Raw genomic sequence first — 121,896 nt, 5'->3', positions numbered from 1 at the left:
GATGGAGGCGGCCGGCCGGCCGCCCTCTCAAGGTGAGTATCGGTGACGCCTTTCTAATTTGGGGGCATCACTCGTTTCTTTTTCTTTTTAACGTATGTCTCATGTCTCCTGTTTAATTCTGTGTAAAATATATCTCCACAAATGGATGTAATAGCGCAAATCAAACTTGTTTTAATAGACTACTGCGCTTCTTGACCAGTATGTGTAACCACGGCGACAGGACTCGCTTGTGTTTGACACATGTGTTATGTCTAAGAAAGGAATCAATAAAAGAGTCAAATGAACAGAACGCCGTCTCCTGTGTCTTTCATAGCGCGTCCTCTCACTTTAGGATTGTTGCTGGGCTTGGAGACACCAGAAAATATATTTGGACTTGGAAAGATTGAAAAATGCATCATTTCTATTTATGTCAACGTCAAACAGCCGCTATAAATATTGGAACCGTCGGCTTGAATATTTTGAGCCAACCGTCTTTAGCTTACTGACAAACACGCTAATCACTGAATCCAAAATATCGCCGCAATCCCAGTCTCCCAAACACCCGGCGACTCTTGTGGTGGTGGATTTCACCCCATTAGCATATTAGCGTAGCGCTTGGCGGCAGAAGCCCGCCTGATTCCCGGTGGGCTGATGACCACTTCCGTCCCCTGACTGGGGGCTTCATTAGCAGCAACAGGTGCACATGGGGGCAGGGGGGGGCGAGAGGGGCGTGCACTTCTACTCCCCGCCCCCCCCCTGCACCTTTTTGGGCCCTGACACTCAGCCCCCGCCGGACGGCAGTCAGTCGGTCAGAGTGGAGCACGGCGTGAGCCCCCCAGGACGAGAGCTCGTGTCCCCCCTCTTGTTGATCTCTTTTCAGCCGCCCGCCCGCCACCATGACGACCCTGGAGAGCCACATGACGTACACCATCCACCACGAGCAGACCTACATGACCCAGGAGGATGACTGGGACCGTGACATGTTGCTCGACCCTGCCTGGGAGAAACAGCAGAGGAAGGTACACACCTCTACCTTCACTGTGTGCATCTTTGTGAGAGTGTGTGTATGCATTCCCGCACATGCGTGTGTGTGTGTAAGACTTTTTCAAATTCATTTTTTCTTAAAACGTGTTCTTTTTCTTGGCACTCCTGGCGCCAAGCCTTGGCCGTGAGGATATTTTTGGCCTTGGAACTTTCTCAGTGTTGTCTTTCACTTGCCCCCCCCCCTCCCCTCCCCACACACACAAGCAATTCCACAACCCCCCCTGCCTTGCTAGGAGCGTCTAAATATAATCACGCCTTCAGCCTCTGTCAACCTAAAACGACTCAACTTTTGTTTCTCGTGATGTCATGGCTAATTAACGCATCTGTGAGCTCATTCTAATTTGTGACATCACGGATACCGGATTCAAGCAGCGGCCTTCCAATTAGCGCACCTGCAACCTGCTCCCGACTCAAACGCGGCATCGATGACATCACGGCGAGGCGAGGAGGGGGCGGGGCTTGTTTGCTGCAGACCAGATTAGCCAAAGTGGCTAAGAGACACCGGCAGATGGTTTGGCTTCCTCCTAAAAATACTCCCTCATCATCGTGCTTTCCCAAATGTCCAAATCTACCCGCCCACCGCCGACTCTACGCCTCCCCTTCATCCTGCTCCGTCCAGACGTTGCGAAGGAATGAACGCAAAGCGAAGCTCCCGGCCGGCCATGTTTGTTTGCTTTGGTTTTGGAGCCCCCCTCAAGTGACATAAACATCAGGGAGGGGCCTGATGCTGCTGAAGTGACCTCATAACAAGACTTGAGAAAGCAACAGGTGTGACTCCGTTAGGGTGGGGGCGGGTGACTTCATACGACGTTTAGCAATTAGCATGCTAGCAGGGGGTGTTTGCGCGCCCTCGTCATCCTCCCCGATCCATTCCTTCCCCTTAGAGCTTGCCTCAGGAATCTCGCCTTCTCAGCTGTCTGATGGTGTCCCATAGCGCTCCGATTTAGCCTCCATGCACCTTGAGCTACCGCACACACACACACACGTATATTTTGGCCTAGTGGCCTGAGAGGGCTGCATTAGGAGTCTGTCTAAATTTGGTCATGCGTAGCAAAAGGAGCCCCGCACCTGCCAGGGCTGTCCCCCCCCCCCCTTTGAATGCAAGCCAGTGACCTCAATCGGGTGTCGTGTCACCCCAAAGAAAATCCAAAACGGGCCGGGCGTACTGTAAAGCGTTTGACGTGCCTTTGTCACTTACGACATTGTGGACCGAAAAAAAGTGCACTCGACCTCATGGCTGGTCTTATTGTGCAATCATTCTCAAGTGGTGGCCGGTCGCCAAACGACGACGACATTTTCAGATTGGAGCCTTGATGGCGAATGTCTACTATATTTTGTGTGTGTGTGTGTCAGACTTTCACAGCCTGGTGTAACTCCCACCTGAGGAAAGCCGGCACACAGATTGAGAACATTGAGGAGGATTTCAGGAATGGCCTCAAGTTGATGTTGCTCCTGGAGGTCATATCAGGTAGGGCGTCCGCCAGCGCGCGAAGTGAAGCTCGGGCCTCGGCTGACTTTGCGTGTGCCCGCCCGCCCGCGTGCCAGGCGAGAGGCTTCCCAAGCCAGACAAAGGAAAGATGCGTTTCCACAAGATCGCCAACGTGAACAAAGCTCTGGACTTCATCTGCAGCAAAGGCGTGAAGCTGGTGTCCATCGGCGCAGAGGGTGAGCGGGCTGACGGGGCGCCGGCGCCGACCCCGCCGGACTTCGGAATGAGACTCGTGTGTGCTGTCTCACAGAAATCGTTGATGGCAACGTAAAGATGACCCTCGGTATGATCTGGACCATCATCTTGCGCTTCGCCATCCAGGACATCTCTGTTGAAGGTGTGTAAAAGTCCGTCTTCTCACGCCATCATGTTCGGAATGGGCCTGGAAATGGGCGTGGCCTTTTTGTGTGGCTGCAGAGACGTCCGCCAAGGAGGGTCTGCTGCTGTGGTGTCAGAGGAAGACGGCTCCCTACAGGAACGTCAACGTGCAGAACTTCCACATCAGGTGAGTTGGCGGGCTGGGCTCTTTAGTGCAAATGTGCGCCCCCTTTTTCCCTTCTTTACGGTTTCCTCCTGGTCTTGCGCTTTCTCAGTTGGAAGGACGGCCTGGCTCTGTGCGCCCTCATCCACAGACACAGACCCGACCTCATTGACTACTCCAAACTGAGAAAGGTGACTCTCCTTCCTTCCTTCCTTCCTTCCTTCCTTCCTAGCTCCCTATCCTCCTTGCTTCCTTCCTTCCTTGCTTCCTTGCTTCCTAGCTCCCTATCCTTCCTTCCTTCCTTCTGTCCTATCCCCCTTCCTTTCTATCTCCCTTCCGTCCTTCCTTCCTTCCTTCCTTCCTTCCTAGCTCCCTATCCTCCTTGCTTCCTTCCTTCCTTGCTTCCTTGCTTCCTAGCTCCCTATCCTTCCTTCCTTCCTTCTGTCCTATCCCCCTTCCTTTCTATCTCCCTTCCTTCCTTCCTTCCTTCCTTCCTTCCTTCCTTCCTTCCTTCCTTCCTTCCTTCCTTCCTTCCTTCCTTCCTTCCTTCCTAGCTCCCTATCCTTCCTTCCTTCTTTCTGTCCTATCTCCCTTCCTTCCTTCCTTCCTTCCTTCCTTCCTTCCTTCCTTGCTCCCTATCCTTCCTTCTATCCTTCCTTCCTTCCTTCCTTCTGTCCTATACCCCTTCCTTTCTATCTCCCTTCCTTCCGTCCTTCCTTCCTTCCTCCCTCCCTCCCTCCCTGCCTTTCTTTTCTTCTCCACGGAGCTCCTCCCTCCAGGACAGTGGAAGCGTCTCTCCTGCCGTTCAGGTTGTCACGATCCCCGTTTTCTCGCCCGTAGGACGATCCCATTGGCAATCTGAACACAGCCTTCGAAGTGGCTGAGAAGTTCCTGGACATCCCAAAGATGTTGGACGCTGAAGGTGAGCTTGACATGCCATTTTTTCATTTCAAACATTTTGCAAAGGTGGCCAGCATTCCTATCGATGTGGCCTTCAGACATTGTCAACACGCCCAAACCGGACGAGAAGGCCATCATGACCTACGTGTCCTGCTTCTACCACGCCTTCGCCGGTGCCGAGCAGGTACGCTTCGCGCGTGGGAGCGGGTGGCGCCCTCGCGGCTAGCTGCCACGTCTGACGCCGCCCGTCCGCTCTCTGATTGTCAGGCCGAGACGGCCGCCAACCGTATCTGCAAAGTCCTGGCGGTCAACCAGGAGAACGAGAAGCTGATGGAGGAGTACGAGAAATTGGCCAGTGAGGTCAGAAGCGCCCGGCCGCATCCTTGCTTGCTTTTGGTGTCGGGCTGTGGTCCCAAGCAAAATGTCTGGCGCAGCTTCTGGAGTGGATCCGCCGCACCATCCCTTGGCTGGAGAACCGCGTGGCCGAGCACACCATGCGCGCCATGCAGCAGAAGCTGGAGGACTTCCGCGACTACCGCCGTGTGCACAAACCGCCGCGAGTGCAGGAGAAGTGTCAGCTGGAGATCAACTTCAACACCCTGCAGACCAAACTGAGGCTCAGCAACAGACCCGCCTTCATGCCCTCCGAGGGCAAGATGGTGTCGGTAAGCGCCGCCGCCACACGCAACCCCGCCCGCCCGCCCGCCTGCGACGTGAGCCATCCGCGAGTCAACGCTCGGCGTCGTCTCCGTCCCGCAGGACATTGCCAACGCCTGGAAGGGTCTGGAGCAGGTGGAGAAGGGCTACGAGGAGTGGCTCCTCACAGAGATCCGCCGCCTGGAGAGGCTGGACCACCTGGCCGAAAAGTTTAAGCAGAAGTGCACCATGCACGAATCGTGGACCGCAGGTCGGTGCGCGTCCGGCGACGGCGTATTTGCCGAGGTGGTTCCAATCTCGGGCCCCTTTCAGGTAAGGAGGACCTGCTCTCCAAGAAGGACTACGAATCTGCCAATCTGATGGAGATCCGAGCGCTGATGAGGAAGCACGAGGCCTTTGAGAGTGACCTCGCCGCTCACCAGGATCGCGTGGAGCAGATCGCCGCCATCGCGCAGGAGCTCAAGTAAGACAAAGACGTCCCGTCCCGTCGGAGGTTGAACTTTGGCTGCTCACGCTGGCGTTCTCCATCTCACGCTCCAGCGAGCTGGACTACCACGACGCCGCCACCGTCAACGCCCGTTGTCAGGCTATCTGTGACCAGTGGGACAACCTGGGCACTCTGACCCAGAAGAGGCGGGACGCCCTGGAGGTACTACAACATCTCCCTCGCTCCAGGTGGCCGCCGTCTTTCGTAACCCCGACGGTGCCTCTCCGCAGCGCGTGGAGAAGCTGTGGGAGACCATCGACCAACTGTACCTGGAGTTCGCCAAGAGGGCGGCGCCCTTCAACAACTGGATGGATGGAGCCATGGAGGATCTGCAGGACATGTTCATCGTCCACAGCATCGAGGAGATCCAGGTGCCCAAACACTCCAGTAAAAGCCCTGCCGAGAGGTCTGGGTTCTCCATCTTCTGGCTACCTTTGCTCCTCCCCGTCCGCCTCTGCAGAGTCTGATCACCGCCCACGACCAGTTCAAGGCCACGCTGCCCGAGGCCGACAAGGAGCGCATGGCCACGCTGGGCATCCACACGGAGATCCTGAAGATCGCTCAGACGTACGGAATCAAGCTGTCGGGCATCAACCCGTACACCAACCTGTCACAGCAGGACATCAGCACCAAGTGGGACACGGTGAGTTCAGGCGCTCGGTCATCCCGCGCTCTCTTTGTGACGTGGCGTGATGTCCGTCGGTGCGCAGGTGAAACACCTGGTGCCCCTCAGAGACCAAATGCTGCAAGAAGAAGTGGCCCGACAGCAGGCCAACGAGCGGCTCAGGCGCCAGTTTGCCGCCCAAGCCAACATCATCGGACCTTGGATACAAACCAAGATGGAGGTAACGCTTCTGGCTGGCGCTCAATTCGTCCGGTCAAAACTTTTATTCTCAAAAACCTTCGTCGCTCCCACGCAGGAGATCAGCCACGTGTCCGCGGACATCACCGGCTCTCTGGAGGATCAGATGAACAGTCTCAAGCAGTACGAGCAGAACATCATCAACTACAAGTCCAACATTGACAAGCTGGAAGGCGACCACCAGCTGAGCCAGGAGTCGCTCATCTTTGACAACAAGCACACCAACTACACTATGGAGGTAACGTGGCCGAGGGGAGGGCCGTGCGGGTGCGTTTTTTTTTCTTCTCCGCTGAGTTCCCTCGGGATGCTCCGCAGCACATCCGCGTTGGCTGGGAGCAGCTGCTCACCACCATCGCCAGAACCATCAACGAGGTGGAGAACCAGATCCTGACCCGTGACGCCAAGGGCATCAGCCAGGAGCAGCTCAACGAGTTCAGAGCCTCCTTCAACCACTTTGACAGGGTGAGCGAGGCCTCGACGGGCGCTAGCGATATTCCGTCGCTCACTCTTTGTCTCCGTAGAAGAGAAACGGCATGATGGACCCCGACGACTTCCGCGCCTGCCTCATCTCCATGGGCTACGACCTGGTGAGTCTCGACCGGTACGCTGGACTTGGACTTGGACTTGCTCAATGCTTTCCGTGTGTCACAGGGAGAGGTCGAGTTTGCCCGCATCATGACCCTGGTGGACCCCAACAACACCGGCGTGGTCACCTTCCAGGCTTTCATCGACTTCATGACCCGAGAAACGGCCGAAACCGACACCGCCGAGCAGGTCATGGCCTCCTTCAAGATTCTGGCTTCAGACAAGGTACGTCCGCGGTTAGGATTTTTCAGGCTGGTTGTCAGCGTGCTCTGAAAAAAAATTGCCTCACTAACAAAATACTGTTTGTATTTAAAAACTGCGAGGTTAATTTCATTGACTGCAGTACCAACTTCCCACCACTAGAGGTGCTATAGTCACGAGTAGTCCAGTGGCTTTTTATGTCGGCGGGACTTTATTTTGACAGTGGATTTAGTCAACTTTTTGCCCCCAGCCTTAGATTTAAATTTCAATCATTAAGAAATGACCAGTTTTATCTAGCTTTTTTTTTTTTTATATAGATAACCCTTGATTTTTATTTTTTGGGCTGGAACTTTTTGCGCCCAGCCTTAGATTTAAATTTCAATCATTAAGAAATGACCAGTTTTATCTAGCTTTTTATTTTATTTTATAGAGATAACCCTTGATTTTTATTTTTTGGGCTGGAACTTTTTGCCCCCAGCCTTAGATTTAAATTTCAGTCATTAAGAAATGACCAGTTTTATCTAGCTTTTTTTTTTAATATATAGATAACCCTTGATTTTTATTTTTTGGGCTGGAACTTTTTGCCCCCAGCCTTAAATTTAAATTTCAGTCATTTATCAATGACCAGTTTTATCTAGCCATTTTTTTAATATATATAACCCATGATTTTTTTATTTACATTTTGTTCTATATATATATATATATATAACCCTTGATTATTTGAAATTTCACAAATTCTGCATTTGCCAATTGAGTCGGGCAGCCCGAGATTGGTCATTTCAGAATGACGAAAATGACCAATTGCCAACGCAACATTAGCAGTCATGATATCCAGCCAAGGACTTTGAATTTTGTCTTGCTCCCCGTCCAACTCAGAACTACATCACGGTGGAAGAGCTCCGCCGCGAGCTTCCGCCGGAGCAGGCCGAGTACTGCATCAGCCGCATGACGCGCTACGTCAGCTCCGACAGTCCCACCGGCGCGCTGGACTACATCTCCTTCTCCAGCGCTCTGTACGGCGAGAGTGACCTGTAAGGCCCGCCAGGAGGCTTGGCCACTCCTGCAACTCGTGTTTGTTCTACTTGTGCAGCCGCCTATTTATACACACACATGCATAGACACACACACACACACACACACACAACTTGAGACACGCACACACAAACACACAGCGCTGCACAGTGGGTCTGGAGGAGGGAACATAGCAGTGATGTGATCAGAAGAAAAGCATTGTGGGTAGCTACAGGTGTAAATAAAGCGGCACAGGGAATGATGAGAAGTGGATGGTTTTTTTGTTTTTCCCCCCGGGAGTCTTAATGAGATGCGGCAGGAAGGTTTCTGATGGGCTGATGTGACCTTTGGTTGTGCTCCCTCCTCCCCCCCCCGCCCCAAATCGACACCAAAGCTTTTGGAAATGACAAAACTTGAAATAAAAAAAACTTGTCACATTTGAACCATTACCGCACAGCAGCATGCCTGTCTTTGTTTTGGACAAAATATGCCCACAACTGCTCTAATTTGCTCCATTAAGCATGTTTTTTTGACTTATTTGCTAATGAGTATAGAATGCTCACGTAAAATGAGTCTCATTTCTCTTCCAGAGCTGTACTTTAATTATCTCGCTTGAGTTTGGGCCATCTGGTTTAAAAAAAAAAAAAAAAAGTAACATTTTAAATATTCATTTATTTTGTTTAAAATATGAGTAGTTATTGGTAAATTTAAAAAAAATATATTTTTCAGAGCAATTGTCAAAAAAGATTTTTTAAAACTTTTTTTTTTTTTTTTTTACCTCATCTGCAATTAACCTGACCCATCTATTCATTAAAAAAACAACATGGCCCTTGAGCCCAGTGCCAGAATGTAAACAAACAAGCCCTGGTACATGTTTATTAATTGATTGAAGCATCTTCAAGCGCGTTTATTGATTTGCGGAGATGTTCCTACTAAGTGTCTAGAAGAACTAATCTGCTTGGATGCAATTGTATGACATTCATGAAGGTGCTACGTTTGTACAGCAACAAGCGCTAGTTGTCCTGTTCTGAAGCCGCGTCCACATTCTAAGCGACCGTCAGCTGACGGCAAGCGAGCGACTAATCGTAGCGACGTGGTGAGTGACGCGTCGTCGTGGCAACGCCAAAGCCGAGGCTACCGTTTGGGCCGTGAGGCGTCCGTGTTCACATGCCGAGTGGGTATGGACAACAGTGATGTCAGTGTGTGGACGAAAAGGAAAACAAAAAGCGAGCTTGATGTGCGCCACCCCCGGAGCCCCGCCTCCAAGCTTGTATTTAGCCAATTAGGGAGTTGCGTCTTGTGAGGTCCACGTTGCTGGCGCTGAGTCCCCGACAGTCTGACAGGCCTGAGTTGGCGTCCTAAAAAAAAACCCAAAAACTTTGCTTTAGCAGTATGTGTGCAACTAGCATCCATTTAGCATTCTGGCACATTTTGGGAGTTGGCGTGCTCACCTGCGCCGTCTCCTCTGCGCTCTTGTTAAGGAAATTGAGGGAGCTTGCTCTCTTCATTCTGGTGGGGGAAAAAAAAATGTCAAGCCTGATGATCACGGTCATTGTGGTCATGCTAACGTCTGTGGCTTGCTAGCGTTATGCACTTGCTCTGGCCTGCTAGCGTGCTATGCTAGCTCTGGCCTGCTAGCGTGCTACACTGGCGCTGGCCTGCTAGCGTGTTACACTAGCGCTGGCCTGCTAGCGTGCGTGCGACACTAGCTGTGGCCTGCTAGCGTGCTCCACTAGCTGTGGCCAGCTGGCTGACCCACCCCGGGTTGCGCGGTTCTTGAGGTCCGCTTCCCTGAAGCTTCTTGACCAGCATCTCGCTGCTCCTCCTCAGCGCGTCGCGGATCTTCCCAAAGGAGCCGCTGCGCCGAAGGGAGCCGCTGCCGTCCTAAAAGTGCGAATTTTGCATTTGAGGAGTCGCGCTCTTTTGGACCGAATGGCCGGCACTGACCCCGTTCCACTCGGCAGAGTCGTCGGCGTCGCTCTCGCCCTTGGACGCGGCGCAGCTGCTCCCGCCTTCTCTGCCGTGCCGGCGCTCTCCTCCGTCCTTTAGCAGCTCCACCACCTTGCTTTGGTTGATGGCGTCAAAGCCCTGAGGAAGGGACGGAGTTGGGGAACTCTGCCTCATCTTGCCGAGCGTCTCTCCTTTGTTTTACTACCTGCTTGCGGGACTTGCTGGCGCACTCTTCCAGCGTTTCAGCCGCCTCCAGTTTGCCCTGGCGGCGGTAGAGGGCACCCAGACTCTTCAGGGTGGTGTTGACTGTGGGGCTGGGACAAGAACAAAAAGCTGGAGACTTGTCGCCACGGCAGCAATACGATGGATGGATGGATGGATGGATGGATGGATGGATGGATGGATGGATGGATGGATGGATGGATGGATGGATGGATGGATGAAGAATATGTCCCCATTCAAGGTAGCAATGAAATTCGAAAACACGTCTTCCTGGTCCCCCGCTCACCTGTCCACCTTGCAGGCCTTGTACCAGCTGCCGTACTCGGTATACGGCCCGGCCTCCTTCTGCTTGGCCTGGCAGGCAAAAGGAAACATGATTCAAAGTTTTACAACTTGCTGCGCCATTGTGCCCGCCCGCCCACCTTGCTCTCTTCTCGCTCTTCGGCGTGCATCCAAATGGGTTTGTTTTCGTCTGCAACACACACACACACACACACACACAAGCTGTTTCAAATGATTGAACAGTACGGTTGTTGTTTTTTTGTGTGAGATTTCAAGTTTGTGGTCATTTTTGTGTTTACAATTTTTGGTTTGTATGGGAATGTTTTAGGAGGGGGATGTCCAAGATATTCTTTGGTGTTTTTTTTTTGTTGAGGTCTTTTGGTGTGCTCATGACTTTTTTTGGGAGTTTTTGGATTTGAGGGTTTTCTTCTGCCCAGTTCCAAAAGGCTTTGGGTAGGCGCCTTACTGTTGACGGAGCCAAAGTCGCGCTCGTGCGCTCGGGTCAGGATGTCCTTGTAGAGCGTCTCGGCGTCCTTGAACTTCCCCTGCTTGAGGTAGCAGGTGGCCTGCGGGCGGGCAACACAGGCGGCAGCCTCACACAGAGCCCAGAGCAAAAGGACGAGAAAAGCCCATGGAAGGGCGCCCCCACCAGGTTGTTTTTGGTCTTGGCCACATTGGGGTCGTCGGCGCCCAGCTTGGACTGGTAGATCTCCAGGGCGCGGCGGTAGTAGTACTCTACCTCGGTGTACTTGGCCTGGTTCTGGCACAGCAGCGCCAGGTTGTTGAGCTGCTTGGCCACGTCCGGGTGGTACTTGCCCAACACCTGCAAACAGGAGTTGCTCCATTTTTGGGGGTTTTGGGTATACGGGGAGAAATTCCCTAGCGGGGAGACGGCCGTCCTACCTTCTCGCGGATCTCCAGCGCACGCTTGCACAGCGGCTCGGCCTCCTTGTACTTGCCCCGCTTGCCGTAGAGGACGGCCAGGTTGTTGAGGGTGGCCGCCACCGCCGGGTGGTCCTTGCCCAGCGTCTTCTCCCTGATGGCCAGGGCGTCGTTGAGGAGGTGTGCCGCTTCCTTGTACTTGTTCTGGTCCCTGCACAAGAAAATACTTCAGCGGGTCTCGTCGCTCAAGCGGGAGATAGAAAAGCCAATGTAGGGGCACCTGTAGACCAGAGCCAGGATGTTGAGCATGGTGGCCACGTCGGGGTGGTCGTGTCCCGACGTCTTCTCCAGGTCCTCCAAGGCCTGCTTGCAGAGCGGCACGGCCACCTCGTAGCGGCCCTGCGAGGCGTACTGGATCACCAGGTTGTGGAGCGTCCGCAAGCGGGCCGGGATTTCGTAGCCGCCCTGCTGCGCCGCCGCCTCGCCGCTGGGCTGGGCTGCATGCGTGCAAGGATACATTTGTCAACCGCCGTCGGAGCTTTTGAGGTCCGATAGCCGCGGCCATACCCGTCCCGTGGTCGTCGTCGTTGGGGAACAAGTCGTCCAGGCTGTCCTTGGCCGTCTCACCGCCCGGGATTTGGTTCTTGTCGTCGGCGGGCGAGGCCACAGCTGCGTCGTCGTCATCCAGCTTCTTGATCTGGTTCATGAACTCCAGGTGCTTCTTCTCCTCCTCCAGCTGCGCCACGCTCTGCTCGCTGCGCTGCAGCTTGTGCTGCGTGGCCGCCAGCTCGTCGCGCAGCCACTGGTTCTCCTGGCACAGGCGCCGCACCTGCGCGCGCAGCTTCTGCTTCTCCGACTCCACCGCGCTCAGGTGGCCCGACAGAGCGATGATCACCTGCCGCGACAAGACGGCCGCTCGGCTCAGCGCCGGCCAGCCAAAGCCGAGGGAGGGAGGGCGGGAGGGATGGAGGGCGGCCTACCTGAGCTTCTCCCAAGCCCAGCTCAATGGCCTCCATGCTCTTGCGGAGCGCACCCGACTTTTCCTGCACGGCCGGCGGTTGGGCGCAGTCCAGAAGAGAGTTGAGGAGCTGGGCGTGCTCGCCGCGCAGCGTCTCCAAGCCCTGCATGACGGCCTTGGTGTTGACCACGATCTCATCCTGGCTCAGACGCTCCAGGGCTTCTTCTCGAGGGTACACCATGGTGGACATGGCCGCCTGGCATCAATACTTGCCGAAAAAAGGGAACATTGACGTGTCAGGCGGCGCCCAGGCCGGGGCGACGCACATTTCAAGGAGCGTTCCATTTGAAAGCGGAACGATTCAATTTGGTTCTGCTTCGCTAGTGCGCAACTGGATCAAATGTGATGTCAGTAAGAACAACAACAAGGATGGCTTGGCCTGATGTTTGGCCGGCCTGCGACCAATCCAGGGTGTCTCCACACCCCAAAGTCAGCTTACCTGTCGATGAGACAATTGGACGGAGGCCGAAAATGACGCCGTCAAAACATCACACAGGAGCGTCGCGTCGCTATTGACACCGCCTACCCCGTCATCGGGCACCTGGCCGCCCCCCCCCCTCCCACCGCAATGCACCACTCGGCTTCACTGACACGCACAACACAAGCAGCTGATGACATGACGGCCGTCATCGAAGCGGACTTGGCCGCCATTTCATTATGACACGCACTCCATCCTCGAAATAGAGCGACAAGTGCACTCTCCCAAAACATTTTTCTTGAGGACGAACGGTTCTTGACAATACCCCCGTTTAGTTTCCTCCGTTCGACTCGAAAAGCGAGAAGGAACAAACAAACCTGCATGGAACAATCCCGGCCGGCGAACAAAGCCGCGATGTAGGGATGAGCCGCAGCGATCCGAGCAGATTCGCGTCAAGCTCCGCACACGTCACTCAAAAGCAACTTCCGGTTTTTTTCAACATTAAGAGCCAACGAACGCGACTGCCGACATATTAAAACTTTCAGTCAAAAACAATCTGTGTCAAGATCATTAATAGCAACGACTCGGAACTGTTTATTTTGTTGTGTCTGGCGCAACCGTCAACAGTGGACCACACCGGATTCACAGATGGATGGATGGATGACACCATACCAGTAGGTGGCGGTAGAGTACACAAACCTTTCATTTAACAGCCCGGTAAACATCGCAAGAAGAAGAAACCAAACAAGCCACAACATGGCAGCCTCCGTGGAACACGCTGGAGCGCCTTCAACGTCACAAATAGACGTAAATGCAGACCCTGCGAGTTCCCGGATCGAAGCGGGTGCTTTGACTTCGGATGACGACGAAGACGAGTCGGCCGAGCCGAGGATCCTGGACACCCCGCAGGACATTCAGCTTGAGGCGGCCGCCAACACGGTGGCCGTCCACCCGAGCCGAGACCTGCTGGTGTGCGGGGACGTGGACGGGGACGTGTACGCCTTCTCCTACTCGTGCACGGAAGGTGAGAACCGCGAGCTGTGGTCCTCCGGGCACCACCTCAAGTCCTGCCGCCAGGTGCGCTTCTCCGAGGACGGCGAGAAGCTCTACAGCGTATCCAGGGACAAGGCTGTCCACATACTGGACGTGGAGCAAGGACGGCTGGTCACCAGGATCCGCGGCGCGCACGGCGCTCCCATCAATAGTCTGCTGCTGGTAGACGCCAACATCCTGGCGACTGGAGACGACGGAGGCACGCTCAAGGTCAGCCAGCAGTGGTTCTCAACATTTTGACACCAAAGCAGGGACTCGTGTTGTGTGAGACAAGACAAGGCTATGTCGACACAAGTCAAATCAAATGTCAAAATCATGTCACGGTTGAACATTTGGAGCATTGTCTTAAGACCTTCAAAATGTGGTCCTGAGACCTTCAGGATGTGGTCCTGAGACCAGGTACAAAAGCCAGGACAATCTCAAAGCTGTAAAGTTTGTTCATACGGTCACGTGCGATAACGACGTTCACTGTATGAATACATTTTTTTTGCCTAAAGGTGTGGGACATGAGGAAAGGTTCGGCCATCATGGATTTGAAGCACCATGAGGACTACATCAGTGACATGGCTGTAGATGAGGCTAAAAAGATCCTGCTTACAACCAGGTGAGATTTGACATGACTAGTTTGGAGACTGGCGCTAACCTCCTTTGCTGTTAAGTGGCGACGGCACCATGGGCGTCTTCAACATCAAGAGGCGGCGCTTTGACTTACTGTCCGAGTACCAGAGCGGCGATCTGACCTCGGTGACGCTGATGAAACGAGGCAAGAAAGTGGTCTGCGGCTCTAGCCAAGGCACCATCTACATCTTCAACTGGAACGGCTTCGGCGCCACCAGCGATCGTTTCGCCCTACAGGCCGAGTCGGTGGACTGCATCGCCCCGGTCAACGATAACATCCTATGCGCTGCCTCCATTGACGGCTATATCCGGTCAGTTGAAACCCTTCCATTCATTACACTTGGATGTCAAACGGAAACATTCGACATTATTTATTTTGAACGCAGAGATGTTCAACCCAGCCGTAGAAACTCAACTAATCAAAGTCTGCGAACTAAACGCTCATGCAAATTGTCGTTAAGGCTCTCACGGAAATTAGCGTACGAATAGCAGCTTATTAAACATGACCTCTTTTTCATTTTTAATCAAACGTCAAACTATTAAATTCAGTGTTGCGCTACCGGCGAAGCGGCTCGCTAACGTCGGCTCGTTATCAGCGCTAATGCTCGCTTCGTTTTGCGAGCCCTGCTATTTTGTTGAACCTAGCGTTCGGTGTGAGTATCTTTGCACTTTCATAACTGCACGCCATTTAATTTAATTTTATTTTTTATTAGAGCTATCATCAAAACATCTACAGTATGGCGGGGCGGTGACCCGTATAGAGTGCGTTCAAGAGTTTTTTTATTCGCCATGTCTGAGCGTGCCAAACAAGGAATTTGACTTGGGTAAATGGCAAATATTCTCAAACACCCCCTGATCTTAAACTGCATTTGTGTGACCGCGCGGTATCTTTGTAACTTTTCTGCCCATCAGAGCCATCAACATCTTCCCGAACCGCGTCATAGGCTGCATCGGGCAGCACGTTGGCGAACCTATCGAGGAGCTTGCTAAAAGCTGGGACTCTCGCTTCCTGCTCAGCTGTGCCCACGACCAGCTCATCAAGTTTTGGGACATCACCTCTTTAGCCACCGCCACCGTCAACGAGTACCGAAAGAGGAAGAAAAAGGACGGACGCCTGAAATCGCTTTCCAAGAAAGCTATGGGAGAAAGCGACTTTTTCTCGGGACTTGTCGAGGAGCCGCCGAAAAAGGAGGAGGAGGAAGAAGAAGAAGTAGATGACAGCGACAGTGGCAGTGATTAAAAGTCCATTTTGTTTTGTGATTCCTGGAAAGAGTGCTCTGTCAACTAGTGCTTAGCACACAATGTTCTGTTACTCCCAACATTTAAAAACATGCAGCTGTGCTTTCTACCGCTTATTTTTGTCCGAGTGGTTGACGAGAGCTGTGCAGATCGATCCGTGTATCGATATAATCAATACGAATGTGAGGATCGGTATCGCGTCAATACCAAACGGCTAGTATCGATTTTATACATGTATTTCTATGTTGTCAGATATTTTCAAATAATTATTGTGTAGAATGACGGGATCATACTTTAAGAGTTGTTTGAGGTTTTCTATCTCCCACCTCGTTGTTTATTATTGTATCTACTGTCTGAGTGAGAATCAAGTCATAACAAGGACTCAAGGAATTTAAGAGAGGCAGAAACTCTGAAACGGAAGACCAGCTTGAGTTCAATGAAACATTTGTTATGAACACGAATTTCATATGAAATGAAACATTTTGAAATTAGACCTCGCAGCATTTATTGCTTTACAAAGGCACGTTCAACTTTGACCCCTGAACGCGGTAAGGTGAAGCCGGAAATGAGTTTACCGCGCCGCGTGTCACGTGACGCGGGCAGGTCGGCCTGCTTCGGTCACGTGACACGTAACGTAGTAACCGGTAAGCTTCCGGTGGCGCGGATGCATTTTCTTTTCGCGGTGGTAATAGTCAGACTTGTTATAATTACTGGGTAAGTAAAGCCTTCGTTTGTCTTCCCACGCGCCCGACGACTAAACGCGACGTCGAGTTAACGCTCAAGTTCTCCACAGAGCCGAATGGCTCCCTATTAGCATCATTGCTAGCATCATTGCTAGCACGCTTGTAAACAATCGAACCTAGCTTGCTGCTAATGACGCGCGTTTCACGTTAAGTCTGTTTCCGTTTAATCTACCACGAAGCACTTGTTAGATACCGCTCGAATCCCATTTGGTGTATTTTGTTCAGTGCGAAAGTTTGATACCGAAACGGCATGTGGCACGACAATAGTGGTGGTTACATCGTGTGTATGTGTGTATAAGTAGGGAATGAACATAAACATGACGTTTTTGTTTTGTCTCCCTTCACTTGTATGGATTTGAATTGCACAGGACAGTTTTGACGCAGCAAAATGCCGGGGAAACAGCAGTTTAAACCAGGCGACCTCGTGTTCGCCAAAATGAAGGGCTACCCTCACTGGCCTGCCAGGGTAAACGCACGCACGCACACACACAAGGAAGGACACAAAAAGAAGAAAAACACCACACACGTGGACTCACACATTTAGCTCTCAACGTTAACCCCAAAACGTAATGTCACAAAAAACCCTACAAAATAGTAACAACTCCTATGCATCAAATATTCTGACACGAAAAGTCTCATTCAAACACTCCAAACTATGTTCTTCACACTGGGTGGAAAAATAAAATCTTTATGGTGAGCATTTTATTGATTTATTTTGGGAAACTTCATTTTGTATCTTGTTCATTCTTGGCAGGTCTGTAAATTGGATGAGCCACACAAGAAGCGACTTGGTGTCTTCTTTTTCGGGACCCATCAGATGTATGTACACGTCTATTCCTGCGTGCGACATCAACTGCAATCTGTTTCTGTCAAATAAAATCATGTTTTATTTTTTAGAGGTCACCTCCTGCCGGAAAATCTGATCCCATTCTCTGGGAATAAGTTGAAGTACGGCACCGGCGTTCGACTTAAAGGCTTCTCCGAGGGCATGTGGGAGATCCAGAACACACCCGGAATCGGCAAGAAATCCACAGTCAGTGTCTCTATTATCAATTTTGGCCATAACTAAGATATCATAATTTCTTCATACTACTGTAGTTCTAGTTGCAAGAGAATTGTTTATCATTGTTTCTAGCCTTGCTTACATAAAAATGAACCGTCTCAAATTTCAATCTCGTTCATTGAAACTAATCGACGGAATTAAAGATTAAGATTAAAGTCCCAATGATCGTCACACACACACCTGGGTGGGGTGAAATTTGTCCTCTGCATTTAACCCATCCCCGTGTGATTTTAATCCATCCCCTGGGGGAGAGGGGAGCAGTGAGCAGCAGCGGTGCCGCGCTCGGGAATCAGTTGGTGATCTAACCCCCCAATTCCAACCCTTAATGCTGAGTGCCAAGCAGGGAGGCAATGGGTCCCATTTTTATAGTCTTTGGTATGACCCGGCCGGGGTTTGAACCCACAACCTTCCAGTCTCAGGGCGGACACTCTACCACTAGGCCACTGAGCTGGAATCTAAGTGAAAGTGTGAGAGAGAAAAAATACACACAAATTTAGTTTTGCTTTTGTGCTACACTGTCATAGTCAATTCATTGGGACTTTTTTACAAAATCTGCTGTCCTGAAAAGTTTCTCTCCTTCGCACATTTGATTGAAACGATCAGGTTTGTCATAATCGAGAATTTACCGAGATTGCTGATGAGCTGATTTGAATTAGGTGCGCTGCGGCGGGGAGAACTGGAAAACAGGCAGGGCTGCGGCTCGCTCGGACCGAGCTAGCCGAGCCGTGTTCTAGGTTTCGTAGTAAGGCCGAGGTAGCCGCTCAACAGTGTGCTGTTGACGTAGAAGTAGTGCAACATTTCTGAATTTCGTGCCTCGCTAAAGTACCGTATTGTCCCGGATATAAGATGACCCCCTCTTTTTCAAGGCTCAAGTTTGAAAAAAGCCTTTGTCTAGACCCTGAATGTAAGACGCCCCCCCCCCCCCCTTTTCAGTTTCATTTCAATGGAAAAGAACTCAGTAAGTGCCACATCATCCAATAAACGTACGTCTGTTTACTTTTCATTTATTTCATACAAAATGGAATGGCGATGTGATAAAGCCACAGATCTGTCTGTGTTGTTGTGATACAATTTATGATTTGCTAACCTGGCTTCAGGCCCCATTTGTTTGGTGGAATTTTCTGGAGTTCGAGTAAAGGGTGAAAAATCTGCAAGTCGATTAAAGTAAAATCAACTATTTTTTAGATTCATTCCGGGTTCATTTGCATTTGTTTTAGCATAATCGCATCCTATCAGAGCAAAACAAATAAAACATCAGAAAGATCACCTGATAAAAAAAATAACTGCAGGTTAAATCTCAATATTGAGGGGTGAAAATCACAATTGGATTATTTTTCAAAATCGTCCAGCCATAATTGTCGCTGCTACTAATCAACCATGAAATTTTGAGGTGGTTTGTTCCGCTTGAAGTCAACAAACCTGGACAGTTAGGAGATGAAATGATTACAGCAAGTGCAAATTCCCCCTTTTTTTCCTCCTTGTGCTCGTCTCAGTTTGCAGCTAAAAGTCCACCTGCGAAACCAGTAGCCACTTCGAAAACAACCTGCGCAGCCGCAATACCGGCTGCCGCAGTCAAAAGCTCGCCCGGAGGCGCCGATGCAAACGTCGCTGCTGTGAAAACGTCTTCGGAGGCGGCTAGCCGCGCCGGCAGCACCTTGCTCCTGAAGGAGTGTGTGGTCAAATGCGGCCCGGCCAAGACTCTGCACGATCACCTGAGCGGCGCCAACGAGTTGGCGAGCGCGAGCCAGCCGGCGAGCGCTGTGACCGCATCCGACAGCGGGACAAAAAGTGAGCTGGTGACAAAAACTCTGAGAAGATCTTCATTCAGGTCATCCGCGCAAGTGCAACTGGAGGAAAAGAAAATAGATACTCAAACCCGACAGGAAGCCTCCATGGTCAAAGGTGGCGTGGCGGGACAGACGCCAGGATCGACGCCACGGAGACGAGGATGGCCGCAGAGACGAGGACGGCCGAGGAACATCCCGGCAGAAACCAAGAGCGACGTACTGCAGGTTGGCATGTGCATCTACCAAAAAAAAAATTCCAGTGAGCCTTCACTCTCTGTGGAGATAAGTGACTGATGCTAGTAACAAAAATGCACACGCCATTGAAAAAAAAAAGAAAAACACTTTCAGACATAGGAGAATTGGACGCAATTGACTTGGTAATGAAAAATGACATTTCAAAACATCGTGTGCCACACATGGCTGCCTTCAAATTTGAATGAAGGGGGGGGGGGGTGATAACGAGTTGTATAAATGTTGTATTAAAAGTTGCCTCCTTTGCCTCGTCCCCGCAAGGCCAAAGAAAGCCAGACGGCGCCGAGCGGCGCGCATGTGACCGCTAGCACGCTGCGACTGAAGCCCTGCGTGGTCAAATGCATCCCCGCAAAGACCCCGGACACTCACAAGTCGGCCAGCGAGCCGGCCAGGCCGTCTGCAGGGACGCCAGCGGGTGACCTCGCAACTGCACAGGAAGCTTCGGCGCCCGTGGTGAAGAGGAAGCCGGGACGGCCGAGGAAAATCTGGAGAGAGAAGAGCCAGGTATTTAAGTTTAAACAAGTTAAAAAAAACTCCTGATATCAATTCTTGGCTTGGTGGCTCGCTATTCCGTTTTCTTTTTATGTGGTCGCCATCCGCGCGGAGCCCAAAAATGAAACCATAGTGAGCTGTTTTTGTTTTTCTTGTCAGGTTGCAGTTGAGCCATCAAAAAGGACACACGACTTCCCGTCTCCCGCCAGCGCAAACACACCAGCCGACTCCCACGGTGCAGCGCCTGCTCCCAAAATGGCCGATCAGGCCCAACCTGCCGCCACGCAAACGTCCGGCATCGACGACGGCGGTAAAGATGAGCGGGATGCTAAGATGGAGAAGTTGACACCTGGCCGCCGAGGAGGGAAGAGGAAGAAAAAAGAGGAGGCGGAGCAGGAAGGAGGCGAGAAAGGAAGGACAAAGATGATGCCGGAGGTGTCGACAGCGCGCAGAGGGGGGAAGAAAATGAGAGTCGACGGGGAAAAGCAGGCAGGAGCCGAGAAGGGAAAGGCGGAGGTGGCGACCGAGGAGTCCACGTTAAGCCGAGGAGGGAAGCGGAAGAGAAAGGAGACCAAGCAGGAAGGTGAGCTAGAAAAGACGCTACCGAGCCGAGAAGGAAAGAAAAAAGTCGGGGGAAAGGAGGAGACCGAGCAGAAGAGCGACAAAGAAGGGAAGACGGCGACGGCGGAGGAGGCGGCGGCGGCGGAGGAGACGACGACTGCGGCGGAGGAGGAGGAGACGGCGACGGCAGAGGAGACGGCGACGGCGGAGCCGACACCGAGTCGGAGAAAAAGAGATGACGCCCAGCAAGAAAAGATTGAGGCCATCGCGGAGGAGACGTCGCCTAGTCAAGAAGACCAGGCAAAGGCCAAAGAAGGAAAAAAGGAGCAGACCAAACGGGAAGGAAAGACAGAGGCCATGCAGTCGCAACCTAGCCGAGGAGGAAAGAGAAAGGAGGAGACCGAGCAGAAGAGAAGCGCAGACGCAAGAACGGAGGCCACGGCCGAGGAAGCGTCTGGCCGAGAAGGGAAGACAAAACGTAAAGCGAGGGAAGACACCAAGCAGATGGGAGGTGAGGAAGGAAAGGCGGTGTTGACCACGCACGAGACGGCGCCTCGCCCAGGCGAGAAGTCAAAGACAAAAGAAGCCAGAAAGGAGGAGGCCAAGCGAGGTGGAGGAGAAAGGCTAGCAAAGACGCAGGGTGATCCGGCACCTAGCCAAGAAGACGGGACACAAACAAACCAAAGGGAGGAGAACAAGCGGTCAGGCGACGAGGAAGCAAAGACCAGGGCGACGGCCGAGGACTCCACGCTCAGCTCAGAAGAGAAGACAAATGAAGGCAAAAAGGAAGAGACCAAGCAGGTAGGAGACGAGGAAGGAAAGGCAACGGCGGAGGAGGGCTCGACACTCGGAGAGAAGACAAAAGAAGGGGGAAAGGAAAGGAACAAGAACTTAGGAGATGAGGAAGGACAGACAACGGCGCAGGGCTCCACACTTGGGGAGAAGACAAAAGAAGGGGGAAAGGAAGAGACCGAGCAGTCGGATGGCAAGGAAGGAAAACCGCAAGAGTCAACAGCCAGCCCACAAGGCCACCAAAGCGACCAGACCAAGCAGTTAGGAGACGAGGAAGGAAAGACAAAGGCCACGACGGAGGAGTCCATGCCTGGCCGAGACGGGAGGACAAAAAGAAAAGAACGGGAGGAGGCCAAGCACACCAAGGTGACCACTGACGAGTTCAGGCCTAGCCGAGGAGACCAGGCAAAGGCAAAAGAAGGGAAAAAGGAGGAGAGCAAGGAAGGAAAGACAAAGGCGAGGACAGAGGAGTCAAGATCCAGCCACGAAGAAGGCGAAAAAGAGGAGACCAAGCCGACGGGAGGCAAAGAAGGAAAGACCGAGAGGACCGCGACGGAGGAGTCCACGTTGAGCCGAGAAGGAAAGATGAAGACAAGAGGATACAAAGAGGAGGAGGAGAACAAGCCGGTGGGAGGCCGGGAAGGAAAGACAAAGGTGACTTCAGAGGAGTCCGCCCTTTGCCCAGGAGAGAAGGCAAAGACAAAAGAAGGCCAAAAAGATGTGGCCAAGCAGACGCCAGGAAAGGAAGCCAAGACCACAGAGGAGTCCACGGTGAGCCGAAGAGGAGGCCAAAAGGATGACGACAAGCAGGAAGGAAAGACAAAGGCGACCGCGGAGGAGGAGGCGAGCCGAGGAGACAAGAGGAAACGAAAAGAAGGCCAAAGGGAGAAGACCAAACAGGAGGGAGGCCAGAAAGCAAAGCCGGAGTTGCCGGCAGAGGAGTCCACGCCCGGCCCAGGAGGAAGGAAGAGGCAGAGAAGACCAGTTGAAAAAGACCAGAGCAAGCGCCTAGGACACCCGGGAGGCAAGCCCGAGGTCACGGCGGCGGCCGGGAAAAGCAGGCCGCCCGAAGAGCGACGCGGGAAGGTGACCAGAGCCGACGCCCGGCGAGACGCCCGCCAGGGAGCCGATCGAGAGAACTGCAAAAGCCAGAGCGAGCCCAGGATGCACCAGGAAACCAGAGGAGAGAAGAAGAGCAGGTCGAGGAAAGCAGCCGCGGCCATGGAGCAAAGCGACGCCGCGGAAGAAGAGGTGAGGCTTCTCGCGCTGCTTCTCTGCGTCTTGCCTGAGTCCGGCTGACAGCCGCGTTGGTCCACAGCAGCAGCGGCGGCGGTGGCGGCTGGCGGCCAAGCGGGAGAGCGTCCTCAAGTCGCTGCGAGGTCTGCTCAAGGCCAGCAGGGGCGCCAAGCGCAGGGACGCCGGCACCAAGAGCTTCACGTGAGCGCGCACGTCCGGCCGGGCCCGACGGCTCATCGCCGACGCCTCTGACCCGTTTGCTCTTTGTCCCGACAGGAAGGCCGCCATCAGAGCCAAGGCCAAGCGGCCGCGGGGCCACACGCTCAAAGAATCCAACGCCAGAAAGAAGATGACGCAGCCGCCCGCGACGGCGAGTCCACCCGTCGCGGAACATACAAACACCACGGCCAAACAAAGCGACGGCAAGGTCAAAGACAGTCGGCCGCCGTCGGAGGACGAGCTCCAGAAGAAAGATGCCAAGAAGTTGATTGGCAAAATTGTGAAAGCAACCACCAAGGTTCAGGTGAAGACCATGATGGGCGGAGCCACGGTGGCGCCGCCGGAGGAGGAGGAGGAGAAGGCGGCGGCCACCGCCGCAAACACCGAGAGGACGGCGGACCTAAGCGACGAAGAGGAGAGGAAGCCGCACCGAGTCTGGACGGAGGACGAGAAAGACGTCGCAAAGGCTGCGGGCAAGAGGCAACGCCATGAGCCGCCGCCGCACAAGGACGCCAAGCAGCAAAGTGGCGGCAGGAGCCGCAAAGCCAACGTGCACGACAATCAGCGTTGCGACTCCGGAGAGAATCACCAGCAGCACAAGAACAACGTGAACTTGACGCCCACCGATTCCACCCTGCACAGAATCCACGGAGACATCCGCATCTCGCTCAAAAGCGACAACCCGGTAGGACCGCCCAAAAATACAAAACTCTATTTGGACCGTCAGTGCCATCGAGCGGTTCATGAAAGTTGAGTTCATGAAATTTCAACCTTCGTTTGCCCATTTTCTCTCTGACATTAAAACAAACTCAGAATAACTTCACTCAAACAATTATGGAAAAAGCGGTACAGAAAATGGAGGGACGGACGGGCGGGCGGGCGAAAGTCAAACTCAAACAGCGGTCTCACGTGTGCGCACCTGGCTCTGCTTTTTTTTTTTGTCACCCGCTTAGGATGTTGCCAAGTGTCTGGCGGCGTTGGATCAGCTCAGCGGCGTCTACGTAACGTCACAGCACGTCCACAGACACAGCGAGCTCATCTCCACTCTCAGGAAGGTAAGCGCCTGTCTTTTTGATTGTGTCACTCTGCTGCCATCTTGCGGCCTCTAGACGCAATCACTCGAAAACGTCTCTGTCGCCGCAGATGCGCTTCTACCGCGCCAACCAGGACATCATGGACAAGGCGGCCATGTTGTACAACCGCTTCAAGAACGCCTTCCTCCTCGGCGAGGGCGAGGAGGTTGTGAGCGCCGCCTTCCTGCGCTCGCTGCTGAAGGAGAAGGAACGTGAGGAGGTGCAGCGCTGCAAGAAGGAAAAGGCGGCGGGAGGCGAGAAGGACGACGGATGCCAGGCGCCTTCAGGTTTGTTGTCGGCGGGCGATGCATCGGTCGTTGGCGCCGTGCGTCTGACCATCCTTTCGATCTTCTTCACAGCGGACTAGCTTCTGGCGGATGGGACCGACACACGTCCGCCCGATTCCCACGGAAAGCTCGCTCGAAGGCAAACGAGATGTTGCTCTTGATCGGACCTTTGTATTGATTCACCTTAGCCGCCGCACTCTGTTTCCGTTGGCGCTTGAACCTAAAGCGCCACGTTTTTACTTTTCGCCCCGTCTCTGCAGTGCGTTGTACGGGAAGCCGGAATGACACAGTTCAATTGAATGTAGTTGCAAAAAGAAATGGTTGATGAGGAAAAAAAAAGTCTTGACCGCTTTTTCTAAGGTTTTGCTCGTATATAGGTTGACGAAGTCAGCGGTTGCTTCGATTCTTAGCGATGCATTTCAGCCGTGGCGAGTGATCGGAGACGAGAGCGCAATACCACCCTTGTCCGCAAGACGGCGCCACCCGATCGAACGCGGGAATGGAGCGCGACGCCTCGTGTGGTCCAGGCGAGGGGAGAGAGCAGCAATATCAAGTCAAGTTGATTTGTATAGCCCAAAATCACAAGCAGTCTCAAAGGGCTTCACCTAGACAAAAATGGACAATTATTCTAAAAGCATTCCCTGATCTTAAGCTCCCCAAATATTTGTCAAGTTGATTTGTATAGCCCCAAATCACAAGCAGTCTCAAAGGGCTTCACCTAGACAAAAATGGACAATTATTCTCAAAGCATCCCCTGATCTTAAGCTCCCCAAACATTTGCCTTTTCTCGTGGAATACGTCCACAAAACGACGTTGGCTTTCCGAAAGGAGTGGAGTTTTTCTTTTGCTAGTTTGCCCACACAGTGGCAGACTATATTTGCGTCACTTTTCTTTCACAGTGGCCCCCAAATCAATCGTAGCACACCAAGCACAAAAGCACGTTTGAAATGTTGAAACAAGCATAAAACGTGTGGGGGGAGGGGGGGCATCTCTTCTGTGAGAGAGGGAGTTATGTTTTGCTTTCTTTCTCTGACCGTTTGACTGAAAGAGCTTTGGTCACGCGAGCGAGCCATTTAGCCACAGATGCATGTATGTATTCAGCCATGTGGGAAACGGACAGAGAAGTTAACAGACAGAACGATTACGAAAATCGAAAACATTGAGCCGAAAACGGATGGAATGAAAATAAAGCCTTTGATGGCTCGCCTGGTGATTTCGAGTGTGCTTATGTCGGTTGTGAGGAGTTGGACCAGCGGTCTGTTCAACATCCCAAAATGTTGCGAGTGTGCATCAAACCATGCATCTATCAGCGGCCGAGAGAAAGAGCGGCAGCTGTCACTTGAGTGCAATTGCAAAACGGTGGCGGCCTCCAAAGTTCTTATTTACATGAACAACTAAAGCAAACGTGTGTGTGTAATCATCCCGCCCGGACGCATTCCTCAATGACTCCTGCGGCAACCATGAGAGTGGATATTTGCCATCCATCCATGCCTTTGCCAACAGCAGTCATGAAGATGATGCAACATTGGCCTGCAGAAGCCTTGGAGGTGGTTGACCGGGGGGTGGGAAACGGATGCCAGGACCAGGGGATGCTTTGAGAATAATTGTCAATTTTTGTCAATGTGAAGCCCTTTGAGACTGCTTGTGATTTAGGGCTATACAAATCAACTTGACTTGACTTGGATGTGGCTCTTTGCGGTACACAGTAAAAAAATGTGGCTCTTAGTCTCTGACTGGTTGGCCACCCCTGCTCTAGGCCAGTGTTTCCCAACCTTTCTAAATTCGCGGCACACCTTTTCATTGGAAAAATATCGAGGCACACCACCAACAAAAATCTGTTAAGCTCCTATATTAGAATCAGTGACATCACAACGAAAGACGTAAAGCCCTATTCCTATCTATGTATGAAGTCGAATAATTGAATCAAAAGAAAGACTAAATATCCTTTGAATTGTATTTCTTTTTTTAAACAAAAGGCAGTTCTTTTAAAAATGTTTTAGACAGTGTAAGGAATAAACTATTGAAAGTGATTGCGATTAAAATCCAAAAGAATCAACACGACTTTGTTGACTGTTTTAGACGAGCGTTCGAAATATTACGACAACGTCACTTTGAAAGACGCTCTGCTGTTCTGACAGCAGCTGAGCGGCTATCACAGTCGAGGCGTCTCGACTTGATTGTTTGTGCATGGTATGTGGGTGAAAAATGAACAGTCCAGTTTCTCTGGCTGAACCGCATACCCTGATTTCCATCGGACGACAAACGCACCCTCCCCGCAACTTTGGCCGCATTTGCCCCCGCATGTGTAGCCAGCCCGTGGGCCTGTTCTAACTAAGTAACTTGCACTTTCAGACCCCGTGGAATATTGTAGCAGTGAGCATTTGCAAATGTAAACTGTTGCAAGCTCTTGGAAATCGAGTGTCTTCTTCACAGAGGTGCATAGAATATCCTGCCGTGTTTTCTTCCATTTCTTGTTCATTTTCATTTCTGGTGCCATTAAAAGTGGATCAAGTGACGACTTGACAAGACAAAATTTGGAAAACCAGTTGGGAAGTGGCAGGCGCAGGCGCACTGGCGCAGGCGGAGGAGCCTGTGACGTAACCCGGAAGTAACGGGCCCCGCAACGACGAACCGGCCCCACAAGCGCGAGCGACAGACGTGTCGAGCGATGGACGTGATGGAGGACGCGCCCCGCGCCGACGACGAGGTGAGAGAACGTTACAGCCTCGTTGGTGCTCCAGCGGCGAGCCGCTCAAACGTGGCAGGCCTATTTGTTTCCTTGGGAGGTGGTGTAATATCGAGGCGCTTCTGAAGAAACGTTTTGGGTCGACGAACCTTCTCAGCCAGCTTCCGAGCGGTGAGCTAGCTTATGGTCTTGGGTTCAGTTCGGCCTCTGCGGTGACGCGCGCTCTCTCTCTTTCTTTTTTTTTTCTTTTTTTAATTATATACCCTTCCCTCCTGTAACCTGACGCCGTCCGTCCGTCCGTCCTTGCCACTGGACACGGCGAGGAAGTGGCAAGCAACTCAGCCCGGCATCTTTGCACCGGTGTGAACGTCCATTGTGCGGCGGTTCGGGTTAGGGAGATGTGCTGAGGTTGTCTGGAATGTTGGCAATGTGGCAGACGCCAGCAAAAGTGTGAAAGGAGCATCTGTTCTCCTTCCTACTCGTTGCTCAAGTCGTCAGGTTCTTGTCTCTTTGGGTCTTGCATTGTTTGGGACTTCTTGAATGGCCTTCCTTATTGTTGTTCTTCAGGTGTTTTGTCCCCGAGTGTGTGCACCAAAAGTTCCTCACACCTCTTTGGGTTATTCAGGTGTTCCTCAAGGTGTTTCTTGAGATCCTGTTGTTGTTTTTTTAAAAGGGCCTTCTTCGGTTCCTCCTTCAGGTTTGCCTGATGCAACACCAGAGTCGCGCGTGAAAGTGTTACTCTGTCCGTCGCCACGGCGATGGCCTCCTTATGACCTCTCGTGTGCGTTTGTGTTTGTCAGGAACGTTTTGAGGATGCCTACGAGCGCATTCCCACGTGAGTCACGCAATTCGTGAGCCGCCACCGCTTCCTGCGCACGCTTCTCACTTCCTTGGCTTGCACGTACAGCGCATGTCACATGGACCTGCAATCGGCCATTCAGGAGACTCAATGCGCCCTCAACCTGGTCCTCAACAACAAGTTCTCCGAGGCCCTGGACCTGCTGAAGCCATGGTAAGCGGGGTGCGCGTGTGCTTCTGGGCCGGGTGCGGCGCTCTCCTCTCTCCAACGGCTGCGTGTGCCGTAGGTGGCGCGACAGCATGTACCACGCTTTGGGTTACAGCAGCATCTTGGTGATGCAAGCCGCCATGACCTTTGAGCACAGGGACATCCAGATGGCCATGGCAACCATCAAGGAAGCCTTGCACACCTGTCAGAGGTAGGAGGCGACCGCCACGCCAAACGCTTTGTGACCCTCGTCGGCGTTCCTCCCGCAGGTTTCGCAAGAAGAACTCGGTGGTGGGATCGCTCTCCGGTCTCATCAACAGGCAGTCCAACCTGCAGGAAGGTACGTCCCGCCCCCTCCCTCGCCGATTGAGACCGACACCGACTCTGCGTCCTCAGAGGAGATGCACGCCGAGCTGTGCTACGCCGAGTGCTTGCTCCAGAAAGCCACGCTGACTTTTGTGCAGGACGAGAACATGATCAGCTTCATCAAGGGGGGTATCAAAATCCGAAGCAGCTATCTCATCTACAAGTCAGTCGGGCCTTCTTCTCCTTCGTCTTCTTCGTCTTCTTCTCACTGACGCACACCTACGTGAATAGCTGGATCAACAATCTGACCTCACCCTTTCTATTCTTCTTTTGTCACCTTTTGCTTTCAGGGATTGTCACAACGTGCTGAACGCGGCAAACGACACGGACAGCCAGTCAGACTTGCACCGGCAGTTTGAGGGCGGAGTCAAGTTGGGCGTGGGCTCCTTCAACTTGGTGCGGCGCGGTGCCACTTGTATCCAAATTTTTGACACAGCTATGAATTATGACGACGGTTTGGGGCGCTGACGACGTGCGTGGCTCCCCCGCAGATGCTGTCCCTGCTCCCGCAGCGGATCCTGAGGCTGCTGGAGTTCATCGGCTTCTCCGGGAACAGGGTAAGTGGTTATCGCGGCGTCGCGCGCGCGCGTCCTCTCGGTTGACGAGAGCCAACTGCCGCGGCAGGAGTTCGGCCTGTCCCAGCTGCGAGAGGGAACGTGCGGCTCCACGCTGCGCTCCATCTTGTGCACGCTGACGCTGCTCTTCTACCACACCTACGTCTCCCTGGTGCTGGGTACGTCTGTCTTAATGATGACGTTTGACGGTTTTTCAAATTTGTAGTATTTTCTTCATTTAAAAAAAAAATATATATATATTATGTTTAATTTCATTTTTATTTTTTTGTATTAAATTTTGCTTGTTTTAATGATGACATTTGATGATTTTTTTAAATTGGTATTGTTTTTATTTTTCTCAATTATTTTTTAAAATTATTATTATTATTTTCATTTTTTTTCATTTTCAAGCAAAAATTCCCACGCCGCTAGTTCCTCCTTGTGTCCGTCTGTCCTGGCGTCTGTCTGTCAACATTCACCAACAGAAGTGCGTTTTGCGCAGGAAGCGGCGAAGGAAACGTGGCGGAAGCCGAAGCTCTGCTGGAGCCGTACCTTCTCAAGTATCCCAAAGTAAGAGCTGGCCCTCTCCGGGCCCTTTCTTGTCAGCCGCCTTGGCTCATTTGCTTCTGCTCTGGCAGGGCGCCATCATTCAGTTCTACTCGGCCCGGCTGGCCGCGCTGCGAGGACATTTTGAAAAGGCGTGCTTGGGCTACCAGGAGTGTGTGAGCAGCCAGCAGGAGTGGAAGCAGATCCACCACCTGTGCTACTGGGAGCTCATGTGGACGCACACGTACCAGCAGGATTGGCCGCAGGCGTACCGCTACGCCCAGCTGCTGTGTCGCGAGAGCCGCTGGTCCAAGGTGAGCGCCGAGCCGAGCCGGCCGCCAAACGCCGCCGCTGACCCTCGCCGCTCCTCCCGCAGGCCATCTACGTCTACCAGAAGGCCGCCATCCTCAGCATGATGTCAGAGGAGGACGTGAAGAAGACGGGCGAAGACGTGGTGGAGCTCTTCAGGTGCGGGAAACCGACTTGCTGGCTTTCGACTATTGTCGGATCGTCGCCAGCTCGGCGGCCTTTTTTGTGCTTCTGCGCCTGCAGGCAGGTGGAGGGGCTCAAGCAGCGGCTGGCGGGAAAGTCCATCCCCACCGAGAAGTTTGCCGTCAGGAAATCTCGCCGCTACAAGGCCGGCCTGGTCCCGGTGCCGCTGGTGCTTCCTGCTCTGGTAGGCCAGCTCACGCACGCACGCCCGCACGCACGTCCGTCAACAGCGTCCGCCGTCCATTTGTGACTGAGCAGGAAATGATGTACGTTTGGAGCGGCTTCACCATGGTAGCCAAGCGAGCCGACTGCAGCGAGGCGCTGCTGGTGACCATCGAGGCGGCCGAGGAGCAGCTTCGACACGACCCCCGTGAGTCACGTGGCGGCGACCCCCGCCCCTTCTTCTTCTGTGTTTCACCCAGCGCGCGCTCGCTCGCTCGCTCGCTCGCTCGCTCGCCACCCCCAGAGCCGTCCGAGTTCCACGTGGACGACACTTGTCTGGTGCAGATGTTGAAGGGTCTTTGTCTCAAGCACGCCGGACGCCTGTTGCAGGCCGAGCTCTGCTTCACTCACGTCCTGTCCAGGTACAAACGTGGCCGCTTGACTGTGTTATACCGCCCCCCGGTGGCCAAGACTGGCACGACCGAAAGAGCGGCACAATAAATTGGCTTTCAATCATGAGTGTTTATATTCTATTTGATTACGTTATCGGTCTGGTTTATAATATGCAAAATGATCCCCCCCCCCCCCAAAAATGATATATATATATATATATATATTTTTTTTTTTTTGTAGTGAAAATCGCATCCGCTATGATCACTACCTGGTGCCCTTCACGTTGTACGAGCTGGCCCTCCTCTACCGACAGCAGGGCGACGATGCCAAGGCTGCCGCCTTCATGGAAAATGCCAAGTAAGTCCTCACACACACAAACACACACACACACATATGTGACATGTTTTTTTGTCGTCACGGCAACAGGAGCAACTACAAGGACTACTCCATGGAGTCCCGTCTGCACTTTCGTATCCACGCGGCCCTCGGCAGCCTGAAAAGTTCGCCTGCTGCCACCCCGTAACGGCCAGCGTCTCTCTCGGTCAAGGTGCGCAACTTTTTTTTTTTTTTTTTTTTTTTTTTTTTCACGGCTCAGCTCGCGAACGTCACATGACCAAACTCAGAGGAGCCGTGACCGGTCGTCAGCTGGGATGTGATTTTCAGTTGGCAAAACGCCTCTTGGAAGATATTTGTTGTACATGAAAATATCGAATTATCCATAGAAAAAAAAGAAAGTTTGTACTGCTGAAAATGTAGTTGAACAAGCCATGCCTGAAATTGAAACGAAACAACAGGCTGGCAGCCGCCGTTCTGCAAGTGTCTGAAAAATGACCAGTTTGACCAGAGCTGGATTGGTTTTTTTTTCTTTCCAAAAGTCTCAAGGATCCCAATTCAAGATTGTCATTTTGACTCAAAGTTGTCTTTTCAGGCTGAATTCCAGAGGACCTCCACCTAGACACATTGTGACCAAAAAGTTCAGGCAGCTTGATCCGAGACGGACGGATCCATTTAAATGGGCGGGCGTGGACTCCAATTTTGATTGCCATGAAAAACAGAGTGCATTCTTCTTATTTATTTCTTTTCATTTGCCTTCCGCTTCCATTCATTCCACACAGCCGCCAATCAAAACCAATCAGCACTGATTGGCTGCCGTGTCAAATGACCTCCGCGCGGCGACGCGATGAAGACGGGGGGGAAGACGTTTTCTCCTACCTCTTTATTTACAACTTGACGTCTTGGCATTTCGTCACGTTGATAATCCGCGCACGACACTCGCATTGTTATTATGTTAGGAAACACATGTGCTCTTATAACAATTGATATGTTCCGCACTCCCGGCCGCCTTAAACACTCCAACTGAGGTGTTTAAATTATTATTTTTTTTAAATCCAGAACCACGTAACAGTCACCTGACGTGTCAAGCGCGCCCACACAGTGGAATGTTTACGTGACGTGCTGACTGTCCCACTCGGAAAACACTTTATTTCGTCATCACTATACAAATAGAAATGTGTGTGTGTGCGCGTATACATATTGTGTATATATATATATATATTGTGTGTGTGACAGGTCAGGAAAGAAGACTAAAATTAGAGACATTAATTTTCAAAGCAGTCTGATAAATGTGTGTCACGTTTCTTTTCTGTGCCTTTTTGTCATTCATTGACAAAAACTGCCTTCACGGGATTTTGTCAACAAATGTCGTCACCGTGACATGACTAAACCTCTTGTTGGCCTCCAACCAAACTTTGCAGCAAGCTAAGCTCGTAGATACCTACTCAAATAAGTCCAATGAGTAGGTTTCTCAAAGTACTTCAGGCAGGAGAAATCGAATGGCCATGTCACCAAGTCAGATATGGTGAATTTGTGCAACGCAAGCGCTTTATTCTTTCTATTTATGTTGAAATGGGTTTTCAACACAAACACTATTTGACGTTGACTTGATTTCAAGAAATGTTCTCTGGTCATTTGAAGGAAAACCAAATAAATCCATTTCAGACAGCTTTTGCTCAACTTTCATCTTTGCTGCTGGCTCCCTCTAGTGGTACGTTTAAGAAATGACTCGATGAAACGCTGGAACTCCGCACCCTTTTCGTTTTGTCCGGCCTGAGAGTGATCACGTGCTGTTTGATGTCCGAAGCAGTCATGTATGTGGGCGCCGGATCGATGAGGTTTGACCTCTTTGACGAGCGAGGCGGGCTAATCATTCACGGATGACGTCACCGAGGCTTGTATAGCTGCCGTGGATTTTGAGAGGCAGCAATGTTGGGGAGAAGCTCTGTCGTGTTGGTCAGGATGAAAGTCGCTCTTCTGCTGCTGCTGCTTCTCTTCTCCACCTCTAACTTGGTGAGTTGACATTTTTCCATAGTTTATTCCCCGAGTTGTTTTTAAGTCCGTTAGGATCGATCGGAATCGTTTCTTAAGCTGCTGGAATTCAGTCCTCCAACTTGATACTGACGCGAACTGTGACCCCCTGCAGGAGGTCACCTCAAGCCCGACCGGCCCGGACGACTTTTTGGGTCCCGAGGAGTGTCTGGCAAGGAAGTAGGTGGCGCCTGCGGCCCTGGCCGGCCCGGCCCGACCCGGCCCGGCGCTCAGGATGACTTGTGCTCGCAGGCCCACGCGTGCGTCGTGCGACTTGGTCTTCTGCCCGCCGTGGGAGCGATGCATCAACGGCCAGTGCTCCTGCAAACCGCCGTATTTGTGCCCCGCTGACGACGTCACTCCCGTTTGTGGGCGGGACGGGCGACTCTACCGCTCCTTCTGCCAGGTAGCTCAGCGAGTAGAGCAATTGGTCTACAAGTTTGCAAGACAAATCAATGAGTATTTTGGGCTTCCTAAGATGTTATCAGAGAATTCCTGCTTGTGTGTCAGGCCATGGCGTTGTCGTGTCGCAGTGGGAAGTCGGCCATGTCGCACTTTGGCAAAGCGTGCTCAGGTTTGCCCTCTGCGTGGTCGCCGCGTTTGCCTCGCGGGGGGGGGGAGGAAAAAAATAGCACGCGCAATTGTGCGTCCCTTGCAGAAGAGCAGCTCAAGTTCAGAAGTTTCCGCGAGCCCAGCACGGGGGTGCTCAGCCTCTTCGTTCCCGACGAACAAAGTCCCGACGGAGGGAAGCGCTTGCTGGTTTGCGGCCAGGGCTGGGACATGGCCAGCGCCAACGTGATGTGCAAGGATCTCGGACATCCGCTGTGAGAGGACACCGCACCGCAAACGCTCGCTCGCTCACACGTTTTTCCCTCACAGCCGTCGCCTGGCTAACCAACCGCGTGCCCTGCCTGCAGTGGCGCCGCATCTGCCGCTTCTGTGGTGTCCGGACCCCCGAGCCAAGACCTCGGCCACTTTCCTGAGCGCTGCGTCAGCGTTCGCTGCCGAGGCTTCGAGACGTCGTTGGCCGAGTGCGTCATCCACGACAGCGTCCCGGTCGGCGACGGCAACGTTGCCACGGCCACTTGCTACGGTGGGACCGACGTGCCCAAAGGTAGGCGGAGCCGAGAAGGAAGTGACTGACTGACTGACGACTGAGTGAGAAAATGAGTGTGTGTGTGTGACAGCAGCTGCTTTTTCTGCTAGTGTGCGACTTTGCGTGCGCCAACGGGAAATGCGTATCTGGCAACCGGACGTGCGACGGCATCGACGACTGCGGCGACCGGAGCGATGAAATGTGCTGCAAACGTAAATGCGCGCGCACACGCACGCACGCACGCACCCACGTGCAGAAACGTTGTCCACGCGTCTCGTCTCCCCCCCCCGCCAGGCTGCCGAAGTGGCGCCTTCCGCTGCGAAACGGGCGTGTGCGTGCACGCGGACGCGCTGGCTGACGGCCAGATGGACTGCTTGGCGGGAGAAGACGAGGCAGCGACGCACGGTGAGACGCGCGCGACCACTTCGCACAACACTCGGCAGCTTCCAAATTGGACATGTTTTGAAATACCTTCAATGGAAATACACACTCTCATGTCTGAAACATCGCAGAAGCACGACGAAGCCATTTCTGAATGGCTATCTTGAAAATATCTGTATAATTTGATATAAAACAATTATTATGTCAAGGCTGACATTTTTTGTTCCGCTTTTTTCTTCCGTTATTTTAGCATGCATCTAATTTCGAATGATTCGTCTGATCGGTATGGTTCCAATGTCAACACGTTCCAAAAATTCACAACTTGCAGGCTATTGTTTTTCTCGTTTCAAAAGTTCACACATTAAACACTGTCGTTGCCCAATTTCAGTTTGCCATTCGTTGCCAATCGCACATTCAACAACACCGATTTTCATCCTCCCAGATTCCTCGTTTGAAATTGAAAACATTCAACATTTGCAATTCACCTTGGAAAAGATTTTCATCCTACCAAAAAATTCCATTCCTATTCCACATCATTTCATCTCATTCAGCATCACTCGATATTTCTTTTAATTGGGCATTTCAGCATTGGCAATCTTCACAAAGTGCAAATGCCTTTAAACGAGGATTTCCTTTGGTGTCAACCTGGAACATCCTATGAGAACATCAAGTCAAGTCTAATGTCAAGTTTGATGTCTGCAGAGCCGGCCAGGAAGGAGTTGAAGAGCACCGGTAAGCCATCGAGCAGAATCTCGCTGGACCTCGCCTCCGACCGCTAATTGCATCATTCCTTCTCCTTGCAGAATACGTCTCTCCTAGGAAAGGTTTGGATGGTCCGAGTGCACCTGCCGCCTTGTTTTGATCCCCTTTGAATTCCAAATGACTTGTAGAAACGCGTGTCGGCCGTATCCAACTGGAGTCCAAGTTGCAGTGCGGCGTTCCCAACGTGACCGCCGCCAACGACGACAGCGTGAAGGACCGAGTCGTCCGTGTCAAGAGAGTCGTCGGCGGCATCATGGCCAACCGGGTGACTTTGCGCATCCCGGAGCTTCGCCGTCGGCTTCCGGACGTCGTGTCTCATGTCGCCGTCGCCGTACAGACGCAGATCCAGTGGCAGGTGGGCCTGGAAGAAAACGGCAGAATCAACTGCGGGGGAACCTACATCGGAGGCTGCTGGGTCATCACGGCAGCGCATTGCGTCAGGTGGAAAGCTGTTGGAGAATGTAGCCGCTGTTCTCTGTCGTGACCGACCCGCTTCGTTTGTCTGTCCAGACCCAGCCCGTGGGCGTACCGCATCCGGTTTTCCATCTGGAAGAGGTACACTCCTCAGGACACCACCGACATCATCCCCGTGGGCGACGTCATCATCCACCCCAGGTAGCGCTCGCCTCCCCGGACAGCCTCGTTAGCGTCGCTCGCGCCGACCCGTGCGGTCGGTCCGGCAGGTACAACGTCAGCACGTACCAGAACGACATCGCTCTGGTCCGGCTGAAGGACCTCCCGCAGACGCCGGGCAAGTGTATGGAGGACAACCCTGCGGTGAAAGCCGCCTGCGTCCCCTGGTCCACGCGGATCTTCAACGCCAACCACACCTGCAGCATCTCGGGCTGGGGCCGCACAGATCGTAGGTGGACTCGGGAAGTCAAACAAACAAATAAGCCGAGGCATCCAAAAATCGACCGAGCGGCGAAAAAGTCGGGTTGAAGGCAAAGTCCGTTCTGCTGCTGTTCCAGTGGGAAAAGCCTCGCAGGTGCTCCAGTGGGCCAACGTGTCCCTCATCCCCGACTGCCAGCGCTTCTACAAAGACCGCTTCAAACCCGGGATGATGTGCGCCGGTCAGTTGGCGTCAGCCGCCGTCACAGCGGAGTGCGTCCACGTTGAAATGTGTGCGCGTGTGTGAAGGCGACCTGGACGGAAACGTAGACTCCTGCCAAGGCGACAGCGGCGGCCCTCTGGTGTGCGAGGACCACCTGGGCGTCTCCTACCTGTGGGGCATCGTCAGCTGGGGCGATCAATGTGGCCACTCGGACTCGCCGGGCGTTTACACTCAGGTGATACAAATAAGGCGCATTTATCCGTGTGTGTGCGTGTGTGCGTGGTCTCATTTACAATTGGCGGTGCCGACTGTTACGTGACACGGAAAATTCCCGATTATTTTGATGCCACTTCTGATACCTTTTAGAATGAAATGCGATTCATCGGACAATTATATTCCAAAATGAAGACTAAGACTTTTTTGCGTTCTTTATACAACAATAAATATCTGAATGGAATTTTACAGTGTTTTCTCCTTGTTTAGTATTTGTTTAACTTTACAGGAGAGAAAATTAGGCCGTTTTTTTTTTGGGGGGGGGGCGTCCATGTTTGAATGTTTTTATTTCTCATGTGTAGAGGGGGTAAAAACAAGGTTGCCATTTTTTTCCACATTCAAAAAGAGCTAATATTAGCCAGCGGATAAAATAAATGGGCCAGCATCTATGCGACACAACAGAATAACTGCTCAGAAAAAAAGACCATTGTCAGTGATTTTGATCTGGAGAGAATAAAACGGGTCGAATGAGGCCGCTTCGGTTGAATTGCTGAACTGACGTTTGGTTGCCTGCAGGTGGCGCACTACTTTGAGTGGATCCGCCTGCACACGGGCTGGCCCGCCGTCACCAGGTTCAACTCGTGAGCGTCATCATCTTCCTCGTCATTTTCGTTCTTTGTCTGGAGTGCCTTGGAAGTCCGTGTCAATAAATGCAATGCACAACGTGCAGAATTGGAAAGAGAAACCTTGACGTGGATACTGAATGATTGACCGAACGGACACGTGCTCACACACCAGGGTAATTATCCTTCTTGATTTTTTTCAAATAAACTCCAAAACCTGGTATGAAATGTATTGCCAAAGATGAAAACAAAAAACAAATTGAGTATAATCATAGTTTGGTTTGATAAATATAAAATGTCATTGCAGTTGGTTTTTGTTTATTTCTTTATTTTAAGCTCTCTTGTTTATATTCAATTTCATTGATGAAAATGTTTATTTTGGGTTTAGGTTATTCATTCGTTTTTGTGAATGTTTGGTGGTCCCCCCCAAATTGTGTCATGTGACTCTATTTACACTTTTATTTTGAAAGGATCAAGCCCGCCTGGGACTCCTTTTATTTTGAAACCGCTCCTCAAAGTGGTAAATCTGGCCAAAAAACGACGAGTTTCAAGAACCCAATTTCCCCTGCCCCCCCCTTGGGTCCGTATCGGTGGGGTGGGGGTTGAGGGGGTATCACTATACGTCAAAGGTCGGGGGGCGGGTCGCCTATAAAGTGCACTCGCGCACGTGAGCCAGCCAGGCAGATGACGAAAAGACGCTTTCGAGGTCTAGTTTTGCGGGGGGTCATGACTCGCGACGTGGACGCGCTGCTGTGCGCGTTCATTCTGACGATGCTGGCGTGCGCGTGCGGCGGCGGGGAGGCGCGTGTCCGACTCAACTCTATCCGGACAGTGGTTGTGCACAAGGGGCCCGAGGCCTCGTTCAACCGGAGCGCGTGGGAGCTGACGGTGAGTATTCGCCGGCTACGCGTGGCCGCGCGTGCGGTTGTCTGCCCGCTAACGCGCGCGCGCGCGCTTGTAGCTCCGCCAGTGCATCAGTGACCTGGAGTGCAACGAGGGGAGCTACTGCCACGCCCCCTACCGAAGCTCCGCCCACTCGCGCTGCCGCACCTGCAGGAGGAGGAAGAAGCGTTGCCATAGAGATGGCATGTGTTGCCCCGGCAACTTCTGCAGCAACAGTAAGGCCGTCCATGGAGCGTTACTATGTGCACACTCGCTGGCCGTGTTTCTGTCAAGAAATGGACTTGGATTTAACATTGTACTCCATTTAAACACCAACATGTTGACCTGACCAACAGCAGTTTCATACTCTCATCATGCAAAACCCTGCAAACATGCCATTGGAAATTGCTATCCTTGATATGATCATTAATGCAACAAACAATGTAAACATATGAAGTAGCGATTCAAACGAAAACAATTATTACTGCCTTTTGATATGAGAATTGACAAATGCATTGGGGTTAAGTTGCAAGGTGTGCCAATTCAATGGCGTCTCGCCCAGGTGTGTGTGTTCGCGAAGCGACGGCGTCCCAGCAGATCGCCCTGCAGCACGTCGCGCCCTCCCCCAAGGCAAGATGGCGCAAGCGGGACAAGATGGAGCTCAGAGGTGCGTCCGGTCAAGGTACGTGACGTCGCGTTGCACAGTCTGGCTAAAAAAGCGTTGGGCTGCGTCGCCAGGCCAAGTGGGCGACCCTTGTCTCACCTCCGCCGACTGTTGGGACGAGCTGTGCTGCGCTCGCCACTTGTGGACACGCATCTGCAAGCCCGTCTTACAGGAGGGGCAAGTTTGCTCGGCCCGGCGCAGGAAGCGGCGGCAGGGAGGCCTGGAGCTTTTCCAGCGTTGTCCCTGCGTCCAAGGGCTCGCCTGCCGCGCGCCGCCGGCCGCCGGCCCGCCCTCGTCGCCCCTCATGGCCGCGGCTAAGTCCAAGTTGGCGGCCTACTCCCGCCGGCCTCGACCTCACGCGGTCAAGGCAAGACTGCACGAGTGTCGGAGGAAGTGAAGGTGGGCTGGGGGGGGCAGTATTGCCATGCTTTGCCATTTGAATGAATATTTTGCACATGTATGACCTCTCCGTTGTTTTTTTGGCTCACTTGGGATGTAGTTGATTTCGTTTAGAAAAAAAAAAGTGCTTCATTTCAAATCGACACTTTACAGATGTGGCACAGAGCAAACTGCAGGAGTTTCAGAAGGAGCGTTGCTACACTCACACAGGTGGAGTTGGGTGGGGGGGTGGCCACTTTTGCAATGCTAATGAACTTTCTGTCAAGCCGCATTCTCACGCAGCCGGTTTCCTCAGGTCTGTGCCTGATACACTAGTGTTCAAAAAGTCATTTAAAAAAAAAAATCACTCACAATTGACCTTTTTTAAAAATAAAAGCCGCTTTTGTCTAAGAAGATGAAATTATTCAGAACAACACGCTAACAAAAAAAAGAGCTCAAGCTAATATATTGTCGCAGAACTCAGACAAGTCAGCATGTGTGTGTGTGATGACGATGATTAGCTTCATTAGCGAGCTAGCTAGTTTGTGATTACGAGCAGAGTTTAGACTAACGATAAGCTAGAAGACAAATTTAGAAGTGTAGCTCACATTCTTTTTATAGCTCACATTACTTAATATAGACCAACATATAGATAATCAAACAAATGTAAATACAATCAAACAATCACACCCAGCATATCCTCCAAAATCAGCTTTTCAGCGAAATAGACCACGGACTGGACACAAGTCACACGAGTAAGGACGAGAAAGCGTAACGATGTCATCAAACGGCGTCGGTCACGTGTGTCTATGTGCTTCGGATGGTGCCGTTGGTAAGCGACGGCGCCCTGCACAGGCCCTTCCCCTCCACCTGGAAGCCGCAGCCGTCGTAGGTGGCCACACCCTGGGCGTCCACCCGGAGGCCGGCCTGGACACGATCCCACACCCGCTGCTTGGCCTTCAGCTCCCGGTCAGGTTCACCTGCTAAACACACACGCATTGCATTTTGGATGTTTGAAACAACCAATGTTGCCCAAATGCTAACATCATGGAAAATGCCACTGACATGCTAGCGGTTAGCATTGCAGTTTTAGAACCGCAAATTTGGAGCTGTAGACGCAACCGTAAACGAGAATATATTCTTTATCCTCCCGGACGAATTTGACAGCACGTTACGGAGTGACTTGGAGTAGTCGAAGAAGAAGCGTTTGTGTCTGCGTGACTGCGTTATACCGCCGCCCAGTGGCCAAAGCCGGTACAGCCGAGGGAGCAGCGCAATGAAATGAATTGAAGATGACCGTTTGGAGTTCATTTTCTGTCCGTATGTGCCTTGTGGTGGAATGCAACGGCCATTACCGGGATGGTTGAGGAAAGTGACTCTGTCTCCGGGCTTGGAACCAGTGGGCGGGGCCAGCAGCTCAACCGGGCCGTCAGGCTGAAAGCAACGCAGGAGTCGGGCGTGCGAAGCCACGCCCTTCACTTTGCAGCCCTTCACGTTGCACAGCAAGACGGCGAGCGAGCCGACGAGCTGCCGAGCAGAAGGAAATGAGCGACACGCATCCGAAAAGGGGCAGAAATAAACCAGACCAAAAAGAAGAAGAAACCGGCTGTTGGTCGTCCGGGCGACGCTTGCTGACGACCGAGCGGGGGGCTTTCTCCCCTACGTCGACGTCTTGAACCGTCAGATTGGCTGCTTGCGGGTGGCGGCGAACGCTGAGGACGCGTCCGACTCTCAGGTCCAGGCGGGACACGTCAACTGTGGGCGACGGCGTTAGAGGAGCAGCTGGACCAAAAAACAAAAAAAGACCTGATGGAGCCTGAGACCATTGAGACCTCCCAACTTTGACTCCTCACCTTTCTTGTCTCCTCTTTGCCTGCGAGTCACCTTGCGTCCCCCGTCCAGGTCGAGCGAGGGGGTCTGCGATGCGGCGGCCGGTGGAGCAGGCGAATTGAGCGTCTTGCTGGGTGAGAGGAGGACCTTAGCTGAAAGAAAAAAAAAAAGCAAGTAGGAGAAAAACGCTGCGCCGTTGTTAAGCCCGAGCGCTCGTACCCACGCGTCTCCTCTGTTTGTCGTGGAGCTCGTGCCTCAGCTCCTCAATGTCCTTCTTCAGTTTGCCATTTTCCACCAGCAGTTTCTTCTGCTCACGCACGGACGCCTGCAGGACTGCGAGAAAATACAAAGCATTCACCGGAAAGCGTTTGATTGTCCGTCAAGCAGAATCTTACGAGTTTTCTCTCTGGCCAGCAAGGCGTGCGTTTGGAAGTATTCCATCATCTTGCCGCCGTCTTCGGGGTCCAACTTCATCAGGGCCGCAGATAGGCTGAAAGTGCGAGTCACAACATTGACACTTTTTTTGTCTTATCCAGTGAGGACGCTAGACTGGGGTGTTACAAATCTGCGTGGCGCCATTTGATTTGAAATTCTAAAATACACGCAAGAACAAAAAAATAAATAAAAATCAACCATCCATCCACTTTCTATCGCATGTACCTTGACAAAAATATCCTCACATGGCGCGCACGCGACAGCTGTGCTCGCTGAAAATAACTTGAGGTGACAAGGCGCATGCGCACAATGAGAAGAAGCGTAAAAACACGCGGGCGCTCACACACAACAAACAAACCAAATTAAAATGTGGAGCATGTGGTACGGACTTTTGTGGGGGAAAAATGCAGTTTAATATTCTCCACTTGTGAAAAAAATAACATACGCTCCAACTCCAACCACACGCGCGCGCGCGCACACACGCACAAAGTCGCAAACACTTGCAGCAGCGTTCCAACCTGGGATGAAACATCTTGTCCGAGTCCATTTCTTCGAGCTTTTTGTTGCCCTTCGCCGACAGAGACATTTGTCCATCAGCTGTCCCAGTCCATCTTAAGCTTGGAGGAGCCCCGCCCCCGACACCAGAACAGCCACTGCCCGAGTGGCTTTTTATTTTTTCACATAAATCTAATCACTTATCCTGGTCACCACTCCGTGCCTATTTATACAGTAGGAAAAAAACAAATGTATTGATAAAAATGTTTTCAATGTGCTAAAAAAAGAATAATGAATATAATGGTGACTACACTTTTTTTTTTATTGTTCCCAATTTTCGACATGTCTCACCTGTCTGGTCATTTGCCAAACGCAAGAGTTTGGTCGATGTTTGTTTTCGTAACTACAAATTACAAAATATTAAAGTTGAAAGTTAGTATATAAACATTGTGTTTTCAACACCCACATTAAAACAACAATAATAATAATATTAATACAAAACATCACCTCGGTAACTATAGTATCTATTTTGACATTTTCAAGCTTCCGTAGGGCGACTCCTTTTTTTTTTTTTTTACGGAAAAAAACGAGCTTGGCCGAACTCAGGTGAGTGACGGAGCTGGCGTAGGCGGAAGTCGACGTCGAACCTCAACTGGGAACCCGTAACGCGTCCAAGCCGAAACTACACCAGCTCAAAGTTTGCCCAAAGAACGGAAGGAATCATCAACTTGTGGGAATCTTATTTATCCTCAGCTGACGGGGTGAGTTTGCCCACTTTTGGTGTTTTCATGACGACGAAGTGTCTTCAGTCCGTCCCGACAGGTGTACTTCTCATTTCCGGTCTGAGTCCCCTTCTGCTTGAAGGACGCCAACTATTCTCATTTTCATGTTTTGCAACGCTTTTCAGGGATGAACAAACGGATCGTTGGCTTTATCGAAGTCAAAGTTGCAATTAACACAAGAATACGTTTGCTTAACACCCTCATTGTAGTCTCTGTATCTTTTTTTTTCTTTATTATTATTTAATCTTTTTTTATGGTCAAAACAGCGACATCACGCCCACTGTTGCTGAATCGGCTTTAATTAGAATCTCCTGATGTTGATTTGAGAGGCGTAAACAGGAAATTACGCGGATGTTGTGTTCATTGACTGAAAGGGAGACACATACTTGCAGTAACAGAAAGGTACCTGGATTTCTTCATACATTAATGGTTAAATGTTTTGGTTGCAATCCTCAAACTTTTTACATCTCAAAAAATACTTAGCTAGTAACACCATCGTGCCTCGCATAAAATAATAAATTCCGCAATAATCCCAAAATTATTTTGTATAGTTAGTAATGTTATTTCAATTTTGGGGGCAAAGGCAAGTCCCAAAATTATTTTGCAATAATCCCTGTTGGATCGAACATATCCTAGTCTGATTCTGACGTCACGATCAGCAGGGGGCGGTGTTGCTTAAAATGACGAACGAGTGTATGTCACTCCCTCCGGGGCGGGTTGATTAAAGCCTGTTCAGCGAGCGAGTGTCAACGTTGACCGCAAAACACGGGCGTTCCAATATTATTGCAAGAATTCTTTTTGGACTTGCCTTCCATTTAAATCACACTACTCGACTTCGCTAATGATTCACTTGAAATGTATCGCACAAAAGTTGCTGAAGATTACATTCAAATGTATCGTCCTTGAAAGTTGAAAACAAATGAACAGCGACGGTTATTTATTATCGATTCATGTATTTATACTTTTGTGTATGAAGGTCATTATTTCCAACTGAATTCCTCGTTGATTTTCAGCGGCGTCATTTGGGAGGCGTCGGTAGGATCGATTTATTTGGCGAAGCACCGAGACTGCGTTCTGAGAGGCGGTCATCCCAAAGAGAGCCATGGCGGCCTCGGGTCTGATCCAGGACGACGACAACGACATCCGCCCCCACGTGGAAGTGAGCGTAACTGCAAGCGCGCCCTCCTCGCCCGCTCACCCAAACGGCGGCCCCAGTCGCCCCGCCTCCCCGCCTGCGGCCGACGCTCCCGACGGCGGCAGGAGCAAGCGCAGCAAAATGAGCGAGCTGCTCCAGCAGAACCAGCTGGTCCAATCCCTGAGTAGCGGCCTGAAGCGCCACTGTGACTATATCAAGATCACGGTGTCGGAGGAGCGCGCCGACCGCCTCCCCAAGGAGTGGTGGAAAACGGGCGTGGCTTTCCTCTACGCCGTCTTCAACTTAGTCTTCACCACCGTGGTCATCACCATCGTACACGAGAGGGTGCCCGACAAATCGGTGAGCCCGCCGCTGCCCGACAAGTTCTTCGACTACGTGGGCCGCGTTCCCTGGGCCTTCACCGTCACGGAGGTCAACGGCCTGATCCTGGTGGGACTCTGGCTGATCCAGTGGCTGCTCCTCAAGCACAGGTAAGAAACCTCATCCTGTTTCTGACTTTTTCCCCCTTAACTTTCAATTCTTTCTCTTTCCATTTGCTTCACGTCAGAGCCATCGTGGGGCGCCGCTGCTTCTTTCTCATCGGAACACTCTACATGTACCGCTGCATCACCATGTACATCACCACCCTGCCCGTGCCTGGCCGACACATGGTGTGCGCACCCAAGGTACGCACGCACGCACGCACGCACGCACACGCCATCATCACCTTGCGTTAATGTGTGCTGTTGTGAAATCCTGCAGCTTTACGATGACTCGACAGGAAAGATCTGGAGGATTGTGCGGCTCATCTCTGGAGGAGGTCCAAGACAAATACACGCACATGCACTCGGCATCATTCGTGTACACGTTAATTCAACTGTTTTTGATAGCAAGACAAATGAGTGGTCCCAAAATGGATCCTTGTGGCACCCGTCACAGACATTTAGGTCATTTGATTGACAAACAGAAGGCAACACAGCTTAAGTTCTGACACATTAGTATTTTATTTGTAATTTATTTGGATATATTTTTATGTTTCATTTTTTTATTATGATTTAGTGTTGTTGTTGTTTTTATTATTATGCACGTATTACAATTATTTAGTTTGACTTGAGTCGAAGGACCGATTCCAATCTTTACATGAGTAAAAGTTCCAAAAAACGAGAGCTTCTTTTTTGCACGCGCAGGCTTATCGCTGACCGGCTCCCACATGATGTGCGGCGACTTCCTGTACAGCGGCCACACGGTTGTGTTGACCCTCTCCTACCTCTTCATCAAAGAATGTGAGTCAGCAAAACAGAATGGCGTCGGTCGGCACCTTCGGCGTGGCGCCGTCTAACCTGAGCCCCTTGCCCGCAGATTCTCCTCGCTGGATGTGCTGGTACCAGTGGATCTGCTGGGTGCTCAGCGCCTCGGGTGTGCTGTGCATCCTGGTGGGCCACGAACACTACAGCATCGATGTCCTGGTGGGATACTTTATCACCACTAGGCTCTTCTGGTGGTACCACACCATGGCTAACACGCACGTAAGTGCAAACGCGCTCGTCACAATTGGCCTCAAGTTTCCAAAAACGATCCGATTGCGCAACCGGCGGCAGGCTCTCCGTCGGGCGCCCAACAACTTGCTGTCGCGCACGTGGTGGAACCCCGTCTTCAACTTCCTGGAGCGCAACGTCCAGACCAACGTGCCCGTGGTCTTCTCCTGGCCTCTCACGCTACCGTCGTCGTGCCGACAGCGCTACCGGATGGTGGAGGCGGGGAGGGACGAGTGAGCGGCGGCCAATCACGGTAAAAACGATCCTTTTTTTTTTTGTTCGGGCCCGCCACGCTCAGCGCCGACAAGAGGCCGTCGATGGCTCCGGCAGTGTTGGACATACTTGAAAAGCGCAATTATTATTATTTTTTTTTACACTGACGACTTCCTGATGTTGTACACGCAGTTTGTATTTGCTGACGTAATATTATTTCCGCTTGTCGTCCGGAGCGTCGGGCCGATGGAGTCGAGCGCTTCCGTCACGGTACGCGATGAGTCCGTCATCTTGCGCTAGGCTCAAAATATCTCCATTTGTTTGCTTGCCTTATTCAGCCACATGTGTGGAAAAAGTATCCGAATGAAACGGATGGCTTCACGTTATGATATTCATACGACGCACGCTCTCACTTCACACGCAGTTTGACTTGAATAAAAGAGCAGACCGTTTCATTTTGTTCATTTTCACATCGGCCATTCTTGTAGACACAATTCGGGTTTACGTACTCCAAAACGTTTTCAAGAGGAAGCTCAAACGCGAGAACAGTGAACGCGTCCTTTCCAGGTTAGCTGCACGTCCGACGTAACTTTTTCGTAGTGTCGTCATAACGACAGCTGAACGATTCATCAAATGCAAACAATTGCAATTTAGTAGAATAAAAGGACCTTGGAAAAAAAAGGTTGAGAGCAAATTTGAATCTAAGATGGCCTCATATGTCTCTAAATATATTTTTCATTTTGAAAATTCCAGAAACATTTCGGACCCATACTAAGTACCAATATCTTTTGAAATGAAAATTTTAATTTTACACCATGACAAAAAATGCCATCGATGTGTGAAAACGGCCATAGAATAGCGCCAACCACAGTTGAGGAGGACTTACTCCATGTCACATTTTGTTTGCCCGAGTATTGGTGGCTGCAATCAGATCTTGGTCATTTTTAAAATTATACAGGTAATCTAGAAAAGCCTACTTGCCTCTTAAAAATGTAATAGAAATGTGTTGACCAGTGTTAAAAAAAAAAAAAAAAAAAGAACACAGTGCGTCAGCCGGTGACAAAGACGAGTCTGGCAGTGTGCGCCATGTCGGCGAGGTACAGCAGGAAGTTGAGGCCGGTGAGGACCGCCACAGTGATCAGACGTGACTGGGCGCCGCCTCTGCCGTAGCGCTTGTCAAACTGGAAGATGGGCCAGATGATGGTGGCCGTCAGGTACATGACGGCCGCCAGGAGCCCGAACGCCGTCAGGAAGCGGGGGAAGGGCACGGGCAGCCAGCCGGTGCACTCGCCCACGCACATGACCACCACGGCCATGGAGAGGATGAAGCAGATGCAGTAGACGGCCATGCACCACTGGAGCGCCGCGTGGCCATCGTACGCCACCGGATCGCTGACCAGGATGAAGATGATGCAGGCCACGAAGGTCTGGCACACCTTCAGCAAACCCGGCGCCGTGGCCATGTAGCCCACCACCTCGCCGGGCCGCGCTCGCGTCAGGCTCACCTCCAGGATGTAGGCCAGCGTCGCCAGGCAGGAGAAGACGGTGGAGGCCACGCGGTGGTCACGCCCCTGGGAGTAGTAGCCGCCATCCCTCAGGAAGTAGAGCGGGAAGATGACGGAGGCCGAGAGGCAGAGGAGGGCGGCGTAGCACGCCGCCGTCACGGGAAAGTTGGACCAGGACACGGGTATGCGCGCCTGCAGGCCCAGCAGCTCCACTAGCAGGATGAGAGCGGTGGCTGCGAAGCTGAAGGCCCAGCAGAAGATGCACCAGGAGGCCATGCCGCCATGCGGCAGCTGGGCGCCGTGCGCCGCCACGCTGAACGCCACGCAGGTGAACAGCAGGGCGGCCACGCGCACGCCCAGCAGCCGCGACCACACAACCAAGGGCATGATGGGATGTCGCAGGGGCGGAGCTTGATTGGATGTAGTCAACAGAAGGTTTGAGACAAGTCAATGCATTTTGTTCTGAACACAAAGAGCGCAGCAACACCAGGAGATAAACAATACCCGCACCGCAAGCCCACAAGTAATATTTCTGCCCTCTGGCACAGTCAGCCTTATACTGCCCCCAGATGGCCAAGTCCCGCACAACACAACGAGCAGCACACTTCACAGAGAGAGGTCCCCAAGGGCCCCTTATGCATGTTGACCTCGTCTAACGCACGTGATTGAAATGATCAGTTCACCAACTGTTAAAGTTGTCGTGTTCCTACCTGAGAGGGAATCACCCACATTTGACTCTTGAACGCTCCTTACTTTTGACTGTCATCACTTGTCTGGATAGTTTTTACTTCACAGACCATATCAAATGATGGCAATGATTTTAGTATCATACCTCTTTTTTAACTTCTGTTCTTTAAAATCTACTTTCAAATCAAGCTCGTCTACTTGAGTTTGCACCTCACTGGAAAAAGCCCCCCCACACACACACGCACAGTCACACACAAGCACGCCCTTCCTGAGCGAGCGGGGAAGTTGCTGCAAGCGGCTGATGGATGACAGGAAATGGCGAGACTAGGCAAAATCGAGCATGTGCGCTTGACGGAAAGACACAAAAGCAACAGAAGGAGAAAAGAAGTCCGTGAGCAGTTTACCTTTGATCTTAGTTGATGTCCACGGATTGAATGCCTGCCAGCCTGCCTGCCTGCCTCAGTTTGTCTCGGCGCCCTGGCGTGCACGCCCCCAAAATTCCGCCCCGCCTCCTCAGCCGCATCCTGCCCTGACGCTCCGCCACACCATGTTTGGTAAAAACGGGCGTAGTGTTTTTTTTCTACAATAACTCATCAAATAAGACTTGCTGCAACGTAAAATAGTTTTGCGGATGATCTTGACATTGTTTTTCGCAATCTTTTCACGAGTATAAACTCGTTCCACCTTGCGCAGGAACGTCGCCGTGCCCGCAGGGGGCGCTCGCGCATCCGAGCCGCTCACGAGCAGGAAGCGGAAGTACATAGCCGCAGATGTCCCGGAGAGCCCAGCAACAAAACAACACGTTCATTCGGGCACCGTTGGAGTTTTTAGGGGGCCTTTTTCCCTCCCACCCCTGGGGCTAGCATACGGTGTAGCGCGTGTGTTGTTGATACAACACGCGTTGTTGTTTTTGACCGGCTCGGATGGCGGCTAGCCGGCTAACATCGATGCACCTTTGACCTGTGTGCATTTGCAGCAGCATTTGATGTGCTCTTGTTGTTCATCAAATGTGGCAGTTCTCCACTTAAAATCGGAAACACGTTCCCATTTTCCATGCAGACCTTGTTTTTGGCAACCACGAGCGCCTTGTTAGCTCCCCGAAACCCGAATATGAGGCGCTTTGGGTGGTCCGCAGCTTTCCGACGATGCCGCAGCTTGACGCTAGCTTGACACCGATCGAGACGCAAATACTTCGATTTAATCTTGAAGAAATTGTGCCTTAAATGGGTTATATTTGAGTTGTACACAGTGGCAACGGCTAATGTTGTTTGACCAGCCAGGCAGCCAGCCAACGGCAGTAGACGTCCACGTCGGTTGTGTTTCCCGACCTTTTTTGAGCAAAGTCTGTATGTACCATGTGCCAGCCAATGGAAAAGCATTTCATTGTTTTGATTGTCACTCCTACGTCACTGGTGTAAATAGCTGGACAAAAGATGCGTTATTTGTTTGAAGTGAAATCGTTTCCAGATCAATTAAAAGTGCTCAGCTCAAGCTAAACTTCAGCAAGCCATTTCTTGGCTACTTTAAGGAAAGTTCTGCACGCTGCGTCATGACAGACGTGGACACAGGCAGATGTGAATTTGAGCGATTATGAATGCTGGACGGAAAATGAGCAGCCGGTGTGTGTCAGTGTTGTGAAGCCGCATCAGCAGCAAGTGGAACATGGCCACGGCAATGACGGCCACACAAGCGGTTCACTGAAGACATGAGTCTCCGGCAGCCCACCTCCACCCTTGACAGGTAAGGTCGCTGATGTATCCATGCTGACAGCTTTTAGCTTGCCGCTGGTCTGAACTATGTGCAGCAGAGGTCCCCAACCTCCATGCACCAAAACAAATGAGTTAAAAAAACCCCCATCTTCTCTCTTTCCCTTTGATCGGCTTGCCGCCTCCTCACGCTTTCAGCCCATTCGCCGCTTGGTGAGTCGTCAGCCTGTGGCGCCTTCCCGTCCGTCCTCTCCTGTCCCCTGCTCTTGGTCGTTCCTCAACCAGCATCCCTCAGCATCTCAAGGCGTCTCTTTACTAACACAGGCTCAGCAGTCTGACCGTCGGGGATTCGGAACGCAAGTGGTCCGCCGCTCAGCAGAAGGACCCGCTGGTGGACGCCCCCAACGACAGCGCCGGTGAGTGCCGTTATTTAATCAGGGTCCCCGCTGCCTGCTCCGCTCGACGTCTTCGTGTCCCTGCGTCAGGAGCCGGCCTGGTCCAGAGATGCGTGGTGGTGCAGAAGGACCAGCTGGGTTTCGGCTTCACCGTGTGCGGAGAGCGGGTCAAGCTGGTCCAGAATGTGCGAGCAGGTGCGTCACGGAAAGTACCCCAAAGCATGTCGAGCCAAAGGATCTTCACGGAAAAGAACTTTGGAAGTTCAAGTCGCCTTGTGGAATATTACTTGAGTCACGGTTATATTTCAAGTCAGAGTCGCGCCGAGACTTGTTGCCGTGTCAGCGGTTCTCTGATCGTCCTCCTCCTCTCCTTGCTCCCGTCAGGCGGAGCAGCCGTCAAGGCCGGCGTGCAGGAAGGAGACCGAATCATCAAGGTGGGCGCTCCCTCCTTGCTCGCGGTCCATGCAGAGCTTCCTCACTGCTTATGTCCTCTCTCTCGCTCGCTCTCTCTCACGCGCTCACTCTCTCCCCCCCTCCAGGTTAACGGCTCGCTGGTGTCCTCCATGTCTCATCAGGAGGTGGTCAAGCTCATCAAATGTCAGTGCGGCGAATTCCGTCAAAACACCAAAAAGCTTTTCCGCGAGTCTTGACGTGTTTTACGTATGTGCTGGCCCAGCTGGAACATATGTGGCGCTCACGCTACAAGGACCGCCGCCCTCGCCGTCCTCAATCCCCGCTGACCTCAGCGGTGGGGAGACCCCACCCAGTCCGCCTTCACTGAGCAGCACCCCCTCCCAAAGAATCACTCGACCCAAACCACTCCAGGTCAGTCATTGTTAGAAAAGATTTGGATTTTAGCATTAAACTTCATCTGTCATTTGCTTTTCATTTAGAAAATAGTGACCATCAATCTTTCTTGTTTGATATTGCTTAACTGTTGTTTAATTGCTTTTTTCCATCACTAAATGATTCGGGAAAAAAAATAGTAAACAGTCATCATATTGGTTATGATGCAAATCAAATCATATCCGATGAATCGATGAAATTATCGATGGAGTAATCCATTTTAAAAGCATTCGATAGTGACGGCCCTCTTTTGTTTCAGGACCCGGAGGTGCAGAAGCACGCCTCTCAGATACTCAGGAAGATGCTGCAGCAGGAAGAAATGGAGCTGCAGGTAGCGCACGCACGCACGCACTGCAATGACATCACACAGCGTCAATGGCCACTGTCCGCGTTGCAGGCCTTAATGGACGAGCGCTGGCGGAACCCGTCCCCGTCTCTGGAAGAGCGAATCGAAAGCGCCAAGAGGCGAGCTCATCAAGTCCGCGTCAAGCTTCAGCAGGACGCGGTGAGGATGCCCGCCGCCGCCGCCGCCAACTTTGTCATGTGCTCGCTGCGCTCCTCCCAACAAATGTTTTTGCGCGCCTCCAGTCGCCCATGCGGACGGAAAGCGTCACTCAGGCTGTCGCTGGGGTCCAAGGTTTGTGTGAAGTAAAGACACCAAAGTAGGAACTCAAACGCCTCGTCCTCATCTTTGTTGTTCTCCCCCCCCCCCCCAGCAGGGCGCTTGCTGGCAGACTCGAGCGAGGGCGACACGGAGGTAAGCCCAATGCCGTCCGACATCCCGGCATGGTTGTGATGTTGCCCCCCTCCCCTCCCCTCCCAGGCTTTTGAGAGTCCCCATTCATCCCCCTCATCTTCCCCGTGGGGCCTTCCACAGCAACGGCAGCGCTCCGACACATACCCCCTCTCTGATTGGGTGAGCACTTCCTCTTTGCGGTCACGTGACAGACGAGAGGCTTCGTCGCCTTTCTCTCACCATGACTTCGATATTACCGTAAAATACAAAATGAATGGGCCAAACCATTTTGAAATTTTAACAATCATTTTTATTTTTAGAATAATGTTTTTTTTTTTGCCCCCCTACAATATGGACGAATGACGATGTATTACGCAACAATTTTTTTCCAGGTCATCTTCCCGTGTATTTTTTTTTAACAAACACGAGCAATACGTTCATCTATATTACAGTCAACAATATCAGATTTATTATACAAAGATCAACGTGGCAAGATTTCCCAAAATGCCAAACCCGATTTGAATGGCCACTTCAACAAAACATAGCAAATAATAACATGGGAAGAGGACTTTTTAGGGGGGGAATCTAATTCACATTCGAAAAATGATATAGAAATAAATATAATAAATAATATGAAATATAAAACAAATAGTATCAAAATATAAATATCAAAATATGTTTCTCCTCGATGTAGCGGCCCCCTTGCAAATAAATGCTTTGTGACCTCCGCATGCCTTCCTCGCCTCCACCATCATCATCACCATCGTGACGACGCTTGCCGCCTCCTGACCCTTACACACTTTGGTGTGCGCATGTTTGAGCTGCAAAGTGTGTGTGTGTGTTGTCAGAGCGGGAGGACCCAGATCATCGGCCCCGAGGAAGAGGATGAGGACGGATACGCGTTCAATGAGGTGAGGCTTTGCTCAAAACAAGACAAGTGTGTCCAATGTGTCAGCACAACCTCTACGCACGCACACACAGATGGACGGGCCCTTCCAGGACGTGGAGCTGCTGAAGTTGCGGCCCGCCCACATGACCGTCTTCCTGAGATACGTCTTCACGCAGCTGCTGGACCCCAACCCGTTGGTCAGCTGCCCGCCCGCCCGCCGGCCGCAAAGCGATTGGCCATTTCGCCCTTTGAGCTCTCCTGATATGGTGGTGTGTGCGCGCCCGGCAGCTTTTCTACCTGTCGGTGGAGGCGTACCTGAGCGCCGCACCCAAAGACGCCCGCTCCCTGGCTCCGCAGATCTGCGCCCATTTCCTCGATCCGGACGCCGTACGTACCGCCCCCCCCCCATCCCACCCTTCTGGTATTTGAAAATAATACAAGTTAACATTGTTCTTGTCCCTCCAAGCCACGTAAGCGCAATTTTTAAAGACAAAATTGACATCCAAGTTGCGGGCGCATGCGACCAAACCCCCAAAAAATATTTTGGGCTTGACTTCCAGTTGAATAAATTCCTATATTTGACAGAGGGAAAAAAAAAAATCCAATGAATAAAAAATATCCAAAATATAATTATATTAAATGAATTAAATTAAATAATGACTTGTGAAATATATCAAATACGGTCTTTTGATAATTATGAAATAATTATATTTATAATTGAATTATTATACTTAAACAATTGATTCTACATTCTACAATATTTCGCTTTTGTCTCAACTCTGCATTGAATGGTGTGTTTCAGCCCTTGAAGCTCAAAGTGCCAGTCGACTACCTGACAGACATCGGTAAGAATCCGAACGGTACCGAGAGGCGGTCCTCTTGCGGTGGCGGCACCCTCCCCACTTTGTGTCTCTTGTCCCGACAGAGAGCCGCTTTCACGCTCAGGAGGACATCCGCGGGCCTCTTTCGGAGCTGCAGCAGCAGGTGCTGCCCCACATCCAGGACCAACTTTTGGACTACAGGTAAAGGACCTGTCGTAAGGCCTTTCCGTCAGGTGCTCGTCCCGCACGCCTGACGTGTGCTTCTGTTCAGGAACAAGCAAATGATGGGCCTAGGCGCGCTCTTCGGCGAAGCTGACCTGCTGCTACTGGACGGAGACCCGATGAAGGAGCGTCAGGTGGTGGACAAGCAGGTCACCGCCCTCTGGGAGATCCTGTAAGTGAAGCCTGACCTTTGCGTGATCATTTTTTTTCCTCCCTCCCATCCTGATACTTTTTCGTTGCTGCCGCAGGTGCAAGCACGAGGAAGACAGAAGGTAAGTTCCCAAGCCGTCCTTCCGTCCCACGCTCTTCACGTGGGCCGTCTTTGCTCAGCTCCCCGCTGGCGTCGGCCGTGCTGCTTTACCTCCGCCACGCCGGCATCAAGTTGCGAGACTCCAAGGCCTTCCTGGGTTTGAGCAGCGAGAAGGAAAAGTGGATGGCCTTCCTCAAGGCCAAAAAGGTAACCAGCGCCGGTGGCGGCTCGTGCGCCGCCTTCACTACCTCGGCCTCATGGCCCGGGTGGTCTCCACAGCCCGGCAGCGCCAAGAAGGAGAAAGATGGCGAGGACAAAAAGAGGAATCCCCTCCTCAAGTACATCGGCAAACCTCGGAGCACCTCTCAGTCCAGTAGGCAGTTTTTTTTATTTTAATCGACTAGCTACTCTTGATTTGATCTCATTTGATTTTCTCATGGTGTGCTTTCTGTTGGCTTCTTTTTTTTTTTTTTTTTTTTTTGCTGTCATAGCATTCCATGTCCCGTTGTCCCCCACCGAAGGTATTTTTCCCCTCGCTGCCTCACATGGTGTCTGCCCCAGAATCAAAACGCTTTGATTTCAATTTCCCTCTTTCGATTAGAAAAACAATGTGAGAAAAAGCTGCTTGCCGTGCCTTCCTTCCTTCCTTCCTTCCTTCCTTCCTTCCTTCCTTCCTTCCTTCCTTCCTTCCTTCCTTCCTTCCTTCCTTCCTTCCTTCCTTCCTTCCTTCCTTCCTTCCTTCCTGTCTCTCGCTCTTCACCTCCATGTTTGTAGTTTCGGTCCGCTTTCAGTCATTCTCCTTTGATTAACCCCCCCACTTGACAAGCAACTGCAGCTGTGTGCGTCTTTGCGTTTTTGCTACGCGTGTGCACAGTGCGCCCAGGAAGCGTCAAGAACATCATTCAGCACTTTGAGAATCACACCGAAGACGGCGGCGGCGACCCATCCTCGCCGTCCTCCGGCGTCGACGAGGACAGGTGAGACGTCGGGTCGCCAGACGCGCCGTGGCGAGCGGATGATGTCACTGTGCTGTGCTCGCAGCCCCAGCGGCTCCAAACGGCTGGCGCGCAGCGAGTCTTTAAAAGCTCAGGGAGAAGGGCGGCGGCGGGGCGGGGCCTCCTGCGGCGACTCCGTACCCCGCTCGCGCAGCGACGTGGACATGGAGGACCCGGCGGCGGAGGACAGGGAAGGGACGGCTTTCCGACTGCAGCATAGCACGTCCTCGGCGTCCGGCAGCTCGGCCAGGTGGGGCGGCGTTTCACCCGACGCCGCGCGCATCCGCCGTGCTTCATTTGTGTTTCTTTTCACCTTAAGGTCTCTGGAAAACGCCACGCCGCCCTACACGCCTCGCTCCATCCGCAGGTGAAACTTGCCGCCGCCACTCGTGAGTCCATAAGCGGTGTGACGCGAGCGAGTTGTCGCACTCGCAGGGGCACGGAGTCGCCGCTGAGCCTGCTGCTGCTGGACGCCGGCGGTGGTGGCGAGGAAGAGGCCTGCGAGGGTCAGAACTGGCAGGAGACGGTGCCGCGTCAGCTCTTGGACACACTCAGCCCGAGGGAGGTGGAGCGCCAGGCCGTCATTTATGGTGCGGAAGGGGAAAAAAACAAATGTGAACAGTCTTAGCAATTGCCTACAAACGCCACTAGATGGCAACAAAGGACTCATTTCATCTAAATGACAAAGATTTTCTCGGAAGGCTCAACAATGAATTGCATTTTTTCTCGGCAGAGCTCTTCACAACCGAGGCGTCGCACCTACGCACGCTCCGAGTCCTGGACCAGGTCTTCCTCCAGAAGATGAGGTCTGTTCTCAATGCGGACGAGCTGGCATGCATCTTTCCCAACCTGCCGCAGGTCTACGAGCTGCACGGTGCGTATGCCCCCGTCGCGGCGCAGCGCCCCCTGCTGTGGGCTGCCGGCCTTAACGCCTTTATTGTTCCACTTGTCCACCCGCAGCTAGTCTTTGCGAGGCCATGAGGAAGCGGCGAGAGTCGCTGATTGTTCAAGACATTGGCGATGTCATGTTGGCCAGGGTGAGGGAAAGCAAATGTCATCGCACGTGTCACAAAGGGAAGTTTGATGGCTCGCTTCACTGGGTGCTGGTTCTCAGACGGAAAACAGAAGTAGGGGAAAAGAAACTATGGGAGGGCCCCACTGTGGTTACTGTCAAAAGCGTGAGGAAACATCCACATGAATTTGAGTCCTCAACACAGATAGCAAGAATCCACAAGCAGTTAAAAATGTGTTTCAATTTAGTATTTTAATTGGCAAATATTAGCTCTAAAAAAAAAAAATAGGAGCAATCCACAAAAATCCGATTGTTTTGATTTTTATTTCAACATACTGCACAACTAGAACATTACAACTTACATTTAAAAAAAAAAAATCTGTTGGTCACGGGCTTCAGTTTCAACCCAACCATCATCCCTAAGCAGTATCAAAATGAAGTATTTTCAAAAAAAAAAAAAAACTCGATCCCAAAACAGACGTCCAACTGAAACGCCCAAGTTTGATCTGCTGATTCGTGTGTGTGCGTTTGTGCCGACGTCCAGTTTGAGGGCGCCGCCGGCGAGGAGTTTGAGGAGCAGGCGTCGCGCTTGTGCATGCAGCAGTCTCGGGCACTGGAGCTGATCAAGAGCAAACAACGCAAAGACCCCCGCTTTGCCCACATCGTCCAGGTAGGCCGGACGCCGCCAAGGCCGGACGCGCTTTGCCTGACGCTGCGCCCGCTCGGTGCAGGAGTGCGAGGCCAGCCGCCACTGTCGCCGGCTGCAGCTCCGAGACCTGCTGGTGGCCGAAATGCAACGCTTGACCAAGTACCCGCTTCTTCTGGACAACATCATCAAGCACAGCGAGGGTGAGCGCGCCACAGCACGTGCGCTCGAAGCTCGACGTCTCACGCGCGTTTCTTTTCCCCTGCTTAGTGACCTCCGCCGACCTTCCCGCCCTCCGCCGGGCTCAGGCCTGCTGCCGCGGGATCCTGCAGGCGGTCAACGAGGTGGTCAGGGAGACGCAACACCGTCACCACCTCAGCAAGTACCAGCGCCGACTGGATGTGGCGCCGCAGTTCAAGGTGACTTACCTGTGGAAAACGGGCAAAGCCAGGTCCAATCCGGAAAGCGTTCCGGACCAACGCTTGGCCTCCTGTCTCGTCGGCAGGGTCTGGATCTGAGCACCAAGAAGATGATCCACGAGGGTCCGCTGCTCTGGAAAGTTAGCAAGGACAAGCAGTTAGGTCAGTAGAAAACAAAATGGAAGAAATCGAAAAGGTTGGTATCGATGGCAGTGTACTTGTGGGCCGCCATCAGACATCCACGCGCTGCTGCTGTCCGACTGCCTGCTGCTGCTGCAGCGCGGCCCCGACGAGCGTCTGTTGCTGCGTCACCCGTCCCGCTGGCTGGGCGGTGGCAGCGGCGGCGGCAGCGGAGGAGACAGCCCGCTGGTCAACTTGGACTCGCTGCTGGTGCGCTCGGTCGCCACAGGTGAGTCTCGGCGACGGGCCATCGATGGATGGATGGATGGATGGATGGATGTTGCGCCACCTCGTCAACTCTTCCGTCTTTCCCCTCCCGCACAGACAACAAGGCGCTCTACGTCATCAGCACCGCAGAGAGCCAGATCTACGAGCTGGTGGCGGGGACGGCGTCAGAGAAAAACACGTGAGTGTCATCTAACTGTATATTTCAATTGTGATTTTTTTTTTTGTGTGTTTATTAGTGATTTGTACTGATCCCTCTATTTCCAAACTTATAATAATAATCTTGGCTAAAGGTGTAAGCAAAAAAAAAAAAAAAAAGCAATCACTGCTGTGTGTAGGCATAAAAAGCAGCATTAAAAAGGATTTAGCTTTCTGTAATTTTGAGCAAAACCTCAAAATGCCAGTTTTTAACACCTAATAGTATGCCGCCATCTAGTGCCCGACAGTGGAATTACAGCCAAAATAAATGGTGGCTGGAGCAACATAGTTGACAATTGAAGAAAAAAAATCGTTTTTATGTTTCAGCTGGAAGGATTTTCTGGAAAAGACTATCGCTTCTGCCGCCAGCCCACCCGTGTCCAATCACGGCTCAGCGGCCGAGACGTAAGTCCCGCTTCTACATTGGCTTCCGACCGGGTTGATCAGGAGTCAGGCCTATACGTTTCTTTTCAAATTCTCCCAGTCTTGGTGGCGCGTCCCTGGTGGAAGCTGCAGGCCCCACCCACACAGGTATGTTTTTTTTTTTTTTTAAGCCGCGGCGCCGCGCACTTCTCATTCCACTTTCAACCAGAAAACGCCGCGAAGACGCTCGTTGACGCCGACGCCATCTCTGCGGCTCGCGACCAATCCGAAGCGTTGCACTGTGATGACGGGCACGGCGAGGGCGTGGCGCAGGCAGCCCTGCAAGACGGTAAAGAGCAAACATTTCAAGTCACACTTTGAAAGTTTCATGCTTTTTATTTCCCCCCCCCCCCCCCCTTCCCTCTCATTCTCTCTTTCCCGCCAGTTGAAACGCTGCGTCAGCTCCTGGTACTCAGCGCGCACGCGGACGTGTGGAGCCACGCCTTCCCAAGCTCGCCCAACCAATGCGTGCACAATCTGAGCCAAGACCAATGGGAGGCGGCGCCGTGCAGCAGCGCTCAGCTCCGACCAAAAGGTAAGCCAGCCGTGTCCCCCCCGCCCCCCCCCCCTCCTTGTTTCTGACTCGTCTCTCGCGCTCGTCGCTTAGCGGCTGTCGCTGATGATGCCACAACGGCGTCTGAGCAGTTGTCGCCGAGCCGAGCCGCCGCGCACGGTAATGCCGACGCCCTGCGCCGTTGCCGTCCGTGTGAGATGAGCGGGGCGCTCCATTGGTTGTTTTCCATGGCGGACAGGAAACGTCTTCTACCTGGCGATGCCCGCGGGCGAGAGCACCACCGACCCGACAGATGGCGGCCTGGAAAGCGACCCGTCGGCGGGCCAGTGGAAGGCGTCGTGGCAGAGTCACATGATCAAAAACGTCGAGGAGGTCTTCCGCACCATTGAGGATTTGACCAGCAAGCTGCGCCGGCTCAAGGTCACTTTGCGGATTGCTTTTTGGAGTTTCAACCCGTCAATCAAGCAACTTTTTTTGCGCTGCCCGTCTACTCCGCCTGCAGGACATGGAAGGGGAGCACCGCAAACTGCTGACGTCGCTCCGAGAGTCCCGTCGGGAGGAGGAAGACCGCGGCTCGGCGGACGGTGAGCGCCCGACGCGGCAGCTTCTCTTATCCGCCCTTCCTCCCTAATGTGCCTTTCTTTTTTTTCTTTCCCCATCCCACAGGGAAGGAAGCAAATCCCGCCCAGCCCAGCATTCAGTCCACTGGATTGTGAGAGCGCCCCAAAAGTGACCTCCAATTGCTCAGCACTTTAGCCACAGCGCGGAAAGCCCCGTCCCCGCCCCTAGCATGTTTTAGGCCAGTGGTTCTCAAGCTAGGGTCTCCGAACCATCGTTGGGTCAGCCGCCTATAGTTTGCAAAATAATTTGCAGTAAATTATTATTTGATGTCATTTACTAAAAAAAAAAAAAAAAAAAGTGCATAGCTACTGTAAATACTGGGATGGGCGCACCCGTTAAATATGAAACCAATGACTGCTCACTCATGGAAGCAAATTCCTGCCACACCAGAAAAAAAACACCTGATCAATTTTGCGTTATAACGGGATGAGTGAGAATCGTTTTGCTGTTTTACAAATCAAACTGGATAGGCAACTGTGCTAAAGAATAATAATCTTGTTTGTTGATTTCCAAAGCTATCACATCATGACATAGAATATGTATCATATTACACAGTAATACTTTTTTTTTTCTGGTGCGGCATGTCGCTTTTGTACTACTTTGGGGTGATAAAGGCGTCTTTTCCACAGTCAATGTGAAATCAGATGAAGTTTCATATTTGAAATGCACGTTTTATTTATTAATTGGAGCTTTTTAACCCCACCCATAAGATTACCTCTTTTTATCCACTTGTTTTCCACCCTTGAACACCCCCCCCCCTCACACACACACACACCTTTATTGTAAAAAATATGCCACTTTATTTCCAATACTTTGGCATTTAGGGACACAGTTGGTGGTCAAATGTCGTAGGAATTTGAGGGAGGGTTGACCCACACGTTTGCGATTACTGACTGAACCGCCTAGCTTAGCATCAGGACATACCGGGAAAGGAGCAGTGCTAAGTAAGCTATGCTAATCTTCCCAGCTGCTGCTGGCAGTCATCACCTAAAGAGAGAAAGACAAAACAATTTTTGCTACTTGTCATGTTGTGGAATGACAGAGAAAAGCCACGCCGCCGCATTCTCTGCCCGGCGGGAGGACACTACCAAAGTCAAAACATCCGCCATCCGAGTGCGGCGAATCACCGGCGCTGAGCGCATGCATGCATGCGTTGGGTGATTCTACCTCCGTGGCCACGTGCGGGTGCTCTGGCGTAGTTTTCCACGTGTTGCACAAAGTAATTCTACTGTAACTCGTCATGTTTCCTGTGTTTGTGACATTAAAATCACACAATCAAAAGTGTGCTTTTGTTGTCTGCGGCGGCACCTTGATGGAAAACCATTAGCCTATCTGATAGCTAGCATGTGCTGCTACGCTAGCGGACCTTCACGTGTATTCCTCAATCACACGAAAATCTTTTATGCTTTTGTTGTCGTCGTCGACGGCACCTTGATTGAAAACCATTGGCCTATCTGATAGCTAGCATGTGCTGCTACGCTAGTAGTCCTTCACGTGTCGTGCACACACAAAAAATCTTTTAAGTCCTTCAATCGGTATGGGCCCGATACCGATAGCTGCTATTGATACTTGCCCAGACCACTTGACTAATCGATAAACGCTCTCTTAGCAGTACTAGATTAAGTCACAATTCAAGGACCATGTGCTCTACTCGTAGAGTCGTCCTCGCTAGTAAGACAGTTGAGTGTTTGGGCTGAGTCTAGTTTAGATTTTTTTAGTTCCAGAGCAAGTTCTCAAATTCCTCGGAGTTCATCCTCCCCCAAGTTGTACGTCACTTCACCCCTTTGTCACTTCCTGAAAAGATGAGTGACATATCACGCGATGACTTACAGGAAGCGAAACGAGAGACGCGCCACATAGTCCCGCGACAAAAGCAGCGAGTCCACCTCCGTTTATTTATTTATTTTTTGCCATGATTCTCCAAGTGGTCGTTGTTCAAGGTAAGAACCATATAAACACAAACACTAGTGACCAGTTCAGGGCGTAGTCTGCTTCTTTTCAGATGAGATGCGCTCCAGCATAGATGGTTATGCGATGGGACCAGAAATGATCTCATGTGCTGCTGTGATGTTAGGCGGTGTCATTTGACCAAACACAAAAGCTCCACTCCATTTTTTTCGTTTTATTGTTGCCTTCATTACAACAGACTTCGCTCTGGCATTCGTGTTGGTTTTGCTCGGGTCCTTCTTTGGAGCAGCCGCTAACGGTGAGTGGACCCTCTCTTATACCATGCCATCAAATGACGTGCTTTTGAGATCTATTGTGTGGGACCAAATGTGCTTGCAGTGCTTCATCTCCAGAAAGTAGCCTACGAGGGCGACACAGTCACTCTGTCCTCCAGCGGCAACTCGTCCCAGGAGCTATTGTCCATCACGTGGTCTGTGTTTTCCAACCAGACTTGGATCGCCACCTTTCACAGCGGGAAGATAAACACCGACCGCTTCTTCCTGTTCAAGGGACGACTAACTCTCAACGCTTCATCAGGTGAGCACCGGCAACCCTTTTTTGTGTGTGTGTTAGCAAACTGATTAAAGCAATTGAATGTCAAAAAGAAAACAACAAAATTCCCTCCGAATCAGAAGTGTGGTTTGACGCCGTCTGCCATTATCCTCAGGCGACCTAACGATACGCAATGTGACCCAGGCGGACGCCGTGGACTACAGCGTGGAGATAGTGGACACAAAGAAGCGCACCATGGAGAGAGTGGTGACGCTGATGGTGAAAAGTAATTTGCCAGGCCCCGCATGAGCATACAGCTAACATCCGCCACATGGTACTAGCTAGTGCGCTGCGCTAGTTAGCGTTAAGCTCGTTAGTAATTCTATTCTTAAATGCAATAACAATGAGCTAGCTAGCAAGCTCGTTAGCCATTTTATTCTTACATGCAATAACAATGAGCTAGTTGGCCTATAACCAATTAGCTCACCAACTAGTTAGCTTACAGCTAATTTGTTGTCCCCTCCCTCTCAGAACACCTCCGGAAACCGAGCATCAGCACGCTGTTCTCTGTGAATTCGGACGGCGGCTGCTGGGTGGGGCTGCACTGTTTATCTCTGGATTTGGATGGCAATCTCTCCTGGACTCTGGAACCCCCCCTTGGGATTGCCTACAATAAGTTTGACCTTGACGCCAAGGTTCTTCTGGCCAATGTCCGCAACATCACACTCTTCACGTGTACCTCCAGCCGCAATACAGAGAAGGCCTCCGACAGCATTAGCGTGGAGTGTAAGGCTCCCTCCCCGGCCGGCCGGTATGGCTGATGAGTTGCTGTTTTGAGCAAGCTCCGCCTTTTGCGTGGACAGGTGCGACGGCATCCGGGCGCTGGCCTCGGCTTCGGATCAGCCTTTGCGTCTTGGCGGGAATCGTTGGCGGCGGTGTTCTGATGGCTGTCCTACTAAAGCGCTTGAGAGGTGAGTGTTCTCTCGTCAGAATTAAGAGTAGACTGGAGCGGACTACGAAAAGTGTGGCAGCTTGGCGGCCATGTTGGCAGGGGCAACTTTGCCATCAAAACAATGGAACAGGAGAGTGAGTTGCTTCAAATGCCACGCTCTACACATGTTAGCTTAGCATCTGTCGTAAAGGCATGCAGCTAGCTTGAAAGAAAAACGACATTGTTGTTGTAAAGCTCTTATCTTTGTTATTTTATCCTAACAGGGTCGAAAACAGGAAGCGCTAACATCGTGGCTCACCAACATTACCATTATCCTCCACCTAAGCATCAACAAGGTAAGCTAGCATAAACCATTCAGACAATTTTGATCTTTTCTTTCCAATAATGGTGGGTTTTGGACAAAAAGTACTTCATCGGCTCTTAGGAACGAGCCTTCCACACACTTTAAACACGCACGCACGCATGCACACACACAAACTCAAAAAGAGTTGTTAAAAATCCACTCATGATGAGTTTGATATTTTCTGAACAGATGAAGGAGGGGGAGAAGGAAGAGGAGCAGAAGAAGAGGACAAAGGATAGATGCTTTTGTTTTTGTCATTGTTGGACTATGTTGCATGCGGAAAGTATTGGTGGTGCTTTATTCATTTCCTGCAGTTGTTTTGTAACCAATAAGATTGAATTTCAAAATTGTCCACACCCGTACCGACATCCCGTAATCTTATCTTGGGTGGTGGAAAGGTGAACTTGTGTTTCAGGTATGTGAACTTGACTTGAGTATTCATTTGTTTGATGACCTCTTAATCTGACGCTCTACATTCGCAAGATTTTGTCAAACAAAAGAAAGCAAAATTGCATGTTGTGCATTGTGCTCACGTGGTTTATTTGAGGAGACAATAAAGTAAACTACAATATACAAAGATAAGGCAAGGTGTTTGACTTTTAACTAGCTTAACCCAACCTGGGACTTGCACTTTACGTAGCTGCGCTTTTTGAGGTTGTTTATTTCAGCCGCCGCCACAAAATGGCGCATTAAGGGCCGTGCTCTTACAAGGCCATGCGGCTTGGCTGGAGCTCGTCATAGACCGTCTGCACGGGGTGCAACGGCGCCGTCCCGCGTGGCTCCCTAACGTAGTTCGGCGCCACGTCGCCAATGTCCGCGTAGACCGTCGCCTCCTCAAACTTCCTGCCTGTGGCGTTGCAAACAGAAAGTCAATAAAACAACATAGAAAAGTGAGATGGGATCTGCCATAGCAATAAGATGACTTAAAAGTTCCTGAGAGTGATTTAGGTGAATGTGAGTATTTTAGCAAGAGAATATTTTTGTTTGTGAGAGATCAGTGGTAAGTTAGGAAGGCTGTTCTCACTTGATCGCCGGCGCCTGCGGCGTCGGTGACAATCGACGGTGACTATCGCGGCCACCAAGACGAGCAGACAGAAGGCTCCCGCCGCCGCGCTGAGTTTGACCGTAAAGCTCATGGGATCTGAAACTGTGATTTCATCATTGACGCACTCGTAAGGGGGGGGGGGGGGCAAGATTGACCCGTTTGTCACCTGTCGCCGACATGACGTCGGCCGTGTCGTTGGCGCACGTCACGGAGGCGCTGGCGGACTTGGCGCTCACAAGGTTGGAAACGGTGCAGGTGACCTGGGTGGCGGCGCCCCGCGGCGCCATGCTGACCCAATGCCGCGGGCCGCTCAGGCTTCGGTTCCCCACCCGCCACTCGTACTCCAGCGGCCCCTCGCTGGCGGAGGCGCTGCAGCGCAGCAGGACGCTGCACGAGCGGTTGGCGGCCCGCCACGAGGCATTGACGCTCACCGTAGGTTTTGCCGTTATAACCTCTAGAGGGAAAAAAAGTTGATTGAACTCTTGCTTGGGTTTTATTCTCACCCATATCTGTTGATGAGCACGTCGCATAGTGTGCGACACGCGCACACATGATTTGTTTCAGCCGAACTTACGTTTCTTGCATGCAACGAAATAAGTCACACACCCACGTCTCACTAAGTTGCTGTGTTCTTTGAGGCGTTACCGTGAACTCTTAGCGTGACTTGCACCGTATCTCGCTGCTGGTCGTTGACCGCCGACACAAAACTGAAGTTGCCAGAGTCCTCCAGACTCACGCCCCTCAGTGTCAGATTGAAGTCACGGGGGTCGAGGTCCACTCTTCCGGCGAAGCGGCTCGCCTCGACGACGCCGTCTGAGGAGGACGCCACCTTACTGCCTCGGTAGTTCCAACGGGCAAAGGTGACGTTTTTTCTCGGTAAACACGACGACATCTCCACCGTGTCGCCGGCTCGTCCGTGGATGACTCGTCGGCATCCCGACGCTTCTGCAAAGAAGAACGACAACAGCGGCATCAATGGGAAGCTAACAAAGGTAAGGCCGACCGAGGTATGTTTACGACGTACGTGACGATCGCAACATGTTTTTGCAGTTCATTAAAACAACCAAATCATACAGAGCAGCATGCGGAGCATCACATCTCGAGAGGATTTTTTTCAACGTCGCGCATCCATCGACGGGTTGTTAAAATGCAAGATTGTCGGCAAGCTCCCGTGTCTCTATTTGCTCCTACAAAGAGGAACAACGACGACGCTCTGGAAGCAAAGAGGAAGTGCGACGGTACAGACCGGCTGACATAAGCAAATCAATATCAACACTCTGCAGCGTTTTTATTTTACGCGACGAGACTTTGTCGTTCCAAAAGACGTACCGTGGAGGCTCACCAGCAGGAGCCACGCGCTGCCGTAGCACAGGAAGTAGCTCCGGCCATCAGCGACCATCTTGCAGTTTCAACTTTAGCGCCGACTCCACCCTGGCCCCTGGGGACTGTCCACGCGTCTCAAAGACTTGGAAGCTCAAAAGGGGCGGAGCTTCTGTCTTTTACCACATCCTTATTATTAAAAGTAGGGCGGAAACTTGTGGCAAAAAGTGAAACCCTAGCAGTGCTCCATTTCCCTAATGTCGCAAGACTGAGAAGACCTTTGGAAAACCTTTCCCATCATGTTCTTCTCAAATGGGAGAAGGCGAGGCTTTTGGCTACAGCTGCCTCAATCGAAGAAACAATTTGTGCAGATAAAATTAAAAAAGAAGAAAAACGAGAGGAAGATGCAGAAAGAAACACCGGATCTGGTTAAGTTTCCTGTTCTAGTTGGTTAGAGTTTATCTTTTGTCTCATGTCACCACAGAGACTGACAGATTTGATGAGCAAACAAGTTTTTATCCTGGGGCCAAGACTAAGAAACGATTGATGTAAAAAAAAAAAAAGAGATTACTGATTTAGATTCAACATTCAAGATAACGGGAGCGCTCTGTGACCCCAATAAAACAAAAACTCCCTTCCGACTTTCAGTTGTGTGTCTGGGACTGTGAAAGTCTTTAGTTGTACGTAAGATGGACTGCTAGGAAGAAAGTGTGACAGATGGATGGATAGCAAGATTGATCGACAGCTGCTAGCCAGACAGCTCCAGATCCTGGACACGGATATCAACCAACATTGGGTCAATCGGATTGGGTCGCAAACTCGCTAGCTAGATACATGATAAATACAGACAGACAAGACAGACAGACTGCTAGAGACAGATCCACAGACAGACGTGTAGTGTCTAGCTAGCTAGCTGGTTAGCTAGCTGTTCGCTCACTAGCTGGTTAGCTAGCTGGCAGGAGACAGATCCACCCACAGACAGACCCATAGTCTCTAGCTGGCTAGCTGGTTAGTTGGCTAACCAGCTGTTAGCTAGCTGGCAAGCTAGCTGCCTGGTTCACTAGCTGTTCGCTAGATAGTTCGCTTGCTAGCTAGCTAGCTAGCTAGCTGGTTAGCTAGCTGCCAGAAGACAGCTTGATAGAGGTAAACAGATAAGAGAGACAAATAAGAAGATGGCCAGAGAAACACAGACGCTCGTCAGATACGGAAAGGCAATTGTTGAGGAGGACACGCGTCTCAAACGAGACATTTAGACTTTATTACGTTGAGGATGTAAAATGTTAATGTTGAAAGTAATGTAGTTTCCGAAAATGACTTTAGTGTCTTGTTAGTGGTTCAAGCAAAACCAGGTGGGAGGGAGTCCATGATGCCGCTTCCTGTGCCCGAGTCAAACGTTACTGATCCGCATGCTTAGCGCGCCACTGTCTTGGCTCCGCCTCGCTCGGCCCCGCCCTCCTCCCCTGTAGTCTTCTTCCGGTCTCTTTTTCCCCAGGTCCGTCCCTCCCTTGCCCGGCGGCGGGGTTTTGGCTTTGGCGACCTTGTCGAAGAAAGTGAAGTCGGCCACGTAGCCCCCCGAGGTGGACAGCGACATGACGGGCGGGAATTCGTAGCCCCAGAGGATCTCGTCGGGGAGGTACGACGTGCGCACCTGGCAGGTGGCCGACGTCGGCTCCACCGTGGCGCTCATGATGACCAGCAGCTCAAAGTCGGCCGCCCAACCTCCACCTAGTGCAAACGGGAGGAGGGGCTTGATGGCTTTCAAACTGGCGACATGCTCATCCTGCATTGGGTCACCTGCTCGTGGCGGGCCTACCTTTGGCGGCCCAGCCTCGCAAGGGGCTGCTGTCGTCGATGACGTGGTAGAAGGTCAACGGGATGATGAGGAAGGGGCTGTCGCTGGACGTGTCCACCTGGAAGGAAACGTTGCGCTGGTCCAAATGCAGGGCCTCGCCCTCCTCGCTCAGCGACGTCTGCAGCAGCTTCCCCGTCACCTGAACGGCAACACGGCCGAGATGTTATTGCTACGCGTCGGTTGGACTAGCGACCGCGAGTTAGCGCGCCGTAATGGAATGGCGCGTTCGCAAGGCTCGACGGTACCTGACAGCCCAGCAGCAAGCTCTTGCGCATGTTGGCCACACGCACCATCAGACACGGCCACCCTTCGTGCGTGGACACCACGGCGTGCTGGCTGAACTTGACCGTCTCGCCGCGCTTCTTGGGCCGCGCCACCTGCCGGCACAGGAAACGGGTGACGAGGGCGCCGGTGGCCGGCCGGCCGCCGCTCAGGGCTCACCTTGGCCAGGAAAGTGCCGGTGATGAAGATCTCCATCACCATGGTGACCACCAGCTGGAAGATGAGCAGCACGATGGCGGCCGGACACTCCTCCGTGATGACGCGTGAGCCGTAACCGATGGTGGTCTGCGACTCCAGCGAGAAGAGGAAGGCGCCCGTCAGCGTACGCACCTCCGTCACGCACGGCGTGTGGTTGGAGGCCCAGCCGGAGTCTGAAGGGAGAAGGTTTTTTCATTTTTGTGCGTTACGCCAGCCGCTAAGCGTTCCACTCACCTGGCAAGTCGCCGTGCACGGCGGCCACCAGATACCACAGCAAGCCAAAAAGAAACCAGGTGCCGGCGAATGTGGCGCAGAACAAGAAGAACTTGTAGCGCCACTGCATGTCCAGGAAGGTCGTCCAGAGGTCGCGCAGGTAGAGCGCCCGGCGTCCTCTCACGTGCTCGATCAGCACGTTGCTGCGCCCGTCTTTGGAAAAAACGCGGCAGCGGCGCTGCCCTTCGCCCGAGCCCTCGGCCGCCGGGCTCAGCAGCGGCACCGTGTGGGAGTGGCTTATCATCTGAGTATGGGAGGAGGTGGCGTGACAACATGCGCTGATGTCTCCTACACCCTTGAAATGCACGATTGAAATAAAAAAATGAAACAATTTGGGTTGAGAATTGGACCCACCCAGGAAGTTGAGTCCATTAAGGTTGGGTCAGTCCAAATTTTTAACCCAAATTGTTTTAATTTTTTTATTTGAAGTGTCTCTGTGCATCAGAGATGGGAACCTGGCGGCGGCCTTCGGCCATCCTTCGAGTGGCGCTGAATTTATTTGTGAACAAACAAGCATTTCTTGTTGCTGAAGTTTGGACGTATGTCGTACCGGTTTTAACCACAAGGTGGCAGGCATCGCTTAGCACCGCCTTCAAACATTGAAGCTGAACTCGTGAAGAAGTGTGTGTCATGGCTACCGCACGGAGTTTTAAACGGGAACAATTCAAGGCTTAAGCGTTTTACAATCACGTGTGGCGGCTTAATTGGACGAGCCACGTCGGGCACACACAGGTGAGTCAGCCAGCCAGCCGACTTCTTCATTGGATGTACAGGAAGATATACAAGTGAAATGTTTGACCAAATTGAATTTTGTGAAAATGAGTTCTTTCCCTCAATGTTGGTTTGGCGCTTTGCGCTAGCTTGATTTTTTTTTTTTTTTTTTTTTTTTTTTTTTTTTACCAATGGTGGCAGGTGCTTTTGATTTGTGTAGTTGAGCATTGTTTCTGTTCTACATACATTGGAAACTTAAAATATATACAAATATTGCCCAACAACAACCCACAAATGTTATTTTTATCATACGTGTTGAGGAAATGTGCGGTGCCACCGATGTCAAAGTCAAGGCCCGGCCGGGGGCCTGATACGGCCCGCCACATCATTTGATGTGGCCCGCCAAGACAAATTGTGCATCAAATTCGTGTGTCATGACTAGAATTGCAAATTGTCTTCACTTTCAATAGTATCTTTTTTTTTAAATTTTAATTATTTGACCTGTTCTTACTCGTCTGATTTGAAAAGGAGTTATTTGTCCGTTTGTTTTGTAGCTTTTACCGTATATAATATGAGGTGCTCATACATTGATTTGGGTTGACAGTCGTAATGGCCCTCCGAAAGAAGTTATGACTACAATGTGGCCCGCCAAAAAAATGACTTTGACACCCCTGATATAAACGGTTGCCCCCTCCATCCCGAATGTAAATTTTCGTGTGCGTGCCTACTTGCGATATGTTTGCGCTTTTTCCGTGACTTTATGTTTGTGCGTGTATATGAGCTGCTGTGTGTATATTTGATTTTGTGTGCATTACATGTATAATGTCTTTCATATTTCAAAGTCAAAGTCAGCTTTATTGTCAATCCCTTCATATGTCGAGACACACAAAGAAACCGAAATTCCGTTTCCTCTATCCCACGGTGACGAGACATACAAGTAGACGACACAAAATAAAAACAAGAAGGCACAAACAATAAATAATACACAAAAAATAACAATATAAATAAAATGAGCGATGAATAAATATTTTGAGTATTTTTGTGTGTGTTCGTCTGTTTTTGTGCAGTGTTTTTTATCTTTGTCTATGTCAGTAAATATGTGTTGTTTTGTGTGTGTTTGTGAATTTGTTTCCAAGTGTACAGTATTTGTGTTTCTCTCTGTATGTGCGTGCCTCTGTGTGTGTGTGTGCCAGTCTATACACGTGTGTGTGTGTGCGTGCGTGCCTGCCTGCACAAACCGACTTTGTCTTGTTGAACCTTACAGAACAAAAGACACGTTGACAAAGTTCATCGGGTTGCGTGACGGCGTGTGCGTGAAAGGTGGGTGTGGACAAGAATGTGGCGGGCGGGACACAAGTGAGAGTTGAGTCGGATGATGACTGGCTTGAAAAGTTAGCGTGACCCGCCCGGTATGGTGATTTCAAACTATAATCGTTCATGACTTGTCGGTTCAGAGTTGTAAGATGACTAAGAGACTTTAACCGTAGCGCAACTAAAAAACAAATACATCTTTTTGAGAGGGGAATGAAAAAACAACAAATGTTACATCGGTGCTGAGAATTAAATTCTCATATCGGTGGAAATCAGCAGTTCAAAGTGCGTCCGATTTAATAAAGTTGATATGTTCCAGCAGGCTTTTCCTGACATTTTTAGAACATGTGACCGACCATCAAGCAAAAATAAACGTACCTTTCACCTTTTCATGGTGTGGCGTCTGACGGTGCTGCTGGTGCCGCTGGCGCTGGCGGTACTGGTCCCAGCGGCTCCCAGTGCAGCTGCGACTCCCCCCCCCCCCCCCCTCCACAAGTCCCATTTTTCATTCATTCATTCATTCATTCAACCCTCCCCAGCCTGTCGTGACTGAAGCCGCCTTTGTGTGTCATTTCATGTCATCTTGCATAAATTCATGCCGTCCGTCTTGCAGCAAGCTCATTTCCAGTCCATGCAACTTTGACATCATCAACAATCGTGCCACTTGCTAGCAATAACGGCTTATTTCTGATATAGTCACAAAAAGAGGGAATTTGAAAGAATAGTTGAGAAGCGCAGGATAATCAAGTCAAGAAGGGACAGTCCTAACGCTTTGACCTCATCGATGATGTCACTCACTCATTGGAAGAGTTTGCGTCCGTAATATCCTCACTCTTATAAATATGTAAATAGTTGAAATCAATATTTAACTATTTTAAATTATTTTAATAAATATTTTGTTTTTCAATGTTTTGACTAAAAACATACAAATAAAAACAGGACCTGTTTTTATTTTTAAATTTCGTGCCCAGGCGTCCTATGTGGAGCCATTTCTTTGTAGTTCTTGGTCGAACCACAAGATGGTGCAGTCTTCCTTTTTTCATCTCTCAATCGCTCGCGCCAAACAAAAACTTGCTCCAAATGAGTCTTTTGTTGCTGTTGTGCTTTCTTTATGGAAGGAACCTGTCAGGAAAAAAAAAAAGGACAACAAAAACGTTTGGAAGCTTTAGCCGAGAGAAAAAACATAAATCTGTACGATTAATGTTTCTTGATGTTAAATGTGACTTTTTATCTTCAACATGCGACAGTGTACATGTGTGAGGACATCATTATGAGGAGGAAAAAAAAAAAAAGAAGTCATAACGCAGTGGGGGGAAAAAAAAAAGATCATTGTTTATATTAATGCGCCACGCGCTCCGTTTCATCCAACTCATTCTGCTGCTTTTTCATCTGCCCAACACCAAACGTTCCAAAACCCGATCAGTTGTACAAATGGGCTCCATTTGGATCTCAGCTTCTTCCACTTCCTGCCCACAAAGTGCACGTCCTGTCCCTTTCTGAGGAGAAAGATTGACAAAGTCGAGTTCATCGTCAACTTGAAGGACAAACCATTTGACATTTTTACTGTCGGGATTCGAAGCGCTCTGCTCTCAGCGTGACATTTTTTGCAGCGTGGGCAAACGCAGCCGGCCGGGGCTGTGATGTGGCAGCCGCGGACAGCCAATCAGAGGCGAGCCCTGCGCGAGCCTTCAAACAATCCAAGCGCCCAAACGCCCATGCCAGAGGTCTGCTCAGTCAATTTCATTTCCTGTCCCCCCTCATTCCGATCTCCTCCGCTCAAAACAGATTCCACTTGCCGTCCAATTTGCGTGAGCCTGCCAACTTGCGCGGCATTTTTTGCAGCGTGCACGGCCACGGGGAGCGCCGAGCGGGCCGCGACGTCCAATGGGAAGCGGGGACGGCACTGGTATTCAAATGAGGCCACCGTATACGGAGAGGAGCGCACGCCCCCTCGGGTCCCGCGGGAGATCCGAGCGTCCGTCCCGGAGAACGAGGAAGAAGAGGAGGAAGGAGCTCTTCCCCCGGGATGCGTCGGAGACGGGGCCGGGGGGGTGGGGGTTGTTAGCGCCAATCCGCCTCGGCCCCCCCACCCCCTCGCCTTAGCCAGCCCCCCCCTCCCCATCACTCCTCCTCTCGGTGGCGTCGCGGACCTCCTTTTGAAGGCGAGTCTTGTTCTATCAAAGCTTGTTTCTGTCTTTGGACTTTTCCCGTGGCCGCCGGTCGCCTTCATCCAAGCTCCCCCCGCACGGCACCGCACCGCAACGCTCGCACCCCCTCGGGGATGCCCCGCTGCTCGGCTCCCGCTGCCCTCCTCCTCCTCCTCCTCCAAGTTGGCGGCGTGGAGCGTTGAAGCTCTCAAAGATCTCCATCATCGCTCCGGAGGGATCGCACCTTCCGGACTCTGGCGTGGATCGGGACTCCCTGGTTTCTGAGAAGGTCCCTTTGGTGCGCCCGCCCGCCCCACCCCGACGGCCAGCGTCCCTCCCCCGTCCCTCGCCGTCGTCATCCAGGTGCGTGACGGATTACTCCGGGTCTTCCTGGTGCGGGTCGGCGGCGATGTTCTCCATCCAGGACGGCCTCCCGCGGGGTGGTCTCACCATGAAGGAGGAGCCGCTCCCCACCGGCATGACCCCCGTGAGGTCCTGGATGGCCGGCGCCGGGATCCTCGACGCCAACACGGCCGCGCAGAGGTCAGCGTGCGACTTTTGTTCCGTTTGGGATTGGCGAATTGAGCTCCGAAAGAGGCCAAAAGCCCATTTTCATTGCTCTTTTGGTTCACTTGTCGCTTGCTTGAGATGACAAGTGACAAAATGACAACAACAAAAAGTCTCCGATGAATTTTGGATTCGGTTGGCGGACAAACAAATCAAATTGTTATTCGATACCTCAAATCATTTAACCTGATCTATAGGTTGCCTCGGGGGGGGGGGGGGAAAAAAAAGTTTTGATCTTGTCTGTGGAATTGAAAAGAATCACCCTGAAAAATGAGAAATGGCAGGATGGTAAAATCGTGGCATGAAAACCGTCAAATTCGCCTCGTTCATATTTCGTCCAATGAATCGATTTCATCGTTTCAATAAGCAAAATGCATTTTATTCAATACTTTTTGTCCATTAGAAGAAACTTTTGAATTTTTGGAATGAAGTGTCAAAGCCAGCAAATGTCATCGTTGCGGTTTTATGTGCATACACGTGTATCATTTATATCAATTGATAGAAATAGATACACAAATTATTTTTTTTGTACATTATGAATCGTATATTATATATATTTATGTATGTATATTGCCACGCCTGTATTTATGTATGACAAATTATTTGCTACATGTATATTATAAATTTATGTACATATTTAAATTTAGTGTGCGTGTGCGAGCGCACGTGCGAGAGCACGCTCTCAGTCCCAAATAAAAGCGCTTTAATTATGAATAATTCATGACAACACATTTCATAATAATAGTAACAATAAATGCCATTAAATGTCACACGCGCACACAGACACACACACACACACGCATGCATGTAATTGGGTGTATAAATAACACATTGATTTTATAATATAATCATTATATATAAGTAAATATTTTGTAATTATCTGACCACACTGATAACTGATATGGCAGGTACAAATCCATTTCTAATGTTTCATTTGATTATGATCGGAAGAATCATCGTCTCAAAAAAAGAATCATCAAGCCACTCCAAGTCAGGAGAAACAATCGACGCAATCGTGAAAGAAATCCCCAATTCAAATTGACCATGTGCTTGCAATAATGTTCATCTTTTCAACTTTTATTCATGGGACAGCGTACACACACATACAAACATACATACACACACGCACTCACAATCAGGCTTTTGGCGCAAGTGCGCACGCTTGCTTTCAAAGCAAAGTCTTCTTCGTGTGTGTGTGTGTGTGTGTTTTTGTGTGTGTGTTTTTGTGTGTGTGTGTGTGTGTTTTTGTGTGTTTTTGTGTGTGTGTGTTCCACCAAGATGTTTGAGCATGGTGGTGGTGGTCCGCTTTGGCCCGGTAATGGCAGTGTTATCAGGGAGTGTGTGTGTGTGTGTGTGTGTGTGTGTGTGTGTGTGTGTGTGTGTGTGTGTGTGTGTGTGTGTGTGTGTGTGTGTGTGTGTGTGTGTGTGTGTGTGTGTGTGTGTGTGTGTGTGTGTGTGTGTGTGTGTGTGTGTGTGTGTGTGTGTGTGTGTGTGTGTGTGTGTGTGTGTGTGTGTGTGTGTGTGTGTTAATAGAGCGTGTCATTTCTAATTAGGACACGCCCCTCACTAGAGTGGCCCCGGTCATGCTGCAATTAACCACTAATTACTCTTTGGACCACCACACACCTTTCGTTGCACTCCTGTGTGTGTGTGTGTGTGTGTGTGTGTGTTTAACAAGACATTTGACATGGAGACTGAATGAAATTGTCATCTTTGTTTCAATTGATTGTTGGCCTCAGTTTGAGTGTGTGCGCATATTTTGGAGCATTTAGTGTGTTTGATTTTATTTTTTGTTGAAAATGTTTTTCCTCCCGTTTCAACGTATTCTCTATTATTTTGTTGTTACAAATCATTTGTTGTGTTCAAACATTTGTTTTAATTGCTTTTATTGTGTTTGAATCCATTTTTTTGGTGCCCATGAACGAGTCACGATTTTGGTGTTTCGTTTCACTTTTGAATCTCTTAAATCCATATTTATGACGCTTTTAAATTTCCAGTTTGGATGTTACCGGCTTGAAAAAAAGTTTGGCTGTGTCAAACCAAAACGAGGCTCATGTATGCTAACATTTATGCGTTTGGTGTTAGAAAATGAGAAAAATAATTCTGTTCATCCAGACGTCATTCCCAGATGAGTATTGGATGCAGAGTACTGCTAGCGTTTGTACTTTTCATCCAGAAAATGTCCAACGACCACAATATAGCGCCACCTACTGCTGAGGAGGACTTAATCCATGTATTGAGTATTGCCCGCTGGTGTCTGCAATCTCCCATTCCTACATTGGATTTCTACAGAAAATGGGGAAGAAAATAAATATTATATATAATATTCTATATCATATTTAATATTTTGCATATTATTAATGAGTTATATTATTTAATATTTAGAGGTTTTTTTTTAATATTGGAAAAGAAATCTGCCAGTCTTGATGGAATGGGAATTTTGCACATCACGGCAATGTATTTTTGACCATTGTTTTGATTTGTGTGTGTGTGTGTGTGTTAGCGGCGTGGGTCTGGCCCGTGCGCATTTTGAGAAGCAGCCGCCGTCCAACCTGAGGAAGTCCAACTTCTTCCATTTCGTCCTGGCGCTCTACGACCGCCAAGGGCAGCCCGTCGAGATCGAAAGGACGTCCTACCTCGACTTTGTCGAGAAAGACAAGGTGCGTGCGCTTTGCCCTTTTCTGCTTGTTGCTTTCTTCTTGTGTTGTCTTGAAACTGTGTGCATTGCATTGTGTGTTTGCTGACATTGTGTTGTTATTGTGTGCAGGAGTACAACGGTGAGAAAACCAACAACGGGATTCATTACAGGTTACAACTTCTCTACAGCAATGGTGAGCACGTCAACACACGCAGGCTCACACACTTTGTAACGTGATAAAGTTCCCATTTTAGCGTTTGATGAAAATGAAGAGATGAACGTAACGTGCTGAACTTATCTCACGACCGTCAGTCGTCGAGTGGAAGGAAGCGCAAAAATATTGAGTAGCAAGGCTGCCTTTTCATATTTGGAGCAATCAAGTGAAATTCCCACAGCACGCCGTTTCATACATTTCATTCAAAAATGGAAAATGAACGCATGGAAGTATAAAAATGAGGTGTGTGTGTGTGTGTGTGTGTGTGTCTGTGTGTTTGCTGCAGGCATCAGGACGGAACAAGACCTCTACGTGCGCCTCATCGACTCCATGACCAAACAGGTGAGCGGCGAGCCGCATTTTCAACTTCTTAAAACACCTTTTTAAAAGTGGCTGATTTGTCCCTCCCTCCCGCTCAGGGTTGAAGGTCAAACTGACACAAAAAGAGAATTTCACTTGGCGGATTCCAACACCAAACTCCATGTCAGATTTCTTTACTTGAAGTTCCAGCGGTCGGTATCAGCGGTTTTCGCGAGTCTCGATACCTAGCTTGGAAAGGCGACATGATTATTTATCATCGGCTCCTCATTAAGCAATCATCATAACCTGCCTGACTCATTTTTATTGTGCTCATAAACTTGGGAGCTACTCACTGACACACACGCACGCACACACACACCGACCGACGGTGCTGTCGGCATGTCAGCCATCGATTGTTGAAGTGGGCGACACAGCGGCCGCCGTGGAGCGGATCAATAATCTTCATGCGGCACCGCGCGACACGCTGGAGACACACGCTGGAGACACGCACGCACGCACACACATGCGCACACACCCGCTCCCGATGCTGACAGACGGGTCGGCTGGAGTCGCCAGCACCAATCGATGAAAGCCCCTCAGAACCCCCCACCCCCCAAGTGAATACGCTTCATTGACTAGCTGTTAAACAACCTCTCGCTGTGTGTGAGCATGTGTGTGTACTTGAGTGTACATACTAATGATATAAATACTGTACACAGTATTTTATATATATTTTGTATATATTAAAATATATACATATATGTAATCAATGATTTTAATGACATTGAAAATTAGTACAATATTTTAGAATGATAATGAAAAAAAATGCAGAAACACATCAATGATGATTTTGCAGGAAATAGTTTGGTTTGTCAGATCTGTCCAAAAAAAAAAAAAAAAAAAATCAGCCAAACTGTCAATCACTATTTGCCAAGGAAAAAGTGGATTTTTTGCAAATGTCACATTTTGAAAAAAGCTCAAAAATAATCAATCATGGCGGACCACACAAATTGGACACCGGTTTGATATTGAGACGGTCAAATTTAGTTAAGAGCTTATCAAAATAGATTCATTCATTTGATACCAAGATGTGGAAATGTGGTATTATGTGTCCCCAGAAATGTCCTTATTTTAAAAGTGCTCAAGCTTTTAGAGCTTTTCACAACTTTTCTTTCTTCCTGTCTTTATTTTCAGGCCATTTTGTATGAGGGACAAGACAAGAACCCGGAAATGTGTCGTGTTCTGCTCACGCACGAGATCATGTGCAGGTACCACCTTTCTTCATGCTCGCTCTGTCTGTCTGCGTGTGCGTGCGTGTGTGTGTGTGTGTGTGTCCATGAGTGTGTGTGTGTGTGAGTGACAAACAGCAGCTGTCGTCTGTCTTTTTGTTGTTGACGCACCAATCAACACGTTTCCTCCGACTCGTTAATGCTCATTTACTGCTTCAGCACGAGAATTGCACGCACACACACACACACACACACACACGTGTGCAACTCCTAGTTGCGATGTTGCGTGCAAAGTGAGTATGTCACCACGGCAACAGATGCTACAAAGCTCAACACTAGTGCAGGAGAGTCAGATGCTAACTTTGACCTCTGACCTCTGGCTGCCGTGCCAGCTGCAGGCTGAACCTCTGAGCGACCTGGTTCACCCCAAACACACACTGCAGCGTGCCCACACCTGGCCGAGTCCTGGTGGTCGTGAAGAGGCTTTGCAAGTGTGTGTGTGTGTGTGACAAAATGTTTAAGTAGCATGCTAGATCAAGTTTAGGTCTTTTCGTAGACAGGCATGGTTAGAAGAGGACGTTTTGAAATGTGGATGACCTTCACAGCCAAAGCCCGTGCCAAGCACACACACACACGCGCACGCGCGCGCGCTGGCGTCACTCATTAGCGTGCTAGCAGCCCGAGGGGAAGCGTCATTAGCAAAGGCGGTGGACGGCACGCCAGGGTTTGTTTTGCTCTTTGGAAGACGAGGGAGACTCGACGGGGAGCCGAGGGGTGTCCCCGAGGGGGGGGGCTGGCAGGGCTCCCGGGGTCCGGCGTGTTGATGACACTTGAGCGGCACCCGCGGGTGCCCGTCGTAATTGGTCTCCTGGAACTTTGTGGAGTGGCGGCCCACACAAATCGGCGAGGTGCAATTTTGACCACATGAATGTTTCATGATGCCTTTGAGGACAGCGTGAAGCTCCTTCCGCATTACTCGGCAACAATTAGCCCGAGATGCTTTGTCGTTTTTCCCCAGGGGAGGCGCTATATAATGATTGACTGACGTGCGGTGTGTTGCGAGTCATAAAAAAGAAAAAAAGCATTTGGGGCAATAGCAGAGAGATCCGATAGATTGGAAGATTGTGAAACTTCTCTTGGGACATTTTGACGTTGGGAAAAAAAAAGAACAAATATATTTCATATTTGTGGAACATTCCAAAAGTGTGCCGCTTACCCAAACTGCAGATCTTGAACCAGAAACGGAAAACGTCAAAGTTGCAGTCTCGATTGCAGCGCACACACACATAACGCGCACGTGTGTGTGTGTTATTGGCACACTTGCTTGGGTTGGCGCGGGCACTCGGCTTGGCGTCTGTCCTGTGGCACGGCGGCGACGGATTTCTGGGCGCGGTCCAGATGTTGCTCACGTTTGCGTGCCACAATGTTGAAAGTAGACATACCATAATAATCCGAATATTAAAAACTATCATCTTCAAATATTTCATCGGAAACCAGTTTTTAAACAATTTTGTCATATTATCAAATATGCCAAGTATTATTAGCATCACAAATTTGGTTTGTTTGTGCATATATATATATTTTACATGAATGTGTGTGTGCGCTTTTGTTTTGTTGTCCATTTCCATTTAACGTACGCGTGTCTTTCCTCCCCAGCCGATGCTGTGACAAAAAGAGCTGTGGGAATCGAAACGAGACGCCTTCTGACCCCGTCATCATCGACAGGTAGGGCTGACTCGCTTGCTTGATGTGCGTGCGTGCGCCTTCCTTCAAACGGGAATCCAAGAGTGTTTGATGATGTCATCATCGTGTCGCTAGTTTGGGCTCGTCACACGTGTATTAAATTTGGAACGAGGCATGACTGTGGGTCGGCGTCGTGAGCTGCGATTACGAAAAAAAAAAAAAACTGAACGGGAGCAAGGTCGCAAAGATTTCCTTGCCGCCGATCAGTCGTCCTTGGAGCTGGTGGCGGCGCCCGCGATTGGACGCGCAGGTGGGAGTCGATGACCTCACAGGAGGTCGGCGGGTCCGCGTTGGCTCGTTAGCGAGGTCCTGGAGAGTGGCCACACGCGCGCACACACACACACACACACACACTCTCTGTGGCTTTTTCCATTTGACACTTGATTGTCGCTCAGGTTGCACTTTTTGAATCAGACACTTTTTGAATGTTGGTCTTCCTATTTTATTTTCTCTTTTTTTTTTTTTTTTTTTTTTAAAGGTACTGTGTGATATGAACAATAATGAAATATCCCGCAAAAGGCTATTACTGCCACAACACAAAAACAGGTTTCACGTTTTCATGTGATGAATTTCACTTTGATTGTTAGCTAGTGGTGAGGAGGACTTTTGTGTCAATTTTCTTTTTCATTTTTTTAAAAATGTATTTATTTATTTGTTTCTTTTTTATTCATTTATTTTTAGAGTTCCATTTCAATTTTTAATTTATTATTTATGTATGTATTTATGCCAACGCGTTGAAATCGGACGAGTCACTCAATAACGATGAGGTGCACTATGATTGAAGGAAGCTACCATAAGAAAGTGGAATCATTCTGAACCATTACAATTTGATTGGACGGCCTTCCCTATATTTTCAAGCGCAACAGTTCCATGAACGCGCTTGCATCTTTTTCGGATTTTGCGATTCATGTTTCACGCAGCCTCCCAAAATGAGAAGAAGGTAGGACAACATTGGATAAATAAGAATAAACCGGATAAGAATTATATAGACTGGGGGAAAAAAAACAAAATGGAGCCCAATTCGAGCGAGGAGAAGAGAGCAGATCAGGCTGTGTGCTTCACGTCTGTCAAGCGTGAGCATGTGAAGCCCTTTGAGTGTCCAGAAATTGGACCTTCATGCTATGGACACGCTCACCTGTAACATTGACACACAAAAGGATGATGCACACGCACGAGCACCATTCAGGTCACGTGATGGTGATTTACAGCGACTGGTTGTTTCTCTGCATTTTAGTGGCTGTTAAGGAAGAAGGATTTATTAGGCACACACACACATGCCTGCACGGATATGGCGTGTGTGTATAGTGAGCCATCATGCAAATGATATTGTAGCAGCTACAGTAAAGACATTTACATGTTGTCAACTAAATCAATCTGATGCACACACACACACACATCAAGTCAAATTCTTCCGCGCCACGACAATCGGATGTGGGCGCTGTGCTTTTCATAGCGTTGAAGATGAGCAATTAGCCGTGCGCGGGAGGTGGCAGTGCAAACATCAATTGAAGTCAAGTGTCACACATTAGCCATAAAGGCTCCGCCCCCACTTTAATGCTCATGCCTTACATGGAGGTCACCACCCCCTGACGCACAAGCGCACACACAGGTTGAGGTGGAAAGTGGTGGCTGCGCAGTGATAAAGGGCTAACCTTTGAACTCATCTTGTCTTTTTGTCTCCTCCTGCCTCTGGAGGAACATAAGCCCACCCCCAACCACCTCCTTGCTTGGAGCTCTACATACTAATGCTCGGTCTCTCACTCACTCACTCGCTCACTCGCTCGCTCACTCACTCACTCACTCACTCGCTCACTCACTCACTCACTCACTCACTCACTCACTCACTCACTCACTCACTCACTCACTCACTCACTCACTCACTCACTCAGTCTTACACACACACACACACACACACGTGTTTGTAATAAGTGAATTTTCCCAGAGGAACTGAGCGAGCGAACAAGAGAGAAAGGTCACAGGTCAACAGTCAGCTCTTGTTTTAGACTTGTGTTTACTTTGTCATATGTGTGTGCGCGTGTGCGTGCGTTAGCAGGCGCTGGGACTCATCAGAACTCGGGCTGGGCGGGGTGGGCGGGGCTTCCATCCATGTTAGGAATCAGCTGCTCGCTGACTTCCTGCTCACACTTAATTGGTCGCGGCAAACGTCCCGATTACATCACCACCTGCTGACTTCACAACTGCTGAGCTCAGCTGGAAACACGCACGCACGCACACACACACACACACGGCCCCAAGGAGTAGGGGATCATGGGAAAATTGGGAAAGCCCCTTCACTGACATCCCTTACCCTAAGCACCTTGTTCATTCCAACCGCTACACACACACACGCACGCACACAAAAATTCGCAAATAACTATAGCACTATAATGCAGACACACAAACATGCAGAGAAACACAAATACACACATAGCCACACGCTCACACTGATATGCAAACACGCAAGATACAGCAACGCTCATAAAGTTGCACAAAATCTAAACAAACACTCATTGACTTGTGGCAACTCTTTTTTTTTTTTCCCTGTCAAAACTTGTTTCGAGCTCGTCTTCATCGTAGATTGCGTTCCATAAGGCCGCAATCTTTTTTTGCTAAAGGTGTGTGTGTGTGCGTGTGTGTGTGTGTGCGTGCATGCGTGCGCAAGTGTGTGAAATGTGAGGCAGGCATGCTGAGACAGAGAGCAGCATCGGTGAGCAGATGATGTGAGGGGTGGGGGGAGCAGGGGGCGTGTGGGGTGCAAATGAGATAGTTGGTGGGGGTGGGGGGGCTCGGGACATAAGGGAGGACGATGATGAGGAAGGAAGAGACACAAAGACAGTATTGATTTCTATATAAAGACAAAGGCTGACGACGAGGGGGGGGGGGGCGGCGGACACGTCTGGATGTTGGCTTAGCATGTTGTTAGCAGCCTCGTTGACCTGTCGCTCGAGTGGGCTCAAACATTTGGATGTCAAAACGCTCAAAGAGGAAGAGCACGAGTCGCGGCCCCCGTAAAGCGGCGCTAGCAGGCGGCATCTGGCGGGAGGGAGGGAGGGAGGCGACGCTTTACTGGCCAAGCCCGCCGGACGCAGATGGCGGCCAACGTGGAGGTCACGTGACTAGCATGCCATGCACGGCAACATCAGGATCGTGCCATGCTACATTTAAGGGCGTCGTGAGATTGTCCAGGCGGATGGATGCCGCTAGTAAAAAGCTAATAGCCAAGTGCACGCACGCACACACACACACGGATGACAGCTGCTTTAGAAAAAGAAAAGTCTCATTGAAAAGGAAGTTGATAAGATGATGTTGCACGCACGAATTGGCTCGCTATGTTTGTTTTTTTGACGTCTTCCACGTGCGTTTGCGTGGTTCCGTGTTTGTGTCGGGGACACACTCGTGCTGGTTTCCTTCTGCTGCTCTCGTTAATTGTTTGTTGCCTTATTTGCTATCTTGTTTAATTGCATCCGTTTATTGTTGTTGTTTTAAAATGTTTCTTTGGTTTGATTTGATTTTTGTTGGATTCCTTGGACGGGTCCTTGCGTGCACTTTCCTTGTTTGTCCACTTATTTAATTTCGAGTTCTTGTTGGGTTCCTGACATACTGGATTTGGGTTCCTGAAGCCACTTTTGCTGGCTTCCTTCCTTCTATGCTTCCTTATGCTTAAGCCTTCTTGCTTCTTGGAATTCTCGCACGGTTTTTTTGCTTCCTTGTATGCTTCCTAATTTTCCTTCCTTCCTTCCTTCCTTCCTTCCTTCCTTCCTTCCTTCCTTCCTTCCTTCCTTCCTTCCTTCCTTCCTTCCTTCCTTCCTTCCTTCCTTCCTTCCTTCCTTCCTTCCTTCCTTCCTTCCTCCCTTCCTTCCTTCCTTCCTTCCTTCCTTCCTTCCTTCCTTCCTTCCTTCCTTCCTTCCATACTCCCTCCCTATCACTCCCTCCCTTCCTTCCTTCCTTGTTTCCTTGTTTTGGGTTTGATGAAATGGTTCATTCCATACTTGGTTTCCTCGAGCCACTATTTTGGCTGTTTGGTTCTTTCCACAAGTTTGGTTCCTGCGTATGGTTTCTTCTCATTTTCTTTCCACATGTTGGCTTGATTTTTGTATTTGCTCCCCTGCTTGGTTTGTGACACACTTGCTTAATTCCTGCTTTGTTTAAATTTGCTTTTGGGGTTCCTAGTTTGCTTCCTCACTTACCTTTTTGGATCTCTTGGGGATTTATTGTTCAGTTTTGTGTGGATTTCTTTGGCTCCTTGACCGTGTTGATTTTGAATGCGTGTGTGTGCGCGTGTGCGTGTGTGTGCGTGTGTGTGTGTGTGTGTGTGTGTGTGTGTGTGAGCGGCTGTCATGTTGTTATTGTAGTTGAAAAAAAAAGTGTATTTTGCGGGAATATTGTTTTTTTTTGGTGTGTGGAATGGTAAATGGACTTTTCAAGGTGAACGTCTTATTCCAGCAGTAGCTTGACAAATTAATTTCAGGGAGGAGAACGGGGCGCTTCTGAAGGGGGGGTTAGGGTTATTTATTTATTTTTTTCCATTTGTGTTGCCGGGCGTTTTTGTGATAGTGAGGAATGAGCTCGGCCGGCTAGCCAACGTTGACGCGGACGTCCGTTCATGCCCGACGCTCGTAACCAATCAAGTGTAGCTAGCGCACAAAGAAGCGCCTGGATCCTCACCATTCAACAAACGTTCCGAATATTTCGCGGCTATATTCCAAATCTTTATTGCGAACATTTCTTTTCTCAACACGCACACGCGTGCTCACGCGGGCGCAGTTTGACTTTATGAAGATTCCTTGATGAGCACGCCGAGCGTCCTGCGTGGCTCGTCCGCGTCCATCTGTGCCGCAAAGCTCCTCCTCTTCCTCTTCTCGTCTTTTTCTTTCCCCTTCTCCTCCTCTTCCTCACAGTCATGCGTAGTATGTGTTGGTTAGCAGGTGTTCTTTTAAGGCCTAGTGTGTGCGCGCGTGTGTGTATGTAATGTCGCCCCAGAGTCCGCTTTAGGCCGCCGCCGCCATCCGAGCGAAGACACCACTCTGCCAAAAGACCCCCCCCCCCCACCTTTTGTGAGTCCAGTGGGCCTGGGGGTGCGCCCCCCCCCCCCCCGCCGCTCCCCTCCCTCCTCCACTTCCTGCCTCTTAAACAGTCTGAAGTCACACTGACCTTCAAAGTGTGACATCACTGAAGTCGCAGGACGCCTGGCTGCGACTGAAACCTGCCGCGACCGTTTGTTGGTGTCAGCATTGACCAGTCATTACCTGGCAAATTGATTAGCCATCGCTAAACCTGCCCTGCAGATGATGCTCTTTTCGGCTAATGTGCTTACGGGCTAACATGTTAGCGGCTAACAGGTGCAGCGAACCAGTGCTTAATGATGAGGCCGTGCAAGAGAAAGTGGAATAGTGATTCTGCACGATGGTGTGTGTGTGTGTGTGGGGGGGGGGGGGGGGGGTTTATCCTATTTTAGCTTAGTGTACGTGCGGCGTCTCACTAATCACGCCTTCTAATCCCACCTGTCAAACGCTCCAATCAAAGAGCGTGATGCTCCGCCACCCTTTAACCGGCTAATCTCAACGCCACTGGAGGATTCTGGGAAAAAAAAAGAACAGTCTGCCCCCCCTCCATTCACCGCGCCCCTCCTTGCCCCCCGCCCTTCCCAACTCCAGCCCCCCCCCTCCCCCTGGACGTTCACCGTCCGCTCAAATCAAGAGCAGCCGGGGGCTCCGGGCCACCTAGTTGGGAGCGCAGGTGCGTGTCTGTGTGTGCGTGTGAACACTAGCATCGATCCATCGACCAATCCCCCTACTCCCCCCCCACCCCACCTGTGCTCGCAGGCTTAAGTGTTATTTAGTCGTCAGTCATTAATGAACACACTCGCGCCTTGCGGCTGTCCATCACCCTCGCGCGCTCACGCACGCACGCTCATGCACGCACGCTCATGCACGCACGCTCACGCACGCACGCTCACGCACGCTCACGCACGCTCACGCACGCACGCTCACGCACGCTCACACTTAATGCGAGCGAGTCTGCAAAAAAGGTGTGGAAGTCAGCCTACGTGCACTTCCTGTGAGGCGTCTCTGCTTCCTGTCACCAAACACTCACTTGGTCAGCGCACACACACACACGCATGGACATGCGCAGGCACAAACTCATTCATATACATACAATCACACACATATACTGTATACACACCTGTAAATTCACACAAACACACACACGTAAACACATCCACACTTGATCTCTTACACATATGAACACTTATTTGGTGACATGAGGAGCTGTGATGTCCTTGCGTATTTTAAACATACAACAAAGCCTGTGTGTGTGTGTGTGTTCTGCCCAGGGTTCTAATAGTTTAGATTTAAAAAAAAAAAAAAAAAGTTGTGTTTGTGGAGCGCTGAGGAGACGGGGCCATTGCAAAGGACGGACGGACGGACGGACGGGCGAAGCGTTGCTCAACATGTGCTGTTGATTTGAAGAGCGGCCAGCAGGAAGTGCAGGCTGGGACTTTGCGGCCGGCTCTGCGTGCTCCGATGTTGCCGTCTCACAACCCCCCGGAAGACCTCCCGAACCCCGAAGACCCCCGCTGGCTAGCCGCCTCTCACTTCCTGTCATGTGGTCATCAGGGAAACATCAGCAAATGCTTGGCACCAACCTTTAGAAGATGCCTTGACGCTCCCAATTCGAGAATTATTTGGGGGAACGCAAATTTTAACACCACCAATGTGTGTGTGAGTGTGCTTAGCGGGGGGGGGGGGGTTGGTTGTTTTCGGTCTCCGCTGGCGTGCCGACGCCTTGGCAGCACTTTTTCTGTTTTGTCAGGAGTGTCGTCACCTGTGGTACGGTGAAAACGCCTTGGTAACAATTGCTTGGTTACCACGGCAACCCATCTGCCAGAACGCAAGTGTGTGTGTGTGTGTGTGTGTGTGTGTCTTGCAAGTCTTCCATCCCTTCTCTGTCGCAATGACCCTCAGCCGCCACGTGGACAAACGGTGCAGATCAAAACAAAGAATGGATTGGTCGCCAGTCCTTTTAACATTAGTCACAGGTGCGAGGTCGGAACTGCATCTTTGGCGGTGTCCCCTCCACGTAACACCTCCGCTCAGCTCAGGTGCGTGTGCTGACGCCGCGGCGCCGCCGGCGCGACCGGAACGGCGACGAAAGCAAAAAACAAAAAAAAACTGCGACGGGAAGCCGCCTCCCATCCGGCGACCGATGGCGTCGTAGCGTGTGTGCTCGTTGAACAAAGTGCTAACATGTTGTCACCCGCTCGAGCAGGCGGCGCCGCATATGGCGAGCGCTTCCAAATGAAGACAATGGGCATACATTTGCATCCCTGATGCCGCCGTTGAATATGCAAACGAGGCTCACGTGACATAAGGCGTGACCTCGGAAAGGAGCGGTCGCCGGGCCACCGATGCAGGAAGTCACGCCGCCATGATGGCGATGTGTCGCGTCGCCCCGCAACTTGAAGCGGATCCAAAACGGCTCCCATGCGGTCCAAGGTCGGGCCAGATGGCGGCGGCCGGCGTCAACCTTGACGCTGACCGCCGGTCCCCACGCCGCCACGGCAACACACCTCACTACACGAATGCGACATCGCACGCCGCCAAGCAGATGGACGGAAGCAGAGAGCGTTAAAAAGCTCAAATGTGCTGAGAAAACACACACGCTGCAAAAAAACTCGCACAAATTTGCGCTTGTGCCAACTTGCTGTGTGCACGCGTTTGTGTGTTGTTGAGTTGACGCCACTTCAAAGGAGAGTAAATTACATTTAATGTGTAATCTTTGCATCATTATTCCTTCTCTTTATCAGGAACCAATCAACTGCGTGCGTGCGTGCGTGCGTGTAAATGTAAATGCGCCGTTCGATGATGAAATGTCGGCGGAGGTCCGCGCGGGCCGCCTGCAGGGAAGGAAGTGGATCGAAGAGCGATGGATGAGCGTGGAATTGAACCGCATCTATTTCAAGCTGACGAGAAAGACGACGATGATGAAGACATCGACAGTGGTGTGCCGGTCACGTCATCACCTGAACAGCTCATTTACGATGTCATCGGTTTGGAATGTAGCTCCAAGCAATTTGAAGTCAAGTTTGATTACGCAGTTGTCACGGAAGAGAAGTTGAGCGGCGGCCATCTTGAATCCTACCCAAGTGCCTACGAGCACCTGTGCTACAAACTAGCGCTATTAGCGTTTGACCTCCTCTCATCTGATGACGTCACACATTTGTAGGGTACCCTTCATCATTCGCTCGTCCGATGATGTCATCAAGTGCTCCACACAAAGTTGAGTGGCGGCCATCTTGCATCTTACACAAGTGCCTTGCGCTACAAACTAGCGCCATTAGCGTTAGCGCTTCTCTCATCTGATGACATCACACATTCACCCGTTGTCATCCGCTCACCGACGATGTCATCAAGAGGTCCACGCAAGCATTTCATCTCATACTTAGTCTCGACATTGATTTAGCGAAAGCACATTTGAACTTGTTGCGCAGTCCAGCACACTGCAAGAAAACATGGAAAAAACGCACACTACAGCTCCCAGCATCTCGTGGGGCTGCTGCAGGTGTTCTGGGAGGAGCGGGAACATTTTTCTACTGGAACCGCTCAACTTGCGGCCGGCTGCCGACGAATAATGACAACAGCAGACCTCTGTATGTGTGTGTGTGTGTGTGTGTGTGTGTGTGTGTGTGTGTGTGTGTCTTGGCTGCATGGGGCTTTTTTTTTTTTTTTCCATGAAATGTTTTTCCCCCATTTTACAATCCAACTCTGGCTTCCACCTCATATTAATGTGTCACACACAAGCACACACAAAAAAATCCTTGTGCGCTTCAGTGGCTAATGAAATCAATTCTGTGATTTTTACCCGCCTCCACTTCTTGTCCCGATGTTGAGAAGTGTTGAGAACTTTAAGTCTGACCCACGGACGTGAGTGAGGGATACACGTGCACACAAAAACACTCGCGCACGCGCAATAACACGCCGAAATAGACCCACCCAGATACTGGCGCGCACACGCCGTCACGTCTTGTTGTGCATGCGGCGACCTGCAGAGCGGCGCCACTCAAGCTATCAGACGGAACCAATCTGAGATTTCTTTGAGGTTGCGCTCGTGGAGAGCGGCGAAGGCGCACCGCCGATATTCCTGTGTGTGCGTCTTTTTGGAGGGCTGGGCTGGGCTGGGTCACTTGTGTTTTAGCGTCTCATCAAATATTGACTTTGATTGTCCACGCTGGTGGAAGTGGAGCCCCTTGTCATTTTCACATCTTGCCTGCTGAATTATTGATGACGTGTAGCTGAGCCAACAAACACGCGGGTGCGTGCGTGCACGTATGAGCATGATCATGACGTGCGTGTGTGCCACGACGCTCTACTTTGATTCTAATTAGCAGCACAGCCAATGGAATTATTATCTAACATGGCCGCCACTTGACTCCACGTAATAATCACACCTCCTTGGTTTTGCGTGTGTTAACGTACAAACTACTTTTCTTTGCATGGCGCAGATTTGTTGAGGTTGTTGAGCGCAACGGACGGTTTGTCACCGTTTGGCCGCCCGCCGCTAAAGCCACTGTGACGCTAAGCTAGCATCACGCTCACATGTTATCATTGTGGAAAAATGAAATATATTCCACACATTTTTTAGTATTGATTTTACTCTGCTGCAGCTGCCACACATACGTGAGCGTGTTTGTGTTCGCATGTTGTAATCCGAATCCAATCTAATTGTTTCCCATAATGCAGCGGGTGTGGTGGGCATCATGACATCATGCCCCCCTCCTCCAGCTCTTTATTGAAGTGTGTGTGTGCCAACACACACTCTGTAATGCAGCGCTGGGGGGCTGCGTGTATTCCTTTCATTGCTCACTAATTACTTTGTATTGATTAAAGGGGTGAGAACACAATATTAAACTATGTTGAGCAATGTATGGCGTAGATCAAGTCTTGTAAAATTACTATTTGGATTTTTTGTCTTTAGTTTCTTTTTTTTACTTTATTTACAATCCGTTCACTGGTGTTACAACATAGATAAAGTCTTGTAGAATCACTATCTAGGAATTTTTTTATGTATTTCATTTGATTTATTTTACGACCCGTTCACTGACAAAATTGATAAGGTCTTGTGGAATCATTATTTAGGAGTTCTATCTTGCGACGTAGATAAGGTCTTGTAGAATCACTATTTAGTTTTTTATATATATATATATATATATATATATATATATATATATATAAAAACCATTTACCGACGTTGCAACGTAGATAAGGTCTTGTAAAATCACTATTTATGAATTTTATTCTTTCTTTTTGGGGGAATTTACTTTATTTACAACCCGTTCACTGACGTTGTGACGATTGGGGATGATAGGAACTAATATATATCAACACATATGTATGTTTCCTGTGAGTGATTCACTGAGCTATTGTGTTTTTTCTTGTGTTGCAGGTTCTTCCTGAAGTTCTTCCTCAAATGCAATCAGAACTGTTTAAAAAACGCAGGAAATCCGAGAGACATGAGGCGCTTCCAGGTCAGCCGCTAATCGCTAACCGCTACCATGTTGCTTCAAAAGCTGACGGACTCTTGTCGCTGGTGCGCACGCAGGTGGTGGTGTCGACCACGGTCAACGTGGACGGTCACGTGCTCTCCGTCTCCGACAACATGTTTGTCCACAATAACTCCAAACATGGCCGCCGCGCACGCCGCCTGGACCCCTCTGAAGGTAGGACCGTGTTCTGGCTTATGTCATGAACTGACAGTCAAATTTTATTTTGGTGTAGCATGTCTTCTTTACCTTTGCTTAAGTAAGGAATTTTAATTCGTACTTTTACCAGCCTTTTTTTTTAATGCTATGTGTACCGTATTTTCTAGACTATAAGTTGTCGGAGTATAAGTCGCACCAGCCATAAAATGCATAATAAAGAAGAAAAAGACATATAAATCGCATTTTGGGGAGAACTTTAGTTGATAAAATCCAACACCAAGAACAGACATGTCATCTTGAAAGGCAGTTTAAAATAGAATAGGCAACAAGAGGCTGAACGCTACAGTATGCTATGTTAGCATTACGTTAGCGTAACGTTAGCTAACGTTACATAAACACATAAACAAGGAAGTAAAAACGTGTGTGACGTAACAGTTATTCAAATGAATATAGCATAAATAACATGTTTATTGAACCTGACAGTTTCTGTCAGGAAAAGCTACCAAGGTAAGACCCTACAACTTGTCTGAACAAAAGAATACCATGGCTATCACAAATGAAGACATAACAAACACAATCCAACTGATATAATAATGTGTTAATAATTTCACACATAAGTCGCTCCTGAGTATAAGTCGCACCCCTGGCCAAACTATGAAAAAAACTGCGACTTGTCGTCCGGAAAACATTGTAATTGTAGGAGCCACAGGCGAAGCTTTTGATAGAGACTTTTTTGTCCCCGCTGCACCTTTAAATCTGACGGCTGTGCCAATCTCTTAAGTGGGTCGTGAAAAGAAGATTTTTCTTTTTTCAAACACAGAAACATCCAAGCAAACGACTAAGACGGTGGCGGAGAAGATGAATAAAATGTTGTCGGAGCAAAACTTTGCCTCCGTCTTATCAGAGTAAAACAAGCCCCCGTTCGTTCACTTAGGCCCCCTGGACAACTCCCACCCGTCTGGGACGCGTTGCAAAGTAAAAGAATCCCTCCCAGAGTCAGCCATCAAAGTGGCGTGCGGTGGCGGCGGCGGCGTGCTCCCAGCTGACGTCCTGGCTGGCCTCTTTCAAGTGCGCTGGTGGGTGCGACGGGCGGGTGTCGCCCACCTCGGCGGGGGATGTTGATGAAAGGAGCGCTCGCTCACCTGCTCAGATGGCCCCGACGTGTTTGGCTTGCACCTGGCTGGGACAAAACAAACGCTCCTTGACACCAATCTGTCGCCGCCGCCGCTTCAGATTGTGATTCTTTTTGCGAGCGCCTTGATACTACCGGGGGAGGGAGGAGGGGGAGGCGGTCCTTGAGGTCCGAAGGCTCTTCGTTGTCCTCATCTTCTGCTGTGCTCTCCTTTCATGTGCTTTTGAAAAAAGCGTCAACATCTGCTGCTGTGTTTGTCCCCAAGAATCCTCCAGACTTGCTCTTTTTTGCTTTGTGCTGCCCCCCCAAGATGCATCATCTGGTTTATTTACCACCCCGACAAAAGGCGGCAAATGAATGTGAGGCTCACAATGGCCGCTGCCCCACTTCCTCTTTTGTCAGGCGGTCTGATGGCATGCTCGTCACGTCACGCCTGGTGGCAAACGCAAATGTGCAAGATTTCTGGACGACACAAGCTCAAAAAGATGAATTTACAAAATGGCCCTCAAATGAACGTGAGCTTATTTTTGTTTTGATGGCATTTGTAATGATTTACTGCGACCGATCCCAGAAACATGAGTGAAAAAGTTGCTACTCAAAAACCTTTTTGAACGGGACGTCAAATGTTGCCTAAATTCTATTTTTGTTTTTGTGAGCACATTAGCATGTGTACCTTAAGAACAATCCACCCACTCTGAGGCTACGCGTCTGTTGCACATTTATATGTGTGTGTGTATCGTGTGTGTGCGTTGTGAAGCAGCCACACCGTGCATCAAAGCCATCAGCCCCAGCGAAGGTTGGACCACGGGGGGCGCCACCGTCATCCTCATCGGAGACAACTTCTTTGACGGACTGCAAGTGGTGTTTGGGACCATGCTGGTGTGGAGCGAGGTGAGTTCCAGAAGATCACAACACCTGGCGGGGAACCAGGTTCGTTCGTACAAGACCTCCTCGCTTTGATCCCTCGTCCGGTGCCGCCACGAGCGCACGTGTGTTGACCCAGATTTGTGTCTTCCAAGTGTGTTCTTCGAGCGTCGTCCAAACACATTCTACTTCCGAGCATCTTCTTCGACGTCTTTTGTGTGTTCTTCAGGTGTTTTTTTTTCTTTCTAGAAAGCGCTAAATCTTAGCTTGTTTGAGTGCGCTCTGTCTGTGTGTGTGTGTGTAGCATGTGTGCAGCGTGTTCTTCAAGCATGTTCTTGTGCTCCACAGCTGATCACGCCACACGCCATCCGCGTCCAGACGCCTCCTCGCCACATTCCCGGCGTGGTGGAGGTCACGTTGTCCTACAAGTCCAAACAGTTCTGCAAAGGAGCACCGGGGCGCTTTGTCTACACAGGTGAACGCGCGCGCACACACATGCACACTCACAGATATTATTGTACCAAAAAAAAAACATTGGTTTAAACACGTTGTCTACTTTTTGTATACAAATTTTTTGGCTCCCTCATACACACGCACGCACGCACGCACGCACGCACACACACATGGATATTATTGTATAGAATGGTTTTGTAAAACCAAGTTAACATTGTTTTAAACATGTCCACTTTTTGTATACAAATTTTGTGACACACACACATCATTATGCTGATGTTTACAATATATCAAATTAGAGAGCCCCTCCAACATCTCAAATTACCCGATTGCATGCGATTGCGTGCAATTGTGTGCTTGGGATCGTATCGGCGACATCTGACCTTTTGACTTTTGCGTCAACATCCAGATGTCCTTGAGAGCGACTCAAAGGTCACATGTCAGCTGTTTAGCTTGATAAGTAAATGTCAGCGTGTTGGGTGGAAAAAAAAAAAAAAAAAAAAACGCCTCCCCACCTTTGTCACGCCCGCCGCCTGCGATTGGCCGAGTAGATAGAGCCGATGGGCTTTGTGGACCTGTCGGCGGCGAGACGAAACTTTTCGAGGTCAGCGTCTAGCTGGCCGACCAGTTTTCCCTTTTACTTCTCCTCACTGCGGCGGCGGGTGTCCGTCCATGTTTCGTGTCCCCAGCATGTTTTTTTTTTTTTTTGGACTCGAAATCAGTTTTTTGCCAAATCGACCTGCTGATTCTTGACCAAATTTGCACCCCTTTAGACGATCGATGATCAAGCCGATCCTCGAGGAGCATGTTGCCCATGTGACCTAAGTTTGACCCTTCATCAATACACCCATTTACCCCAAACGCGTCTCAACCCGGCGGCGGCGGCGACACGCCTGTGATGAAAGGAAGACTTCCTTTGAAGTCAGCTCCTGATTGACAGCCCAGCGGGACTTCCCGTGTCCTCAGTCGGGAGCCATCACATGGCGGTCCAGGAGCTAATGTGGGCTAATTAGCGCTTTCCGTGGGGCCGTTTTAGGCCGCCGAGTAACATCTCAGGTGGGGGGGGGGGGCCGGTCGTGTCTTTGAGTCAGCGGGAGGTGATTAGCCTCTAATTAGTATGCGAGCGACGCTTGTTTTTCGGTCGCCCCTCGACAGCTGCCACGGTAGCCCGAGTGCGAAGATTGGCGACTGGTTGACGCAGCTGGCTAGCCGATCGACCACGGCGCCGATCCGGATCAAAAGACACCTCAGGAATTGGTTAGCAAGAAGCGGAGACGACGTCGGTCACTTCAGCGCGTGAAGGGAGCATGTGACATCATCAAGGTCCGTCAGGCTGATCCAGTTAGCGGCGGGGGATGACGTCACCGATATGGACGCCGCATTCGCAGCCGTAGCGTAAAAAGGGAGAAGAACCCGCAAGGTTGTTGTGACAGCGGCCGATGAACGGAAGCGAGAAAACGCGGGCCGAGCCCACACTCGACCGGCGGGGAACAAACGGGCGCCTCGCCGACCCGCATCAATCACACGGCCGAGAAGACGGCAAATTGGCGTCCGATGGGCGGCCGCCTCGAGGGGGAAAGAAGCGCGGGCGGAATACGGCGGCGGACGTGACCGCACCGTCGGCGGCGCCATCAGGCTCATTTGCAGGGACGGCGCGCAATCTTTGCAACGAAATGGGAGTAATGCGCGGCAACTTTATGAAGTGGACGAGCCGAGACGGCGCGTCCCAAAATGTTGCCGCAATCACTCGCCTCGGATCCGTGTCAAATAAGACAACAGGAAGCGGACGGCCGAGGCGGCGCCTTTCCTCTGCTCAGTCGGGATGACGCCACGCTGACCGACACTAAATGGCCATTCCAAAGGGGAGGAAGCGCTCCATCCGATTTTCCAGGAAAATTGATCTGGCTAGCCTTTCGGATTCTGTCAGAGTTGAGATTTGGAGTCACAATCGGATTCCTATTTATTATCTGGGCAGGATAAAATTGTCAATGGGACTAAGATTGAGGGTTTCCGCGCAGGTTCACATTAAGTTTGTTCACATTGACATTGAGATTTGGATTCCCATTCACATTCCATTAAGAGTTTCATTTCGATTCCTTTCCGATTGCTACTACGATTCAGATTGAGATTCCGAATCGCATTGAGATTTTGATGTGGGAAATCAAATTGCGGTTAAGATTTTGTTTTCGACGGAACTTCCCGATTGGCCTTCACGGCTCGGTCCGCTTCAGTTTCCTGATTTCAGAGCGTTCCTTCGGCGAGTTTTGTCGTGCTAGCGCAGGGAGGAAATACGTTTTGGGAACGGGGGCTGATTGCTTTCCACCCGGCGCCCGCCAAAGGTCTCTGCGGGATTGGTCCGTCGTTTGGCGGCGCATTCACGGCAGACTGGAAATCCAATGCGGCGACGCTGGCGCGCTCCCCGGACGCTTTGTCTCTCTTCCCGTTTCTTGCACGTCTTTCCATTTGGTCGTTTCTTCATCTTCTTGTCTCCGCCTCCGGCCGCCTCGGACAAATTAGATTTAGCGTCTGCGGCCGCCCGGCGTTCCCCGGGAAAGCCAAACAAATATTGTTCTAATGCTAATAGCGTCTGCGGGCCGCTCGCCCGCTTCGTATTCATGAAGGCCGCACTTATGCAAATGAGCGCGAGGAGGCGGCCGACGTGCGGCCTGTCAATCATCGTTAGCCGCTACAAGCGCTAACGCTGACAAAGACCCTCTGACAAATTGTCCCCAAAGTCAAATTTGACAGCGTTTTATGATTAATGGACTTGATCGGCGAGAACAAGTGGCTCCCGACTCCTTCTTCCCGCCTTTGCCCGGGCAGGAAGTAGATTTGAATTAGTATCCAGTCGTTTCATCAAGTGTTGCCTTAATCAGATGACTTCATCATCGCCATGGCAACGTCGACTCATACCAAACTTGTGTGTGCGTCTGTGTGTGTGTGCGCGCGCGGTGGCAGCCTTGAACGAGCCCACCATCGACTACGGCTTCCAGAGGTTACAAAAGGTCATCCCTCGCCACCCCGGGGACCCCGAGAGGTTACCAAAGGTCAGTGCTTTCTTGTACACACACACACGCAATTTCTGTCTTCCGGTTCTGCTCAGTCAGATTCGGATCCAAGGTTACTCCACATTCATCCAGATTCAAAGATAATTTGATTCGGAATGAGATTGAGATTTGAACTCGGATTTCCTTTTGGATTGAGATTGCAAATTAGATTGAGTTACACTGAGATTGACACTTAGTTTTACGGGAAAATTTTGATTGAGATTCGAATTTAGTTTCAGATTGAGATGCAGATCAACATTTGAATTTCCTTTTAGATTGAATGAGTCTTTGAGATTACATTGAGTCTTTTAAATTGAGAATACAATTTTGATTCCGATGGACTGTAAATTTGTTTCCAGATTTAGATTCAGAAATACATTGAGTTTAATTTTACATTGCGTTGTAGACTCACAAAAAACTTCGGTTTGAGGTTCAAATGTAAATTGGAATCAAGATTGAAATTGAGATTCACAGTATTGAGATTGATGTTTAGAATATGAAATGTCCACTCAGGCTTCGAGGGTGCCACTGCGGAAGTGGCAAGTGGTGGCGCTGTCACGTCTGTGACGTCTGTGACGTCTGTGACGCTTTGTGGTCAGAAAACGGCAAGATGGCGTTGTGAGGTGCAAGTTGACAGTGAGCGCGCCTGCTCATTTAAGACGCGTGGGATTGCCGAGGCGGCGGCTGCAGATTGCCTTTGCTGGCCAATGAGGGCAGATGTGCGCTGACAGTGAACGCCGCTGCCAAATTGAAGCCATTCATCAAACGGCGACACGCCGCAAAAAGCCGTTTGTTTGTAAATTGATGCTAATCGCCGGCGCAGGTCGCGCCGCCGCCGCCGCCATCATGGCCAGCCTTCACCTCTTCCTCCCCATGAATATTTATGCCTTCCTCTCAGGAAAGCGTTTTGTCGGCGAGGTGGAGGCACGCGTGTCTGCGCCGGGTGTCAGAGCGCGCGGCAGCGGGTTAACGCCGCCTGTCACTTCCTGTTTGCTCCCGCCTGCCGGTGCGCGTCGGCCAGGCTTTTCTTTGGTCTTGCCGGCGTTTGGCATCTGGACTGTGACACATCAAATGCGCGAGCAATGCGTCAGTAATTATATAGCGGCCGCTGGGGAAGTCTTTTAGTGATGAATTATACGCAGAGGTGTCAAATCCAGGTCCAGAAAGTCAGGACAGAGACTGGTCACTTGTTTCTGTGTCCTAAACAGACTTGGAGTAGAATAGAGCGGACATTTTAGCAGGGGTGAGTCGATTCAAAAGTATGAACGTTAGCTTTGCGTCGCCAAAGGAGTGCGTCGCAGCCATCTGTTCATTTCTACGGCTGTTTTGCTTTACTGTCGCCAGCGATAGGGAAAGTATGAACGTTAGCTTAGCATCGCTAAAGGAGCGCGTCGCAGCCATCTGTTCATTTCTACGGCCGGTCTTCTTGACTGAAGCCAGCGACAGCAAAAGGATGAATGTTAGCTTAGCTTAGGTTCCAATCTGATTCATTATCAATACGGCCCCTAATACAGGTGATGTGTTTTAGGGTCGCGATCACAGTTTGTCGTTGATGTGCGAAGGCAGTTCCATCAATCGGATTCAAATTGAGCATTCAAGGAGTTGCTCGATGTAGTCGTTGGTGGGACGACGGACACAAAATGGCGGTGAAAGCGGGACGCTTTGGATGACAAGCGAGTCCCGTCAAGCGAGCGCTCGCTGCCGTTGCTCGTCCTTAGAAGACTGTGATGGTCGCTAATGTCGACCACCCCCCTTCCTCCCACCGCACCGTGCCTCGCCTCGCCTCGCTGCTGGTGATTTATCTTAGTTAAGAGCTGTCTGATGACTCCTCCTCTGGGTTAGGCTCATCCTCGCCCTCGGGCATCCCCCCCTCCCCACCACGTCATTAAGAGCCCCGCGGCAGGAAAACGAGGAGGAGGAGGAGCCCCCAGGTTTACGACGGCGCCGGGATTCCCTCACCGTTTGTAATCTGACGTGAGCAAAGGCGACCCCAAATCTCACATGGAATGAATCATCTCCATGTTTTGTTTCTTAAAAATATACTGTACAGACAACACAATGAGAGGAATGAAATCAAGCAAAGCCCGGAAATAAATACCTGCTAGCGAAACCACTTTCGATTGATGGTGATGAGATCGCGCCGCCATTTTAATCAGGTAAACAAATACACACAAAAAAAGATCAAGCAGAGTGACGAGGCCCGAAGAAACGAGGGAGGCGGTGGTTGAATGCAAATTGTTAGGAGCGTAACCGTGGCAACGCAGCCTCCCTGCCGGATGGAAAAGTCGCCTGACGTCTTGTGATTGCTCTATTCCCACTTGGGATTTGTTTGCACACACAAAGCGGGACCGAGGAGAAGAAGACAGTTTTAGTGGCGGGGACGAAGGAGGAAGTGTGTGTGTGAAGAAAATGTGATGATCGAGGGAGGGAGGGAGGGAGGGAGGGAGGGAGGGTGGATGTAATACCCAAGGGAAGGCCAGCAGAGGCCTCCACCTTCCCGCTTCTTTTCCTCGGGGAACGCCATCCCTCTGGCTGCCTGGCGTCCCTCGGCCGATGATGACGTTTCTCTGTCTCCAGTTTTGGTCATTTTTTTGGGAGGTGGGGGGTGTATTGTGTGCAAGATTAAAAAAAAAAAAAACAATCATGGTAACTAACCAAGCACATTAGGTCCTGTTGAAGAGTCCACACACATTGAAGTAATCATCAATGAATTATTATGTTTTTTTTTTTGTCATGATATATTTTGTTGAGTTTTGTTGAACTAATCTAAGCTCACGGTGTGACAGGAAGTGCTGTTGAAGCGAGCCGCCGACCTCGTGGAGGCGCTGTACGGGATGCCGCACAACAACCAGGTGAGCGGCGCTTGACGGCTGGCCCAAGCGTGAAGCGTTCGGCTTTGAAGCCCCTCCCCTTCCCTCTACCCCACCCAGGACATGATCCTGAAGCGAGCAGCCGACCTGACGGAGGCGCTGTACAGCGGCGTCCCTCGCGCCCACAACCAGCTGCCGCCGCTGAGCGGCGCCACGGCGCATTCGGGAATGATGGCCGTCAACTCTTTCGGCAGCCAGCTGGCCGCCAACATCTCGGAGGCGTCGCAGGCCGAACAGGGTGAGCCGCCTACTCCGCTCCGGGCTCTCGTAATGTTTCTTGCACGTTTTTATTGGGCTCGTCAAAAGAAATCAATTCATAATGTTAGGTCAATAATAAAGGATGAGAAATATTTGTCCAAATACTATAAATAATGCAGTACAGTAAACATTTTATTTTACAATTTGAAGTATTTGGTTAATTCCTTTTTTGGACATCTAAGAAATATATTAACCCTTCAATGCACAAGTGAGTGTAGCCCGAGTGGGTCGAAATGACCCATATTAGAATCCATGGGTTTTAATGCCATTTTGGTAGTGAGTAGTTTACTTCTATGATATTAGATATGGTATCTCGGACCACACAACAATGATTTCGTGTTTGAAATATTTTATGATGAACAGTCGTAGGAAAATGTGTTTTTTGGGGAATACCTGGAATATGAAAAGATAGCAACTTTACTTGTTGAAGATATTGAAAAATAAAAAAAAATAAACCTCACCGGGTCATCTTTGACCCACTCATGCATCTCGGGGTAAAAAAAACAACAAAAAAACAATCCGACTTTTTGTTTGCGTTCCTTGACCAAAGCGGTCAATTTGATTTGATTGCAGGTTACTCCCGCAGCTCCAGCAGCGTTTCTCCTCGCGGCTACGTGCCCAGCTCCACGCCACAGCAGTCCAACTACAGCATCACGTCCTCCATCAACGGCTACGGCGCCGCCATGAGCAACCTGGCCGTGCCCGGCTCGCCCGGCTTCATCAACGGCGCCGGCGCCAACTCCGCCTACGCCAGTAAGTCGCCCACTCGAGGCTTGTATGCCGGTCCGGCAGTGCGGTCCAAGTTGAAATAGTGATTGACAGGCCGTGATCGCAGTTTGATGGACAGGTGTCGGCTGATTTTCCGGCACCTCCAGTCAAAGTCTTGAGTCCTTGTTTCGAAAAAAGAACAAAAACCTCAGGTCTGCTGTGTGATTGGTCACCGTGGCAACCAAAGATGCCCGTGCACCCCAACCTTCTTTGCCATACACCTCCTGGTCACTCCTCACCCCCACCCAAACTCCCTAACATCTACACTCAGGCCTGAGCAATTTATGGCAAGCAGATGTCTTCCATCAGAAAAGAAGCCCAATGGTCAATAAATCGGTTTCTTTACTTGAATTCTGAAAGTACAATATGGAGTCAAATTGTTCTGTGGTCATCCCTTACAACGACAAAGCTTTAAATGTCCTTGAGCTGATTGGAGTATTAGTTCCACTTTTGCAACCGTGAGGAATTTCCAAGTCCATAAAGTCATAAAAATGGCACGCATGGAGGAAATTGAAGCCATGATTGGAAAATAAATCAAAAGCCAAGACGACCACGTTCTCACATATCCGAATGTGTCATCTTTGAAAAACCTGTGCTCTTCAATTTTTTAACATCATCCCTGCAAAGTAAACAAAATGAGGAATGGGTGGGATATATTGGCAAGAACCATCTGGTGAACTTTGAGGGCACCATTAACTAACATGTCTTGAACAATGTATGCTTAACGAACAAGCTCCCGAGTTTGGTTATCTAACAGGCACTCTAGCGAATTAACAGTTGAAATGCTGGTTAGGGCTTAACCGGTTGCTAACGACCGGGCCCAGAGTTTGCCGTAGCACCAACGGAAAAACCTATTCCGCCATTGTGGGCGTAACTGTTGGCCCGCGCTCACTCGAGTCATTTCAGGAAAGAATTGAACCGAGTCAGAGATCCATCTTGTGGCGAAACGGCCATTGCGAGTAACACTGAAGAGTATCGACTGTTTCATCCAAAAAGGAAGTCGAAACTCGGGCTGAAAAAGGCTCAATCACTCAAATGGCTCTTCCTACATCACTAACACGTTACGTTGGTTTAGCTTAGTCTAGCCTAGCATCAGAATTGGATTTATTTCCCCACTGATTGTTGTGACATGCTTGGTGCATCCTTCAGTCACACTTGTCTCCAGTCTTGATGCTAAGCTAGGCTAACCACTCCAATCTGCGCTGTGATTGGTCGCAGCAACCAAAGGCGTGGAGTCGCATCTTACAACCCTACCCACTCATGTCTCAGCACTCTTCCTTCCTTAGCTTATCTTATTTTAGTTTAGATTATTTTAGCATAGTTTGTCTTATCTTAGTTTAGTTTATTTTAGCTTCCTGTATTTTAGCTTCGTTTGGATTAGCATCAAGACTTGAAGCACTGCTGCCATGTTCATTTCCGCAAGTACCGTAATTTTCGGACTATAAGTCGCGGTTTTTTTTCATAGTTTGGGTGGGGGGGCGACTTATACTCAGGAGCGACTTATATACATATATATGTTTTTTTTTTCACTTTTTTGGGCATTTTATGGCTGGTGCGACTTATACTCCGGTGCGACTTATAGTCCGAAAATTACGGTAGCCAGTCTTGATGCTAAGCTAGGTTTATCGCCGCAGCGATCAGCATGGACGCCTGCTACGCTTCTTCAAGTTATGGATCAACTTTGCCCAATGAAGGCCACCCATCCTCGCCGTCCTCTTCCACCCTGCATGCGCCATCCATCCATCCATCCCGACCTGTCCCGCCGCCGCTCACTTCCTCCTTCCTCACCCGTGGTCTTCCTCTTCTTCCTGCTCTCGTAGGCGTGCGTTCATTCTCTCCTGTGACTATGGTTTCTGCAGTCAAACAGAAGAGCGCCTTTGCTCCCGTGGTGCGGCCACAGACCTCCCCGCCCCCCACCTGCACCTCCACCAATGGCGGCGGCCTCCAGGGTGAGCATTGCCCTCGACCCCATCCACCCCCACCCCTTCCACCGCCCCTCATGCTGTCACCTACTTTCTCCGCAAGGTCTTCAAATCAAAGTTGATCCATAACTTGCGTGTGATGCCATTTTGCAAGGGAGCGCAACTTTCGCCTAAGCATTCATTGTCTGGGGTCCATTTTTAAAATGAAGCCCTCTGAGCCATTTTGTCATAGCAATGTGAAATTTGGAAGGCATACCTGAAAAGAACCGGAAATCCAATCGCTACAAATGTATCTCATCTGGGAGTGTACAAAGTTTGAAGCTCAGTGTTCTTTCCTCTTGCAGCGATGGCCGGTCTGATCGTCCCGCCCATGTGAGATTGCCCCAAGCCTCCCCCCCCCCCCCCTCCCCCTACTAGCCCAACGGATTCGTCTGCACCGCACTCCAAGCCACAGAATCCTCTCACCTCCACCTTGAAGGTCACATGACGGTTGATGATGTCACCGCATAGAACAGGGATTGTTGGGGGGGTGTGGTCTTACTTCCAGGAATGTCCTGATGACATACATGGTCACTGGCCAATCAGCTTTGAGCAATGGGGCGCTTCTGTTTGTTTGCCACAAATGTTTGCATGACGCTTGCTTGAGTTCCCAGAATATTGCGTGAAGATGGGAAGGGATTTTTTTTTTTTTGCTCATCTTCTGGCTACGTCTTTAATTAATTAATTAATTAATTAATTTATGTTAATGCATTCCAAGAAGGATCCGCCTCTTTCTTGCTTTTCCACGTCACAATGGAACGATCTAGAACCTTTAAGGCTTTTCTTGAATGGGACCAAGTCCAGAATTCCACGAGCTCGGAATTCAGTCCGGCCTCCAATCAATATGGAAGCAATTTCCTTTACATGCCAGCCTGGAGACTGTCGTGAAAATCATCTTCTTCATCATCTTCTTTTTCTTTTTACCTTGACTCTTTCTGCTTCTTCTTCTTCTTCTTCTTGCTGTTAGTGTGCAAATTATTTTATTCTTGTATTTATAAGCTTTATTTCATGTTGGAAATCTCCATGGAAACATGTTTGTTGTCTTTTAGATATTATTGTACAGAATGGTTTTGTAAAAAAAAAAAAAAAAAGTCACAACATTGTTTTAAACATGTTGTCCACTTTTTGTATACAAATTTTGTGTCACACACACGAACGGAGACATACATATACGACACAGACACACGCGCACACGCACACACACACACACACACGCACACACACACACTAGCTAAGCTAAAAGCTAAAAAAAAATTAATAAACTGTTGATGTGATGTTTACACCTTTGTTTACACTTTTCCATTGAAACGTCTTTGAAGCGTTTATCATGGCGTCCTCATCTTTGTACCAAGGTGACTGGTCCTCTGTTGTCTTTTTTTCTTTGGGCTTAAGCGTGTGAAATAGCGCCCCTGCTGGACACTTTGTCTGCCACCGTTCAATCAGGGACTTTTGATCAGGACAAAAAACCCCGTTTTGAATGTCTTTGAATTGACACATTTACAAACTGTTATGGGAACGTATGATATATTCAGCAAATCAGCTTTGACCTTCCTCTTTAGTTTTCACGGATTGATTTCTTTTAAATTGTGTCAATATGTTCAAAATAATAATCCAAAGCACAGAAGTTAGTGTGCGTCAGGCCACGGTGTACATTCATGCACACAGACAAACATTGGTACGTACATACATGAGTGCAAAAAAACAAGGTATGTGCATACATAGGTATATTTGTACATTTTTATGTACACGCATTCATACATACAAGCATACATAGGCACATACGTGATACGCAAATGCAAAGGGCGTACATACATTCATGCGCATGTATGTACTAACACCACAAATAAAGACAGACAGGTACGTGACATACATCCATATTTACTTTCATACATATGTATGTAAATACAAACGTTCGTACATACGTGTGCATGTTCTTTTGTTTCTTTTCTGTGATATTTGCTGACTCGTGCTTTTTGTACAGAAACTCTTCAATAAAGATGACGTCACCTGACTGACTCCGCCCCTTGTCTCTCTTTGCTAAGCCACCTTACGCATGTCAAGCTATACCTTCAGGTGCATCTCGGGACATTGAGACATAATACATGAGTCGCGATCGCTATTTCCAACTCAAGACGAAATCTATTCACCATATGCAGGGTCAAAAGTGCATCGGGAGAGAGAGCTGCGTTGAGATCTGCTTTTGAATGAGCTGAAATGGATCCAACACATAGGAGGGAGGGGGCTTCATGGGGGGTTTGGAAGAAACCGACACAAGTAATGAGCTCAGCAGAAGCGGAGACGTATTCTGGAGCGCCGCAGGTCACAAATGCATTGTAGGTCCTTCTTGAGTGCTTCAGTGACCTCAAGACAAGATATTATCAGGTGGGAACGCCGATCAACTTTCGTATCAAACCATAACATCACTGCACTTTCTTTATTGTACTTATGGTAGCATACGCCGCTCAGCTAGGTCATGTGACCCACAGTTTTAGATCTGACGAGATGATCCTTTATGGCCATCTTGCGGTCCGAGGTGGGTTGCGAGTCGACGACAGGATCCGAAAGCCATCGGGCCGCCAAAATGGTCAACGTGCTCGTTAAGCCCACAACCCTGGAGTTGCGACGCAGCCAGAAGCAGCCATTTAGCCTCCTTGTTGACAGGAGTGAACCTGTGGTTCTTCTAGTACAAAGACCTCGCGTGTGTCCAAAGGTGGCGGCCAGTCGTTCCCGCAGGGAGTCGTGAGGAAGAACGCAGCGCGCGAACCCTTACTAAAACAATGAAGGCGCTAATTATCCCCGAATTCCCGCGCACCAGCGGTCGGCTAATGAGGCCACGGCGGAGAACCCGTGGACGTCATAAATAAGACATTAGACGGCCCTAAAGGAGCCGAAGGGAGCCGGCGCCGCTCGGGCTGCACCTTTTGCTGACAACACTGCGCAATCATCGCGCTCTCCCGGCGACCCTTGGCTCTTTTGTTTACACTCGCACATGCGTCCGTACCGTGCGCCGATCCTACCTGCCTTTTTATTTTTCCATCGCTAGCGCAACACCTCTGTGTTCTTCGAATGGCTTTGTTGATTGTTTGTGGCGACCTTTCCGTTTTCACATGTCTTGTCCCATGACCTCATTTGTGCTGCCTCTTTAAAAGAGCAGGAGTGTTGTTTTCACTGCCCCCCCCCCTTACTTCCTTCAGACTAGCCCGTCATCTGAGGGAGGCAGCTAAAAGTGGCAGTTGATTTACTTTTGTCATTCACTCGTTCTACGTGGTACCTGGCAATGCCTATGTCTGTAAATATTGGCTACAGTGTGTTGTATCTACCTCTTCAAATGTCCTGTACTGTTCATAAGATAGATGTTTAAACTTTAGAAAACAGAACGATGCTAGCCTGTCAATGCCGATTCCAATATATCGTTAGCATGAAGCTAATCGCTGACTATCTTGTCAGTTGATGACCTAATATGTTCATGAGTAATGTTTTATGTATGATAGGGGTGTATATCATTGTGTTGTTTTTTTTCTTTTTTTTTTAGTTGCTAGCTAAATGTGATGGCACCACTTTCTGGACGTTTGTGCTGATGTGTGTGCGTGTATGAGATGCCACTGTTGTTTTATTTACAGGCCCACCTCGAAGCTGGCGAAGACAGAAAGAAGGAGCAAGTGGACACTTTTATTGTTCTTGTTTTACACATTTGACCGCCGCCGCAAGGACGTCCGCAAAGTTAATGACGGACAGAGATGGAGAGAGAGAGCAAAAGTGTCACAGGAAGTGGCCCGATTGCCGCCTTAACTCGCACGCGCGCGCTAATTAGCGGGCCTCGTAAAATAAGTCAAAGTGGTCAAGCTAATGAGTCCACCAGAGGGCCCTTCGCACTGCGCAGTAAAACAATAAAACCACAACCAGCAATTTTTACTCACATTATTATTCTCGTCTTCTGTTTTTTAACTTCGTCTTTTCTGTCTCCAGCCGCGGCTACTAACGACATCTTTGTGTTTTAATTGCGCGCTGCTCATTAAGACGCTGTTGATGTTGCTATGGAGTGCAATAAACACATCATCTCTATCGCCGCTCATTTCCTGTTCAAGCAATAAACACTCACTTCCTCGACAAACAGTCGCAACATCATGGACTTTGGCTGTCAGCAGAATGGGTCATTTTTTAATGTTCTTAGATATAGACTATCACGTTCAATGCATGCATAAGTCTTGATTACGCGGCCGGACTGAAAAAGAAAATCTCTGGTATCGTTCAGGGGACCGGGCCAAAATGTCAAGGCGGGCCGTATCCGGGCCGCGGGCCATACTTTGGAGTTCGGAGATGTATATAGTTGGACGATGAGCTTTTATTGATCTTTTAACAGACTGGCAAATAAAATGTACTGATGGAAGCAATTCAAATATCTTGACATACTGACAATTACAGTTTCGTTCGGTTTGAAAAAAAAAGTGAGGCTGATGATGATGGACATATATGCCATGCTCTGATGATGTCATCAATAACAGCGTCTATCCTTTTTGTTGTTCTTCATGTTGATTTTGGCAGGCAGTGAAATGCAAGAAGTCGAAATGTGACGATTAGTATCCATTTGTCTATTTGCAATGTAAAAGTGTGCGTTGCACTATAAATATTGCATGTTTAGCCGAGTTATTTTTGGTGGGCTGGGAGGGGGGTGAGCGGTTCGAAGATCTCGGAGGGGAGAGCTTTTGCGGGCTGGGGGGGTCTGTGGAGGCTCTTGAAAATGATGCAAAGCTGAGCTGTGTTTGCAGCTTGTGGAAGTTTTGGGAGCTCTTGGGATGAACGATGGAAGAAAATGCCAACAAACACAGTTGTGCTGGTAGGTGAGGAGAAGCCTCCTCCGCCGTGATGGACAGCTGATAATAAGCAGCAAATGAAGATGATGATGAAGATGGCGATGATGACAATGAACATGATGATGACTGACAATGCCTTTGTTGATGATGATTATGATGGCAATAATAATAAAGAATGATATGAATTGGTCCAAAACATATTTTCGGTCTTTTCTCATGATTTTTTGAGGGGATTTTTAAAAAATTTTTGCAATAAGATGAACAGTCGAGCGTTTGAACAGTTTGGATCAATCAAAAAATGTGGAAATAAGAAAAAGAAAAATTGTATTTCCCTTTAAATATTCATTCATATTTGCAGAAGTAAGAAAGAAAGCGAGAAGGGGAACAAGGAAGGACAAGTGGAAGAAAGCTCGGGGACAAGGAAGTAAGAAAAAAAGGAATGAGAACGGCAAGGAAGAAAGGAAGCAAGAAAAATGGACGAAAGGAAACTAGGGAGCATGGACGCTTGTTTCACCTGATTGGGTCACCACGTGACCCGCTGCGGCCAATTGCGTGCCATTATTTTGTCGGCGGGAAACCGAAGCAGGAAGTGTAGCAGAGAAGCGAGAGAGAATCAACCGCAGGGTAATACACCGGAAAGATGTCGGCTACGCCATTTAAACCCCCAAAAAGAAGAAGAATCAGATGCAGGTCTGTTATTGTCGTTTTTGTTTGTGTTCGGCGCTCAATTTAAGTGAAATATCATCTCCGAGCCTTCGAACTGGAGAAGAAGCTCATTTTGAGTGGAATTATTAAGTGTAGTTTGCGCCATTATTGTTTGGCGTGAGTGAATTTGTGCCACATGGAAAAGAGAAAACGATGAGTCAAGGAAGAACAAAAACAACAATAAAACAGGAAAAAGGAAGGACCTGGGTGTACCTGTTATTTTGCCCAATTTGGTTGTCCCACTGGGGAGGATAAGGGGCGGAAAGCTGGGCATTAAGATGAATGTTTTTGTAGTATGTGTGTTTGCTTGTGACTTTTTTTCATTGTGATTCGATAAAAACATTGGATTTTGAATGGAGTGTCCCCTGCATCCAAATAAGACTTGCATTGAATATATGAAGTTTTGTGGTTTTCATTGTGTGAGGGATTTTTGAGGTGATTGTTTTGCATGTGATTTGTTTTTGTGTGCGTGTGTTTTTATAAAAAAAAAAAAAAAAAAAGTGGTTTTTGTAGATTTCCTGTGTTTTGGTGATTTTTTTTTTAATGCAATTTCTTGTGACTTTTTTTAAATTATGATGAGACCAAAACCATTTGAATTTCTATTGAATGTCCCCTGCATCCAAATAAGACTTGGATTGAATATATGAAGTGAATGTGTGCGTGTGAGTGAGTGCGCGTGCGTGTGTGCTGAGACACACGCCCTGACAGCTGACCTTTATTCACATTCATGTTTTTCCCTCCACAGACCGAGGAGGAGGAAGGAGCGCCTCTTCCTCTTCATCCTCCTGTGAAGCGTCACCGCGGGGTTAATGTAAGTCATGTATCTCATTACACACACGCACAGTCGCAGCCCAGTGTGCGCGTGTGTGTGTGTGTGTGCGCGCGCGCGCTCGTGTGTGCGTGGGTGCGCGCATGTTGCGGTTCCGCCTCGCTGGTTCTCGGTTGTGGTTCCCCGGGGATTCCGCCTGGGCCTGGACTTTTCCGTCAGAAGGAAAAAAATGTGGATAAAGTTCTTTTGTGCGGCGTCGAGGTTCTCACGGTGTAGCCGTCCAGCACATCTGCAACTCCCGCCACCAGACTTTCCGAGCCGAAACCCCGATTCTGACACTGACCCAAAAAAACAGCGGGGGCTTGTCCATTCAACGGGTCCTCTGGGCCTTGGCGTCCGAAGCCACCACCTCCCTGCTGGACCTCCTGTGGGTCCCCGTGAACCCGCCTTACCGTGTCTGTCCTCAAAACGTTTGTGAGGTTCTTAACGGTGCTTGGACGCGACACGGCGGCGTATAAAATAAAAGGAATGGACGTGAAAAAAGGCAGAACGACCCTACGTGAAAACTTTCAGTCGTGCTGCTGGAAAGGCCTTCCAGATGTTTTCGAGGACAGGAAAACATCTGCCGCTTCCTGACGGCGGGCGGGTCCTTCATCATCGACCCCACGCACGCGTTTTCCTGCATGTCACACAGATTGCCGGCATGTCCACCAAAGCTTGTTATGCGTCGTTCCTAAACATGGCAGAATATTCCCACGTTAGCGCGTGCGATGACTGGTAGCCCAGTGCGGAAAGTGAAAAAAAGTCACATGATGCAACAGGTATTGCGCAATGCTGCGAAACGTGCTCGGTGTTAAACGTTTTACCCGACCAGAAACATGACATTAAATTAAACACGTCACTCAGTGCTTATATGGTGCGCATATTAACGGTCACGGGATTTTGAGCATGCTAAACGTTCGACAATTTGCGCGTTATGATGCTAAAATATTTTACGTTAAACATATTATAGCGCCCAATGACATGCCTGATTATTAACATGCCATATAAAGCTTTTTCTTGATGCAGCTTTCGGAACCTCCCAGAATATTGCGGATTGTCGTCATGCCGCCACCTGTGCGTGCAAAGGAGCCAATTAGATCAGGCGACTTTGATTTCTTGACCCCCCCCCCCCCCCCGACACACCTACTGCGCGAGACGTTCACTGTCGCTCGCTCGCTCGGCCGGCGGCGAATAAACTACACGTGATTGACCTGCAGCCCTGGCCGCTAAATCCTGCTCCCTAATTAAGAGATCCCTCCTCAGCATTTGGGCCAAAGAATCCCCCCCCTCGCTCCTCAGAAAACATCTGACATGAAATCGATGCATTTGGGGTGGGGGGGGCACTCAGGTATGGGATGGCAGGCGGACCCAGAGGAGTTAGCAAGGGCTGGCGGCGGCCGCAGCCCGCTAACGCGAGCCAGCGGCCGGCGGATAAACCCGTCAAGTGCTAATAGGCTCCGTTGCGATTCGCTGAAATCTGGCTGCAGGCTCCGCCCCCTCCAGACGCATAAATAAATCATCTTCCTAACTTTGCCTCCATTAGAAGACAAGAAAAAAAAAAAAGTTGTTTTTGTTTTCGCCGGCTGGTGGAAAATTCCTCAATTTATTCATCATTCATCCGCGCGTCTGTTTCCTCGGGAGCGTCTTTGGTTTTCTGGGATTTGACTCACCGCGTTCAGGTATCGCTTTGCTTCTTTCTTTTCTTTTGCGCGCCCGGCAGCCTCCCGCCCGACGCGTTCCGACCTCGCCGCCGACATCAAATATTGACGTACCATTTGCACGGCGGCCGCGGGATGCGCTGACGCCGAGCTCGTCCCGACCGCTCGCGAGCCGGCCCTGCTCGGACCTCGGGCTCAAACTGGAAACGGAATGGGGAACTCAACCGACAGCCTTGCGATTCCACAAAAAGAACAAACTGTGCTGCCAACAAACTATACAAATTCAAGTTTACTCACAAATATATATCAAGTATCGCCGTAGGCTAGACACTAGCAAGTTAGCTAGCATTAGCTAGTTTGCGATAGGTAAGGGGTCGGCACAATATAGTCGTTGGTTTTGTGGACCACCAAACATTTTGTTAACTTACCACAATGTCTTAGCGATGAACTGTGGCGTATTTCTTTCCCCCCTCCGCTTCAACACCGGCAACTTTTTGTTATTTTGCCATGAATCATGCGAGATCATTGCCCACGTTACCTGAAGCCGTCTCTCGTCACACCCCGAGCGTGCCGTGCCGTATCGCGTCGCGGGAGCGAGCCGACGGACGGAACCGGCCTGACCCGAGCAACAAGCGAGCCCTCCCGACGTCAGTTCTGGCCGCTCGTGACTTATTCTTTTCCGGCCGGCTGGCCGGCGACGTTCCCTCTGGGAGCGCCGGCCCGCTCCAAACTATTTCCTGTTCTGTGAGCTCACAAATGTCAACACTCAATCACACCTAATTGAATTTGGACACACAAAACTGTCCAGAACACACGCACACGCACGGACAACACACAGGAATCACGTTGCGCAATTTCCAAAGCTCACTCAGGAGCACATAAAAGTCCTTGCTGTTAGTTTTCTCGGCTTGAAGACAATCTGACTTTGAATTGAATACATTCTATGAGTTTGTATTGTAAAATATTCTCCAACAAAAAAGGGCCTTAGTAGTAGTTTGTATTTCTGAAGGTGAGGCCGGGCGAGCAAAGGAGCAAGATGGCGACGGCAATTAAAAGGCGGCGACTCGTAAAAATTGCGAATAAAAAGTTGAGGAGTCAAAAGGGGGACGCGGAAGGTTCTTCACGTTATCTAATAATAGATCTTATTTATGGCGCCGTGTCTCTAATTGGCTTATGAAAGTAGCGGGTGGGGTGCGCTCGTCAAGACCAAGTGTCTCCAGGGAGCGCTGGGGGGGAGGGGGGCCATAAAGTCCTCGGACCGACGACTCGGCCCGGCCTCCTTTGTGGGTCTTTAAAAGCCTCAGCAGCCATGGTCCAAAAGCCTCCCTCCTCACCAACACCCAGCGTGCCAAATCGAGGTTCGCCTTTGCCACCAAGCGCAAGAAAATTGCGACAAGAGCGTCTGGCCGTTTGCAGCTAGTCCATCGTTTGCCGGTGAAATACTGGCAAGCCGTATCGCACCAATGAAATGCAGCCAGCGCTGACATCATTGAAGGCATTAAGTGCCCCGCCCAACCTTGCCTCCATTTTTTGCTGCTCATGCACTTCAAATGGCTGCCGTGCCTTTTAAAGCTTACTCCAAATCGTACAACCCTGTATGTTATGCTATTACAATACTTCATGGAACTACTTTGTACTCGTACTGTGTGGCCAATCCAGCGTACTGCATTATATTGCACTACTACCCGGTAGTACCACAAAGTGTAGTATTCCACTACACTTTATCGGATGGGTCTCATTGTGGCGAGCTGCCGGGGGTCAGCAGCGTTACCGTGACCATGTTCCCCCGATAACAGGAGTTGTAAAAGCAAAAGCTTGTTCAAAGAAAGGAAGACTTCTTTTGACATGCGCTCGTGACATCAGGGGGCGGAGGGGGGTCATCGGAATCGAGATGGGAGGGGATGAAATGGGGGTTGGGTGGCTCTCCAGGGTGTCGTGATCTGACAGGAAGTGGACTTGGCTGACGTGGTGGACATGCGATGATTGGTGCTCCAGATGTTCCTTCCTGCCTCCACAATTAACGTACGATTCCCTAAATCATGCTCGTCCTCGCTGGGAAGATTCCCCAAACCTTCCGACGATTCGCAACTCATTCAAACGGGCCAGACGACAGCTACGAGCGCTACGCCGACCACGCCAAAGCACCCGTGGTAGCACAATGAGGCACTCCATGCAATATTTATCCAGACAAAAACTTGATTAACCAATTCAGAGCCACGTGGTCAATCTAAACACACACACACACGCATACAAGACAAGACTGCACTTGCAGGCATCCACTCCCTCAAGTTCATTAACGCCTTAGCACTTCAAACCACAACAGCTAATTATTGACTCCGGTCATTAGTAACGCACATCATAAGAAGTGTGTGCGCGCACATCCGAACACACATTGTTTACAAATGGGACATGAGTACATCTTGTCACGTAGGTTCCTGCATTGGCGCCCGTTCACACGTGAAGATGAGTCGTATTTGAGTGATTCGGTGTTAGGAGCGTGTTTGACTTGTTTTAGCATGCTAAGGTTAGCGTGTGTGTGTATGTGTTTTTAGCCGTGTTTAGCATGTGGTATGGCTTCACATGGGTTAACGTGGACAGTCACGGGAAAACAAAATATCGCCAGTGCGACACAATTGGCTTTTGCGCTAGCTCAACTTGTTGCAGTGGATAAAGTGCGCCCCCTGGTGTTCATAGTCGGAAACAATGACCACATTTTGAATGCGCCACGATCCCGCGCGTCTCGGCGAAACGTCGCTCCGGTGAGACGTCGCCAAACACGTCGGTCTCCCGAGTCAGTCATCATGACGGCTCCACCAGTTAGCCAGGCCCCTCTAGTGTTTTTTTTTTTCTTCCGGCGGTCAGTCGTAGCAGCGACGCAAAGCTGAGCGTGAAAGGTCACCGAGAAAGATGAAAGAAGGGGGGAAAAAATCAAGTAGCGTTCCCGCAAAGGCAAGAGGAATTTGATCCCGAGCCTTTCGCCTCTCAGCTTTTTCGAGGTCGGGCTGTTAGCACGCGCATTAGCCCAACGGCTGAAGCCCCGCACGCTCCCCCGCCTGCCCGCCCCGAGAGTCGGCCGCTCGTCCAATTTAACGATTAAGAGTGCAGCTAATGAACTGTAGGATTAGCGAGGTGCTAATGGTGGGCGCGCCGGCCGCATTAAGTGGCGCTTTGTGTCGAGAGGTCGCCAGCTTGCTGCTACTCCCCAAAACCCGCCAGTCAGTCAACCTTTTGTTGTTTATCGACAACCAGACAAAAACAAACGATTTTGTTTTTAAGATGATGAATTTCAACTCCTCCCCTTTGCCATCGTCAGTCTCTCCCATTGAGACTGTTTGTTAGTCGCCGGTCAATGGAGGACAACTCCAGCTGCAGGCTTTGCGGGCTCCATCAGAATCCTGGTCAAATCCGCTTTTTGGGCCTGACCGTTCACACTGTCTTTTGCAAACCTGTTGGGACTGGGCCACGCCCTTGACAACCTGTGACAGGCTGCCGTAGCAACGACGGCTACGCATAGATTTGGACAATTGCCGAGAGACGTCCAGTTTCAATTTGGACTTTGGCTGGCGTGTCCCACAATGAACATTTTGGACGCTGATCATCGTTGAGGACTCTGTGCGTTTTGTTACGTCGACTGGGAAACGTGTTGCGCGCGCACGTGCGCTTAACACGCGCACGGAAAGGAAGCGGCGGGTTTGAGAGGTTGCGCGTCCCGGGAGGACGTCGTCGGAGTCCGGGCCGGGCGTCCCCCGGCGCGGCGGTTCACCAGGTGTTGTCTGCAACAGGCAATTAGTGGAAGAGGTGTAGCTGTCAATCACGAGGGGGGAGGGAGGGGCGGGGGAGATTAGCCGCTCGGCCGTAATTAGCGAGCTGGAGGCTGGCGGGCCCCCAGGATAAAGGCTTTGCCAATAATGGACCCTCGGGTATTAATTACTGAAGGTCGGAGGCGGAGGAAAGGCCGGGATCTTAGCAGCCGAGCGCCTAAGATGATTGTTTAAATTTCAAAAATAATACTGCGCTGACAGTTGTTGGCCTCCCGCCGGGACGCCGCTACAAGGTAGCTCGCGTAATTAGCTTGAAGAGGAAAGGCCACCGCACACGCACACGCGCCCTCTTGCGCGCGCGCACACACACACACACATATGCCTGTTTGTGGAGAGCGGGCACGCGCCAACGTGTGGAAAAACACTCATGTGATGACCGCCAGGGGGATAGTGAGGGAAAAGGAGGAGGGGAAAAAACACAAAGCAAAAGAGGAGCAACAGGAAGTGAAGAAGAAGGAGAACAGGAAGTCAGGTAGGAGAAGGACGTCAAAATGGAGGAAGGAAGACATGCGCTTCGGGAAGCCACGGTTCAGGAGTAGGAAGTTAAGCGGCAGGAACAGGAAGTCGAGTCCGAGAAAGCACGAGAGGAAGAACGCTGAATTGTGATTTTTGTTTTCTTCACTTCCGCATAGTAAGGACGCTGAAGGTGACGAGGGGGCTCGTCCTCTCCTTTTTTCTTTTTTTTTTGACTACTTCATCACTTGCTCACCTTCAACTCCCAGATGCAACTGTGTGTGTGTCTGCTTTTATACAAGCTTCTCCAGGCTAATTTGGTGCAATCGCGTGACCTCATCCTACTTAGCTCATCGCCGAACCAGTAGCGCGTTTGCTCATCTTTTCTCGCGTACGACCAAAACACGGCGGGAACCTGAGCAATGCTAGATAGCGGCGTACTAAAGAAGCTAAGCTACATAGCATTGGCGAGCTAGCATAGCAACCTGATGCTGTTTGTGTGCTAATGCCATAAGAGCGTGTTAAAGTTTAAGCGGCTGTTCGGAGCGGACACGCGCGCGCTAGCTCGCACGCACCCGCTCAGACACGGGCAGTAAATCTTGTTGAGCGCCTGACGTGCACCTGCACGCGGCCCCCGGTGGCCCCCACACTGATGACCGCAATAAACATGTCACCAAGCTCAACTGCTCGCCAGACGCCGTAAATAAACATCAACTGCAAGACACAATACACGACGCTCTGTGTGCGTGGTTGCGCTACTTCTCCAGCACTGATTCATGCAAAGTTTTACCAGTTTGATACACACTGAAATCCTTTCCTCAAATGCACTTCAATAATTATAATAACAAAAAAAGGATAATTATTATGCAATATGATTGGCTGCTGCGTCTGGATGCAGCAGCCAATCATATCGCTGCCTGGAACTCGGGCGGGATTCATAACAAGGCCCCAATAAACAGCACATCGGTTCATGTGTCGTCTACTGCCCCCGTGTGGCCAAAGTGGGCACGGCAAAAGGAGCGGCATTCAGTTGACGCAATGTGGCAAAAACGGTTGATTTCTCCGGAAGTATATTTGATGTCCGTGGCAACGGCAGACGGTACCATCGCCGCCGGGTGGCTTAGTCCACGTCGTCGGCCATCTTGCCGTAGCACCCGTCAAGTGGAGGACCGGCGCTTGCTGGCGTTCCCTCCCGCCTGTCAATCATGCTCACAATTAAATGCTTTCATGAATTCATTTGCAGGCGGGGAGAGGAAAACATCTGGACGGGACGGCGCACGCCGCGTCGCATGCACAAGCACGCGCACGCACGCACGCCTGCATGTACGGAGCTTTCCCGCCCATGTTGAAGCGCGCTGTAACTCGAAATGTTTCAACTCTAAAGTCTACATAAACGATATAAAGTAGTGCAGCACATGACAAAATGTGGATATTGCGATTGGGGAGAAGCCAAATGAAGTTCAAAGTCTACGTGACGAATGATTGGCAATGACCGCGTTTGGAATCATTCACTCATTTCCGACTCAACAAATATTCATGATGGGTGAAACGATGAATTGAATACTCCATAATCACGCTAAAGGGATGTTCATAACGTCCAATACATAGAAATGTTTGGCGAGTGAAGGAAAAACCTTAGCGGATGCTGCTAATTAGCATAGGAGGAGCAAAACACTTCCCGGCATCAACACAAACACCAAAAAGACACCCGTATGCAAATGAGCCGCCTCGCCGTCTTGCCGCCTGCCAATCAAAACCTGGACAATTAAAAGCGCCAATGTCATGTACATCTTTCAAAATGGCCGACTCACCATGAATATTCACACCGGCGCTTCATATTACGTGCTGTGTGTAAATTGACTTCGTGTGAGAGAATGTATGTATGGGAGTTGAGTGTGACTTGTGTGAATGAGAGTTTATTTTCGAGCATGTTTGTGTATGTGTGTCTTTCCCAGTGTTTTAGAATTGTGTGTGTGTCTGTGTGCATTAGCATATTTAAGAGTTTTACATTTATATAGATATACATATATGGATTTAAATACTATATTTATCCATTATATATGTGTGTGTGTGTATATATATATATATATGCTTTTTTTTTTTTTTTTTTTGCTAGCAGTTAGCAACATTAGCACACGTGGCTACTGTATGTTTACTAGTGATGGGCCAGGCGTGCGTGTACACGTGAGGTGGTTGCTGGTGTCCAGCCGCATTAGCGTGTGTGTGGCTTCTCTCCAGTTACTCGAGATCACATGACAAGATGATACATGACGGCGACAAAGTGCGTTGCTTTTCTTCCTAGGAGACGCCAGCTGCAGGCATGGCACTCCAAGGACGCGGTGCTACGCTACGATAGCGCCGCGCTACCTTAGCGCTACGGTGCTGAGGGGCAAGTGGGGGGGGGGGGGGGCGCCATCCCCTGTGCGAGTGCAACTTTAATGAGGCGACAGCGCGGCTGCTTGACGATTCATCAAACATCTGCACTCGCAGATGTGGAGAGATACCGCAGAGATGCGCGACGTCTCCGCCCATCTGGACGCACACACACGAGAGGACATTTTACAACACACGCACGCACGCAAACACACTCTTTCAGTAACGACGTGTGTGCGCGCGTTCTTGTATTTACCTCTTTGTGAGGACACCTGACTCCTACAATTATGACTGGATTTTATTGCTAGTGGATTTCCCAAGTCACCTACTATAGTCACTTCTCAGAGAAACACTTACCCTGTCCGTTTCCCAATTGACTTAGATCCCAAATAGCTGGCGCTAAATTGTGTGCAACCTCTGTTGGTGACCACCTTAACCTTTAACCCCCAAAACAGGGTGATATCAATGCTAGTGTCAGGAGCCCATTTATGGTTGTTTGCATTGTGTGTTAGCAGTCATTTGTAGAGAGCAATGTATTTGAATTTAATACCAAATCAGTCATTTCCTTGAGCTTTTCAGTCAACTTGTTTCAACTGCTTGGATCTTCTATCTTGTTCTTTCAAGCTCGTGATCTTAGATGAAACCGGACCCCGCCCCAAAATCTGAGTCTGTTGCCAGGGGCGGTTCTAGGATGACAGTTTTGGGGTTAAAACCACCCAAAAATCTGAATTGTATTCTAGCTAGATAAACAAAGTCGGCTAACAGCTACAAAACAAAACGTGTGTGAGCAATAATAAAAAATGAGGATCTGGTAATGACGATAGTGTTGAAATGAACGGGTTAGGGTTACATGTGTCACGTAATCTGTTTTAAGATGGTAACTTGCATCATATCACTGGAAGGCAGCGTATGGTTTTGTGTAGGTGCAGTGCTCAGAGCCCACCTGGGAGCCAAGTAGGAGGCTTTGAGTGGAGAAAATCATTTTTGGTCGCTCTCGCTTAGGAAATATGGTTGAACATTTTTGGAAAGCCATATCGAGAACCCAGTCCAACCCAGCGGCGCCTGGAAAACGGACTTTAAACCGATGATGATGATGGGAGGCAATCCCTCCAATTTTTATGACGCTGCAACATTTCATGTGAAATCCCAAACATCTGCTGTCATGTATGAGGAGTAAATTGTAACGCTAACCGCCACAATGGTTATCTTAGTTTGGCTTAGCTAGCTGTCCATAATTAGCAGCGCAAGTGCGACTTGTCCACATGCTCGTTAAAGATGGAGGGTGCTCACATCTAATGTTTTAATTTATTTGTTTATAGCTGAGAAGAGGCGGGTAAGCGTGGGGGGGGGGGTAGACAGGGCGGGGCTGCACTTTGCCGTTTTACTGGCAGCATATGGAGCACATTTATCACCATTTGCTGCCATCTTGCTAAACGATGTGATGAACTCATTTGTTACCGTACTCTTTTTTTTAATCAAACACATGCTGCGCTCTAATGTGCGAGCAATGCTCACGGGCTTTGGAAAACAGCGCCCCCTACTCCACCTACCCACCCCCACCGCGGGGAAATAACGACAGCGCGAGCAAGGTGGGTGGGGAAGGGACAGCGCTGAAGAAGATGGGCGGTGGGGGGAGTACCTCAGGTCTATGACGGTCATTAGCGTGTTTGCTATCATGACGGTCATTAGCGGTTCTGTTTGCATGTCGGTTACCGTATTTTCCAGACTATAAGTCGCTCCGGAGTACAAGTCGCACAATGCAGAAAATGCATAATTGGTTGGTTTGTTTGTTTTGTTTATTTCGAACATTAAAAGAAATACAAGAAAAAAAGTAAAAAATACAGAAAATGATAACAATAGAACATAAAAAAAAGAAGAAAAAATGATATTAATAAAGAAGAAGAAAAAAAAACCATGTATAAGTCGCATCGGAGTATAAGTCGCATTTTTGACAAAATCCAACACCAAGAACAGACATGAATAGGCAACAACAGTCTGAACGCTACGGTATGCTAACGTTACAAGAACGCAGAGCTGAGAACGTGCCTGACGTCACATCTTAAGAGTTATTCAAATAACTATAACAGAAAAAAGTTTTTGGAATCAAAAGTGTCACTCCAAATCATTAAATCCATCCAAATCTTCGTCCTCTGTGTCACTTATAAACAACTCTGCTGACTCCGGAAGTAAATGCGACGCTGACGTCAGATGCAGTTCTAATTATTCCACAGGCCTAACACGTGAAGTGATAAACTAGTAAGCAAGTAATGTGATAACAATCAAGTAATAATGTGTTAATAATTTTGCTTATAAGTTACCCCGGAGTATAAGTCGCACCCCTGGTCAAAGTGGGTCAGTCAACTTCGGAGAGTCACTTCTAGTCTTTTCTCATTGTCGATGCTGCTTGCCAAGCCTCCTGTGAATAAGTCAACTTTTTATCGCCTATTTGCGTTGGTTAGTTCAGCAAAATGGCTGCCAGTCAGCAGCTGGCAATGGCGCGCTTGATCGACGCCGGCGGACGACCAAGCAAGAAGGCCGTTTTTCTAGAACTCCCCGCCAAGTGGTGGTGAGTCTCGAGTCAATTTGTAACAAGAACTGACATGAGGAGGTTTAGCATGTTGCTAAGTTAGCGTTGTTTGGTGTCTCCGCCCTCCATCAATAAGATGCGTCGAGCGCTCGGTTTCCTCCCTATTGTTTGGCTGATGGCACTTTTGGAGAAGTTGAAGAAACAAAAGCAGTTTCTCCTTGACCTCGACGTGGCGGACGTCTCCTCCGCTGGAGGGAGGGAGGGGGGGTCGTGAAGAGGGCCTGGGGGAGGGTGGGGTGGGGCCAATTGGACCTTGACAAACTGATTCATGAGCTGGATGCCATCAGCTACTGAGATTAGACTTTGACGCCACGCTGTGCCAGCGCGACGCTCGCTCTTGTCCCATGATGCAACTACTAAGACGAACATCGAGAGTGCTCGGTGCCAATATGCGGTGCGCACACACACACACACACACACAAATTCCTGAATCCACTCGCACACAGAAACACACAGACATGCGTAGCTTCATCAACACTGACACACACATTCATGAGGAGACATACACACTTGCACAGACACACACAAACTGATACACACATGCAGATTCCTAAACACACGCACACAACGGCAGCGTGGAAGCTGAAAGACGTTGGGGAAATTAACGTTAAGATGGAGGGAGGGTGAGGGGGAGGTTTTTGGGGGGGGGGTCGTCAAAAGGCTTGCCAAACCATCTGAGATCTTCCTCCTCCTCATCCTCGCCTTCCATTTTGTTTGCGGCGCCCGCCGAATCTCTGCGGCGCGTTTTGGGCCGGCCATCAAACGGCGGCCTTCCCGGCGGACGCTCGGCGCATCCCGGGCGTCTCGTTACGGCGCCCGAGACGCGCCTACGCCCATCAAAGACACCTCGCGGAGGAGACGACCAATTGGCCGGCCCGATGAGATTCGTGCTAATAAATGGCGGCCGCCAACCAAACTGGCAGCTTCCTGCATAAACATGCCGCCGCCGACGCATAAATCCTGCACCAATGCGTATCCTGCCGGGCCTGAGCGGGAATAAATTAGGCATTTAACGGGGCGTGGGGGCTATTGTCTGGTGCGCCCGTTTTGAACTTTGAACCTTTGGGCCTGCTCAAGGTCCGACGCCCGTTTGGATTCAAACCCGGAACGTGAGAACTGAGAAGTGTGAGGCAAACACACAAACTATTCAATCAATGCTAATGGACTTGTTTTGTTCAATTTTGTTGGCAGCCTTCGCTACTTTCCTTTTGCCGCCTCATGAAGTGGATGTGGGTGGGGGGGTGAGGAAAACTTCTGCAGCAATCCCTTGGACCCCCCGCCCCACTCCACCCCTGCCCCGCCCCCTCACCAACCCCCTCTTTCCCATCCAAGTTGCCCCCCCCCCCCCCCGTGAGGCCTGGCAGCATCCAAAGCCCCGCCGCACTCAGCATCTGCTCAGCGGATGAATAAATGAAGCGCTGCCCGCACACGCCGCGCTCGCCCGAGTGACAGCGCGCCGCGCCGCGTCTTAATTGCGACTGAAAGCCGCCGACTGCCGACGCAAAAGCCACTTTTTCCTGCCTTTCCTTTCCGCCGCTGCTAATTAGCACATTGTGTCCTTAAATGATTCACAAAGTGTGTGCCGCGCCCGCCGCCCGCCATCACTTATTCACGCGCCAAGCGCCGCTTTGTGCCAACATGGCCGCCCGAGGTAAATTAATTTAGTCCAATTAGCAGACGCTGTCAGAGCGCATCAGCGTCTGCCGTCTGGGCCGCCGGCGCCGCCCGCAAACTACGGAAGGCCTTCGCCGGGGGCGCTCGCGGCGTGTGATACCGCCGCCATCTTGACAACGCATTGACGAGCGCGCGCCGCGTTGACAGCGTTGAACCCAAGCTCACAAAATCCATCCAACTACGCTTGAGGAAAAAATTCCTGTTGACCAAAAATAAATTAGCGGCGTCCATTTTGTTGTGTTGGAGGGTTGCGCCTGGTCCGGAATCCCAGCAACTTAAAATCAACTTCCAGTGCGCCGCGTCTGCCAAACGCGTAGGAGTTTTTCATTTCGGAGAAGAAGAGGAAGAGGAGGAGGCGTCGTCGTCGCGGGAGCACTTTGTCTTTTTACCAATCTGATGTTGGTCTTTGAGGCCTAACGCACACGTGTGAACAAAAGCCCTTTCTTGCAGACATCTCGCAGGAAACATCCCAGATGTTCCAAAAAAAAAGTTGTTTTTTCTTCCCACACCATCATTTTTTTAAAAAGAAATTGGAAATGAGCGGATGATGTCATTACTTCCGAATAGCCTTTTCAAAACCATTTGCCCGGACAGTCGAAGCAGTCCCGGTCTCGGCTAGTTTTGTCTCGAGTGCAACACTGCATAATTGTTGGATGAGAAACAAAAATACGGTTGAGGGAAAATTCCGGCAAAAGCGCGGAGGGACTGAGACTGCAACGATTCCAAACGCAGTCGGCGCCGTACGCCGCCCGTTGCTATACGACGGGATTTTTTTCGAGTCGGCTTGCGGCTGGCGACCCCGAGAAATCTTCTGGTCTGGTGGTGAAAGCGCATCAATGAGCCTGACGTGAATCATTCATAGCGCTTGAAAAATCGAATGTTTGTTTGACAAAATGTGCCATGAATATTTCAATCGGCTGCTCGGATAAACAACGACGACAAAACAGCCATGAAACATTTACGCTGATGGACGTGTTCTTCGCCGCCTGCCCGCCCGCCTGCCGCCAAACCAGGCGGAAAGCCAAAAGTGCTGCCGACAAACACGCATACATATTCTTAATCGAGCGGCGCACGCGACGGAGCGTGCATGACCGCGTGACATCGTCGTGTGTGTGTGTGTGTGTGAATCGCTTTTCCGCGTGCGGTTTGTTTGTTTCTTCTGTACAAGATGACAGTGACGTACCAAGCGCTCATTTGAGTACTCGTGATTCGACACGGACCATGCGTGACCGATCCAACTGCCGGCCAGACTTTCCGGATTCTTCGCGTCCACAAAGTATGAAGGACGTTTGTCCTCAGAGGCAAAAGTTGGTTTTAAATGTCGTTGTACATGTGTGACAATGACAATAAAGATCTATTCTATCCTCGAATGAGCGGCCGCCGTCCCGCGTGAGCGGCGAGCGTCACGCCACAAACAGGATGGAAACGGGAACGGCGTGACAGTGACTTTGTTGACTTTGCTCAACAACGGAACGAATGGACGCCACGAATAAACAGAGCCGACGATGACCGACCTCGAGGAAAACTTGAGAAAAAAAACTTGCCAGAATATCCTCGCGGACGCATCGTTCAAAATTTGTTTTGTCAGCGTTCCCATTGAAAATTAAATCTCGACAACTCACCAATTAGAATTTATTTTTAATTTTTTTACCTCTGACTCTTCTAAATCAAACTTGACGAACGAATCCTCCTCACTTGGGAAAGAGGATTTGCAACTAACCAATCCAAATAAAGTTCAAGACTAACACTGAACAAAAATAGAAACAAAGTTTTCGAGAGGGTGAGAAGATCCCTGAAAATGTGTGCTGGTGTACATGTCCGAGAACAAGGCCGCACAATGACGTTTAAAAAAAAAAAAGAAACAATCTAAGAGTAGTGCACCCAGTTTGCAAGTGAGCAATTGACATTTCCAAATGTCTTCGTTTTAACAGCAATTTGACGTTGTAATGTGTTCAACGGCTGTATGTCTAGCAAAAGGGGAAATAGACTCGAATGTAACTCGAATCAAATGAATCCATGACTCAATCGAATCCAAATGGAAAAACTCAGCAGCAATAGTTCAAGCCATGAACAAGTCTTGGAGTGCCACCTGCTGGTAGCGTAGCGCCGTGCTTGTGCATTGCTATCGACGATAGCTAAACGTCCGTCTTTGGGTACCTTCAATCAATGGATCATTTTCCTTATTCGTCGTAGAAAGAAAGTGACATTGAGATCTGTTTCGCAAAATGTAGTTTGCTGTCAGTCATGTCGGGTTAACATCAAGCTGGTGTTTCATTGACTTCAAAATGTCCAGTTGCACTAAAATGTGCGGTTTCTTTTACCATTATTTCTTAGCTTGAGCCCGAAGGAAAGCAGCAAGCCTAGTGACGTCACTACGTTGCTGACGACGGCATATCGCGAGAGTTGCGCGGTTGCTCGGGCACGATTCGCAGCTTTTACCAAGCAGACGGACACTCGGACGGGTAGGAAGATTTAACCTTAACATTTATTTGATTCTTTGGCCGCTTGTTAGTCATCATTTAGCTGCATTTATGTTTTGGAAATATTCATGGCGTTCACGGACGGTTTTCCCGACGGGCTAATGCTTACGTTAGCTCGGGCGAAGCTACCATTTTTCCATTTCTTTATTTAACTTGATACACTTGTGCAATTGAACTCGGAAGCGAATACTTGTTCGCACTTTCCAGTGCGTAGCCTACTCGCTGCGATTCTCTGCGATCTATCTACCTACCTCCTGCGTTCGACTTCATATCAACACATCTGACCTGCTAGCATGTCTGCTAATTGTTAGCACAAGTACGTGTTAGCACAACTGCTTCCATGTTGTAACATGTCGGTCGACTGCAAGTCCCCTTGAAGTGGATTCCTCGCGGTTGGACCAATCTTTATTTTATTTTTTATCTCTGTTGATTGTTGACGATGTTCTTGCTTTTACGAAGCGGTTCTCTGACCACGTGAATCTTCTTTTCTACTTCGAGCTTCCTGCTTTGTGTCTGCAGAGGATGTTTGTATTCCGGTTGTCCTCCTCCACCTCCTCCTGCTCGTCCGCATGCTTGCGTAGCAGCGGTCAGGCCGGGGTCGGCTGTGAGTGATTGCTGGTCTCGGTGGTCACGAGCGAAGACCACAATGTCTGCTTGTCCTTCACTCTCTTTCAGGACCCCACATGC

General features: G+C 50.1%; 15 protein-coding genes and 1 long non-coding RNA gene across 53 annotated transcripts in view; 10 read left to right on the top strand and 6 right to left on the bottom strand.

Annotated features, from left to right (window-relative positions):
• The first annotated feature begins 875 nt into the window (after window positions 1-875).
• LOC119128370 (alpha-actinin-3) lies at window positions 876-7,964 on the top strand. Its single transcript, XM_037260718.1, has 21 exons — window positions 876-998; window positions 2,377-2,491; window positions 2,569-2,688; window positions 2,763-2,849; window positions 2,930-3,017; window positions 3,106-3,184; window positions 3,834-3,915; window positions 3,992-4,077; window positions 4,161-4,253; window positions 4,328-4,558; window positions 4,653-4,800; window positions 4,863-5,013; window positions 5,091-5,199; window positions 5,268-5,408; window positions 5,498-5,680; window positions 5,748-5,882; window positions 5,958-6,137; window positions 6,215-6,361; window positions 6,421-6,486; window positions 6,551-6,709; window positions 7,562-7,964. The coding sequence occupies exons 1-21, from the start codon at window positions 876-878 to the stop codon at window positions 7,718-7,720; spliced, it is 2,682 nt and encodes an 893-aa protein (XP_037116613.1). The 3' UTR covers window positions 7,721-7,964.
• Window positions 7,965-8,557: 593 nt separating this feature from the next.
• On the bottom strand, window positions 8,558-13,107 carry LOC119128379 (kinesin light chain 2-like). Of its 3 annotated transcripts, none has more exons than XM_037260735.1 (14): window positions 12,846-13,107; window positions 12,013-12,258; window positions 11,600-11,927; window positions 11,313-11,529; window positions 11,054-11,243; window positions 10,800-10,973; window positions 10,617-10,716; window positions 10,291-10,340; window positions 10,155-10,222; window positions 9,852-9,960; window positions 9,640-9,784; window positions 9,456-9,580; window positions 9,148-9,205; window positions 8,558-9,054 (listed from the first exon to the last, which is right to left on the bottom strand). In XM_037260735.1, exons 2-13 carry the CDS (start codon window positions 12,238-12,240, stop codon window positions 9,173-9,175), a joined length of 1,767 nt encoding a protein of 588 aa, XP_037116630.1. In that variant the 5' UTR covers window positions 12,241-12,258; window positions 12,846-13,107; the 3' UTR covers window positions 8,558-9,054; window positions 9,148-9,172. The 3 variants fall into 3 exon arrangements, with proteins under 3 accessions (XP_037116630.1, XP_037116628.1, XP_037116629.1); XM_037260733.1 differs by having other exon boundaries at window positions 9,644-9,784; window positions 12,846-13,104; XM_037260734.1 differs by lacking the exon at window positions 12,846-13,107 and adding an exon at window positions 12,490-12,581 and having other exon boundaries at window positions 9,644-9,784.
• A 94-nt stretch (window positions 13,108-13,201) lies between these two features.
• Window positions 13,202-15,869, top strand: wdr55 (WD repeat domain 55). Its single transcript, XM_037260769.1, has 4 exons — window positions 13,202-13,731; window positions 14,019-14,125; window positions 14,181-14,450; window positions 15,052-15,869. Exons 1-4 carry the CDS (start codon window positions 13,225-13,227, stop codon window positions 15,377-15,379), a joined length of 1,212 nt encoding a protein of 403 aa, XP_037116664.1. The 5' UTR covers window positions 13,202-13,224; the 3' UTR covers window positions 15,380-15,869.
• A 106-nt stretch (window positions 15,870-15,975) lies between these two features.
• LOC119128363 (enolase-phosphatase E1-like) lies at window positions 15,976-24,191 on the top strand. Of its 7 annotated transcripts, none has more exons than XM_037260706.1 (14): window positions 15,976-16,092; window positions 16,490-16,587; window positions 16,876-16,940; window positions 17,019-17,154; window positions 18,678-19,196; window positions 19,485-19,727; window positions 19,875-20,427; window positions 20,488-21,077; window positions 21,330-22,319; window positions 22,387-22,505; window positions 22,581-23,208; window positions 23,477-23,578; window positions 23,667-23,883; window positions 23,956-24,191. In XM_037260706.1, the coding sequence occupies exons 2-14, from the start codon at window positions 16,510-16,512 to the stop codon at window positions 23,961-23,963; spliced, it is 4,248 nt and encodes a 1,415-aa protein (XP_037116601.1). In that variant the 5' UTR covers window positions 15,976-16,092; window positions 16,490-16,509; the 3' UTR covers window positions 23,964-24,191. The 7 variants fall into 7 exon arrangements, with proteins under 7 accessions (XP_037116601.1, XP_037116600.1, XP_037116597.1 ...); XM_037260705.1 differs by having other exon boundaries at window positions 20,488-21,722; window positions 21,894-22,319; XM_037260702.1 differs by having other exon boundaries at window positions 19,875-20,393; window positions 20,469-22,319.
• A 404-nt stretch (window positions 24,192-24,595) lies between these two features.
• On the bottom strand, window positions 24,596-41,443 carry LOC119128405 (aminoacyl tRNA synthase complex-interacting multifunctional protein 1-like). Of its 2 annotated transcripts, XM_037260786.1 has the most exons (8): window positions 41,289-41,443; window positions 40,731-40,825; window positions 40,555-40,668; window positions 40,359-40,487; window positions 40,109-40,287; window positions 39,861-40,032; window positions 39,305-39,488; window positions 24,596-24,652 (listed from the first exon to the last, which is right to left on the bottom strand). In XM_037260786.1, the coding sequence occupies exons 1-7, from the start codon at window positions 41,354-41,356 to the stop codon at window positions 39,313-39,315; spliced, it is 933 nt and encodes a 310-aa protein (XP_037116681.1). In that variant the 5' UTR covers window positions 41,357-41,443; the 3' UTR covers window positions 24,596-24,652; window positions 39,305-39,312. The 2 variants fall into 2 exon arrangements, with proteins under 2 accessions (XP_037116681.1, XP_037116680.1); XM_037260785.1 differs by lacking the exon at window positions 24,596-24,652 and having other exon boundaries at window positions 39,096-39,488.
• LOC119128380 (tetratricopeptide repeat protein 39B) lies at window positions 26,473-32,089 on the top strand. Of its 3 annotated transcripts, XM_037260738.1 has the most exons (18): window positions 26,473-26,590; window positions 27,370-27,404; window positions 27,477-27,581; window positions 27,655-27,786; window positions 27,845-27,915; window positions 27,972-28,104; window positions 28,232-28,337; window positions 28,433-28,498; window positions 28,566-28,674; window positions 28,998-29,065; window positions 29,134-29,355; window positions 29,418-29,509; window positions 29,594-29,717; window positions 29,792-29,903; window positions 30,000-30,117; window positions 30,329-30,445; window positions 30,515-30,635; window positions 31,017-32,089. In XM_037260738.1, exons 1-17 carry the CDS (start codon window positions 26,552-26,554, stop codon window positions 30,609-30,611), a joined length of 1,746 nt encoding a protein of 581 aa, XP_037116633.1. In that variant the 5' UTR covers window positions 26,473-26,551; the 3' UTR covers window positions 30,612-30,635; window positions 31,017-32,089. The 3 variants fall into 3 exon arrangements, with proteins under 3 accessions (XP_037116633.1, XP_037116631.1, XP_037116632.1); XM_037260736.1 differs by having other exon boundaries at window positions 29,418-29,717; XM_037260737.1 differs by lacking the exon at window positions 26,473-26,590 and adding an exon at window positions 26,665-26,740 and having other exon boundaries at window positions 29,418-29,717.
• On the top strand, window positions 32,221-59,220 carry arhgef11 (Rho guanine nucleotide exchange factor (GEF) 11). 11 transcript variants are annotated; one of them, XM_037260681.1, is made up of 46 exons: window positions 32,221-32,434; window positions 32,568-32,632; window positions 32,705-32,858; window positions 32,963-33,026; window positions 33,111-33,276; window positions 33,370-33,566; window positions 33,659-33,760; window positions 33,843-33,953; window positions 34,632-34,661; window positions 34,733-34,753; window positions 34,820-34,956; window positions 35,029-35,132; window positions 35,202-35,306; window positions 35,375-35,553; window positions 35,663-35,764; window positions 35,832-36,027; window positions 51,635-51,716; window positions 51,787-51,891; window positions 51,983-52,081; window positions 52,497-52,539; window positions 52,620-52,716; window positions 52,787-52,909; window positions 52,986-53,009; window positions 53,068-53,194; window positions 53,267-53,360; window positions 53,479-53,508; window positions 53,871-53,964; window positions 54,029-54,232; window positions 54,302-54,349; window positions 54,418-54,572; window positions 54,716-54,856; window positions 54,943-55,019; window positions 55,539-55,664; window positions 55,726-55,843; window positions 55,911-56,059; window positions 56,146-56,221; window positions 56,295-56,468; window positions 56,564-56,645; window positions 56,990-57,067; window positions 57,147-57,193; window positions 57,255-57,374; window positions 57,471-57,620; window positions 57,693-57,758; window positions 57,838-58,019; window positions 58,102-58,183; window positions 58,266-59,220. In XM_037260681.1, the coding sequence occupies exons 1-46, from the start codon at window positions 32,351-32,353 to the stop codon at window positions 58,313-58,315; spliced, it is 4,860 nt and encodes a 1,619-aa protein (XP_037116576.1). In that variant the 5' UTR covers window positions 32,221-32,350; the 3' UTR covers window positions 58,316-59,220. The 11 variants fall into 11 exon arrangements, with proteins under 11 accessions (XP_037116576.1, XP_037116578.1, XP_037116577.1 ...); XM_037260680.1 differs by having other exon boundaries at window positions 32,223-32,434; window positions 53,862-53,964; XM_037260683.1 differs by lacking the exon at window positions 53,479-53,508 and having other exon boundaries at window positions 32,222-32,434.
• Window positions 36,836-38,884, top strand: LOC119128417 (dickkopf-related protein 2-like). Of its 2 annotated transcripts, none has more exons than XM_037260805.1 (4): window positions 36,836-37,469; window positions 37,543-37,699; window positions 38,026-38,130; window positions 38,202-38,884. In XM_037260805.1, exons 1-4 carry the CDS (start codon window positions 37,266-37,268, stop codon window positions 38,522-38,524), a joined length of 789 nt encoding a protein of 262 aa, XP_037116700.1. In that variant the 5' UTR covers window positions 36,836-37,265; the 3' UTR covers window positions 38,525-38,884. The 2 variants fall into 2 exon arrangements, with proteins under 2 accessions (XP_037116700.1, XP_037116699.1); XM_037260804.1 differs by having other exon boundaries at window positions 38,026-38,145.
• Window positions 41,872-45,390, top strand: LOC119128400 (phosphatidylcholine:ceramide cholinephosphotransferase 2-like). Its single transcript, XM_037260775.1, has 7 exons — window positions 41,872-42,026; window positions 43,061-43,673; window positions 43,751-43,868; window positions 43,945-44,002; window positions 44,370-44,465; window positions 44,542-44,708; window positions 44,781-45,390. The coding sequence occupies exons 2-7, from the start codon at window positions 43,150-43,152 to the stop codon at window positions 44,952-44,954; spliced, it is 1,137 nt and encodes a 378-aa protein (XP_037116670.1). The 5' UTR covers window positions 41,872-42,026; window positions 43,061-43,149; the 3' UTR covers window positions 44,955-45,390.
• LOC119128413 (myeloid-associated differentiation marker homolog) lies at window positions 45,355-47,638 on the bottom strand. 2 transcript variants are annotated; one of them, XM_037260800.1, is made up of 2 exons: window positions 47,527-47,638; window positions 45,355-46,845 (listed from the first exon to the last, which is right to left on the bottom strand). In XM_037260800.1, the coding sequence occupies exon 2, from the start codon at window positions 46,820-46,822 to the stop codon at window positions 45,980-45,982; it is 843 nt and encodes a 280-aa protein (XP_037116695.1). In that variant the 5' UTR covers window positions 46,823-46,845; window positions 47,527-47,638; the 3' UTR covers window positions 45,355-45,979. The 2 variants fall into 2 exon arrangements, with proteins under 2 accessions (XP_037116695.1, XP_037116696.1); XM_037260801.1 differs by having other exon boundaries at window positions 45,355-46,850; window positions 47,527-47,627.
• Window positions 59,221-59,604: 384 nt separating the features above from the next.
• si:cabz01074946.1 lies at window positions 59,605-62,531 on the top strand. Of its 3 annotated transcripts, none has more exons than XM_037260791.1 (8): window positions 59,605-60,160; window positions 60,367-60,426; window positions 60,507-60,704; window positions 60,835-60,945; window positions 61,191-61,445; window positions 61,523-61,630; window positions 61,875-61,946; window positions 62,144-62,531. In XM_037260791.1, exons 1-8 carry the CDS (start codon window positions 60,133-60,135, stop codon window positions 62,191-62,193), a joined length of 882 nt encoding a protein of 293 aa, XP_037116686.1. In that variant the 5' UTR covers window positions 59,605-60,132; the 3' UTR covers window positions 62,194-62,531. The 3 variants fall into 3 exon arrangements, with proteins under 3 accessions (XP_037116686.1, XP_037116685.1, XP_037116687.1); XM_037260790.1 differs by having other exon boundaries at window positions 61,872-61,946; XM_037260792.1 differs by lacking the exon at window positions 60,835-60,945 and having other exon boundaries at window positions 61,872-61,946.
• LOC119128407 lies at window positions 62,469-64,506 on the bottom strand. Of its 3 annotated transcripts, none has more exons than XM_037260787.1 (5): window positions 64,329-64,506; window positions 63,645-63,944; window positions 63,166-63,453; window positions 62,979-63,101; window positions 62,469-62,801 (listed from the first exon to the last, which is right to left on the bottom strand). In XM_037260787.1, the coding sequence occupies exons 1-5, from the start codon at window positions 64,396-64,398 to the stop codon at window positions 62,659-62,661; spliced, it is 924 nt and encodes a 307-aa protein (XP_037116682.1). In that variant the 5' UTR covers window positions 64,399-64,506; the 3' UTR covers window positions 62,469-62,658. The 3 variants fall into 3 exon arrangements, with proteins under 3 accessions (XP_037116682.1, XP_037116683.1, XP_037116684.1); XM_037260788.1 differs by having other exon boundaries at window positions 62,979-63,095; window positions 64,329-64,505; XM_037260789.1 differs by lacking the exon at window positions 64,329-64,506 and adding an exon at window positions 64,024-64,222.
• Window positions 64,507-65,555: 1,049 nt separating this feature from the next.
• On the bottom strand, window positions 65,556-69,740 carry LOC119128395 (ATP-sensitive inward rectifier potassium channel 10-like). Of its 3 annotated transcripts, none has more exons than XM_037260765.1 (6): window positions 69,332-69,740; window positions 66,886-67,168; window positions 66,613-66,824; window positions 66,417-66,548; window positions 66,133-66,310; window positions 65,556-66,044 (listed from the first exon to the last, which is right to left on the bottom strand). In XM_037260765.1, exons 1-6 carry the CDS (start codon window positions 69,446-69,448, stop codon window positions 65,707-65,709), a joined length of 1,260 nt encoding a protein of 419 aa, XP_037116660.1. In that variant the 5' UTR covers window positions 69,449-69,740; the 3' UTR covers window positions 65,556-65,706. The 3 variants fall into 3 exon arrangements, with proteins under 3 accessions (XP_037116660.1, XP_037116662.1, XP_037116661.1); XM_037260767.1 differs by having other exon boundaries at window positions 66,886-67,219; window positions 69,325-69,438; XM_037260766.1 differs by having other exon boundaries at window positions 69,325-69,436.
• LOC119128382 (transcription factor COE3-like) lies at window positions 67,558-101,851 on the top strand. Of its 6 annotated transcripts, none has more exons than XM_037260744.1 (16): window positions 67,558-67,656; window positions 74,164-74,320; window positions 74,428-74,491; window positions 74,799-74,854; window positions 76,007-76,080; window positions 77,698-77,766; window positions 88,228-88,309; window positions 88,384-88,501; window positions 90,373-90,506; window positions 90,828-90,954; window positions 93,891-93,979; window positions 96,766-96,831; window positions 96,910-97,087; window positions 97,681-97,860; window positions 99,696-99,824; window positions 100,142-101,851. In XM_037260744.1, the coding sequence occupies exons 4-16, from the start codon at window positions 74,843-74,845 to the stop codon at window positions 100,171-100,173; spliced, it is 1,290 nt and encodes a 429-aa protein (XP_037116639.1). In that variant the 5' UTR covers window positions 67,558-67,656; window positions 74,164-74,320; window positions 74,428-74,491; window positions 74,799-74,842; the 3' UTR covers window positions 100,174-101,851. The 6 variants fall into 6 exon arrangements, with proteins under 6 accessions (XP_037116639.1, XP_037116637.1, XP_037116635.1 ...); XM_037260742.1 differs by lacking the exon at window positions 67,558-67,656 and adding an exon at window positions 71,031-71,636 and having other exon boundaries at window positions 90,376-90,506; window positions 99,735-99,824; XM_037260740.1 differs by lacking the exon at window positions 67,558-67,656 and adding an exon at window positions 71,031-71,636 and having other exon boundaries at window positions 90,376-90,506.
• Window positions 101,852-121,100: 19,249 nt separating this feature from the next.
• matr3l1.2 (matrin 3-like 1.2) overlaps window positions 121,101-121,896 on the top strand; it is a 6,860-nt gene continuing 6,064 nt past the window's right edge. For 2 of the 4 annotated variants that reach the window (XM_037260713.1, XM_037260714.1), the window contains exon 1: window positions 121,141-121,896. This exon is cut by the window's right edge and continues 717 nt beyond it. The gene's annotated coding sequence lies outside the window, so the exon portion shown is untranslated. The other 2 variants (XM_037260711.1, XM_037260712.1) reach the window with 2 other exon arrangements.
• The window catches only part of LOC119128434, a 20,421-nt gene continuing 20,237 nt past the window's right edge, over window positions 121,713-121,896 (bottom strand). Inside the window, exon 4 of the long non-coding RNA XR_005099007.1 lies at window positions 121,713-121,722. This is a non-coding gene — a long non-coding RNA (uncharacterized LOC119128434). The remainder of the gene's footprint in view (window positions 121,723-121,896) is intronic.

This window comes from Syngnathus acus, chromosome 10 (assembly GCF_901709675.1).
Source record: "Syngnathus acus chromosome 10, fSynAcu1.2, whole genome shotgun sequence".
Taxonomy (NCBI): Eukaryota; Metazoa; Chordata; class Actinopteri; order Syngnathiformes; family Syngnathidae; genus Syngnathus; species Syngnathus acus.
This window is presented reverse-complemented; position numbering and strand designations above follow the sequence as displayed.

Coding starts and splice junctions, on each gene's coding strand:
- LOC119128370 (XM_037260718.1), top strand. CDS start 876: ATGACGACCCTGGAGAGCCACATGACGTACACCATCCACCACGAGCAG. Junction 2,850..2,929: donor CCAGGACATCTCTGTTGAAG/GTGTGTAAAAGT, acceptor GTGTGGCTGCAG/AGACGTCCGCCAAGGAGGGT. Junction 4,078..4,160: donor CCTTCGCCGGTGCCGAGCAG/GTACGCTTCGCG, acceptor TCTGATTGTCAG/GCCGAGACGGCCGCCAACCG.
- LOC119128379 (XM_037260733.1), bottom strand. CDS start 12,240: ATGTCCACCATGGTGTACCCTCGAGAAGAAGCCCTGGAGCGTCTGAGC. Junction 9,961..10,154: donor AAGGCCTGCAAGGTGGACAG/GTGAGCGGGGGA, acceptor TTCTTGTCCCAG/CCCCACAGTCAACACCACCC. Junction 9,785..9,851: donor CCAGCAAGTCCCGCAAGCAG/GTAGTAAAACAA, acceptor TCCCTTCCTCAG/GGCTTTGACGCCATCAACCA.
- wdr55 (XM_037260769.1), top strand. CDS start 13,225: ATGGCAGCCTCCGTGGAACACGCTGGAGCGCCTTCAACGTCACAAATA. Junction 14,126..14,180: donor AAGATCCTGCTTACAACCAG/GTGAGATTTGAC, acceptor TTTGCTGTTAAG/TGGCGACGGCACCATGGGCG. Junction 14,451..15,051: donor TCCATTGACGGCTATATCCG/GTCAGTTGAAAC, acceptor TCTGCCCATCAG/AGCCATCAACATCTTCCCGA.
- LOC119128363 (XM_037260699.1), top strand. CDS start 16,510: ATGCCGGGGAAACAGCAGTTTAAACCAGGCGACCTCGTGTTCGCCAAA. Junction 16,588..16,875: donor ACCCTCACTGGCCTGCCAGG/GTAAACGCACGC, acceptor CATTCTTGGCAG/GTCTGTAAATTGGATGAGCC. Junction 17,155..18,677: donor GAATCGGCAAGAAATCCACA/GTCAGTGTCTCT, acceptor TGCTCGTCTCAG/TTTGCAGCTAAAAGTCCACC.
- LOC119128380 (XM_037260736.1), top strand. CDS start 26,552: ATGGACGTGATGGAGGACGCGCCCCGCGCCGACGACGAG. Junction 27,787..27,844: donor GCCTTGCACACCTGTCAGAG/GTAGGAGGCGAC, acceptor TTCCTCCCGCAG/GTTTCGCAAGAAGAACTCGG. Junction 29,066..29,133: donor ACCTTCTCAAGTATCCCAAA/GTAAGAGCTGGC, acceptor CTGCTCTGGCAG/GGCGCCATCATTCAGTTCTA.
- arhgef11 (XM_037260680.1), top strand. CDS start 32,351: ATGTTGGGGAGAAGCTCTGTCGTGTTGGTCAGGATGAAAGTCGCTCTT. Junction 33,567..33,658: donor TGGGACCGACGTGCCCAAAG/GTAGGCGGAGCC, acceptor TTTTTCTGCTAG/TGTGCGACTTTGCGTGCGCC. Junction 53,195..53,266: donor CCTTCCTCAAGGCCAAAAAG/GTAACCAGCGCC, acceptor TGGTCTCCACAG/CCCGGCAGCGCCAAGAAGGA.
- LOC119128417 (XM_037260804.1), top strand. CDS start 37,266: ATGACGAAAAGACGCTTTCGAGGTCTAGTTTTGCGGGGGGTCATGACT. Junction 37,700..38,025: donor CGGCAACTTCTGCAGCAACA/GTAAGGCCGTCC, acceptor CGTCTCGCCCAG/GTGTGTGTGTTCGCGAAGCG. Junction 38,146..38,201: donor CAGAGGTGCGTCCGGTCAAG/GTACGTGACGTC, acceptor CTGCGTCGCCAG/GCCAAGTGGGCGACCCTTGT.
- LOC119128405 (XM_037260786.1), bottom strand. CDS start 41,356: ATGTCTCTGTCGGCGAAGGGCAACAAAAAGCTCGAAGAAATGGACTCG. Junction 40,826..41,288: donor GACAAGATGTTTCATCCCAG/GTTGGAACGCTG, acceptor TCGCACTTTCAG/CCTATCTGCGGCCCTGATGA. Junction 40,288..40,358: donor GCAAAGAGGAGACAAGAAAG/GTGAGGAGTCAA, acceptor TTTTTGGTCCAG/CTGCTCCTCTAACGCCGTCG.
- LOC119128400 (XM_037260775.1), top strand. CDS start 43,150: ATGGCGGCCTCGGGTCTGATCCAGGACGACGACAACGACATCCGCCCC. Junction 43,869..43,944: donor ACATGGTGTGCGCACCCAAG/GTACGCACGCAC, acceptor GAAATCCTGCAG/CTTTACGATGACTCGACAGG. Junction 44,709..44,780: donor ACACCATGGCTAACACGCAC/GTAAGTGCAAAC, acceptor AACCGGCGGCAG/GCTCTCCGTCGGGCGCCCAA.
- LOC119128413 (XM_037260800.1), bottom strand. CDS start 46,822: ATGCCCTTGGTTGTGTGGTCGCGGCTGCTGGGCGTGCGCGTGGCCGCC.
- si:cabz01074946.1 (XM_037260790.1), top strand. CDS start 60,133: ATGATTCTCCAAGTGGTCGTTGTTCAAG. Junction 60,427..60,506: donor CTTTGGAGCAGCCGCTAACG/GTGAGTGGACCC, acceptor ATGTGCTTGCAG/TGCTTCATCTCCAGAAAGTA. Junction 60,705..60,834: donor AACTCTCAACGCTTCATCAG/GTGAGCACCGGC, acceptor CATTATCCTCAG/GCGACCTAACGATACGCAAT.
- LOC119128407 (XM_037260787.1), bottom strand. CDS start 64,398: ATGGTCGCTGATGGCCGGAGCTACTTCCTGTGCTACGGCAGCGCGTGG. Junction 63,102..63,165: donor CGACGTCATGTCGGCGACAG/GTGACAAACGGG, acceptor ATGAAATCACAG/TTTCAGATCCCATGAGCTTT. Junction 62,802..62,978: donor CCGCAGGCGCCGGCGATCAA/GTGAGAACAGCC, acceptor GCAACGCCACAG/GCAGGAAGTTTGAGGAGGCG.
- LOC119128395 (XM_037260765.1), bottom strand. CDS start 69,448: ATGGGACTTGTGGAGGGGGGGGGGGGGGGGAGTCGCAGCTGCACTGGG. Junction 67,169..69,331: donor AGACGCCACACCATGAAAAG/GTGAAAGGTACG, acceptor TCCCATACTCAG/ATGATAAGCCACTCCCACAC. Junction 66,045..66,132: donor GCGAGGCTGGGCCGCCAAAG/GTAGGCCCGCCA, acceptor CGTTTGCACTAG/GTGGAGGTTGGGCGGCCGAC.
- LOC119128382 (XM_037260739.1), top strand. CDS start 71,503: ATGTTCTCCATCCAGGACGGCCTCCCGCGGGGTGGTCTCACCATGAAG. Junction 90,507..90,827: donor CCATGCTGGTGTGGAGCGAG/GTGAGTTCCAGA, acceptor TGTGCTCCACAG/CTGATCACGCCACACGCCAT. Junction 99,825..100,141: donor CAATGGCGGCGGCCTCCAGG/GTGAGCATTGCC, acceptor TTCCTCTTGCAG/CGATGGCCGGTCTGATCGTC.